At 45.1% G+C, this 144179-nt stretch overlaps 1 protein-coding gene and 1 long non-coding RNA gene across 2 annotated transcripts; one reads left to right on the top strand and one right to left on the bottom strand.

The window, feature by feature from the left end:
• The first annotated feature begins 44091 nt into the window (after nt 1–44091).
• Nucleotides 44092–114201, top strand: efna3a (ephrin-A3a). The gene is made up of 5 exons (XM_037093777.1): nt 44092–44764; nt 101726–102027; nt 102294–102359; nt 103945–104016; nt 111610–114201. Exons 1-5 carry the CDS (start codon nt 44655–44657, stop codon nt 111726–111728), a joined length of 669 nt encoding a protein of 222 aa, XP_036949672.1. The 5' UTR covers nt 44092–44654; the 3' UTR covers nt 111729–114201.
• LOC119017236 lies at nt 94926–100562 on the bottom strand. Its single transcript, XR_005074366.1, has 4 exons — nt 99818–100562; nt 98042–98202; nt 97858–97904; nt 94926–95415 (listed from the first exon to the last, which is right to left on the bottom strand). It is a non-coding gene; the product is annotated as an uncharacterized LOC119017236 (long non-coding RNA).
• Nucleotides 114202–144179: the final 29978 nt, after the last annotated feature.

Raw genomic sequence — 144179 nt, 5'->3', positions numbered from 1 at the left:
TGGTTAATAACAGTGTTGTACTGCAGCCAGTGACCATCATAAGAAACTCGGTATAAAGTCAGCAAGTCCATCGCAGGAAACATGACAAATTTTATTTTCAGGCGTCCTATACATCAGAGGTTCTTAAAGTTAGATGCCTGAGTGCCAACTTAGGAAGCCGGCATATGATTGAGGGCTGCACAGGAAAGCCTAATAACTTGTTGTTAGATTTGCGATCGATCTCATAGTTTTCGAACCCTGATATCACCCGTTGCAGATAAGACAGATCGCTAAGACCCCGAGGTCTGGCAAAGTAGGAGTCGATCAATTGTTTCTGAAACTTGCTTTTTTTCCCCCAGTCACTATAATAAAACGTTGGGAGTGATGGTTCCCGAAACCACTGACATGCGCACTGACATGTACCTTCTACATGTCTACGAAATATCACAATCACGTTCGCATTACGTGCTTATCACCTGACTGCGATGTCAGGAGGTGGATCGGATGGTGATGGAGGGTGAGAGGGCCGGTAAGCCAGTGACCTGAGTTCAAGACTGTGTTCCAACATTTGTAAGGGTCACACCACTGGATATGTTGAAGGAGTAATTTCCTGCAAACTCGTAACCACTTTTTTGTGTGTGTGTGTGTGTGTATGAGCCTGACAAAACCATGTTTTCAGTTCAAAAGTCGTGATGTGTCATTATACGTGAACTACTTGTCGGAAGTTGCAGACGTTTACGTTATAGCTGACTTGACCTCGGAGCCCTTCACGTGCAAAACCGACACGAGGCTTGGGGAGAAGGCAGGGCATCACAAGTTGAAGCTTAGCGCAGCTGACCCGAGCCGCCGTGTTTGAAGAGTCGGGAGTGAGAATTTGCTGCCATATCGCAATGATAAGAGAAATCCCTGGAGACAGAATGAGAGCAGACATAATGTTTTTGTTTTTTTTTGTTTTTTTTTTTCACCTTCATGCTGGTAACCACTGTTAGTCATTAATTTCTGTATCTGCTGGATAAACAGAGTCTGACTGACCGTGAGAAGAATCACACAACCCCATCACTGGATTCATATTTTCTCTTGTCTCCTGGAGTTAGTCCATCCCTGAAAAATCACGACTAATTACCTCCATCAGTCCAAAACAAGAAACTAGTTTGCAGCACATGAATCAGAATGAGCATCTCCAGCTGTTCCTTTCTCGCTTGGCAGGGATCTCTTGTTGCCCTGACTTTGCCTTGGAAAAGAACGATTCGCACATGAGATATGTTTTTTTTCCCCCTTTTATTGAGGCAGTCGGGGGAGCCTTTAACATAGAAAGAGTGCTCAACAGGGTGTGCTTCCCTGTGATCGAGGGTATGAAAATGATGCTATAACCAAACATTGGTGGTTTCTGAAGTTTTCTTCAAAGTTGTATAGATATAAGAGGAACAACTGAGAAAACAAGTGGGGGGTGGGTCTCTATAGCTCCTGGATTATTAAAGACTTAATAGAGCAGCCAAAAAAAAAAAAAAGAACAAATAACTGTGCTTGATGGGAATAAACACCTCAGCTGGATAATATCTTACGCTAATCAAGTTTCTTGGACACAACCCATCATAAAAAAAAAAAGAAAAAAGACAGATCTCTGCTTTTCTATGCCAAAATGTGCGTGTGCGTGTGCGTGTGCGAGAGCAGGCTGACTTGTTGCCAAGCCAGGTGAGTGTTTTCATGAAGGTGCATATATTTTCATCCTGCTCTGACGCGAGGTGACGGGGGAGAAAGGAAAAGGGAGGCTGAGAGAGGAAGCGGCACGGCGGGCAACTATGACGAGGCCCATTAACAGGGCTGGTTGTCAGTGTCAGCGGGCTCAGCTGTGGACGGTGGGCAACAGTGGTTGCAGGGGGAACATTGTTAAAAAGGAGCAGCACTGTCAGATCTGGACATTCTCCTAAAGTGTACATGGCCGAGGTCACAGGGCGCATGGTTAACACCAGCAAAGGAGAATAACAAGTCCGCCGCTTTGTACAGATTGACTCTGAGGACTGTCCCAATGTGAATATCAAACCTCCACCATGACAAATAGGCGAAGGGGGCGAGGGATGAAGGACCGGGCAGGAGTCGAGTAAAAGGGGGACGTGTGAGCGAACTGATGGAAAGAGGTTGCTGGGAGGAAAAGGAAGGGAGGGTGAGACAGAGGAGGGAGAGGATGTCAGGCAGATGGAAGGAGGTGACAGTGCAGGGAGGGAGAGAGAGAGAGGAAGAGAGCAAGAAAGAGACAGAAGAAAGAGGAAGGTTTGTGTTTAATTAGCGGCCCTGGAGAGTGTCTTGGTTGAGCCAAGAAGGAACATGGGATGTTCTCTAATTGGCCCTGTTCTGTGGTGAGGGAGGAGAGGGGAGGGGAGGGAGGGGGAAGAGAGGAGACAGGCACAAGAGGGAGGAGAAGAAAAGGAGGAGGAATGACTGGACTTTTGTCTGCTTGGCTGCACGTACGAGCGCCGCTTTTGTGCGCTGTATGCATTCGTCCACGGAGATGTGTGACTTTACTGTGCTCTCCCACATCTCATTTAAGCCATTCCCCACTCGTTTATTAACTCCGCCGCGGAGGTTGTGTTTTCACTCATGTCTGTATGTTGGTTTGTTGGCAGGATTACACAAAAAAACTACACAACACACCTCCACCAAACTTGGAGGGAGTACGGGTCTCAGCCCAGAACAGACCCCGTAAACTTCTGGGGTGGATCCGGATTAAAGGTTTGACATTTTGCGTCGTTTTCCATCAGTTTCTCAGGGAATAATGCGTGGAGCTTCATGAAAGAGTCAGGCATATTTACAGGTGGTTGGTTTCTAGATTAGAATTTATGCGAGGATTAATATTGGAGTGCATATCACTGATTTCCAGGGGACGTCTTGGCGGAGGTATGCTCTCTACTGAATGCCATTCTAATGTTGCATAATTAAGATGTGATATATATACTGTGGTAAATTACGTAAATTAGTGTACACTCATAGCGTACACATTACTTGTGCTGTTGCATAACTGAATTATTAATTAGGTATTCATCAATTACAGCCCTATAGCTATTATTGTTGTTTATATATAATGTTTAGAATCACTCTCCTGCAGGGAGTTACACTGAAGAACACTGTAATAAGTAGCTGGATCTGGGAGATGGTCGGCTTCGCTTAGCTTAGCATCAAGGCTTCTTCCGACATCACTCTCAGGGTGAGGAGCTTAAATGTCACGCCCTCGTGTTCCCGTTCAACAGAAGCTAACATCAGCATTCAACAACTTCCGAGCTAACGTTACCGTTTGATGTTGTTGCACGACATTGATATTAAAGGCGTAAAACACACTGTGCATAATCAAATGCTAATGTTTGCTAGGAAGTAGTTCAACACCTAAGCATTCGCCAATGGGCTATCAAGTAGGTTGTTCTACCTTGTGCCACAGGCCCATGTACCCCCAGGTGTTCACTGTCCATTTTCTTTTCCGTTTCGAAAACAAAGGCCAAGTTAAAGATGGCTGTGTTGATATGATCTTGTCAAGATGAGTTTCTTTGCGTGTTGTTTTTGTACAAATAAAACAAATCAGATTATTAGTGCATTTTAGAGGTGCGGCTAAGTAGATACCCCCCCAAAATAACTGTTATCAGCTGTGACAACATCGGCTGTTTTCACCTTGTGAGTCTGTTTATGTTTGGTGTCCATAGTAAATAGTGGTATAGATAGATACGGTAGATAGAAAAATAGATAGATGAGGTTTACTGTAACACGGGCAGTACTAAAAAATGCATAACCTGAAATGGTACAGTCACGTATTGATGTATTTCACATTAATGTGTGTGTTTCTTCGCTGCACAGGGTCAAGGAGAAACTTGGTTGCCATGACACGCAACAAAGAGGAGTGGAGAGAAAGCTCAGAGGATATGAATAAGGGAGCAGGAGAGATGGATGAGGGGAGTGGGGAGAGGCAGCAGAGAGACAGAGATGGATGGAGTGAAGAGTGCGGCGGTACAGGGGCACCGCCACGGAGAGAGACAATTCACAGATGCACAGAGGAGATCCGGGAGAGACTTTGGAAAAATGACAAGTCAAGAAGTTGGGGAAGGAGGGATAATGAGCAAAGACAGAGAGTGTGAGTTCACGTGCGAGGGAGGGAGGGACGGAGGCCTGGAGGGAGACGTGGAGAAAAAAAAAAAGTGGGAGTTTATGGGAGAGAATTTAGAGAGGAGAGGAAGAGAGGTGCCAAAATAAGGGAGATTCGGGTGGAAATGCTTAGAGGAAATAACTGTGACAGAGAGAGGAAAGAGAGGAAGACTCCGGCGGGAGAGGGGATCTTCCAGAAACAAATCACGGCTGGCTCAGCTCAGTTTGTCTTCATCCAGCCCCGTTTAAAGACGGCGGCATTATTCTAACCATAGCCCTAATCAATATGTGTGACAGCGTATCGGTGATCAATCAAAGTGCCAGGACAGAATTGATCACGCTCAGTCAAATGTGACATAAGCAGGGCCTCGCGGTCGATATGATGTTAGTGTATTTGGCCCGAGACAAACACCCTGTATCTCAATTAACTGCTCATTTCGCCCACTGTATACTTTGATAAAGGGAGTCATTTATGTACACCTAAGCAGCCGCGGAGTGAAAGATGATGTGTCGGAGCAACCACTGGCCAAAAAAGGATTAAATTGTGTCCCATTATTCCTTTATAACTTTACCTTTCCTTTATTTAGACCTGAACAATTGCACATCGAGCCGTAGTGCGCCTTTGTTTCCCGGCGCCGTATGCACAGGGGACAAAAGTAAACTGCAAGAAACAAACTGGAAGGGAATTACACAACGTTGTACGCTCGAAGCATTTAAGCTTAAGTGAGCGTCTTACTTAAGAAACAATCAGCAGAGGAACAAAGTTTTTTTTTTTCCCTCTTTCACTTCTTGCAAAGTTAATAACACAGCACACCACAGCAAAACAATCAGATAGAGAAGAGCCACGAGAGGTGCCTTAATTATAGCGAGGGGCTAATTACGCTAGACTGAAGTTATGCTTGCCGCGCCGATGTCACCGCATTAATGAGACAAGAGTGGAGCGAGGGTCACGACGAAGGTGCACAAGGCAAAGGACCACGCATCTTCACGCCGGGGTCGCGCCAGATCCAGATGCAGATGTTTTCGAAATTCTTCATTAAAAGCTCGAGTAACTGTGCAGCCTATTGGATGCAAACGAGTCCCGGAGATCGATACCCACGACGCTCGGCTCGGTCTAATGGAGAAAAGAGCGATGGTGATACATGGTTATAACGGCGCTGCCTCGCATTAAGGATAACCCTTGCTAACCCTGCGTACCCGCTACACCGGCAATTAAACGATAATGCCTGTGGGAGAGAGGCCTGCCGCTCAAAGCACAGATGCTTCTATCACAGCTAAATGATACTCAGCCTGACCCGGGGTGTAGCTAGCCGTGGTGCTCAGGGAGCACTCGGAGCAGTAATGCACCATTATGATATTGAACGTCCGATACCCCCCCCCCCCGCCCATACATAACCCCCCTCTGCTCCTCCCCCCATTCGGTGCTTATCAATGGAATGGGAGTGCGGTAGTGTGATTTCCAGAGGTTGAAAACCCTAAGGGAGGAAGCAGAATGGCTAAATTGACCAGATTACTGAGACTAATTGGTCCAATCCCGAAGAAATGGCTCATTAAGGTGTGTGAAGAGATAACGAAGCTCGCCACTGGATGCAGAATGTGTGAAAAACACGCATGCAAACACCGTACAAAGTACACACACACACACACAAACACATATTTCCTATCATTGAAAGTGTTTTTTCCCCCGCATGGCACAGCATGTATGAATGAGATATTTGTTAAAAAGGGTCAGGATTTTCTCACTTTGCTCTAGCAGTCTCTTGCCAAGAAGCATTTACTTGTTCAGGATCTGAGGTTTCTGCCTCCACTTGAGTTCTATCAGAACAACAGTTCCATTAGGTGACCCTGTCTCCGAGAACATATGTCTGTATAGAATCACTTGGCAACAGCAAAAGAATGTCGTCAACAATGTAAAGCCACCTGGATTACACTTTCTTATCGACACAGTTATGAAACGTTAGTTAAAGTGTCTGGCAAGTCACCAGATGTTGATACATAACATATATATCTCTCAAGATACAATGAATCCTCTCCAAGCAATTAAAGGATGATACTCCGTTAAAGTCCCTCTCCAGTCAAGGATTTGTTTCTCTTCCTCCTGTAGTTGAATGTTTTGACCTTCGCTTTGCAGAGTTTGACACTAGATGTTCTTTTTTTTGTTGTTTTTTTTTTCACATTTGTTGCTGAAAGTGTAAAACTTTCTCCGGTCTTGCTGAAAATCTGATTTTAGGAGGCGGGGCATGATTTGTGACATCACAAATAGTCTGGACTTTTTTGGTGGAATTTTATAAGGCAGGCTAATTTAGCCATCATCATACAGTACAGGGTTCCGTAATGAAATGGAAGCTCATGAACTCTGTCATGCTACGTATATTACAGAACACATATACAGATTAGATTGAAAATACACATAAACACATAGTGCACCTTTTGAATTTGCGTCGGGGTGAATGTAAACAGCAGTGAAATGTTGGTGGTGACAACATGCTCGGCATCTTCACGTCAGAAGTTCATCCTCCATCCTCTTCGACTGGGTGTGAGCACCAAGCGTCGATGTTACAAACACAGAGTCCACCTCTCCTCGTTCAGCCCCAGTGCTGCGCTCTGTCAGCCTGGAACTCGGTCCGAAATGTCGAGTGCGACAGCTTTAATCAAGACGTTGACCTGGAGACACGGCTATGTAAAGATGTGGGCACAAGATTCTACTTTTAAATCTTCATGCACTGCTGTTGCCATAACAATTGGGTTTTAATGTGTTAATTATACCTTTTCCATGTCAGACATACATTAAAGATTTCTTGTATGCGTTGATACATCTGGAAAACCTCGCCAAAGTGCTTTTGTTATCTCAACCACTCTCATACCACTTGGGATGCAGATCCTGGTCTCAAGTCCTGTGCTTTGTACACCTGAACACCACCCTAGTCACCCCTCAAAGTCATCTAGCCTTTGAGTTCCCCTTACTTTTAGTAGGAGAAATAGTTTCGAGGTGTCAGGGAAGCCCTATTACAAATGTTGACATTTGTTCTGGCAAGAGTTCTCAGTTCTCTGTACACCACAAACAAAATTCCATTCACCTCCAAAGAGACAGAAATCTCAGAAATTTATATCACCAAACCTGTGCGAGAAGAAAACAAGAGAAGAAAATGTGTTTTTCTGTCATCTTGGCGGACTGACCCTTTAATGTAACCACAAGTCAGCTGCGATGTTCTGAGGGTTGACATGCAGACAATAAATAATTAATCGCAATGATGTTTACGGGCAGCAAAAGACGGCAACAGAGTGAAGGAAGGGAGTGTTTCCCCATTCTGAAGGCCTCCATCGCTTCATCGCCCCCTTCACCCCACAAGCCATCCCTCCATCACAGAGTGAGAGAGGGGAACGGACAGCGTTGCCTGAAGCCACCAGAGCGGTAGAGCGAGCAGCAGAGAGAGCGAGAGAGAGAGAGACAAAGAGAGAAAGGGAGAAAACACAGAAGAAAGGAAAAAGGCAGAGCCAGGTGTGGAGGAGAGAAAATACAGGGAGACGGAGCACGAGAGCATTAGAGGGACGCAAATGCTACCCGGAGAAGTTGTCCTCACCTCTGGTTCTCCTCCATCACCCTGCCTGTGTTTCTCTCCATCCCTGTGACTTCCTTCATGGCCCTTTGGCTCCGTGACCCCTGTGTCGGCTGCCATTTTTCAGCCCGGCCCTGTCACTCTGCTCCCGGCTCACACGCCGCCCACACCTGAGGGTCGAGTGTCGTCAGCGGAGCTTGAACCTCACACCATTGTTGTAAGACAGAGCAGATGCTGTGACGGAACCAAATGTGACAGTTGAGCTGCTGACCTTTGGTCCGGAGACGAACAGACAGAAACCGGCAGTGGGAGCAGCTACGCCCACGCACACATGGGTCCTCCACGGAAACACAACCGAAGTAACAAACACACACACCCAGCTGCGTTATGGTCCGTGTATGAGTGTGTTTGCAATTTACTTAAGCACACAATTTATTAAAATGTCACGTGTGCATTTCGTAAGAGATGGGTTCAAGTACAAAGATGTAGTGGGAAATAAATGTGTGTGTAGGAGCGCATTGTTTCTGAAGAAATAACATTTCAAATTAAGGCGACGCGTACAGTGTCCCCCTTTGTGTGCTTCTAATTAGTGTTGTATAAAGAACGGCGGCGCTGTGACTAAGCCAGTTTTAATTGTGCCACGTTCCAGCCCGGTGCAGGCTTGAGTGAGCAGAAAAGGAAAACACGCCGAATCACACACAAAATATCTGAGTGAGGAAATTAGTGCGCGATTAAGAAGTGTGAGAATAAACACAGCGAAGTTCGGCTCAAAATGCCTCTTAACAAGTCAAGCCTTTGAGTGTGAAAACCTTTTTTACTACTGCTTTTTTTCTACTTTTTTAATTGCTTTTCATTTAATGTGCCGTACTGAGCAGTACGATCCACATTTTGTTATAACAGAGGGATCAGAAAGGTTCGAATGAAATGAAATAAACCATTTTCACACCCCAAAAGGAAAATTGTGTCATTTCAATAAAGAAATGGCAGCTGCAATACGATGCTGAGGGTATTTTCCACATTTTGGGAAATATCTGACTTCTATTGCAGAGAATCTATAAGTATGGAGCCAGATCGGGGGGAGATCAGCCGATCTTAAAACTAACCCTTATCTTAAAGACGAGTTATTAGCATGTCGTATTTTGTTTGTTTGTTCCTGTCCAAAAACCAAAGTATATCTCCTAACATGCTGGGAAACACACACTGCCTTATATATATAATATAATGTATATAAATCCACTTTTGGAGCCATTTTCTACTGAACCAATCACGTTTATTTACAACAACTTGTGGGTAAAGCGCCCTGGCATCACGCACTAGCTTACATGCAGTTTGACCATATGTTTTCATCATGTTATTTCAATGTGTGTAATACATCTAATTCACTTTGACTAATGTTAGGGTAAATTTGCATATCTGGCCACAAACTGAAGAAAACAGCAGAGTGAGTTAACTTAAACAAGTCAAAGATGTTGCTGTTGGGTAGATATCAAAAGCACTAGCAAAGTCCCAAAATGAAAATGTTGTTTCGTTACTTTTCTTGTGACCGACTTTATTTGTTAGTTTTAAGTACACATATGTTGTCGGCTCAGTGTTTGGTGCTTCGTCCTCCTCTGAACACAAACTCTCCGTCCTGCTGTGTGTTTAGCTCAGTTAGCTGTTAGCTCCGTTAGCCAGTCAAACCGCAGGACTTTGCCTTTCCCTACCAGCAGCTAACAGCTAACTAGCTTTGTTGATAGCGAGTTTTCTGTGTCCTTTCAGATTGTAACCTGTCATATTTTTCACAGGTATTACGCAACGTAGCCAGCCGACGAAGACTTCCTCTCCGCTGAGGTCAGTGTTTGGTTCAGTTTCTCGTTTTCTGAGCGATAGTTATAAATACATGCGTACATGTAAGAATCTTTTGCTCTGGAGGGGTCACGACGAGGATTCTCAGCCTGTCTCAAACACATTTTGCTATCATCCCCGGGAAGTCGTCTCGAGCCCTGCTTTGGGATTTAGAAAATGAAGACATATATGTTGATTACTTCCAAGGCTTTTTAGCATCATTTAAATTTTGCATAAGCTAGAATAATTGTTCTGAATTAATAATAAACCCACGCACATGCACAGCGAAATGTGCATTAATAATCCACGCGCCCTGCATGAAATGAAGCTCCGGCATTTTATTAAATACATCCACCGTATCGGCCCCGCGCTAAGGCACAAGGAAGCGGCGTAAGAAGTGTGAGATTAAAAGCTCACATCTTAACTACGGCACTTTAGCCGAACGACCATTGTTTTTTTTTGTAAATGTCAATTAGTTTAAATAGGCTGCGTAATCCCCGCGGAGTCGTGACACAGGTCCCTCCCGCGACGGGCCCGAGCCGATGCTGGCTGAAGTGAATATGGAAATTACAGGGACTGGAGGTAAAAGGTTTCTCTGTCGCAGCCGCTCTGTGTGAGTTAAGGCTGAAACGTCCCCCCGAGGCATTTTCTCCACCCCCCCCCGACAGTCATCGTTTCCATCCATTCACCCTCCTCAGTCACTTACTGTTTCTCCCTGTGCTTTGCCGCCTCTTTATACCGACCACATTTCACCTTCATTGCCTCCAAAGAACAAAACAAAAAAAACCCCCGCCCCACCTCTGAGTCTCATTCTGCACTCTGGTTTCGTAATCGTGGGCTCTTTATCTCTCTTTCAGGCGACACGCACCATCCACCTCACTTTATTTACCCATGTGTCTTCTCCCTAATGTCTCTCTTCTTCTTCTCCTCCTCCTCCTTCTGGCTTGCTTTAAAGATGGCCTGCTTTAAAGATGGCCTTCCCTTTTTCTTCCTCCGCCGTCTTTAGCCCCTCGGATGGGCTCTCTCCCCCCCGTCCCTCTCCTCCCGCTCTCTTGCAGTGTTTATTTAAGCAGTTTCACAGTCGCTGCACCCTGCTCCGACTGTGTCGAACGGCAGAGCCACCCTCCCCTCCTTACATCCCCCCCCCGCGCCATCTCTCGCGGGTCGCGCTTTGCGTTTGTATCTCTGTATCTCACCGTGCACTCCTCCTTTTACTGTATCCCTCCATCCTTTCTCTCTCCTCTGCCTGGTACTCCCCAGCTTCTTCTGCAGACGTTCTGCGACTGAGAGTTGCTTTAAAGACTTCACAGCTCCCCTCTGTCGTCTGAGCTTTTTAGATCTGAGAGGAGCCGGCAGCAGAAAAAAAAAAAAACTGGGCCAGATAGGACCAGGCACAGGCAAGAGAAAATATATCTTTACACTTAGACTGTCTCAGAGACGTGTAATTGTTAAATAAAAGAAAGATCTTTCTAGGCAGCTCGTAATTATCAGAGGAGATGGATGCCCTCAGTGGGCAATTTAATAACCTGGAGAGGGCAGGGACTGTCGGATCCAGCTAATGTTTGAAAAGAGCAGCGTTAAGACACTAATCCCATTCATCTCAAGTTCTATATTCATTTTTCTTGTGTTAATAATAGCCACACAAGGACACGCGAGCACTTCAGCAGCCTCCGTCTTTTTCATCTTTTTAGCTTTAAAATGAGTTTGTAATGAAATTATAGCTATCATATCTCAAACAGGCCTACCTGCTGAGAGTAGTAATAATTAGAAGAAGATTCTCCTCCAGAGTGCGGCGGCAGTGCGGCCAGACACGTCCACCAGTGAGATGGGCCGATTAGCAATATCTTTACCGTTCCAACGTGTAAATTTAAACGGGCTCTACGTTCCCACGTCGCGCCAGTCGACACGTACTTCTTTTTTTTTAATCGAGCCGACTCTCATCCGTTTCTCTTGGTTTCTCTATACAAGCCTGTGGATGATTTGCTCGAGTTATTTAATGTTGCAGGACTGTAGATGTCTTTGTGAGGGATTCGGGTCAGATTTTTCCGCGACAGTCCAAAGGCTTTTTTGCAGGTTCTCTAGCACCTCGTCTCGGTGTCTTAGCTTCGAAATGGAGTCTACAACCTTAAGATAACGGCCGGCTTCCAGCACCACAAATAAGTCCAACAGAGCCCCTTTAAACTTCTCCCTGCCGTATTGACGCCTATGTGACACTGGCAGTTTTACATGAAAGTCTGTCTACAGGTGCGTAGGTGTTAAAGTACCAATTTGTAAGAAAGTCGATTTTCGAGCCTCAATAGTCAAATACCGATGCTTTGGGGACGGCATCTGACCTGAACCAAGGCCGAGGCTCACAAAGACTCAAAAATCTACTTCCTTAACAAATTGGGCATTGTGAGGCTCCAGTGGGAGCTGTGTAAAGTCAAATGAACTGCCTCGAGTAATCCTCACTGTAGTCGGTGTTTGAAAACCGAAAATGAAATCTGTGGGTGTAGCCCGCTCCTCAGCGTTGCTCGAGGCTAGCGGCTCGAGGCTACAGCCTGAGAGCCAAGTTTTTTGCAAAGGACGAAGAATACGCGGAATGAAAAAAAGGCGATAATGTCAGTTCTGTTGCACTGACTTTGTCTGGCTGTTGCGAGTCTGTAAACCAGGGGTCACCAACCTTTTTAAAACTGAGAGCTACTTCACGGGTACTGAGTCATACGAAGGGCTACCAGTTTGATGCACTCTTCTGAAATAACAAATTTGCTCAGTTTGCCTTTAGTTATATATGATTATTAATGATTAATGATACTCATCTATGTGAAGACACTGATCACGTTAATGATTTCTCACAATAATTATCAACAATGACTTAACAAGGTGGGAAACAGATAATATCAATATTAAATTTTCAGTTTCAGAACAGGCCTGAGGGCTACTCATGTGGTCCTTGGGGGCTACCTGGTGCCCGCGGGCACCGTGTTGGTGACCCCTGCTGTAAACGTTAGCTACAGGAGGGCAACACCGACACAGCACTACATTTTCTACATTTACCTGCTGAGAGTTGAGAGATGAGAATCTGATACCGCTCCTGCATATGTTTGAATTTAAAGCGGGCAGCACATTAGCTTAACTTAGCATAAACATTACAAGTGGGGGAAAACAGCTAGCCTAGCTCTTTCTAAAGTTATTTGTTTGCAAGACTGTAAGAAATAGTGTGAACGCAACACTTAATGTAAACTGCAGCAAATTGGTACCTTTCAGTAAAATAAAACCACAATCTGCCTTATAAGACGTGTTTTCCAGCCCGTGCTAAGCTAAGCTAACGTGGCAGCAGGTGGTAGCAGTGCATTTAACGGACAGGTACCTGACTGGTATCAATCCTCTCATCTAACACAAGCCTCTCTACTACAGGACTCTACTGCACTACCACCCACTGCCACACACACACACACACACACACACAAAGCCCACCCCCTTACATCATTCACGGCTCCGTTGACAGCCAGAACACTTTGTAGTTCTATAGAATAGGTTGTGTTCTGCGTTCCCCCCTCGCTCTCAAGAATACTTTCTAGCCCTGTGAGTCAGGGGAACTGTGCCGTCGATGACAGTAATGTATTCCGGCCCTCCCCACAGGCCTCCATGGACCTGGCTCCCTTCCTCTTCTTTTCCCCCTGGGACTTCCTTGATGTTGTGGGAGCTGAGGCCTGTTGACTACCTCCCCACCCCTCCTTTTACAACGTGTTTCCTCCCCTGTCGATTCCGTCTTCCTGCCGTTATTACGGGTTAATGTCTTCTCTCCCGGACCCGGAACAAAAAAAAAAAAAAAAAAAAAGGCGGCTTCGGAGAAACTGTAAGATGCAAAGAAAGAGAGGATATAGAGCAATATAGTCTTATAAAGCTGAAATGCAGATTACGCGGCATGGACCCGAATAATGCCGCGATTACGTTCCCCGCTCCAAAAAAATTGGATTTTTGTTACAATAGCTTGATTTGAATTATGAAGAAGTGGCACAAATTGGATGAGCCCCTTTTTTCATCAGTGTCTCACATGAATAGCTGGCTAACTTTCACAGAGACACAACTTTGATTAAGGCTAGTGGCAAATTTTAGGGAGCTCAAACGCGGCTGGGTTTATAAAATTACAAACAAGTGAATTAAGAAGGCGCTTCTGTATGAAATCCAGAGTTTTCCCGCATCTGTCGACTCAAATCTCTGCACCCTTGTCTTCCATATTTCAGCGTGAAGCTGCTTTCTGTTTGTCTGTTTCTAGTCATTTCACCCACTTGCTTTTTCTTTTTGCACAGAGCTCCCTTTCATTTAAACATTTCATAATGTTTCTTCAAGAAAAGTTGTGGAGACCAAACTTTAAACCCTGTAAACAATAAGACAGAAAAATACAGCTGTCACTCCTCAAGGTTGTGCTAAACTCGGTTCACAAACAGTTTGGACTCTGAAAAGAGCGACGGCTTCATTGTGCCTGACATTTTTGAGGCAGTTACTGTCAAACGTGAGTGCAGATTTGGCTGCTATCTGCAATGCGTGTTAGATTCGTGCTCGACAGCTAGAAGCTGCAGATGCTGGTAACCGGGAGATGGAGATAAGAGAGATGTGACATTCTCACATTTTGTACCACTTCATTGTGGCGCCACCAGATTTTCTTTCACACCAGTCTTTTCAGCTCCGCACATGGGAAATGAATTGATTGATTCACTGGGGGGAAAAAAATGCTCAAAAAGATTCTTTTTTGTTTGACACACAACTCGATGGACAGGCAGACAACTCTGGATGAGGTATAAATACTATAGATCTACTATAGACAGAGACATATAGAAGTAGATCTTGCTCTAAGACTCTCTGATAGTGTTTTTATGAATATGGGCTCTGTGGAACTTCTGTATTGTGCCTGTCATTTATTATTTATTTTATTAAATGTTAGCTACTGCTGAACACATAACAGTCTCATCCATCCTCCAACCTGCTGCGTTAAACAAATTGTCCTCAGGCTCGTATAGGCAACTCAGCGAGACGGGGAAGGTTTCATTTTTCGTGTCACATTACAATCCGCCAACATATGGGTGATAAAAAAGTGATTAATACATATAAATTGCGACAATTGTTACATAGGGCCCCTTTAAACGATTAAAGATGAGATAGAGCAGTGCACACTCAAAACATTCTGTCCAAAAGGGTCCGATTAATGTCAAACATGTTTCATATTTATGATTTAAGATCTTGATGATTACATCAGAAACATTCCGGGACCCCTGACGGTGAACAATCTAGCCCTTGATGCTAACATTGGCTAGCATACTGCTGTTAACAGACTTTGAATCTCAGAAAACCTTGTAACGTGTGCATGTTTAGGATCAGAGAGAAGGGAAATCTGTGGAGTTCCTCCTGTGGCACAGACATTTTCAAGATCGGTTAGTATTTTTAAAGTCCTGCAGTGTGAGCCCGGTTTCGGTCTGTGGAGCCATAAAGCCACAGTGCTGGAGCCCCCCCCCCCACTGCTGCAAGAGTGACGTTAGCTGTTTATTCAAAAGGTATAAAAGCTCGTTCAGATGGCACCAGATGCAACTGTGCACTGTGCGTCCATTGGTCCTCAGCAACAAACCTGCCAAGTGTGAATCAGATGAGAAGAACAGTTCTCGAGATATGTGAATCACAGACAGACAGACACAGACTCCTCTCTTTATAATCGACTAGATGAGATGTTTTCACTGTGAAATAACAAACAAAACAAGAAAATTGAATTGTACGTAAGCTCGGTGATTCTCCGTAACCGATTGAAAACAAACGCCGTGATTGTTTCTGTAGCTGCCGACGTCGCCGCCCCTTATCTGTACCGAACGTCGCCATGGTTACAGACCTTAATCACAACTAAGGCATTATTCATTGGTTAGGGGAGCTGATTGAGTTTACCTGTTGACACACACGCCGTGGCCTACTCATTTCATTCTGCTCCGCTGTGCCCCGCAAATTGAAATTCACTCTCATTAGCAGATAGCTTGTCAATCTCAAACGCCGACGGTGTGAATGTAGCCACAGATGCACAGCAGGGGGGGCGGGGGTGTGTGGTGGGGTCCCAGTAGGAAAAACAAAAAAACAAGAAGACAAACATCGTATCACGTTGGAGGATTGTTTATTTTGAAGCAAACCTATTTAATCTTTCTGCCAGCCCAGTCATGATGTCGAGCACGTCTGCCGTGACATGATCACCCGCCACTGCCAGCGATTTTGTAGTACAGGCATGCACGGAGACCGGCGGTGATCTGAGCCGCTCGCTGTAGGCGTGGATGCACCCAGATGGCCCGTGTGTGTGTGTGTGTGTGTCCGCCCTTAAACAAAGAATAAATGTTTGCACGGATAGAGGGGCATTGGCGTAATGCTGGTGTCTCCCCCCCCCCCTCCTATATTTTCTTCGCATCTCTGCTTGTGCTCTCGTGGCGACTGCTGCGTCCCCTAAACTGAACGATCGCATCGACGCACAGATAAACAGATACACAGGCTGCAACACGCAGACTCCAAACTGCTAACGAACTGATGCCTGCCGGGGTGAGAACGCACACACACAGACACACAATCAGACACACACCTACAGGGAAACTCCAGTCAGCTCTTGGTATCTTCGGTAAATTTTTTTTGCAGAAGTTGAATTTGGCAGTGCGCTTCCTCCACTGCGAGTAACACTCCAACTAATGAGTTCATCTCCTCCGCTCCTCCTTTCCTTTCTCCCACCCCATCTTCCACATTTGCGCTCTCGTTTCTCGCTCTTCCTCTCCCTCAGTCGTGCCCTCTGCCTCCATCCGTCTCTCCCGCGCACTCGCCGCCCTTTTCGTCTCCCTCGCTAGTCTTCGCTGTTTTCTCTTCTTTCTCTCCGGCCCCGGCTTGGACACCCTCCTCTCTTCACCTGCACAGATGGTTTCGGCGGCTCCTCGGAGTCTTAATTATTCCTTCAATTACTGTGGGAAAATGTGCAATTAAAGTGGACGGTTGTTCTGTGCCGCGTGGCTCCATATTTATTAGGGTTACACCGGATTTCGGGGGCTGGGGAGGATTTTTTCAGAGAGCTGCGTGCCATCTTTTCTGTCACCTTTTTCGGCGGGGCGTGAGGGACATCTTGTGGGAATTAGCACATTTTTTTTTTTTGTACTTCCCTAATCTTTTTCTCTGTAGGGATCCCCACTAATGGATGAAATAGTAATGTGAGCATATGGTCCATAAACAATTAGGACGCCGTGCTACAGTATATCGTATATCTTCCTGGACTGATTTAGCGGCGAAATAGGAAACCACGTTCGGATTCTCTGTAATGGCATTGATCTGTTTTCTTGATGTGCCAGTCCTACTCGGGGCTCGCTGCGCTCATTGCCAGCTCCGCGGCAACCCGCAGAGAGCATTTCCCTGGGAATGAGTTTGTCGAATCACGAACTGTGGCGCAACCAAACACTTATGTGCTGCGTTAATCCGCTGGAGTACTGTGTTCTAGCCCAACCTCTGGGTCGGCGCCCCTCCCTCCGCTCTTCATTACGAGGCCTTAATCCTGACAGCGACACTTCACACACGGGGTGGGGGGGGGGCAACGAGGAGACGGACGAACGACAGGAGACCCGGAAGACCCCAAAGTAAACACGGGCAGCTGCTATGGGTGGGTGAAGCTGACGGGTGGAGGGACCTACATGATACACAAAGTGTGACCAGCAGTCGTACGCTCTGGATCTGAAACCAGCCAGAGAGAAAGAGAGAAGCACATTCGGAGAAAAAAAAGTGGGGAAGATGTGAAGGGGATGCTTGGCTGAAGAGGAGAAAAGAAGGGGAAGCTGAATAAAAAAGGAGGGAAGTGGGAAGAAGGGGAAGAAAGAGAGGGAACGCGAGTGAAAGATTAATGGGGAGAAGACGGAGATGGAGGATGGTGGCGGGGCGGAGTGAGGGGCCCGTGGCGCCACTCTAAGCCATTCTAACCAATGAGGGCCTGGGATGCTGAGAAGGCTTGTTCACAGCAGGCAGCTGCTAGCACATCATTTTGAAACCTCGCTCACATCCTTCTCTCCCCTCCACACACGTCTTTTCCTGCTCCCCTGCTTCCTTTTTTGCTTAGACTGCACGTCACTTTTATTACGATTGTTTATTTTAATTATTTTGCTGTTGGTTCGCGGCTCACTCGGCTCAAAGCGAGATCATGGTGGGAGTAAGTTGGATGGGAAAAAAAAAGGTTAATTGAAATTATAAAATAACATCTCTCCTCCTCCTCCTCTTCTTTTTCTCTCCGTCTGTAGACTGGCAGTAGATGCACAACCTCTTCCTCCCGCTCATTAATGAAAAGATGTGAAGGAAGCCGAGAATGACACGACACGGTTCGTGAATGCATTTAGCTATCTCGAGGGAATATCAACTTTTTAAGCCTTCACATGTTAAAGGGAACGCTGAAAAAACAAAACGGGCCTATCTGGCGAGCGCATATTTACCATCGCGCAGACGTTTTCTCAAGTCTTTCGGCGCCAGCTTCAGTCTCATCACGCTGATTGACAGCCTGACGGGAGCCACACTGTGTCGGCCGACTGTGGTGTCGAACATTAAGTCCATACTGTCACTCCATTGAAGTTCAATGGCGGCGAATGGAGGAGGGGGAGAACGCATCGCGCCACGCTGATAATTCGCGGCTAATGGGAAGCAAGAAGAAAACAACAGGGGACCTTATCAGCCGCGTGATGTAATGTTTACCGGCTTTTTAATTAATTATGAAAATTAGCCAAAGCGGTAGGCACACTGAGAAGTGAAATCAGATCTTTACGCTTATCGCGGCCTCGCAGCACTCACGGCGCGCTGCTTTGAATGACATCTCGTGCGGGGGGGGAAAAAAAACGCACGGCCCAACACACTGTCCCTCCCCGAGCCCACACACACACACACACACACACACCTTAACACATTTTTTAAAAAACACATCTGCAAATGTGCACACGAAGGCTTAGAAAGTTCACAGACTGACATTAATGTATGCAAACACGTCAAAAAAAAAAACAAAACAAAAAAACACAATGCAGCATGAAAAAACAAACAGACAAAATGCTATTGATTGGATTTGGCTGTGTAAAATTAGATTTTGCCCTTTGATCCTTGAATGATGGCAGAGCGCGCCTCATTAAATCCATCTGTCAAAAAAAACAAAACAAAAACGGACCGCTAAAAAACGCGAGCTCGCCTGATCTATATTTGTATGCATTGATCTGGGGGGGAAAAAAAAAAAGGTGAGCAAAAATATGCACAGAAGAGACAAAACAAACAAGCAATTACTCCCGTTGGCTGACATGACATATCTGTTATTCGAAAAAGCGTGTTTTGTTTCGTCGTGTCTCCGATCAGCGAACAGTTGCCTCGCTGTTTGGCCTTCAGGGAGAGTTTTTTTTTTCCTTTTTGTTTTCTGGGTGGAGACGAGTGTTCACAGGCGGCTGAGAATATGTGGGCTGTGGCAGTATCGCCGGCGTCGCGTCATTGTTTTCGGTCTGTAGCGTATATCATTAACTGTGCGGCGCGGTGGCAGGCGTGGGGGGGGGAGAATCTCCTCCTCTGTCAGGTCTTGATTACTCATCACACAAAGTTGGTCCCTGCAGGATGGAGATGGGCAACAGGCAGAATCCAATATTGCACCTTGGAAGACAACCCGCTCCTGTCATCTCCAGTCGGATTAGGGAACAGGATATTTAAAAAGAAAAAAACTGAGAGACGCAGAAAGAGATAGAGAGAGAGCGAGAAAAGCTGCCAAGTTTCCACCTCGTCCTTTTCCAATTGGGTTTGTGTGTCGAGATGTAAAAAAAGACGTGCAAAAGACGGGGAGGCTCTGTAACTTCACATCAAAGTAGGGGAGCCAAGAGGTATCTGCAGGGAGAGGCAGGATTAGCTGGATTAGCCCAAAACTCACCAGCGATACAGGACTGGGCACTGCCGAGCGGGCAGGCTGGCAGCTGGAACCATGTGCAGGGAGCCAGATGATCCGGGCCCAGCATTGTCTGGGTGAAACATTGCTCAGGACTGAGGTTAGCTGCACCTACCACTCGCCTCCTTCTTCCCCTCGTTTGTTTATCGAGGATAAAACGGACAAGCTTTTGCTGTCAGGTGCAATGAATTTGAGTTTGGGCCTCGTGAGTGGGTCTTTCACCTCCTTTCCTTCTGGAGAAATTTCCTGTTTTTCAGCATCAGTGCTTTACAGGGTCCGGCTGATGAAGCATTATGTGTTTGCATTGCTCGACCGGGCGGTTCGGGTTTCGCGCAGAGGCACTGCTATTAATCACCAAATTATTAGGGAGTTTTTTTAAATTTTTTTTTTAGCGAGGTTGAATGATAAATGAATAAATAAGGAAGCATAAACATAAAGCAGTCATTTATTTGGATGACCGGCCTTGCGAGACCGCATTAATGGCGCGCTGTCACTGCACCCCACGCTCCTCTGATTTAACACAATGTTTTCCTCTTAGGATGTTTTTTTTTCTAACTTCTCCTCTATGCATTATGTATATATTTTACACTGGATTTTACACTGCAGATGCTTTGTTGCAGTCATAATCCCCCTAAGTCCTCTCTGGCAGCATGTGTGCCGCACACCGCCCGAATTTAAGCGCCATATATCTATATGCATCTCGTGTGATACGGTCCTGGCACTCACTTCTCCGCGTGTTGCCTCAAGGGTTCCCGGCAGAATAGGTTTCCTGCACTGTATCTGTAACGGAAATCACACAAGAGAGAGAAGAAGGAAGGAACAAAACAGAGGAAGCGAGGGAGAGAAAAAAGGGGAAGGCGAGCGGTGAAAAGATGGGAGGCGAGCCAAAGTGGGGAAGCGAGAGGAGGGAGAGGGATGCGGAGCGGTGTGTTATTAGGCATGTTGGTGTCACATTACAGCACAGCGGAGTTGGTAAAGTGGCGAGATAACTCTCACCTGAGGCCGTCTGCCGCTGCCTTCACTCACAAGGACGGTCATGCGGCGAGACTAATGCCTCTGTGCCGACTTCTACCACTGTGCTCGCATATGTTTGCGTGTTGCCATGTGTGTGTGTGTGTTGGTCTACGTGCGTGCGACAGAGGTGGAAAGCGGATACAGATATTTTGTTACTGCGCTGTCGATTGTTCAGGTATCCATATCTATTCATTGTTCTTTTATTCCCTACATTTTAACACAAACACCTCCGCTTTCCGCACCTTACATTTTCAAAACAGGCTTGTTACTTTGCCTTGAATGCATCTGAATGAATCAGAGTGGGGAATGCCTTTATTAGCCACGACAGCCAAAGGACAGTTCAATAAACCAAATAAACAATAATAATAAGAAGCTAAGAAGAAGATCTAGAGCGAGAATAGAATCGTATACACATAATGTTTGATAATATGTGATTGCATCTGGATTTTGTTATTTTCTTTGTTTCTTTTCTGTGCTGGAGACACTCAACTGACCCAAAATGTCGGTGCAGCTCGGACAACAAATCCCACTGATTCTACCTTTGAGTTCAGTAGTCTTTGTATTATATTGGGGGGTAGAGGCTGTGACTCATGGGTAGAGCCAGCGTCAGTAGATCGCTTGTTAGATTCCCCTGGTCTGTGTCCTTGGGCAACCCCAAACTGCTCCTGATGTGCTGGCAGCCACCTCCATCAGTATATGAATGTATGCAAGAATTGCTGTGAGACAAAAGCATCTGCTGAATGCCCTTTATTTAAATATTGTTATGACATGAAGTTCAGTTTGCACAACAATGACTGAGAGAAACGTCCTTCAGAGGAATACTTTTTGTTTTTATACCTTGAGTATAGTTCAGAGCATGTCAGTAAGTGTAGCGCGTGGCGAGGAGCGGAGCTACAAAAGGAGCTGCTCCTGTAAGCCGGCCTCAGCTGGTCCGTAGGAGCCGTGGAGCGGCTGTGATTAATTCTCCGGTCTGCATCTCGTCCAAGGAGTCAAGCATGTACTGTTATTTATCTGCTCCCCGGTCGGCCCCTGGGAGGGCTCCCTCTTGGTCCCCGGTGACACCGTGGGCTTGCACGAGACCGCGGCCTTATTGTTGTTCACCGCTGTCTTATCTGCAGTTGTGTCAGGAAAGAGAAAAGGGGGGCGAGGATGGAGGCGGAGGGGGGAAGTGGGTCGACAAGGAGGGCCCCCGGATCGTCTTCAGTCCAGCTTTGTTAGAAGAGATTGAAAGTACAGGGATACTGTAACACTCCTGGTGAATTGAGACAGTCATACATTTGAATGCAGATTAAAAATTTTCTCTTGCCTCTCATGTGAGCGGCTGTGATGACAACTCGACGAGACGCACTCCAGATACGGCTCCCCGCCGCAGCGATGTCAGGGGTGGCGTATGTGGATGTCACGCAGACTTATTATGGAGATTTACCGGTGGTCGCGCATATAATCCCCCCACTCATGCCTCTCGTGGTGTAATACATGATCTGTGGATGCAGTGTATGTACGTGTGTGTGTGTGTGTGTGTGTGTGTGTGTGCGTGTCGAGGGAGACAAAGGCACAGAGAAGGAGAAAGGAGACATACAGTAATAGAGGACGGCTGTTTGTTACAGTGCATTAGAAAACATTGCGGCTCGCTTAGCAGAGCCTCGATGATGAAAGAACAACACCGGCAGGAAGGCAAGCGCACACACACACACATTTGCACAAGCACAGCCAGTAATCACCGTGTGCAATCACACAGCTAAAGGGTAATTGCACATAGTATGAAAGTGCCACGGCTCGGTGCGGTATGTGAAGCACGTACTGGTACAGGAAAAATGACCTCTACGTTCTGTGTTCGGTCTCACCTTTTTTTTTTTTTTTTTGTCTTCGCTCTGCCGACATTATCACCTGCCCACTGTAGTAAAAGGCGGGCTGTAACTGCTTGTGATTTTACACAGCGAGGCTCAGAAGCACCCTGGAAGCTGCTCACAGTAAAAAAGAAAGGAGAAAGGAAAGGATTGAATCACTCCCCCAGCAGGGTTAAAAAAAAAGAAAAGCTACAGACCAATGGCAGCCTCACGGAGCCCCGGGGAACACGACCTGCTTTTTCTGCTTGTGTTTAAAGGTGTTTTTTTTTAAATGTTTTTTTTATTATTTTTTTTTTTTACAGTTTTTTTTTTCAAAGTCAAAAGATTTTCTTCTTCTTCAAACAACCTCTGAGTCAGTTTTGTACATTTTAATTCCTGATGCCAGTGTTCTCCTTCCCTGCGCCTCTTTTTATTATAATACCTACCCTGATTCTGGCGGTGCTAGTAAATGGTTGGCCCAGTTTGCCCCCCCCTCCCTCCTCCCCCGCGCTCCCGCTAGTGAAATTACCACTCGGTTACTATAGAGACGTGTTTATAAATGCAGTTTATGTCCCCCTTTCTGCCCTTTTTCTCTCGCTGCATTTACCTCCTCATTTTCCACACCTATCGTCCCCTCTCTCTCCTCTTAAAATGACATCTTCTTCCTTTTCCCCCTCTTCCCATCTGTCTGTCTGTCTCGCCGCTTTCTCCTTCATCTTGTCCCTTCCGCACGTTTCTTTTCGCCCTTTCCCCCCCCCCTCCTTCTCTTTCCTCCTCTTTGTCGAAATCTCATTATTTTGTTAATTTTGTCGCCGGCCGCTGTCAACGTGACTTGATATGCAAGTCTCGTAGCGTCGAATTAATACCTAATTTACCCAAACAACTCGAACGGGGCTCCATTCAAACAGCCTCCCCAATCGAGGTGTTTACAATACCGCGGGGCCTCCGTCTTTGTCTGGAACTTAAGTAAGTGTGCGGCTCTTCTTTATGATAATGCATCTGTGTGTGGGTATGTCCCATATATCATTGTTTGCACAGCGCCCTTCTACCTTTGTGACCAGAGAGAGGTAATGTAAAGGAAATAAAAGCTGTGGGCTGTCTTTCTGCTCCCTCATGAAAGTCTAATGGAGGGCTGATTCATGTGCCGCATCTCGCCAAGAAGACAATGGACGTATAGGCGTATTTACACCACTCAAAGCAAAGTGCTGCTGAGCCTTCAGTTTCACTCCTACTGGGTTCAGGTGCGGAGGGGAGCTAATGCACAACAAAGGGTTGCGCTTGATGCAATTATGTAATCTACCTCCACCATCTAGGAGCGAGACACTTACCGATGGTTTGATTTATTCCACGAATTCGGGAGGGCTCGTTCAAAAACGCATCTGCTGGTCTTGTAGTGGGACGGCCGCGGTGAAGTCACCGCGTGGGTTTGACTTCATCACTTCAGAAACTTCACCCGTGCGAAACTCAACGAAGAACAAACTCAACTGAGAGGACGGCCACTTCACTCTTTTGTGGATGCTCTGTTAGTAACACGTGTGTTTTTGTGACTGACAGATCAAGAAACGGTATGGTCCGATTCTTACAGGTGTGAATATTATTTTATTTCATTTAAGATCACAGGTAAGAATGATTTGTGAATGGTTTGATCCTCCCGATCTCTTTTGTTTTCATCTCTTTTGCGGTCCAAGTCAAATTCACCCGATCCCTTCTGCCGTTCAAACCCCCGTGGCCGTGCTCTGGTCATTTCTGGTCCCTCTTCTCCGCAGCCTGGGGCGTCTGCAGCGGCGAACATGCCGGCAGCCTCCCTCTGCTGCCCGTCCGTCCGGCTTGGAATAACACTTTGATTCTGGCGGCGTCACAGCGTGTCAGTCTGGCTCCATTATGTGCAGAAGGTAAAGCAAACTGAGCCCTGTGTCACCTTTAATACGTCCAAAGCAAAGAAATGTGTGAAAACTCCACTCTCGTCTGTTTACTTATGGCAATGCGGGGTTTTTGGAATCTTAATGTTTCATGAGTTGTTTCTTGACGAAGCATCGTAATTTTTTTTTTTTTTAAAATCCCTTCATGGCGTTTCTGCTTTCCTCCCACCAGACTTTTCTGTTTGGCGGTAAACTCGCCTCTTCCTCCTCATTTTGTTTTCAAAGGTATTGTGTTACTGGGGGAACCAATTGTGTGGCAGGGAAAAGGATGAATTCCTCCGCTCAGTAACGCGATCAAACGCAACGTGTTACGCAGTTTATTTACGCGACTGTGGCGAGATCCTGCTGGTTTGCACTGTTTTTTCTAGTGTACGCAAAAACACGTCTGGTATCCAACTCGAGTGTCGTGGCACCATAAATCATCTCAGTGTGATTTCATGCCAATCATGTCCGGATATTTATCTGAAGCTATAATATAAGCGTACCGACAACCGCCGCCACAGGCCTGGCATTATAGGGAACGAATTCAACAGAGATCCATAAGTCGGTCTGAGATGGATATAGCTGCTTGTGTGTGGGCGGCTGTACGTCTGATTATGTCTGTCTGTTTGTGTATCCGCCTGCATCTTGTCCCCGGTTTTGTCTGTCTTGTCATTGCACCTCCAATCCGACGAGCTGTGCTGGCACGGCAGGAAAAAAAAAAAAAAAGGCCTGTCTAACACCCCGGCTGGTTAGATTATACCGTACAAGACAGTGGGACGCACTGCCATGACATCGATGACACGACGTGTGTCACCCCTCCGCCGTCTCTCTGCCATTTAGTGGCGTAGCGCTCTGTGTTGGGGGGGGGCCCATGCTGTATATTTCCCTCCTTCCCCCGTCTTTCTGCGGGATGTGATGAGGTGCAGCAATATATAAGAAATGACTTGGTGGCAACTCATCTAATATGATTTGTGTTGGAGCTCATAAAACCTCGCCAAGCGTAACTTTAAAAGAATGAAATGGAAAGGGGGCCGTGTTGATCCGGCTCCCCCGTGTCGCATTGCAGGGATCGTAAATGTGTTTAGGGCCGAGCTGCGGGACGAGGACTTTTCCTGTGAAAATTCTCTGACGATCATGTCACTTTATCCTAAAAACGTAGTGTCACCCGGCGTCCGCCTCCACGACAAAGACCTACACCTGGATGACAACTCCTTCAACTGTGTCATCCTTGTGAGAAGAAGCAGCGGGGCGCCTGATCCCCCTGCAGCACCCCTTGGAAAAATAAATAATAAACACATTTAATTAAAATGAAAACACGGCGCATTTCCGCGTTAATCCTAATTTATTCGCCTTAATTGAGCCTCCATTCGCTTTGCCAGTGGTTGGCAGAAGTGTTAATAAATAAGCCATTGTCTCAGATGCCATGGAGCATTTAGCTGAGCAAATCCTAATGTACTGTAGCACTTCACCTGCCTATTTAGCAGGACGGAAAAAAAACAGTGTCACAAACTTCTTCCATATGCGGCGTCACACGCCGGCGACACGCTGCTGCACGTACGTGAACGCGCGCTCGAGCAACACCCCGGCAATCCTCCCGCAATAATTACATCCTTTTCATATTGGAGACCCACCCCAACATTAATTATAACAGTATAATGCAATCACAGACGACTGTGTGTAGTATAATGTGCTGTGATGATATTTCCCGGCTCGTTTATCTCTCCCTCCCCCGCCAACGTTTAGTGTGTGGTCGGACAATCGATCTGTTTGTCCCCGCGTGTCTCCTCCTGCGCTCTGTGGTGCTTATTAGTGTCATTTGGTAAAGAGGATATCTCTGTGACGCCCTCCTTTGCTCTCCTTTTTTCTATAAAGCTAGCTCTCCTTCTCTCTGGGCTAGAATCATCTTTTTTTTTTTTTTTTCAAACTCGAGGATTTAATTGCGAGTTAAAAGTCTTCTTACGAGTCTTTCATTGTTCTTGAACCGTGCTCCTTTTTGTCTGTCACCAAACCAGCATGGAAGTCAACTCTCTCTCTCTCTCTTTCTCTCTGCCTCCTCCGCCTGTGTCTCTCTTTCTCATTAGCGAAAGTTTTCTCTTCATTACCCTAATGTCACAATTTTGTCTCTTTCTTCTTCGTTTTAGGAAAGTGTAATTGGGCCTGTGCGTGCTGGTGTGATTGTCTACTCTCTCTGCTGCATGTAAAATCGGCGAGAGTGAAATTTCACCCTGGGCGTATTTTTTTTTACCATTCTCTTAACCTCCCTGTTGGTGTCCCCTGGTCTCCTGTTGAGAGACGATGAATAATTTTTTTGGGGGGGGGTGAGTGCTGCATTCAGAGAACATGAAAGAAAAAAAGGTTGGACGTGGGGGCAAAATTGTCCCGCTGAATGTTTTTCTCAATCTAACTGCAGACGGGCCGCCGCCGCGATGTTACGCTTCGCGCATTTTGAAGCAATGTTTATTCGGAGCATCTGATCGGAGTCCATGTGTTTTTCTAGGGGCGTCGCAGATATCTGGTGGTGTGTATATACATATATCAAGTGGCGTGGTCCTCTTTCCATGTGGCTCCGGGCGAAGCATCTGCACACATCTGCAGAGCACAGAGTATCCCCCGTTGCCTCGTTATCTTCTCCAGAGCTGCTTAGTGATTTATTTACCTGCTCACCGAATGCCGCTCAGGCAAAAAGGACGACGGGTGTGGGGGGAATGGGGGTATGGTTGAGGACAGGTGAAGAGGGACAGAGGAGAAGGGGGGAGAAAGAGAGAGAGGAGGCGATAAGCGAGAAAGAGCGCTCGGGCGACGATAACGCGCTGATGATGAAAGGGGGCAGGTGGAAAGACACATTCGGTCGTCGTTTACAGACTGACAGAGGCAATGAAGGGCCGCGTGGTGAGAGGAGCGAGAGGAGGAGGGGGAGGGAATGAAAGCTACACAGCTGAGATTCAGTACAGCTCATTGTGCCCCTCAGATCTCATCACGAGTTTTTTGGTCTGAGGAAAATAAAATCCATGCAAACACCCGAGTACGCCACTTCACATTAGTCCGGAACCCTGTCAGCCGTTCAGAGACAGCCGAGGGGACACCAGGCGGTGGGAGAGGGAGGGAACAAGAATTTCGGTATTTTCAAGCGCAGACACACAGATACGATCTGTGCTCCAAACGTAAACAGAACCCTAAATGTTAACGACACCCCGCGAGCAAAACTCACCGCCCTGTCAGTCTGAAACGATTTGACAAGTGTTTTAATGCTGGGAAACAGCACAATCTTAATTATTAATACTTCCCGGGGCTGTTTAAGGCGTGTTTACATCAGTAAATTTTTGTAATCATCGGTGTGAAATGATTCCATAGTCTCGAGGATGATCGACTGAGAAACACACTAATTATCCGGGGAAAAACTCTTTAATTATGTATTGGAAGTTGGCTGGAGCAGTAATAAAAAGACAGACACGGGCCTTAAGTATTCAAGTTTATTGTTCCGAAGGTGTAAATGTACGGTTTGTTCTGAGAGCCCCGGAAACACTTGGTTACTAATCTTAAAGTATATCTCCGCAACATGAAATATTCACAGCTTCATAAACAACGCTCAGAGTTAAAGTTCAGAAAGAAACATCTTTAGTTAGAAGTATACAGAGTTAACACTTTAAAACTCAGTTTATCTGCTACATCAGGATTGTGCGTGTGTAGTTTGATCGGATTTGACTGACTGCGACACCAAAACCCACCGAATTCTGATTGGTGTACAGGTAAATGATCTAATTAATTAATTTCTCAGGTTTGTGGCGGTTTAAGTGATAAAAGCAGACGCTACATAGAGAGCACATTTGTAGTAGCAGATGTTCATTTCATCGTAGAGATGTAGGTTTATTTATTCAGCAGAAACTATGCAATGAAATCATAAAAGTAGACGACATGAGGTGTAGCTCGCGCTTTTGCTTGCCGACGCTCTCGACTGCAGGACAGGAGCTGCATGTTCCACCGCCGACAACACCCACATCCACGTGTTTTTCCAACAGCTGTGCTGTGCTTGGAAATCAGTGCTGTGAACCTGAGGGAAGGTGTTGAGTGTTCTCTTCAGTCAGCTGAGATTGAGCCGGAAAGAGGGGTTAAGGCCCCCGATGCACCAGGACGATGTCGGCTCTTCGGTGGAGTCGTGAGTGAGTGTCGCTGCCGTGTGTCTTGCACCGGCGGCTCTGGATGAGCCCTTGTCTGCATCTTTTCGCCAGCTTGTCGGTGAGAGAAGTCTCTCTGATGGCTCTTCAGGTAAAGTGGATCAGTAAACAAAAGAGAAACAGGGAAAAAAATAGAAGCCTGTTGCTCTGGTGTTCATGACTTCACCCATTTAGTGCAGTCGCTCCTTATTTTTCTTCTATGGAACTTCTATCCAAAATTCTGTTGATTAGAAGTGATTAGAAGTTGTATTAGTATTCACCTTGTGTGATGACGGTGAGTAGGTGAGTTTGAAAATGCCCAAACGAGTAGATACAAATGTCAGAATACCAGCATCATATCCGACTTAAAAGTTTCTCTCGATGTTGTGAGATCATCATTGTTTTGATTTTTGATCCATGAATTATTATTATTATTATTTTTCTGTTAGGTCCATGCCACGTTCTAATTTTCTATCAACAAACCCATAATAAGGCACCTCGGCCACCTCCCTAACCATTACGTCTCTATAACGAGCAGATGGGTTGGCAGCGAGTGCAGGCTTGCCAAGGTCAACCCCGGGGTACGCAGAGATATCGGCGCCTGCGAGGCAGCACTTTTATCCACAGCCAAGACTCACGCTGCTCCCTGGAGCTCAGCCTCTCCTCCCCATGCCACCCCCCCTCTGTCCCCTCTGGATCTGCCGGCTTAGCTAACTCAACCGTGTAAGCACATCTCCCCCACCGCTGGAACCAGCCTCCGTGGGGGCCCTCGCTTGCTTTGCCACACAGCACGCACCAGGCACGCACCGCCAGTCTCACTGGAAGCCAGACAGACGTTCATGGAGAGACCCCCCTGCAACCACCCTCCTGTGCACTCAGCCCTTTCCCAACCCGGCATGCTGGTTTTACCCCAGAGGTTCAGTGCCAGTCATGTCACAGCGGAGCCCTAAATCGTCCGGGGGTCTGAGATCCAGCTACCGCATTCCGCTGATTTCTGTCTGCTGCAGTTCGGGGGGTGAGGGGGTGGGGAGGAGAAGGCCTTGTTCAGACCAATCAGGGTTTTTGGGAGCTAGAGTGCTAAATGACCCTCTTAATGTCACTGGGGAGAAAAATGGGCAGTCTCTCAATTTGGCATGAGCAGGTCTGTGGCAGCAAGGCGAGGACTTGATAGAGTGTGGAGGTTTAAAGCGGCAGGAAACCTGGTGACCTTTCCCTGTTTTCTGACGCGCTGACTCGATTGCCCTTTCGAAAAATGCTAATACCAAACGGTTCTCCACAAAACAGGTCCTCCGAGGGGGCCCTCGGCGTGCCGAATAAAAAGGTGGGGGACGACTACGAGGGGTGGCACTGTGTCAAGTTTAGGGGTTCACGGTCTGTGTAATGCGCGACTTGGCTGCGTTCATTACCGAGCGTGTTTCTTGTTTTTCACGGCAGAACGACTTTTCGGCAAACATCCGAGTAAGTTCACGCAGCCAATTTAGCTCATGCAAGAAACATAACGGCCTTGCTCTCTCAAGATTTCAACATCTGAGAGGGTTATTTCGAATTTCACCGAACCTGTTACGAAACCACCGAAAGCCTGCGGTTTGTGATAAAGTATTCCTTCCTCTCCTCGCGGCACCCTGCCCAACCTCGCACACGGCATGTAGCCGTTCAGTTTCTTGAGCTCTGCAAAGAAAAAGAAAGGGAAAAAAAAACACACACAAAGAGCAACTTAATTACTTGAGATTTTATTCATTCGGCGGGCCACAGAGGTGTGCAGAAGGCAATGGAAGGCATAATTATCTTAATGGAAGACTGAGATGATGCCCTTTGTAACACAAGCACCTCTTAACGGGCAAATCAATAGCGCACCACGGCTGTGCCCTCAGCCCTGGAGTGGATCACCTCCATCTCCACTATCGAGCACTGATGATCATAATAAGCTGCTTTGATGCAATTCACATCGCCGCAAATAATGAGGCGTCCTCAATCTAGAGAACAGCATTAGGGTTTCCCATCTCTCCCTCCGTCGCTCTCTCTCTCTCTCTCTCTCCCTCGCTCTCTTGGGGAAAGTTCAACGCTAATGCAACCAAACAAGTTTCTCTTCGATCCTCTCCAGGGTTTCAATTCCCACCCGGGCCTTTACTTTTTTCGCCTCGTCTCGGCCCCTTCTCTGAAAGTGCGAGTGGCATTTCTCAGATGATTAATTAACATTTGGAAAAACCCATCATGTCGGGGGAAACTCAATCTGGCAGCCAGACGGGAAGGAAGGAAAAAGAACAATAGAGTCTGATGACCGCCCTTGTCGATCCGCAGCTCGTTGGAGAGCAGACGAGAAGAAACGAGCAGGACAACGTCCATCCTTTCCAAGATGGCCGCCACACATTTGCGTGTATCTGGCTTAGAAGCAGATGTTGCCCCACGAGGATTGCGTAACCCTGCGCGCCACCACGTCAGCTGTGTGTCACCATACTGCGAACAAGTAACTCTGATTGCTTGGCTCATTACTCCTCCTCCTCCTCACTGGACTGCTGACTAACATCACTCCTCTGAGATGCTGCACTTGGCCTTTGTACAAGTGCTTACAGCAGAGCGGACTGTGAGGCTCGCTGAAAAAGCTCTCTGAGCATCAGCTGATCCCCCAGTTGCCCATACTGATGTTCACCAAAGGAAACAAAAAAAGAAGAAACCAGGGTGCTTTGGGAGAAGCTGCAACAAGGGGGATCTAAACAGAGGCCGATGATGCTTCATGACTCCCAGTCGGAAATGCTGTCGTATAGGGTCACTGCCTGACATCTGATCCGGAGCAGACCTCTTAACCTGTGGACATTGTGTGCTGGTAGTTGACCCGCCTGTACTGACAAATCTGGCCATTGATTTCAAGTGACATTTATACCGACAGTCGAATCAGTGATGCTTTGGCAATATCGTTCTCCTGAGATTATTGCTGTTAAAGTATACTGAATTCAGTATTAGCAGTCACCCCCTCTGACAGCTTAGACAGTCAGCTATTAGTCTAAAAACACCACTTGCCCCCGTAAGACTCAGCTGTGAGATGTATGTTGGCAGCCGGTTTGCCATGTTTCTCATACTCTCTTAGCTTAAAGTGTGTGAACATGCAATGGTGGTTATAGCTGCCGCAAGGGACAGCAAGCAAAGAGCAGCAGTTATTATCGGTCTGGTGATATGCTGCCCAGTTTTTACCTCCAGATTCTGGCCATATTTTACAAGTGACACATTTTAGTTTAAAAAAAAAAACAAAAAAAAAAACCCTTTAAATGATCAAACTCCTCCATTTTTTTTTCAATAAAATCTTCAAGAAATTCATGATTTGACAGAAATTGGTAACATGATGATGTAAAAGAATCCACAAAATTCAAAAGATGCTACGCAGGTTGTGGCTGATAATAGTTATAGAATAGAAAAAGACATCTAGAACCTATACCTAGACTGAACATTTTTTTCGAATGGCATCTGATGACCATACATTAAACATGTGGCAACTTCTAAAGGATGTCTTGGACAGCCTTCCTGGCAGCAGAGCTTGACGCTGTGATGGCGGCCTGTCTACTTTCGCCGACAACCCGGATCTGTCCGCAGCAATGAATGAAAGGCACCGAAAATGTTTCGTTATAGCCAAGCCATTGACCATCTGTTCTCGCTGTCACTCCCTGTGTCACGTAGACACAAGCACTAAACAAAAAAAAAGGAAAAAAAGCCCACGCACACACGCGCGCGCTCACATACATCCAAATCCGCCACATGCCAGACAGAACCGCAATTATTCAAACAGCTAATTAGGTCAGTCAGCTCCTTCGGCCCCGCAGGAGGAGGGTTGTGCAAGATGGTCAGGCCTGACATAGTGACCTCGCGACGGCTTTCCTTGGCATCAGTAGCTGGGATTGGTCCAAAGCCAAGGGGACGAGTGACCCGAGCATCAGTTGGACTCATGATTGAAATCCTGAGCATCAAGTACAGGCCTTCTGGGCATCCTGCCATGTGTCGCTGTGATACTGTACTCCACGGATATGAGACAACCAGGAGAAAGTCTTTTTCAACAGTTGGACAGGGTTTCATGTCTCACTCAGAAGCCAAACCCTTGGATGAACAAGCAATTTGATTTTGGGGGGATTAAACACGGACTATTCACATGCATCTGTGCAGGAATTGTCTTACTTAAATTGTATTTGCGAATAATTCCTAGCTTTGCAAGTGCCAGATGGAGTCGACGGCGTGGTGCAGTGAGACAGTGAGAGGGGCGAAATGATTACAAAGGAGAGTACAGTGTGAGTGTTTTCAGAGCTGCAGCATCTACGGTTCCGCGCCAGCTGGGCAGGAGGACTGTGAAACGGTCAAAAGCTCTGGGACAAAAGAGGATGTGTTGGAGTTGAGATCGGTTCTTCAACAAGTATTCTAAGAGGTTTAAATGTCTTGTTTTTTTCTGCTTTCCTGTCCTGGTACACTTGTCTGTGAGCCCACAAGTTTCCAAAAAAGGAGATCAAGGTTAGCTACACTCACTTGTTCCTGTTTATTTGACTTGGAGCCATTTCTGAGTGTTTAATCACACCGAAATTGGAGTTTGTTATGAAGTTTATTTGGAGGCTGCGCTGCCTGATTTGGGTTGAGTTGGAGTTCTGATTTGAGTCACGCTTCCGGAGTCTCTGCAGTGGATGTGACAAGTGAAAATTAGCATGACTGTCTGAGTGACCACAGTTGTGAAAATGAGTCCCAAATCTCTTCAGCTCTCATGCAACGCCTTGGATTTATCCTGCAACTCCTTCGTGGGCTCCACAGCGGTGGAGGAAGAATTCATATTATCACATTACTTACACCACACAGTAAAAATACTCCATTACAAGTAAATGTGGGCCATTGAAAATGTTAATTAAGCAGAAGTACAAAAGCAGAGAATGTACTGACAGTAATAAATAAAATGTACATACTTGGGCAAAGTGATGTCATGAGAGGCTCTATTTTAACCCAAAGAAAGTTTTCCCAGATCTCAAGTACTTTGTTGCCTTCGTCTAAGAATTGTAGTTCCCTGAACCTAACAAAACAACACTGGAACATCACTGAAACAGAAAATACTACTATTGTCCAAATGTCCTATACTCGAAACACTCAGCCACGACAGCTTGATCTGTGACTGGACTTCACAATCCCTGGATCCGACCTTTTATGTGTACCTTAAGTTGAGGGAGTGAGACCTGTCATGCATCCAAGTTCTGTGGAAATCCGTTTGGTAGTTTTTCTATAATCCTGTGAAAACATTAGCTTCCTTGGCCGACGTACATAAACAGTTTGAACTGACATGTTCACAGCATGTGGAGGTTTAATGAAGAGAGTCGGGTGGCGCAGTGTAACAGGATGCCGTTATGATATTAAGGCTGAGCTACAGGGACTTGTTGCATGTGGACCATTTGGTGAGCGGCAGCAGGCTGCAGCTCTGACATGTCTATGAGTAATAGCCTTTCAACAGGTTGGTATACTGTAAATCGCACAGCATTTTTCCTCTCTCTGCCTGATTTTATATATATATATATATATATATATATATATATATATATATATATATATATATATATACGAAGCATTAGGTGTCAGCTGCAAGAATATTGAACGTGCTGTGCCATCATCATCCTCCATAATCAGCTTGTCTTCCTCCTTATCTTATTCAAAAGAAATCTGTGCTCCTATTCCCCAACGTGCAGCTGTAATCCAGCGGCTGTGTTTTTTTTCTTCTTTTTTTTTTCATAGTGCACACGGGGAAAGGTTGATGTCCTCGCCAGGACTTGCTCTGGTAGCGATCGTGACATTTCTCCTTCTCCCTCAGGGCTTCGCTTCACCCCCACCACCTCCCCCGCCTTCCTCAGAACACCCTCTCATCCAAAATGCTCCAATTCCTCAGGAGCAATATCTTCTGCTCGCAGAGAAAAAGGTCACATGCTCCATTATTTCAAAGTGAACTTTCGACCTAACATTTACAGAGGAGGCGAAAAATAGCCGTCGATGTGAGGACGCAGTGGGTTTTTAGTGTGGCTGTATATATTTTTTTCTTTTGGGGGGGGGGGGGCGTGAAGGATGGATGGCTAGGTGAGTGGAGGCAGCGTGTGAGGATTATCACTGTTTGACAGCTATGACTCTACAACAAGGGATAACAAGGCTACGAGCCATAAGTGTCCACACATTGATCTGAGCCTTACAGCAACATGTACTGTACAAGCTAACATGGCACATTGCAATTCGTTTACATGCTAATAATAACTGTTCTCACTGTGCATTATGGAGCGCGTGTACACGTAGGATGCCGCCAACCCCCGAGGCTCGGATGGCAGCGACTAAACTACTGCCTTTTGACTCTGATTCACACTGCCAGTCAATCCTCTCTGCCTCTGCAGCCCAGCCTCCATAGCTTCTCATTAGAGCTGTGGGCAAAGCACAGTGATGAGATGCAAAGTGAAATCTTTTTCCCATTCGGAGTGTGTCATTAAGTGTGCGCAGAGACTGTAAGAGGGGAAGCTGTGTTTACCGGTGACGCCCACCTCGCAGCCAATTACTGATCATTAAAGCATTTCGGGGACGCCACTTTTTACTTAACAGCAGATGACAGCCCGGATGTTCAGAGAGGAAGAAACAGGAGGGAAACAGTCCTTTATGAATGCATTGAGATTCTTACTTAATTGCTGGCTGAATCGATGCTCCGACCTGTGGTCAGTCCGGGCTGCTGATTTGAGCCTGGTTATTGACTCAGCTGCTGTGTGTTGGTGCTGGTGCAGCACCAGTCCTCTGGGCTTCACAAGAACAGAAACAACTTTTTAAACAGTGTAAAATCACCTCCTCCTGGTTCCTTCGCTATTCTTTTTTACCTTTGCAGGCCCTCAGCATGCTGTCAGGTTTGTCAATATTTGTTTATGCTCATGCTTATGTTATTATATCGCAGCACAAGGGCTCATGTAGTCATTTTATAATGCTCGGTGTTCCATAACAACATGAATCGCCTAATTTCCCAGACATGGCCGCATTGATTTGTAGTCAGTCATGAAGAAGCAGGATTTTTTCCTCAGTTCTATCTATCTATCTGTCTTTCTATCTATCTATACGAATACGTATACATATCCAATAAGGCAATTTTTTTGGTGTTCTTTCAAGCACGAGGTTACATTGGAAACTGGGAGCTCTTTGACAGGTTTGTCAGCGTTTGAGAGTAGTGGATTTAACAGCGACATATTCTGCCTGTCTCTTTAAGACCACGCCTCCTGAATACCCGATCTGCTCTGATTTGTCAGCTCACACGTGCCTGAGCCAGCACCACAAATGACAACAGGGCATCTGCGCTCAATCAGTTCTCATGAGCCGAGAGCTCTTAATTATGCAAGTATGTGACACGATGACGTAGTGTGATGTCAAGAAGTCACGGGATTAAAGGCGAGACCACTGACGAGGCATTTCAGGAGCCGTGTTTTCTGCGGGAGAGAGGAGCTTCTGGTGCCGCGGACTTTGGCAAGGAAAGCAGCAGCATCAGTCAGGTTATATACAGTTAATGTAATCAGTTATTAATTCATGAACCTGTGTTAGTTAGTGCTGTATATTGGCAGCGTATTACAGACACTTTCTTCATTACAGATCAAGGCACATTTTAATTGACTCCATTCATTAATTCACTGTGTTGCACCTGTTTCTATCCATGATTCAATATTCTCTAAGCTTTTCTGATTTGTTCTGTGACTGAAAGATCAACACTTTAATTCTCTTTTATGATCATGTGTCTTTCACCGGAGCCTCTCTTCCCACCTTTATTTGCATAATATTAAATCATACTGGATATTTGCATATAATATCAAAACAAGAAAAAAGATTAGAGCTTCAACTGTCTACGTTTTCCGACGTGTTGTGAAAGCTCCTCGCGGTTTTTAAAGGGTGAACATTTCCGCCGCAGTTACAACTTTCACAGTAAAAAAAAATAAAATAAAATAAAATCACTTCAGAGCCGCGTTGCACTGAGATCATGAGTGTTCGGCTTCCTAAAGGTTCTGAGCAGTGGAATATGTTCCTCTTCCCCCGTAACAGTCATGCTAATAATTTCTCCTCCTTTTTGTTTGCTCATCAGACACATGCTGCTCGGCTCTTGTTTTCCCTCTCCGCTCCTCAATATTTCATGCCATTGAGAGTGCATCTATTCTTGGCGTTTCCCCGTGCCCCACCACCTACCGACTGTCAAAACATAATTTTCTATCATTTGACACCCCTCCACCTCCTTAACCCTCTCAGTGCCTTCAAAGCAGAGTCCACCATGTGCGTTAGGCTGACCTGAGTTGTGCTAAATGAACTTTTTGTTCACCTTCTGAGCCACATTTAGGTTCAGTTGATCCAAATACATCAAAACATCGTTTAACACGATGCATTTGCTGTTCTGGTAGATGACATTAGATGAGACTTGATACACATGCTTGAGAGCCACGTATTTTAGATTAAAAGTGTTTTGGATTGCTGAACTTATGAATACCGAAACCATCTGCAGCCTATAGAGAAATTACCATGTACCACACTTTGGTACTTTTCATCTTAGGAAAGCATTTTAAACATGCCGAATTTTATGTGATTTAAACCAAGTGATTCATTCATCAGTTCTTGGGATCAATCATGTTAACGTAAAACTTGCCAGTGCATACTCAGGACACAGTCTCTGTGAGATACAGTGTATTCCATCTATACATTGGCACCATGAAGTGCTTGTCAGCGTTCGACCCCCCAATTCAGACAACATATTATTGTAGCTGGCAATTTCTGTTACTTTTCAACAATTGTGAGGTAAGAAAGAAAGAAAGCATGTTTTGAACATCTCTGTCAAGCTTATTCTTTCTTCACACTGTTACTTCCACCCCGTCCTTTTTGTATGATCGCACTTGGATACCCAGGTTTGGACAAAAAAAATAAAAGAGAAACCATGATGTGCGTTTGACTTGGATTTGGTCGCGTCAACTTGACAGTTTGCGTTCAAGTTCTTTCAGTTCAAAGTGATGGTCCTACTGTCTGTGTTGGGCCTGAGGTTTGTTATTTACGTGACAGTGCTTTGAATGCACCGCAGAGGCTCTTTGTTACTTTCGTGGTGGCAAACATTCATTCAGCTCCCAATTACTGCATGGGGCTCAGGTTGAGTTGGGATGTGAGGAAAATAGAACTGCTGTCGAGTTCAGGTTTGGGTTCTGGCATTATGTTGTCAGTCAGTCAGTCAGGTTTGAACAGAAAAATGCTGCCAGAGCTGAACTCCAAAGTATGACAGCATTGTCGATTAGAACAGCTCATCTTGTGCCTTCAGACATTGACGGACAACTTGTCTTCCTATCTAAATATTTTTAGACAAATCTCCATCTTAAGCCTCAATAAAAGAGGGTATGGAAACCATTCTTTTGATAAATTGCACACTGAAGATATCACATTCATGCTTGCTCACATACGAAGGCAGAAAACATTCAATTCTAGTTTGCTGATGACTCGGTAGCCAACTAGCTATCCAGCTAACGTTCTCTGTAATTGCTGATTTGTGCACGGCAGTCCCACATTTTGATGTGTTTCAATGCTTATGGCATTCGACACCCAAAATCTAACAGAAGTCCAGCAGCGGAATTGTTACACTTGGCTAGGAGCATGGGTTGCTAATGTTATTAGTGGCCAGGTAATGAATCCATGTTCTTTTCTATTTGGTGACTTGATTGAAAGCGTGAAGTTGAGTAGGAATAGCTAGCGTCAATGCTTTTCTATCACCGTCAGATTAATGGCAAGTAGCTTTTGTGTAAAAAACAGGATTGTCACATTAAAGCAAGAAAGATCACCAAAACTGGAAATAGCATGTTTTGAAGGTATTTCAACCACTCCCCCTTTTAACTTTGTTCTGAGGGCAGGGAGGAACTTGCAAAGCAGACATAAATTGGAAATGGAAAGTGTTTTATGCAGGTCAAGTCCACTCAAGCAAAGTTTTAGTGTAGTTCTCTATAACACGCGGTGGCTTTACAGGCCGGCCAACCAACGGACTGTGCAGCCAACTGCATTGTGATCATTTCCCTGCTTGTTTCTGAAGCCCTCATATATTCACATTTGCTTTATTAAGAAGTATTACGCCCCTAATCCATGCCAACTCACTCCTGACATTATTCTGCCATTTCATTTCATTTATTCCCCTGAACATATTGTCCTCGCAGTTCATCTCCTTGTCATCTCCTCCAGCCCTCTGTCCTTTAACGGCCATTTACCAACACATCACTCCCTTCCCCAAAGGCTCAGCCCTCATCCCGGCATCCATTTCCCGGCGCTCCCTTCTCATCACGGCCCGACGCTGAGGAACATTGTCCTTGATTGCTTGGCAGATGCCATTATCCTGGGCTTATATCTTCACAATCACATTAGCCATTTGCACAGCTGGGTACTTACTGAAGCGAGGCAGGTTAAGCACCACACTCGAGGGGGACAAAACGATGGAGGCCCACCTGGAGCTTAGGCCAGGACTCTCCTCAGCACCGTGCCATTACTGAAAACACTGTTGGCCTTTCTTCCATTTAGCTAATGCTCCCATGTCTCCCTCACCATCTTCCCTCCCCTACACTCCTTGATTTCTCAGTTCATACTTTAGTCTCCGTTGACTCTACCTGCCCCCTTGATTCCTACACTGTAATTTCTTCCCACCACCAACCTCGGTCCATCCGTGCCCGCAGGCCTCCTGCAATTCGTCGTCCCACACGCTAACTTTTTTGTCCCTCACTTTTTTATCAACCGCCCCCCACTTACTGGGGTCAAGACAAAATGCAGATTCAATCCAAATGAAAAAAAGCAAGGAAAGGAGGAAGATGATGGTTGGTACTGAGCACCAGAGGCAGGCCTGAGTTTCATCTTTAAACACTCTTGAGCACAATATTCCCAATGTGTACTCCTACCCCTTATTTCCAAGTGTCCTTTTGCCTCTCAGAACAGAGTTAAATCTCACCTATATGAAATGGGGCAAGCTTTAGGTCTACGCCTGGTGTGTCCGATACTTGTCAGGGACGTCTGATGCAATAAAATGGGAGAAACGCAACATTTAAATGTGTCAAAATGTGGGTCTGTCATGCACAAATCAACTGCGGCAATGTATCGTCAGCTAGGTAGCTAGCTACCAAAACACTGGCAAATTAGTGTTGATTCTTTTGCGCTTGTTATGAGGAAATGACCATAGCGACACTTCACCCCTTGGCGTGAAATCGCAAAATGGAAGGGTAGGGTCAGGGGGTGTGTTCGGACTGGGCCTCCTGCTCAGAGGTGCATATTTGTCTGTGCCTTTGAATTGTTGTTATTTGTGTCACAGCTGCTACGTATTCAAAGTTTGACATTTCACTTGATTAACTGATTAGTCAAATAAATCGCTGTTTACCGCCACCGCCACTGGACGTTAAACTCAATCGAGACAACCTCATTTTAATCCATTAGCGGCAAAGCTGAGATTACTCCGAAATGAGACGTAGGGGGATGAGGAACAGATGGGCGTGGGAAATTAGAGACAGATAGGAGCCGGGAGGAGGACTGAAGAAGTCCCACCGAGGAAGAAACCAACACACTCTCGACTTGGGATGTTGCTTACTGCGTGAATGAAGTTGGTAGGGGAATCAATATCAAGTCAGCAAGGACGCATGAAAGTGTTGAGGCTGATTGATGATAACAAATTATCTGAATAATCAATATGCCCATAGCTGCTGTTCATGAATTAATCACAAACAGAGTCGGAGTCGGGGTAACGAGCCACGGTTACTGTTACTATAGGCTGCGCCGACGCCTATTGCAAAATACAAACCTGTGCAGCTGCAGACACTGCAGGAGGCAGTGCACATTCACAAACAGTGCATCACATGTTGCAAAGTCGAAAGACCAAATGCGCTCAATAACTTAGGACGCCGCGAAGCTCCAGTCGGGCGCGTGTGTTCAGAACGCACACTCGTACACACAAAGCACGTCATAAATATGCATTTGTGCCTCTGCTGGTTCAGACGAGTCCAGGAAACATATTAAATGTCACTCCTTATATTTCCATCTCACTTTTATTGCCACTGTGTGGTCGGCGAACACGACGGGAAGCGGGAGATGATCAGTTTATGAAGAAATGTGAGTATATGCTCCCGATACGCAGCACTTTTCCTCCTGAGCACGAGGCGACAAAAGGATGACAAATGTGAGAGTGGATGGAGGCGAGTAATCCAGTGGAGCCGCACAGATAGGTAGTGGGACAGAGAGGGAGAGTTGGATGGGGGGTGGAGGGGTGGAGAAGTGATGGTACTTGCTCTTTCATCCGCCCCTTTACTCCAGTCACCACGGCAACATGCCTGGAGGGCACTCAAGAGAGGCGTCATCACTGACAAAAACAACAGAGAGGCAGAGAGTGAGTGAGAGCGAACGAGAGCAAACTAGACAGACAGTGTGTATGAATGAGAGCTGAGAGAGGAAGTAGGCAGCAGATCTACAACTTGAACCCGAACGCAAGACGCTCGGTAGGCAGGCAGAGCAAAGAACAATTTATAAAATAAAGCTCAGGACCAGATCAAAACAAAACGAAAAAAAAAGAAAAGCTAAACAAAGTTCAAATCAAGAAAAGCAGAGAATAAATCAAAAAGCAAAGCAGAACCTAGGAAAAACACGAGGAGTATAAGACAGAAACAAACCGTGGTAGAAAATGACACAAAGACACGGGAGCAGGCTCGGGGGAACAAAACAGACGAACTGACAAAAACAGCAGGGAGCACACAGACTATATACACATGGGCTTAATAACTAACAGGACACAGGTGAACACAGGAAAAGGGCAACAAACTACACAAAGGCGGGAAATGAAAGCAAAACATGACACATGAGGGCAGAACTTCTAAATAAAACAGAAACCATAAACTCAAATTATGACAGCAAACAAACAAACAAAAAAACCCATAAAAATCCCTTCACATTGCTTGTCTGGCGTAATCCAAGTCTCTGGAAGCCCCCAAGACCCAAATCTGATTAGAAACAATGTTATTTACACCCTCAACATGTGGTTGTGCATGTGCACCCACTTCAGGCAAGGTGCTCGCTACTGCCGTTGGCTTTCAACCGACTCCGGCTGTTTCCCCTCCTCGCTCAAAGAAGTGCGAGTTTGACCTTCAGCGGCTCGGTTAAGAAGCGTAACGAACGTTCATTCATCAGTGGAGGTCACTCAGATTAATGTTTGGGTCGCTCGGCTAAAGTTTCACCAACAGCGACTGCGAGCATGTTCGCGGGTGTGAAAACCACTGATATCCCCTCCAAAAAAGGACACTATTATGAGATATGAAATTGGCAGAGTTAATCAAACCGAGGCTAATGCTTAATATTTGGAATTAACTGAGCCATTAATACTGCGGGCTGCCGTTAGGATAGATAGAGTGGTTAAACCACCACCGGCGAAATTAAACAGGTTAATTAAAGTCTCAAATTTTCATACACTCCCCCCTCGGACTGTATTTCACCGCTAAACACACACATTGATGCACACATACACACACACATACACACACATAATTACTCACACGTGTGTTATTACTTTACTTGTGATGGCCTTCCACCGGCCTTATTAATTTTCTAATATTAATATGAGTCCTTATTCTCACCATCACTCCTGTTGAAAAGTGAAACCAAAATAACCTCATATCTCCAAATCTTTTTTTTCTACACAGGAAAAAAAAAGAAATCCCTCTTTCTTTTCTTTTCTTTTCTTTTTTTTTTTTTTTAAAAATGCAGCAAACAAAATAAACAACTATAAATCCTATCACAGTTACACCGTTTCAGACCAAAAGCAGTGTGCATATGCAGGTTTTCTGATTGCGAGTTAAACCACTGAAACCCACAGTAACAGTATCGGGGGATTGACTCCTTTCCCTTTTCCCTGCTTTATTTCTGACTTGTCACATCTGACTTCACAAAGGCTCCAGATAACACAACTATAGTACGCAGTCTTTTTTTTTCTCCCTTTTTTCAGAGATCATAATACAGGAAAAGATGTTTGAAAAAGCTGCCTAAATATAAAATTCCCAGTGCACTAGTGTCTTTGTAGACGATAAGGTTTATCATTAGACTGTAAAATACCATTACAGGTTTCTCCATCACAAGTGTCTGAAGGACGACTTTTGAAGGATCATCGCGAAGATTTTTGGAATTTGGCCGATATATCTAGATTACATATTTTTCGGAGGGGCTCCAGCTCTGGTGGTTACTTTTTAAATCTTTTACTACAGTCTCTCTTTCAAACTCAGTGGCAACTGATTGATGTTCAAGTGCTGCTTAAACGGGCACAAAGTTTTTAATCACCAATTTGAATGTGATTGCAACAAAAAAGTGCAGAAAATCAGCGAGAGTCCTTAAATACCCTGGTGCAAAGTTATTTGACCCTGGAATTAATGCTGATTGTTCCTTTTTCCACTGAGGACAAAAGCCAGATGTCAGTGGGTTTCTTTTTGCCCAGTGTGAAAGGGCTATTACAGTCAGGCATAGGTGCCACCAGTGGGGACTTTTGAGCCTCAAGTCCCAATTATTTTACTAATTATTACTAATTTTTTTTTTTTACTAAACCCATGAATTTATGTGCAGTTTCTGTCTATGTAACTGTGGAGACTGACTATAAAGGTCGGGCAGCAAAATAAGTGTTTTTTAACAGGCAGAAACCTCAGAGCAGAGCTGGACGCAGTGGGTTGAGGGCATAGAAACCTGAAGAAAGTCTCAGAAGGCTGAACAGTGGTCCGTTTCTAGTTCGGCTGGATGATTTGGCTGGGAACGAAGGCAGACTACGCGTTGAATCCTCAAAAATAGCTTGCAGGCTTTCACGATCCCTCGTGTAGTCTGATCCCACAATTAGTAGGCACTTTCCGTCATCATGTTGATTTTTCTTCTAATTTGAAACCCATTTGTAAATCAAACAGCTTCCATTTTTCTGGTTGTTGACAGGAATTTGAAAAGTGTGCTTGTAATTAACCATGATGATGATTCATTGTGTGATAATGAGTGCTTTCACAGCCAGCGAGGAGTTTAGTCTTTTAGCGCGTTCCCAGCTTAAAGGAAAAGTTCACCCAAAAATGAGAATTTACAGGCATAACAGGCGTTACATGAATATATATAAATATAAATTATGGAATACGTACACTCCAGGCAGTCAGCTGCTACTGTGTACTAGTGGCGTTATTTTAGATCACACTACCTTGCTCAGCATGACCTGCCCTACTCTGTCTCTGATCAGTTACATCCTGCCCCTTTATGTAATGCATGTACAACTCTCACCAAAGATTGAGTAGAGGAGAGATGTCTCACTCCGTACCTAAAACGGAGCATTGCACTGCTGCAGCAATGCACCATGTGAGAAAAAGTGTTTGTTTTTTTTAAGTTAAAATACATAAACCTCTTCTACTAGGACCCCCAAACAAAAGAATAAACCTGAGAATTAACACAATATGACCTCTTTAACCTTTAATCTTTTATGTTTTGTGAAAATTAGGGTCCCTTACCTAAGCTTCAATCTTAAAAGCTTTTTTTTACCTATTAGTTTTAATTCAGAGAATATCATTTTATCTTCACAGTTACACAAATACACACACACACACACACACACACACACACACACACACACACACACACACACACACACAGTGTTTGTTTTGAGGGGGGCGGGGCATCAGAGGAGATGGACATGTGAGCGCATCTCCTCCATCAGAGGGCGGGCTTGTAGCGTTGTGTGCGCAGCGTGTGGCTGCCGCTGCTGCTGCTGCTGCTGCTGCTGGTGATGATGATGATGATGGTGGTGAAGATGATGATGATGATGATGATGATGATGATGATGATGAGAGGAGCGGCAGGTCCACAAACCTTTCAGCGGAGATCCGGACAAACAAACACCGACCTCCGCTGTCACTTGTGAATGTGGTAGCCTCTGTTGCCTTATTATCACTCGCTCCTGTCTTGTGATCCGCCAACACGTGAAGGAGCGGACCGGAAAAGTGCGCACCAGAAGAAGAAGAAAAAAAAGGAGAGAGAGGGAGAGAGAGAGAGAGAGAGAGAAAAAAAAGAAGAAGTCCAGAACAGATTCGGCACAAGTGTGAAGGTGTCCACATGGCTCTCGTCGCAATGGGATTTGAGTTGAGGAACACGTAAGCGGCGAGAAGTCAGCCCGAGTCGAGCCTGTCGTTAAGGTAACTGGGAACTTGGAAGAAGAAAAAAAAATAATAATAATATATATATATATATATATAGAGAGAGAGAGAGAGAGAGAGAGGGGGGATGTTGTGAACGACGCGTCGCCTGGGACAGACGGAGCGGGGACGCGTAAAGGAACGAGAAGGGGATCCAGGTCTGGACGGAGAGGGATTATGGCTCTCGCAACGTTTTCTCTCAGCCTCGTCACGCTGGCGCTCGCGAACTTGCACCTGTCGAGAGCCAGCGACCGACATGCGGTGTACTGGAACAGCTCCAACATAGAGTGAGTGTCCTCTCCGGGTTTTTATTTTTTAACTTGTGTCGCTCTTTTTGTTGGCGTTGCACCTGCGCTGGCAACTTGTTTACAACAAGTCGGCGGTCCCCCTCTGCAGTGGCGCGCTCCTTTTGTTTATGACACAACAACTGATGTACATTAAAATGAGATCAGCATCCTCAGGTGTTTATGATAAGAGTCTGAGATGTGTGAAAAGAAAAAAAAAAAAAAAGAAGATGTGATTTAAGCTCTCTGTTTATCAAGCTGGAGTACAGTAACGCACCTCCGCAGGGGGAAAGTGTTTCCACGCTGCTGCTCCGCGCTCTGCTGCATGCAGAGTGCTCGCTATATAAATATTTGATTTCTCCCCCACATTTAATCCATCCACTGCCTCTCAACAATGACTCGTTTAAGCAGACGGTGTTTTCATTAACCCTGCTCAGTTATTTTAATGTTTGTCACTCAAAGCTCAAACTTCCATTAATCTGCCTGGGCACACACACACACACACACACACACACACACACACACACAGATGTATTCCTGAACCTGTCCTCCTCGGACTTCGATTCCTTCTCCTACAACAGTCAGCTTGCTTACCTCAGGTAAGCTTCCCCAGGCTCTCATATCTATCTCTACCTGCGAGCCATGAAGCCGGCTCGCTGTGGGGCAGAGAGAGATCGATGTGGATTCTACCGCCTTTGTCTTCTCATTAGCCGACAGTGAATCCATCTTTCTCACATTCTTTTATCTCCTCTCCTCACACAACCCCCCCCCCCCCCCCCCCCACACACACACACACACTCACCCTCCTCCTCCTCCTCCTCCTCCTCCCTCCTATCTGTGTTCCTCCTCTGTCCATTTGTATTCACCTCAGACGCGGGTCTCTCCTATCGCCTCCCTCTATCTCATACTTGGTTATTTTCTCCCCTCTCTCTATTTTTCTGCTGTGTTCCACCAGCCCGGCCTGTCCCCCTCAATTCCCCCCCCCCCCCCCCCTTTTTTTCTCCTCTTTTCAGCATCTCATCACCGCCCCCCCATCTGCTCCTCGCTCCCTCAGTCACCTCCCAGGCTCTCTCAGCTGAGGGTATGCATACGGTAGATGATTAGAATTAGGAAAAAAAATAAAAAACTGTATGGAAGTTACTCAATGGATGTGGCGGTGGGGCAATTCAAATATTTGAACGTTTTCCTCTAATCAAACAGCGCGAGAGAGAGAACGGCGTTAAAAGCCTGATGGAAACAGCCGAGGCGCCGCTGCGGATCTGTCACCTCCTCATTAAAGGTGCGCGAAGAGAGAGAGTATGATCAGAAGAGACAGGTCTCTACTGAGGACAGCACCATTTCATACTGTTTCACTTTGTTTGCATTTGGCGGACCCCGCCACCTTTCTAGCCTCAAACGGTGTTCTGGGGACCTTGTTTTCCTCTGAGAGCAGCTTGTTTATTCAGTTATGGAAAAAGGAAATATCTCCCAAGTGTGTATTATTACCTCATCCATATTGTTAACATTATATTCCTGATTTTCAGTTTCTTCTTCAAAACTGCACGCCGCCCCCTTTAATGTCGCCATGTGAACGGCGGAGCCACGTTCCAAACTGTTTCCAGATTTATGACCGCCGTTAATCCCATCAGTCTGACGCGAGTAGAGAGCGGCTGTAATAACAGAGCCTGACTCGCGTTTAAGCTCCGTAAAGGTGCTCCGGTTATTTTTGAGTGTCACAATCAGCATCGGCCCTATCTGTCAATTTTAATTAGTCTTTCAGGCGTGCGCTTAGTCTAAAATGATTTTTCTCAGCATGGGGAACATGGATCAGCGTTGTCGTTTATTACAGTTTTAGCACATTCTGTGGATTTGAATTGGCATTGGTGTGTTAAAATGACAAATATGCACTTGTGTTAATGAATTCAAGGTGCTCTGTGTGTGTGTGTGTGTGAGTGTGTGTGTGTGTGTGTGAAAGAGAGGGAAACAGAGAGAGAGAGAGAGAGACAAAGTGCAGGTGTGGGTCTACATGCCTGCGTGTGCAGAAACCTTTCCTTCCTCCACAGTGGGATACAAATCTCTAAAATAATGCAAAAATTGACCCAGTTTGCAGGTAGCAGACAAATCCTCAGAGGCTGTGGCAGGAATACTGATGGCCATCAAGCTTTAAAAAGGCCTTAGGCTTGGGGCCACTTCTCTTCCGCTGTGTCCACATGCATAGAGAACCAGCTGAAGGCCTCATTCACTTGTTCCAGCGACGCAGCTCCTTCCCCTCATCCAGCCCTGGTTATAGAGACGAGCTCCGGAGGGAGGAGCGAGACCGAAGGCAGCGACAGAGAGCCAGAGCTCAGAGGCCTTCAGGGCCAAAGTCTGGTGGAGGCCTTAATGTTTTCACCCCAGAGCGCGGCATTCAGTGCAGATGGTTACGGCACAGCTGCAAGAAATGGGATCACTTGGATGCCAAGCTGTTTGTGCCAAAGCCATGAAAATGGCTTTTTATGATAAAGCGCAGCTCGACGCGACTTACTGTGGTGTATTGAAAGTCCAAAGAGGACCGTCACACAGCTGATACCCAGTAATGCTGTGCTGTTTGACTCCTTGCAGCTTCTCCGGGGTAAACAACATGAGACGATTTAATACCGCTTTTTCCTCTGCCGCGGACAATTTGAAACGAGATGTCTCGATTATCATAACCCGAAAGTAATAGCTCAGAGTGCTTTGATTACTGCCCGAGTCCGTCACGATCGCACTGCCCCCCCCCCCACCATTAGAAAGTGTTGCTCTCAGCTTCCGCTCTCAGCAGTGCGCCCGGCCAACTCGTTACAGATGTCCCTGCTAATGGCTGACTGAGGCAGGAAAAAACACACACGCAGGCCATTAAATCATCTCGCATCTGAGGCCATCTGCCAATTAGAGGGGGGAGATGTGGAACATCTTGAGAGCACGCGGGAGCAGCGGTGCACTGCGGTAGCCTCGCCTACCCGCGAGCGACGTCCCGCGCTCACCGCCACCTCCTCCCGTCAGGTGTTTGGCCTCACTGGTTAGACAGGCCGCATCTCCATAATTGGGCACCCCGTGTCAGCGTGATCAAAACAACTGCAGCGCTTTCATTTGCTTCCCCCACTCCTTCCCCAAGTCACCCAGTGTTTCTACTAATGCGTATGACTTAGCGGGAGGCCAGAGCTAAAAGTCTTTCCATGGGCGTGGGAAGGAATCGCAGGGAATTGAGTTTGAAAATGTGCCACAAATTTCTTTGGCTAAATCGCCATTCCCCTCGACCGCTCAGCAAGATGAAAGTCTTGTTTTTTTTTCCGGCGTGTGGCTGATCCGCAGTGAGTTACAGCCCTGTGTGCTCCGCGCTGCACATTATGACCCCGGTATGGACCCTGAATCGTGTCTGTCAGGCCCCGAGACCACGTGCAGAAAAAACAAGCCAGTCCCCGGCACGCCATATCTGGTGCTGCAAAAATACATTATCACCCTGACAAATAGCTTCCCTGAGAGTTTCGAGGTACGGAGGCGCGGTGATCAATGTTGAATCAAGGTGCCGACTCACTCAACAGGCTCATTAACCGCCAGGTTGGCCTGTGTGGGTGTGTGCAAGACCCAGCTAGAGTTTGAGGGCTGCTCCCTTTGGGGGGAAGGGGAGAACCCCTGACACCCGACTGCGAAAAAAGTTTGTATGAAGTTGCGGTGAGGGGGAAATGTCGCTGAGGGAGAAGGTGATGAATAGAGAGAAATTTGAAAATGGATGGAGGGAAAGAAGCAGGATGCAAAGTGTGAAGAATGTGACTGGAGGGGGAGAGGTGGGCATAATGGAGAGACTGGCGGAGTGGAAGGAGAGTGCGCTGGAAAGGTGGAAAGTGGAGCAGTCTGTCAGGAGGAGAAAGCGAGGCAAAAGATTGATTGAGTTGGCCAAAAAGTCAGGAGGGGTGAAAGGGAGCACGGGTTCTTACCGGATATAGAAGCGAGGTTATTTGGCCGAATGTGTTGTAGCTGCTGTTTGTAGCCACTGAGATGGTACCCACGGGAGCTGATCCGTGCTAATGTGGAAACAGGCCGCGCCACTCGTGTGGACCGATGCTCCGAGACAACAGCACCCGCCATCCACCTGCCCCCGCCAAACACGGGGCGCAGGCGGCGCATACAGGAGACGAGCGGATTTGATACCTGATTACATGCACGTCCGTCCGCCCGCAGCTCCATCTCTGGGCTGTCTCGCCGATTTTGCATACAAATGCGTCTTATTCACTGGCGTTCAATTTATGCACTCGCATTCATTGTACCACGAAAGCTTCTCAAACAGCAGAGGATGTTTTTTTTTTTTTTTTTTCCCCTCCGGGTTGTGTTAAAGGAGAATGTGTGAATGACGCTGATTGAAAAGTGCAGATTGACCTTTACTGAAGTTTTTGGATTAAACATGTCTCTCCATTCCTAATGGGGCGTTCCTCTCTCCAGCTATTCATGATGTTTGTTAGAATCCGACTGCTTTATCTCTCCTGGACATCCAGAAGATTAGTTTGATGAACGGCGCCGTTTAAACGGGTTGTTAACTCGACATCATCACCTAGCTTCATTATGCTGCTGAGCTGCAGTGGTGTCTCAGAGCCTACTGGCCTGATAAGTGGCACGCCGTCCATTTTTAGCTCGGTGAGAATCTGCTATGAGTCACATAAATGGATGGATGGAGAACCGCTGAAAGGATGTTTAATGGTTCGCATGGATCCAGGAGTGGGTGCACGGATCAATACATTAATATGGTATGGGAAGGTGAATGGACCCTGGGTGAACAAAAAAAAAAAAAAAAAAAAACACAACAAGGCTGCTCTCTGAGTAACAATCAATCTGGGTTCATCAGCTGATCAATGTCCAAATGCATTTTTAATTGAATTTCATGGTGTCAGTAAATCGCCGTGAAGTATTCAGAGCTCAGCTCGGGGGAAGCACAGATCAAGTATTGCCTTTGAGCAGCATGCTTGAGAATTGATTGCTACGGGCTTGTCAGTCAGTCCTCCCGGGTTCATGCTCCGTGGAGGCCTTAACTGCTTCCACACAAAGCCAGGTCCTGGTGTAACATCTGCAGCCACTTCAGAGAAGGCGAAGGTTAAAAAAAAATAAAAAATGATGTGAGATGTGTCTGAAAGATAAATGAAATACAACGTATGATATAGATCCCTGCCACACAGACTCAAAGGTCAGGTGAGAACAGAAGTAGACTGCACATTTTATTTTTTTAAAAACATCTCACAGCTTATCTTTTTAAGGGGCAGTAGTTAGAATTTTAGTTTAAACCATTCAGAAAGCAACTGAAATGATCAACATAACATGAAGAGATAACATTTTTGACATGATGATCTCTATGTATTGTGTTACCACTCAAGTTAGCATGCTAACCTGCTAGCCCCAGCCTGTCCCAGTCCAAAGGTCCTGTGCTAGCAGTGCAAACACTAACACTCCCCCTGATCCCCAAGCACACACCCCCTACCACTAGCTGCACAGCTAACTGAGCTACATAGCTAAGGGCAGCCACAGTTAGCAGCAGTCAGCGGTTACTCTGCCACCTATTTGTTTTGAGCATGAATTAACAGGCGGCCAATTCTTACATATTGCACCTTAAACTTTAAAGCGAGTTAAGAAAAATAATAAGAGAGTTTGTTTTTAATTGAGGCACACTGTTAGGAATTCTCCGCACTTGCGGCAGAACTAAATGGAAAGTAACTTTATAATAATTGTTAAAGAAAAGACCACAAACACATTAATGTTCAATCTGGACTGATGATCTCAGTAAACAGTAATTTGACTCCGCAGTGTAATAAACACGAGTTATATTAAAAGTTGTGCAAGGTTACGGATAAAACCTCAGGAGGAGGCACTTTAATCAACCTGGAATTTAATAGATATGAACCGAAGGGAAATTGTGAAAGCTTTGACTTCTCTTTCTTCGCGGTGTGTCTACTTCTTAATCCTCCCTGGTCCCTCTGGATGTCTGAGGCACCCCGAGCCTGCTCAGCTTCATTATGATGGGCAATCGGCAGGTTTGGTGGGCCATTATGGCCTGTTCATGGACTGTGATGGGAAAGTGCCACGGGACTCATCTACAGCTACCCCAGGTGAGGCAGAGTGCTTCTTACTTCGGAGGAGTCCAAAGGAAAACATAGTTAGGCCCTTCATCAAAAGCCATTAGCATTCCTTGTGCTCCAAGGTTATAAAAATTGCACTTAACTGGCAGTGGTAACCCACAGGAGATAGCTCTGATCCCAGACAGGTAGAACCAATTTCAGACTCAATGATTTGAATGCAAATGCTTTCCACAAAGAGGGCTTTCCAACTTCCGAATGGTAGCTCCACAGTACATTACACTGGGAGTCTGCACCGCAGTGCCCGTTACCCACTGGGAAATTACACTGCTGCTATGATGGAAGCGGCTGCCATGTAGGAAAAAGATCAAAGCTGTTGATAGGTGGATGGTCACTGGCTAGGGTTTGATTATTTGGGAAATGGGCCTTGTTACGCTACATCGCCTGGAAAACGATATGGCAGCCACAGCAGTTGCTCAAAATAATTTGTTTTGTTATTGAAGCAGAAGGCCTACTCTGAAGGATTGCATTTGAGGTGATGTTTCTGCGCCGACCAGCGCCCTCAGAGTTATCAGTGTCCCTTTGTAAGGAAGGCAGCGAGTGAGGACACAGGTTTGTGCTCTGTCATATCTTGTTCTCTGTTCATTCCCCTTCAGGTCTTGAGCCGTGACAGGTCTTCCCTCTAATGCTCTCGGGTGCTTAACAACAGCGGTGTTACGAGAAGTGGAAACTGTCCTCACAGCTTAGCAGATGATACGGCTCCAGCTCTTCCTTTCATGTGAGGGCAATTTTCGAATACGGGCAGCGTGATAATTAGGTATTCTGTTATAATTGAGATTTTTCCTATTGAAGATGTAATTATATGAAGGTCTGAGACCCTTTGGCAGCCGTCATCGCTGTAATGAGAATATTTGAAGAAAATTGAAATCTCTCTCCAGCGCTCTGTGCATCCAGAATGACTAAAAGTAATTTGACCCTTCAGCGGCAGCCACCACCTCCAGTGGTTTAATGTATCCCTCTTATATTGTTAGAGGGAACATTTAAATCGCTACATCTTCAAGCGAAACTGTTCTATTACAAATATGATAGCAAAGTCTTTAGAGCTTGAAAGTGTGATGTGAGTGGATTGGATGGGAAGCTGCCCACTGGCAAAAAATTAAACTTATATTCTTGGGAGGAGGCTGGAGGGCTGTGCTGCTCAAATATTTCATAAATAAATGTATATACTATGGTGAGGTAGCTACATTGGGGTGGAATAAAACCCCTTTTCACTGTTGTTGTAGACCTAGAACCTATACACACAAGCCATTATACATATTTGAGCCAGGATTGTCAGGTAGGGACGTCACATGGCCCATAATAATAGCTAGAATAATAACTGCTACATTATTGGGATAATTAAAACGACCTTTCAGTACATTGCTGGTACGTCACGTCACATTACTGGAGCTGGAAATAACAGACTTCAGCTAAGTGTGTCGCGTTGATGCTCTTAGTCTCCCAACGCGTTTGTGGAGCTAACCTTTCATTAGCTAACCTTTCATTAGTAAGTAAGTCGAGTTTATTTAAAATATAGATGTGATCTACTTAAAGACAACTTCTCAACTCCCACCCTTCCTCCTGTTTCCCTGTGAAAGTGCTGCTGGAACTGCTGTCATAAAGACAACGTTAGGGTCATGGCTGCCGCTAGCAGCCCGGCGACTTTGACCAACAACGGCGCTCTCCATCGAGTTAATGCCACATCCTCGTCAGCTCTCGTCTGGCCTCATCCTGCATCACTCTCCCTCTTTGCCTTCGATCCCTTCCAAGCAAAAAAAGTCATCGATTGTCTCTTTAAAGATAACAGGGAATCTGACTGTTACGTATTCCCATTAGCTGTTAGCTGGCTGTCGGTTGGTGCTCGACTATTACTGGGTCATATTTACAAATAACCAATACCAGCACAGTGACACGAATAGACGACATCATATTATTTCTTTATTCCTTTTTCTTAACTCACCAGAAGAAATCGACAGTTGTGGAAGAATTCATTTGCTCGGCGAATACGGTGCAGATGTCCACCCCGAAGTTTTCTCCACGCTTGATGAGTCACGCCATCATTAGTCATCGCTCAGGTTACTGTTATTCACAGTTTTTCTCTGAATAATCCTTCCACCTTTTTCTGATCAGACGTCACAAAGTTATACAACACCATTTCAATTACTTACTAATGTTTTGGCGGCGACTCGGGCAGCTCCGTCAAATCCAAGGTGCCGTATGATACCACACCACAGATGTTGTAGCTTTTTTTGTGAGGTAAAATGCTTTTTAATCGACCCCATAATTATTTATTATCTTTCATAATGCAATCATGGTGGTGTGGTGGTATCGCTTGGTGCAGGAAGTCAGTCAGTTAAGTGAACTTGGATCCTAGCAATGATTTTTACATCATAAAAGTACAATACTGAAGGTATTTTCTGGCCCATGTCCCAACATTGAGTTTTAGTTTTGGCCCTCCAGGGGAAAAGGTTTGGGCGCCCCCGCCTTTAAGCTGTATTGCACAGGTTTATAGACCCGGTCGGCCTTTGTGAACAGTAAAAACAAACAATCCTCGCTAAATATATAAAACAAATAAATAGTGGCATTTCGCTCCCGTCACTGGCTTGTGATGCATTTTATCAGACAGCACTGAAAAGGTTAGTTTTGTGGTTTGGGTATCCCACATAATAAATGCTGATACAGCTTGTAAAATCCAAAAGATGAGACGCCTGCTAACAGCTTTGATTCTGCCCTTCATTTTATAGGGGGACAGTTGGGGCGCAGGAAAGTTTTATGTTATAAAAAGGGGTCATTGTCGTAATCTCCGGCTCACACCCTGCATACTTAACGCCAAGCCGGTGGATCAAGAGTGCGACTCCCGTCTACCTCGCCCCTCATTTTTCCCTTCCATGCTTCCCGTCCATATCTTCAACCTCATAATTTAATCAGGTCTCGTGTTGGTCTGCATCAAAAATCTATTTGGAATTCATTTGCCGCCTTGATGTGTAAATTCAGTTATGGTTAATACATGAGCTACGGCACACGCATAATCATGTCTCTCTGCTCGCACACGTGGATTTGCTGTTCTCACCCATTGATTTATATGGACAATACGTGACTCATCTCGCACTACTGGCATCCTCCATCAGCGGGTGGGGGAGGAGGAGGGGTGCTCCTTTTACCCTCGTTCCTCCCTGCCTTCTCTCTCTGGATCAGTGTGTTGTATTGGGAGGAGGATCAGCTCTACAGCGCAGTCTGTTATTTGCATTTGTTACAGCCGGAGGGGGTTAATTCGAGGAAGGGGGTGGCGCCCTGCTTGTTATCACTAAATTTTGAATGCTTGACTATTAATGATGGGATTATAGAGGAAATGTATAGCAAAAAAAGCCAGTAGCCTACCTGTTCACCACGCCCCCCTTGTTTGAACTGAGTGAACACCCCCCCCACCCCCGGGCCATGTACCAATCCGCTGCAAAGCTTTTGTTTGTGAAGGTATTTATTTGGTTGGTTCAGCTGCCTTTTTTCAGGTGGCTTTGGGCTACGTGTGGCAGGCATCTGTGTGTGGTGTTCCCGTGTCCGTCGTAGTGTTAAAGCCTCGCTTTTCTCACACGACATGTGCTTCGTGCGTGCCAGATAAATGGCTTACATCATGTTTTTTTTTTTTCCATCCTAGCCACCTTTAATGCTGCGTGGGACTGTGCCTAGACCGGCGTAGTGTGTAAAAACCGGGAGACACACACACACGCACACAGCGACGAGCCCAGATCCTCACCATGCTGTGTGTGGGTGTATAGAATATCAATGTCCTGTTGAGCTCTCTCACTCTCTCTTTCTGTGTGTGTGTTTGTGTGTGTCTTTCTGCCATTAGGTGCCATTTAAGGTGTTTTCATGTCTCGTTGTCTGTCTGGGTCATTTGTATGTGTGTGTGCGTGTGTGAGTCCGTGAAAAGTAATGGTCGCGTCTCCTCGTCTCTCCCTGTCTCGTCTGGTCAGCGCCTGCGTTTCCTCTCCTCTTCGTTCCCCCTCTCTGTCTTCCTGCCGCTTCGTTTGAAGTGTTTTTCGCTCAGCCTTCTGTTCCTGCTCCGTTCTCACCTTGCGTGGAGTCAATGGGAAGTCCCCGAGAGACCGCTTCGCTCAACCGCATTGCCGTTGCGTGGGAGGAGAGTGGGCACTGCCGCCCATTCGCCGCCCTTTAATTTATTGCTCTGTTGCTATTGAGAAGAGCGCGCATCACATGTAGTGAATCACTGTTTAGAAAATTCGGCACATTCTTTCTAGTACGGAGTAAGTACACATGAGAGAAGCTTCCTTTTTCCTCTGTAGTCTGTGCATTTCCGTGTGTGAGTGTGTGTGTGTGTGTCTCAGTATGGCATAAGATATACGTACAGTAAGAGATAGATGGTTATGATAAACAGATTTGCTTTTGCAGCACTTAAAAGGGATTCTGTGCCACTTCCCAGGAGGAAGAGGAAGTGAAAGTGGAAGAGAAAGTTACAATAAAAAAAAAAAAAAGAACCAAAGGAAGAGGAAGAAAGTAAGGTTGGGGGAGGGAAGCTTTGCAAAAAAAAGAAAAAAAGAAGAATTAGATGGAAGAGGGAGATGTGAGGTAGTGCAGGAAATGTAAAGGCAGGGAGCGGAGTGGAAGTGGGGATACGGGGAGGTGTAGGAGGGAAGAGGTGGGGGAGGGGGGTATGTAGAGGAGAGGAAGAGTCTGTATGGAGAATATTAATGGCGTGTCAGGAAGTGGAGTATCTTTAAAGACCTCAACCTTGCTTCTGGTGCTCATGCGTACTGTATAGGAACAAGCAGCTTGGAGGCACTGCTGCAAAAAATAAAAAAAAAAATAAAAAAAAACACCAGGAGGAACAAGCGGAATGAGAAACTGCATCAATGGCAGAATTTCAGCCACAGACATTCATTACCACGAGCGGAGTTTGCAGGAAACAAATCCTGACGAACACAACAACGGCTGGGGAAGGAAATTCAACATCTACAGTATCGCATTCGGCGACTCGGTGGCGTTTGTTCGGCTCGATAAAACGTGTTTATTAGAGATGACTTGTTTGCTTTTCCTCTCATTACCAATATCAGTTTCGCCTGGAGGTAGAGCTCTGGCCCAGAACACCTGCTGAGCATGCTGATTTTAGATGCCTCAGACATCTATCTATCTATCTATCTATCTATCTATCTATCTATCTATCTATCTATCTATTTTCACTCTCTCTCATTCACTCTTTGTACACTTCTCCCTGTATTATATGCACATACTCAAACACACTCGCCGATTTTTCCCAAGCTGCGGCTGTGTCAGGACTCTGAAATCCCTTCCAGCACCTGTCAACGGCGGGATCTACAGCGAGAGAGGAAGAGGGAGCTGCAGGTGTGTGTGTGTGAGAGGAAAGGAATGAAGAAGGACAGAGAGGATTCAAGGAAGAAGAAGAAGAAGAAGAAGGAGAAGAAGAAGATGAAGAAGGAGCGACGCTCATTTACCACATGATGCAAGGAAGAAACGCGCCGTCTCACGAGGAAGCCGGTGTTGCAGGTGACACTCGGTGACAGGGCCAAGAACAGGCCTGTCACAGCGGCGGGGACCAAAGCGGGGTGGAAGCACGGGAAATGAATATGGTATTCCTCATATAGTGAATGACAGTGAGATGCGAAACGGAGCGTGGGCATGTGGTGGGGAGAGAAAACAGCTGAGCACATTGTTAGGAGCTAAATGATGTCACAAGGAGCGTAACATATACAGCCTGGGGTCGTTGTTTATGATGGGAGAAGCGAGTGTGACGGCGGAAGATGGATTCCTCGTACGGAAATTGGTCTAAATACCTGCAGGTTTATTTCCCCGGGCCCTGGCTGCTGTTAAGGACAGCGTGGGTCGTTATTGGAGAAAAGACAGAAAGAGAGACTGTAGATGATCAAATCCACATCTCTGGCCTTTTTTCCATTTGATCCGGGGTAATGTTAATTGGAACGTCAAGCTCTTGCTCTGGTTTCTGTCAACATAAGTCCCGCCAGCCCGCCGACAGGGAAGTTTACTTGAAGCATTGTCACGATCTCCCAACGTCCCGAATAACTTGTGACTTGGCATTTGCAATTCATAAAAAACAGGCTGTAATCCCTAATTAGCAGGCTTTAATTTCCCTAACGGGAATGAACTTTCAGTCAAATTAGAGGTTCCATTAAGTTTTGATTCTAACCTCCAGCGCCGGCTGGATGGGGGTAAATTAGTGGCGAGGAAACCATATCTCCAGCTAATGTGCGGTGCCAGGAAGATAACAGCAGTTTCAAAAATGCCAGGGACATTAGCATTCCTGTGTCGTGCTGTGTGTGTGTGTGTGTGTGCGAGCGAAGTCTCCGTTTTTTAAATCTATAAAAAAATAAATTGCTGTTCGTCAGCAAAACCCTGCCTCCCCCTCCCCCCCCCTCCCCCTGCCTCCTCTTCATTAGACAGTTCATCAGCAATCTATCACCATATGTATTATTTATGAGCGGAGCCTGCTTCATTCTAAACACACAGCACGGGTTTCTTTAGTTATTTAGGTTTCAGTAATATTTTCAAACTCACTGTCAGCCCCATTGTGTTGTATGTAGAGCGAGGGGGAGAGTCAGAGCCTCAGAAAATGATGCTTTTCTGCTTAATGAGGACTCGTTTCTCTCCCTGCCTTTGCCACCTCCGCCTGAGTGGAGAGCCAGGGTTTGCCGCTCTGCCAGCCCCCCCCCCCCAACACCACCTATTCTGCTCGGTGCCTTGTATGCAAATATGCATTTTTCAATCAACCTTGTGGTTCATTCTGAGACGTTCGATACAGCTCCGTCCTTCTGCGAGGCAATTTACCCAGAATTCTTTTAACCCCTAGGGGTCAGCCGGTGGAATGACACCTCTAATCACTAACCTCCACTCGGCGTTCGCGGCCTCCGACGAGAGACAGACGAGGTCGCCGAAAGTAAACTGACTGCGAGGTTTTTTTTTGTATTTAGAGGAGCTACAGATGGTGGTGTGATGGCACCGATTGAGTCACGTTAGCACCCGGGAATGCTGGGTAATAAAAAAAAAAACTGCCAGAATTTGATTCTTGCTAAATAGGTAATTTTGCATGATAATAACATGAGCCCTGAACTAAAGTTGCTGTTGATTGAATCATCAAGCGGCAGAAAAACTCAGTCAGGTGTCACAGAAACAATCTCACTGAAAATAAGTAAGCGCTCACAGTGTAATAATCAGGAAAAGATTACTGCGGCAGCACTAATGAGGCAATTAACAGCGAGCAGACTTTACTAAATAATGTAACAAGACGCTTTATTGTCAACAGAATTAATGTCATTTGAGGATACGCTGTCTTTATGATTCACGACTTTAATTTCTGAGACAAAAGTTGAGAAATTCATTAATGCGACTCCAGTGGTTCCCGTACGACTGCCGCCTGACCTTCACAGCCCTGTTGAGACATTTCATCAAAATCCTTTGAGTCTGTGTGGGATGTGAGACGAGGGTTCGAAAGACCCACAACTGACTTCGCATCAGTCGTCAGTTTAGTTAAATTAAAGCAGCAGACAAGCAAAAATTAATTTAAATGAATTCACTTGAAGGCAATAAAAAAATAATAATATTAAAACGGTACCCAGACCTACAGTAGTAATATGCACGTACTTTCAGGAAGTACAGCCATAATTGACTATTTTCCACCTCCCCATTAAGTTGTTGCTGTTGTTGCTGTTTCAGACGTCATTTTAGATAAAAAATTTGATAAAAAACAGTTCAGGGATTATTGGAAGCTGCATGTTTGGATATTTACTCCACCGGCTGATATATCAATGTCAGCAGTATATTTTACTTGCTGATATCAGTATCAGCGTTGGCCCCCAAAAATCCAGTATTGGTTGGGCTACGGAGTCCATTACTGATGTTCTTGTCTTGCAAGAGGGTTGAAATATCTAAAACATCTGAATCGCTAGAAGTACGCTGTTGACTCTTTGTCAAAGCTAGGAGACGAGTTTGCCCTTAGATGTTTGTTTTTGTTTTCAGTGTTTCGGGTTAGACGTCACAAACGTGTCTCGAAACAGGAAAGCAGCTGAGACGAGCGAGAATGTGGCATCCTTATCGATTTTACTCAAGTCTCTCTTTCAAACCCAACGCCGGCATCTTTAACTTCAGCACATGTCATAGCATAAATACTGTGTTAAAGTCATATTTCTGTTTTTTTTTGTTTGCTTGTTTTTTTTTTTGTCCAGTGTGAAATGAGTGTTTTTCAGCACGTTCACGTCAAGGTGCCCTTGAGCAAGGCAATAAACTTTTAACTGCTCGAATAAGGCTGTTTCATAGCCAGCGTTGCAGGACTGGTTTTTACTGTGTGTGTAACTCTCCTTCCTTGTGATTTTAAGCTACTGCTGTATAGAGTGTGATACCAAAGAGTTAACAAAATCTAAAGTATTTTCTCTCAGTGACAGACAATGTGGGAAGGTATTACGCCAAGGTTACCCATTCTCTGCTTCCCTTACATCTGCCCACCCGCCGCAGCATCCAGATACAACCAGCGAGCACGTTCTACTGAGATGTAACGTCAGTCTCCGTGCAGTAACCTTACCACCACACATGCTCCTGTAAGCCCCGTGATTTATGCCGAGCTGCGCTGTAAATCCGGCCCCGATGACGGCCGTACGTCTTGCCCGCACGCGACACGCGTGGTCTGACTCAGCTAAAGACTACCTAATCGCCGCCCAATTGTTCAGTTCAATCGTCTATTGAGAAATTATGCAGATGCTCTCGGTCCGCCCTCTGTTTTCCACCAAATCACGACAAATTGATGCAAGTTTGATTGTGGGATTGTGGGAGAGTTTTTTTTCAGAGTTATCAGGGATGTGCTTTTATAAAACAGCTAATCAACCAAAAAAAAAAAAAAAAAAAAAATCTTTGAACAACCACAGTAACATAACGTCTAACTAATCAGGGAAGACGGGGCCACACATACGCACACACACACATGCAGAGACAGCAAAGCCGGTAACTCTGATTCTTCTCTGTAAAGCCCTGCAGGTGTGGTCCACTCCTCCTGCGTTGGCTATTAGCACAGCCTATCATTGGTATTCATTTCCCGCTCCTAATTCCCCCCGCAGTATTTTTTTCCCCCTCTCACTTGACAGAGGACCGTGGGTTAAACGCCGGGGGGAGTGCTCCATCACGACTAGATCTGATCCAATTAAATACAGATTTAATCAGCCCCGCAGTCGGCGAGTGAATACACAATCTGATCAGGCCCGGTTGGTAACTGGAGGCCCCGGCAGAGCGGACGCTGGTTTCCATCCACGGGCCGGAGGTCTGGCTTAGCGGGTGAGGAGATTCATTGATCCTATCTGACCTGTCGATGGAGCACATCCACACGTCTGCAGACAAGTTTGATTTTTTAACTTCTAATACGGCGCGTTGAGGCTGTTTCCCCCGCTCGCGCCGACAACCCCTTAACCCGCCGCGGAGGCAACGTAGGCTCCTGTGGAAGATTCACCGTTGATGCGGACGCTCACTTAATTAATGATTTAGGGGGCTGGATTGTATCTGTGGCAGTCAGGAGCGACCGGGGGGAGGTTAATCTTTGGTTTACGGGCAGAGCACCTGCGTAGGAGAGAAAACACTCCCCACCCCCTCCACCAGAGGAAGACGATTCTTTCCGTCCTTCCTCCCAAATGGCTGCAGCTGCTGATTGTTGAAACCTTTTACTCTGCAGAGGAAGCAGTCCTGTGATATGAAGTACAGCTCCCCAGTGCCCCATCAAAGTCCACTGTAACTGCTGTGTCACCTTCAGAGTTCCAAGGGAGGGTTTGTACATGGGGAGCTGCTGCAGAGCCTACTAATGAGAAGTCGTCGGGAAGTGGGCTGCTTTTTACCATAGCCCGATGTCCGGGGTCAGCTCAGTTGCGACCTGCGACTTAATTACAAATGCTGCTGTTTAGTGTATGTCGTGTGTGTGTGTGTGTGAGAGTGTGTGTGCTGTGAAAAAAAATGCCGATCTGGGCTGTCACTCAAACGTCTGGCTGTAAATAAGTAATGGCTGCCTCAGTTTGCAACATCCCACTCAGCGCAAACATGACACACCACGGCATTAAGTGCACTGTTTAGTGTCTGAACCAAATCCAACCTGGCACGCAGATCGCCCCGTGGCTGACGAAGTTAGCGAGCTGAAGGGGGTGGTGGGTGGGGGTGTGGGGAGGGGGTTGATTCCTCATCCAGCGTGCCAGTCATTTATGTTAATGCAAACAAGTCCCCTCATTTTCCTTCTCCTTAATGCTTACAGTGATGAGTTATGAGCTATCAGATCGTCTGCCTCGCATCCCGAGTGTCATTGGCATTCAAGGCATTCCCCACAACCTTTCATTGGGGGAAAAAAAAAAAAAACACAGAGAAATGGCGCTGTGGATTCCTCGTTCGGAAAAGCTTATCTTGGCTAACAAAACCCGTGATTAATACAAAAACGACTTCAAGAGACTGTGTGGTGTTTCCCTGTGAAAGGTCTAAAGAGGTATCATTTGTTAATTACACTGTGAAATGATTCCAGTTCTTACTTGTGAGCATTCCAGCCACACTCTGCCCCTGGGATGGACATCTTTCTCTCCTCCTTTAGCCTCACATCAGTGGTCTTTAATTGCCTCTTGTGTTTGGCGGAGGACTCACCTCGCGTGTTATTTCCAGGTGTAAATGAGACAAGGGAGAGAAAGGTTACCCCGCGAGCCCCCACAAGGCTGCGCAGTCCTTCAGGGTGGTCTCAGCTCACCCCTGCCGCGGCCCGATATCTCAAACATAGCTGTGTTTGAAGTGCTCGGTTGGTTGCCTCCGCTTCCTGCACTCGGGCGGGAGTCGCGCGGCTCGTTCAACTCTGGCAGCCGCTCTGTAAGTTCCTTCTTTTGTATTTGCATACCGAACAAACAGGAAATTGTGTTCATTTGTATGCAAATGTGTTTGTCCCCAAGGCTGGGATTTTGAATTAAAAGTTTTACCGTCCCATTAATTCCAAATTACACACAGGCACTGACATGGGCTCCTCCGCCCGGCAGGGGGGGTATCCAACTTGCCATCCGAACGCATCTCCGTCAGTTTAGGCTGTTTAGTTTGCCATCTGCAAAAACGGGAGTCGGAATTTGGATTTAATCTGGTCCGCTGATTTGCAGATTGATCGCGTGCACCGCGCGGCAATCTCCTCTTAATTATGCTGCGGAAAAATATGCAAAGATTTGGGCGTGATTGATATCCGAGGATACTGCGAGAGACAGACGTCGGGAGGCCTTGGAGTGGGTTGACTGACGGGGGTTGTGTGGAACGTGGCGAATGAGGGGGAGTGGTGAAGGCCGTCCGCCAATGTCGATGCAGCACACCTCATCGGCCCCGCTCATTAAAATACATGTACAACCTTATGAAAAATGCATGACCCCATCAATGACGTGTGGCATGTATGGCCTGATGCTGACAGTCAAGGTAAGATGAAAAATTAGCACCTGCACGTCGACTCCTCAGCAGGGACTGAGCATGAATGAAGGGCCTTGTCTTTGTCATAATGTTGTCGATCAAGCACTAACATTGCATTAATTCAGCTGTATAGATAGATAGATAGATAATGAAACAGTTGACTCTATATTCCTGCAATTTGCAGCTACTCAGGGGTAACTATTGGCACTCGAGTAATGAATGGGATAGCTTGTGTGCGAGAAAAGATTAATTAATCAGAGAAACCGATGGATCAATGGATGTTCTGATCTAAATTACGCCTTCCCGAGTCTTCCTGTTTTCACCGGTGCCAAGTTTGAGGGAATAAAAAACTCAAAAATGCATCCTGTTTCCAGCTTTTTATCAGTTTTTTTTTGCATTGCTTCAGCCTGGACCTACCTGGAAATACCATAACAAATAAGCGATAAAGGGCATTTTTACTGGGCTGCTCTTACTCTGTAAAGTGCCGTCACTGCGTTAGTGTTCTTTTGCTCTTGTATTCTTTAGTCTTACGGCCACGGTTTGTAAATTATTTATTGTGATTTGTCCGCACATAGTTCACGAGGTGCGCTTTTCAGCTCACGCTTCTGCTGTGAATACATGGAAGAATATTTGCGAAACAAATTCAGTTGAAAAAAGGAAAAATAAAATAAAAAGAAAGTCTAACCTGGTTCTCACGAGGGTGTTGCGGCTGCTTGATGAACACCGTCGTCTCCGAATGTGTAAAAAATGATAAATTTTTTTGCACACGGAGAAACAAACACACACATACACGCAGTGCTGTGCCTCTGATTAATAATGCATGGAGCACATCTTGTACACATGCAGGCTTTTGGCAGGCATCTGATGTCTCTGTGTGATGAGCCAAGGGGGACACATCATTTTCGACTCTCCAGTCACAGAGTGATGGTGGCTGAGTGCTCCGTTGCCAGGTTTCACTAATGAAAGGGGGATATTTGGCTTTGTGTCGTTTCAAAGACTTTAAAGCGGGTTATGATGTTTGGAGGTGGTACAGTGTCTAACCTGGATGGAGCTGATGCCTGACAGGCTTAAAAAATGACTTTGACACTGAGACAGACTTAGAATCAGTAATATCAGCTCAAAGGGAGATTCTAATTTTTACTAGGAAAAATATTGGAAAATTTAACATATTATGGCTGAAACTGCTGGGCTAACGGGTCCTATATTATACTGTTTTCCATCAATTTCACACAGCTTTCAGAGGTCAAAAAATACTGTATTTGGAATGCATTGCCCCAAACCCATCCATGGTCCTGAATTTCAGCTGTCTAAAAGTCGCTCAAGTGAGCTCTGCTGAGAGCAGGCTGTGTCTGTGCCTGCACCTTTAAATGCTAATGAGCTCCGTCTGCCAACACCTGCCTCACCTGCTACGTGCCCATCTCAGGGAGAGGATGCCTCTTAAGCTAGCGGTAGCATGCGCTAATGTTTTATGGTGGACGTATTGCTATTGCGAGATGCTATCATTCAAACATACCAGTTTGACCCAGAATCTGACCCAGAAGGAGAGGCTCCTGAAGAAGCACAGACTCTGCGGCTGCAGCAGGACGTTTCAGAATGGTTAGTGAGTCCAAATAATGTTCGTTTGCTCAATGTACTGTTACAGTTACTACTGTGTAGCTAAAGGCTAACAGCTGTGTTTGTCTCCAACAGTCTCCAAACTCTTGGACACTGTTTGCATCGTCTCTGTCTCCGGTCTGCACATGTTTCCAGACTTTTTACTATGACAACCAAGCTCCATTGTTCAAACGCCAATGCATAGTGGACTGAAGTGGAGCTAACTACTTAGCCAATTTCCAGCTGACTTCACCATACTCTTCGGCAACTGTTAATGCTATCAAAACGTGGCGACACTTACTTGTGGCTCGGGGGCAGTTGTTGGGTCCAGTATGGTTGGGACTGATTTCGAGGCAAAGATAGCTTTGTACTGACCCTCATTAATGAAGCAGCACGATGTGAAGTGGTTAGCACACACATACAAGCTAACATGAACTGAAGCCGGCACGTTGTCATTAAAAATGAAACGCAACCACTGTCTCTTCTTGGCTTGGGTAGGCTTGTTCTGTAGCTGGGACAGAATATAGGCACTTATGTTGATTTTTACAACCAACAACAAAGCAATTTGTGTGTCTAACTCTGAGCGCTCTTACCGCTGGACACACCAGACTTCACCTTGGGGATGGACACCCCCCCTCTGGGATATCTCCTATCACCGTGCAGAGGTGTTACATAAAGAAAGGAGCCGAATCTGAATGGCTTGTAGGAGCGCTGTTTTACCAGTGGGTTGGCTGCAGAGACCATGCAGGAATCGTTTGTGTTTCTCATCCTGGGAGTTGGTAGGCTCATGGAGAACTGGTTTATATATGTAGAGACCAGAGAAAATGTGTTTTTCATAATATGGGACCTTTAAAAAAAACTGGCAACATGAGTAACATCTGTGATTTAGAATTAGGTTGCAGAATTAAGAGATGTCTGTTTGTTTGTTTGTTGGTTGGTTGGTTTGTCAGCAGGATTACACAAAAACTACTGAACAGATTTCCATAAAACTTGGATGAAGGATTGGCCTCAGCGAAATAGTGTCTTTTTCGACTTTCTGTGAACTTCTCAGGGAATAATACATGTGTCTTGATAAAAAAAGCCTATTCATTCAGCTGGTATATGGACCCAAATAATAGTCCTGATAAAGCAGATTTAGATATATTGTTTTCAGGTTCCTAATTGTATTTGTTCTGTCCAGTGCTGCAGCTCTGTATTCCCCTCTGTCTCTGTTTTAGCTCCTGTTTCTTTAAGGCCTCTCCTTCTGAATACCCAGTCTGCACTGATTGGTCAGCTTGCACACCCCTGAGACAGCAATGCTAACGACAACAGAGCAGCCATGCTAAATACATTTTTATGTGCCAAACTAGCTGAACTATACGTATACGTACTATAAGTGAGACATGGTGATGTAGCGTGATGTCTGAAAGTCACAGAATTAAAGGCAGGACTACTGCTGAGACGTTTAAGGAGCAGTGTTTTCTGTGGGAGAGACGAGCTTCTGTTGGTACGGACTTTGACCCTTTTAAATTTGAAGACCTTTAACATACACAAGAGCCTGTATAAAACACTGACAGATAGGACAAAAAAATTGCAATGATAAACCCTTAAAAATGAACATGTTATGGCTTGGACTACTGCGTTTGAAAAAAATACAGGCAACATGCCTAGTATCCTTGATTTCCCTAAATCTACTCTTTGATTTTTCTAAGCACATTTGTCTCACTGAGAGTTGCAGCATATAGACAATAAGAGAACCTTTTACTGTGTTAGAATAAAAGCTTTTCTTGCGACAATGTTCTCTCGAAGACGAGGTTCTTCTTCTCTGTTGTCCTAAGAGAAAAAGAGGAAGCTGCCCGTGAAAAATCTAAAGCAATAAACGGCATATTGAATGAAACACACTTTCACACTGTATATAACAATCTCCCTGTATTGATTTTGAGTGGATAAGTGCAGCTAATACTGAATTCAGTTATCTGGGCCCTCAATAATAAAACAATATTCAGAACATCCATTCAAAGAAATTGGTTTTGCGCATTTCGTGAGTCTTGTTTATTATTTACCACTGGAAAAAATCAATTTGAAATTGATCAAGGACAGATGGAATCAGGATTGTTTTGCACCTGAACAAAACCATTTCTCTCGACACTCAACGCACCAGGCAGATTTCGGTTTTCATTAGCGGGACGGGCAGCCGCGCTCTCTCCCTGGTCGTAGCTTGGGCTCGTATTGCTCTGATTATTACGACGAGGATGTAAAAATCCCCCCCCCCGTCACTGATTGTTGTCATGTCAGACACCCAACTGAAGATTGTGAAAGATGCCAGATGTAAAGTTTGAATATAAACTGCAGTGAGTTCATGTTACTTACTAGAAATTGCAGAAAAAAAAGCATTTGTGGATGCACCCTGATTAACAGTCATTATCCTAGAAGTTAATTGTACTTTACCGGCAGGTCTGGTTAATGGAAATGCAAAGGATTTAGGTTCAGGGTAATTTGAGCAAAACTACTGAATGTAGATGTGATTGCTCTGTGATGTTACCTCCCTCCATCGCTGTTTCAGAGGGCTCGCTGCCTTTGTACCGTGTGTGACAGAACCAACGGCTTTGTAATGAGAGTTGTTGATGTGTTTCTGCACTGGTGCCACCGAGGCAAATTAGAGTGTGTTTATTGTACTTGGTGGACAAGGTGAATCTGCAAGGGAAAATAGTGTTTCAGGGATGAGTTTGTGGGCTGCGTACCAAACACGGGAGCTACTAATTATCAAGTCATAATGCAAAACAATGGGAAATTAGAACAAAAGGCAGACTATTTTTCTAACCGAGAGTGAGTCTATCCAGCGTTCCCTGGTGACACACATTCAAGCAAACGCACGCAGAAAGTAAGAAGCAGCTTTAATCAATCACAAGGCAGAACAGCAGACAGCTGATTAATATTCGTCAGGAGGAAGAAAAAAAACTTCAGATCCATCGGTAACTATTGACTGCCTGTGTTCCCCCCCCCTTCCGCTGTTTCAATCCCCTCGCTATTGTTCTGTCCTCGAATGAACTGTCACAGAGCGCATTGTTGTCAGCGGTGGACGTGTCCTGAGACGGAGAAGGGGTTGTCACGACTGCCACGAGTCATTACAAGTCACGAGCGTTAGAATGAGGAGGCGGTGACTCGGAACCAGAGCGAACCTGAGTTCGTCAGAAAATAGTTGGCGAAAAGAGAACCGAGGGGTTTCAAGGAGGAACGTGGCACGAAAATGCATCGCCGCCATTATCACAGCCTGTCCTCGGACACGCCCGTCCACCTGTTAGAAGCGCTGAATCGGGGCAATTGAATTAGGCTGACTTGTCTTTTAAGGGCTCCTAGAATCTAGCTGCCAAAGCCTTTTCTGCCTTTTCCGCCCGAGAGCCAACGAGGGTCAGCGGGAGCGCGTGAGTGGGCAACGAGCGGCAGTCGCAGCCACTCACAGACGCCCTGGAGGGGGGAGAGGAGAGAGCCGACCGCAGCTTGGCAGCTCCACTGGAGTCTGATAAGCTTTAATGGCACCAACCACAATGATTCACACCATGTGAGACACACACACACAAAAACACACACACAGAAACACACACACACACACACACACACACACCTCTAGCAGGCTTGTGAGGAATGATTTCTGGACCCTGGATAAATTTGCAGTTGCAGGGAGTCTCTATTTACCAGTAATTGCATTTCTCTGCCCTCTTTCAGCCCTGCCTTCAAAAATGTTCTGTGCCTCGGGAAGTTGAAGGTGGCTGGGGAAAAAGCCAACAGAACATGTTGTTGGCCTCACACGGCGCTCTGCCACAAGTTGACAGCTTATAGGCCAATCTGTACCATACGTGGGTACAAGCTGTGTAGGGTACATGACCTGTCAGACGGACACGTCGCATCGTCCGCATGTCCTGAAAGCCTGCTCGACCGAGACAGAATGTGACCACAGCGAGTGTGCTTCTACTCGCTATACAATGAATTAATTGATCCATTCATTTACCCACCATCACAGACTCAGCAGAACTGCGTCCCGGCAAATGAAGACGTTCAAACGCAACATCTGTACTCTCTGCAGCTGTCTGTCGGTGCAAATTATGATGAACGGTCCGGCTGTTTGGTTAATTGTTAATGGTGGAGGGGGCTCGGGCTTGCCTGTAGGCATCAAAGGCAAACAGTAAAGGGAAGAAATTAAATAAATCAAGGCAATATCTCAAGATAGTCTTCCTGTTTTGGACGATTCTAAATGCCACAACTTGCATCCACTGCCAGCAGTTCAGTGCCAGCACAGGAAAAATGGATAAGAGACAGACCTAAGGGTGGCAAGGCTGCACCCACGGATTGTTTTTATCAGCAAATAATCTGCGGAATTAACCGATGTCCAGAAATTGTAAACAAAATCCAAAGGTGACATCTTCAATCTGCTTTTTTTGTCCAACAAACAGTCCACATCTGAAAGACTAGTCATTTATATCATAAATGTAAAAAAGCAACAAATCCTTACAATCACCTATGCTTAAAAAAGCTACTTTTTTAATTTGTTCCAGCTCTAAAGGGCGGATGAGGGATGGATGGTTGTGTGCAGTGCAGCCAACTTTCAGACCGGAGATCAGAGTTTACGTCCTGTCACAGCCCAACAATTGATGTTCACAATCTTTCCCTAACCTTGAAGGGGTGCTTCAGTGATATAGTAGTTGAGGGACATGTAAGAGAAAGATTAAAAACAGTCAAAATCAAGGCCGCAGACTCACAAACTTCAACTTCCAATCCCTCGCTAACTGCTGAACACCCATGTCTTTTAAACTTTGGGACCAATTTATATGTAATTTACAGAATTTAAGATTGTGATCTACAGTTTATATCCGTATACTTCAGGAGAAGTGCTGCCCAATGACATCATGGCCACATAGTTGTAGCTTTATCTCATTGGGGAAACACCATATGTGGTATTTATTTATAAATTAGCTGAAATGTTTCTTCCTTACTTTAAAAATACACTACATAAGAGGTGGCCACCTGTGGAACTCATACTCCAGGTTACATCATTTCACAAGAGCTACCGCTAAACTGCTGCTAACTTTAGCTGCCATTAAGTTCAACCATGCAGCTAGTGGTCATATTGGTTAGCCTGCTAGATTCAATAGATATATCTGAAATACCATACACAAACTTAAAGGCTGACATGTAAAACTCTTAGCTGTTAAACTATAACTCCTACATGTGGCATCTTTTTTTTAATCGACCGCTACCTTCTCCTTCTGAGAAAGGTCCTCAGTTTTTATTCCTTTTATGTCGTTTGAAACTGGAGTCATGTTTGTTTGTGAGTTTATGTGTGCATTTTATTTACTAAAGTTTTGAAGTAAAATATTCCAGAAGGAGTAGGGTTATACCTGCTAAAGTACATAAATATCACAGATTATAATCTCCAAAAAATCCTACATATCCCATAATGCAGCTCCATAGCATGTTTTATTAGAGCAGTCTGGTAAACGTCCACATCCTCAAGCCTGTGTCGTGTGTTTTTTCTTATTTAACTCCAAATAATCCAATAATAACTAAGGATTTAACCAATGTAGCACAGAAATATCATAACCACATCTCCGTAGATAAATATAAATATACCATAATGCAACTTGATAGCGTGTTTCATCAGAGCAACCATAAAAAAACAAACAATAACTCTGCTATAACTTTGCACCAATGCAAGGCCCCCGGTGACATCACCACAACATCGTCAAAAAGTTATTATCTCAAACAGCAGGAGACATTATACAAATGTTATCGCAGGCTCATAAAACATTGCACCAACCATGAAGAGCAAACTGATCTCCATGTGTGAAAAATGCTGCAGTGGTCCTTTAAGCACACTGTATTCGCACACACACACACCACACTGGGCGGAAGACGGGGCCGGCCATTAATCATAAGGGTTGGCGGCTTTATCCTCAGCTCCTCCTGTCTATACGTTGAAGTGTCCTTGCAGCAGGACACTGAACCCCAAAAAGTGCCTTTTAATTCGTGCGGGGAAAGAAGAGTGTAGGCTTCCTTTGACAAAAGCAAGTGAATACAACTTAAAAAAAATCGATAATTTATTTATTTGACAGTGAATCAGTGGAGTCGTCGTATGATTAATGTTCCGTCTGGCGGTAAGGTTAAGTAAAACAAGGGAGAGAGACGCACCGGCCGTGACTTACAGTACAGTAGTATCCTTATTGAGTGCGATCAGAGGGACTGGTGTGCGGATGAATATGAAGACATATATGCTTGTACTAGAAGAAGAAAGGGTCGCAATCATGAGTGATGGAGTGGAGTAGCGCCTCTACTTAATCTACACAGACTTAAGTTGGCGACACATGGGGAAACGCCACATGGACGAGAGAAAGAAATCAATAGTCTGAAACAGTTGCTTGACTAAAATACCCGACTCTTTCCAGCCCACTGCAGTTTTTTGAAGCCTCACCCTGCCGAAAGCCTAAGAACAGATCTGCTCCTTGTTAGCAGGAAGTCACTACAATGCAATAATGCACTTAGCAGCTTTGTCTGTAGAGACTGACTGCTGTGCAGGCTGCCAGCAAGTGGAACAGATTGCAGTATTGCGTATGACTCAAAATGTCCATCTGCCCCCATTATGTGTGCAGTGTCTTCTTCTCCCCCTGTTTTTTTTATTTTTTTTTATTTTTTTCTTTTCTCTTTTTTGCTGCTTTCAGCATTATGCGTAAAGTGTGCTCACACATCACTCTCTGCTTCTGGGAGTTCAGTTTTTCTTTTTTCTTTTTTTTCCACATGGTACTTAAACACAAACACACACACACACACACACACACACACACACACACACACACACACACAAGCAGGCGGCCTCGGTACAACAGGTAATTATTTGCAAAGAATGGAGCCGGTGCGTGGGGTGCAAATTGCATTGTGGGATGGCTCCGTGGGACAGAGGGATGTCAATTGAAGAGGCTGCCATTTTTTACGTACACCTCATCTATTGTTCTCCACGGTGAATTGCGCGGAGGGGGGGCCAGCGCCACCGTATTTACTTGTACCTCTCAGGACGTGGGTGTATTTTGTCTGTCTCTTGTCAGAGAGGATGATTTGCCCCCCTCGCCTCGCCGGAGAACACTGGCTGTGCACAAACTGCCCGTAAATGGGAAACATGAGTTTAGCAATAATTCCAAACCCCTCCTGAGAGCGACGCCGAGGTGTGCAGAGTGCCTGTCGCCACCTGTCATAACCCTCAAAACAGCGGGTAGGGCGCCAAAAAAAACAAAAAAAACAACCCACCTGCCTGTCAAAACTCTTTTCTCTCTCTAATTGTCCCACACACATTCACGGGATTACTGGTTTAATTCTGGTTTATAATCACTGCTCATTGTTCCCACTTATTGTTTCCTTGCTCAATTTGTTTGTTTGTGTTCACACTTTGGCAACACAAATGTTCTTTTGTCATGCCAACCGAGCGATTTGTGCGCAAGGCAATTGAATTTAATCTAATTTAAGGAGAGAATAGAGGAAGAACGGCAGGACGGGGAAATGAAGAGGCACCTGCAGCCATGGGAAACACGTAAAGCGAAGACGAGGACGGGCAATGTTTTAACCAACATGCAGACAGAAAAAGATGGATAATTCATTTAGCAGGACACAATTGCCACGTTAAGTGGTTTTTAATTCATGAATCAGACCGCTATATGTGGCGCTTGCTCGTCCGGAGACACGGTACTGTAAGAACAGAGCAGCACTATCACTCCTGGCCACCCGCGCTTATGCCTTCAGAGATGTGCTCGATAATCCCAGGTCGATGCCGTACACTTATCTATTGAGATTAAGCTTCGGGTTCCGGTAATCCTTGATAAGATCTCCCTGATAAATCTCGTTTGGAGACTATGGCGAAGATGATGGTACAGTGTTTTCCAGTTCCAAACAGAGGACACGTTACCTGTTTTTCTTTACCTGATGTATTACAGAGGAGAATTCGCAAATGTGGGATAAATTTAAAAAAAACGTCATGCCACCAACTGATGCAAATGATTTGTGATATGATGATGATTTGTGGTAACAACTGATGATGCAACACTCTCCACCCATGGTCTCTGGCAGCTACTAGCTGCCATTAGCTAGTTAGCTCAGTTAGCGGCGCAGGTAGTGGCCCAATCAGCTGACCGCCTCAGAGTTGTTGTGAGTTGTTGGCGTCTGTTACATGTATGTTACCTTAAGTCTCTATGTCTCATTTATCATTTTCCTAGTAAACCCACAGTGTGGTAGTGTGGCAGTATTTATTTTCTGCAGGCCGTTGGTAGTGTGTTCATTTCAATCGTGGTGTTGTTATTTGCGTTTTCTTAACTCGGCTTCCTCAGTTTAGCGAGCCAGCTTACTTTGTTTCAAGTGTCTGAGAGTGCAGAGACATTGTAGAGAGGAGACAAACCACTTGGGGCATTTTGAACAGAAATGTTTATAAAGCCAGAGATGGCAGTTGTATGACCACCAAATAGTCCGCTATAAGGAAGCTTAACTGGGAAATGTATCAGCCAATCGCGTTGTGGCATTTATGTGAGCACACAGTAGAGATCTATGACCGTTTCAACAGTAGGAATGGAATAGGAGGAAATAACGTTTATGCGCAGGATTACCAAGAAAGGTGAGGTTATTCAAAAACAGGACATTAAACTCACGTATGTTGAAGTGCTCTTTCTGGAGCCGCATACCGTATTCAGCCGTGGAAAAGGTTAGTGTTGTGAACCTATGAGCATGCAGGTGTTAGTTTCGCCTGCTGGAAAAGGGCATATTAAACCTTAGTTTGTTGCAAACCCACCAAACCTTTTCAGTGTTTTTTTTTTTTTTTCAGATTTGACTGGTGATTGCACACTTGCAATTTTTTTTATGTCCAGGTGCCCGTTGAAAGTAAAAATCTGTCTCTCTCCCCGTTCATTCAGAGAGAGGCCGGTCGGTCCTGTTAGCCCTGAATAACTGTCGGGGGGCATTGCCAAGATGGCTCCCGAGCAGCAAGACTTGCCTGAAAGGACTTTGGTTGCGGACATGTGGCGCTGAGATGAAGACCCATTTAAACCAGGCACAGAGATACGTACGAGATGCCAGGCGAGGCAGGGATGTGAGAGCTGATCCGACTCCCTTTGCTGGTGCTGGGAGACATTTCTCTCTCTGGGTGATGATGATGTGAAACAGCGATGACTGCAGTGGTGTGCTAATGAGCAATCCATGCCTCGTGGCAACTCTGAGGGGTCATGCTAGCTGAAATTCAGAAAAATAAAACTTTTAACTAAGCCAGGTGCCTGTCAGAACAGTGGGAAGACATATTAAGACATCATTTGTAGTAAGAATGTTTCAGTAGATACATTAATATCTTTGACATAATGTCAATGGAATTTCTTAATATTAGCTCCGACTATATTTTACACATTGTACCTTCAACAGAACATGTTCAGTCACCTGCTGTTGTCCGGTTTGGTCGTGATCGTTACCTGTGAAGTGAAGTGTGACATTCTACCGACTGGAACGTGTCCGCCTCGCTCTCAGCTGCGTGGTTCAAGGCCCTTTGCCCAGCACGTAGCGATGCCCAGGGGCAAAAAGACAGGAGACTGATCGAACTGGTTTTACACCGGGGTTGTCAGAGGTCTCCTAACTTCCTCGCAAATCGATACGGGCCTTAAGCCGCGGCCAACCGGCTGAAACTGGCTGCAATTTCCTCCCAACTCAAAGGCATTGTCCATGTTTCTCATCAGTAATGACTGAGCGGTTTGGATTGAGCCAAACGCCCCTGTGGGCCAGAGAACACTGACTCATGTTGTTCTCGCGCATTAATAATGCATTATAGCATGTAACACAGGGTAATTAACTCTGCTGCTAAATACTAGCTCAGTCCAAAGTGCCATTCTGTCAGGATGCTGTTTGCCGAGCGTGAGGAAGCGTAGGGCGATGACTAAGCCATCCATCTTTGTTGTGAATGATTATAGGCTTTACACTTGTTTTTTTTTTTTTTGTTTGCTTTGCATTTAGTTTCTTCATTATGTCAACAAGAAGCGCTACGACTCTGTGGATATTAATCGGCTGCTTCTCTGTGAGCCAAACAGAACTTTCTTTAATTCTCCAGACATCCAGTCTAAATGACAGTGTGTGTGTGTGTGTGTGTGTGTGTGTGTGTGTGTGTGTGTGTGTGTGTGTGTGTGTGATAGCGGAGTATCACATGATAATCAAATATCTGACTTTATTTATGGGATTAGTCAGTGATTACTAAAACCTCTACACCAGCCTGGGTATCACGCATACACAAATGTTTGTTAAAACGTAGATTTTGTCCTTCTGTACAGATGTAAACGCCAAACTGACCTTTAGTAAAAACTGCCTCCAGGGTCCTAATGTTTGGAAATTGACTGGACGGGCAGAAACAGAGATCAGAGATCCCAGTTGGGATGGATCAGTGTGTGCAGAACTCGGATTATATGTTATGATATTGTTGAGTAGTTGAGTTTGTACATTGACCGAGTAGACACAAGAGGACACTAAAAGACATTAATACAATACAATCATGGAAATAAGTTGTACAACCTCCTCATTTTTTGCCCTGTTTCAGTAACAATGGCCTCAGCCCTGTACCTGTAACTAATATGATAGACAGTAAGAATAAATGTAAGTAGGGAACGTTAAAACAGTCAATCAAAGTAAAGTCAAGTCATTTCTGTGGTCACGCAACAGTCTGCTTCCTGTTTACACTGTTTCCACATCGGCATAGTGCATCTGGCCAATTTTCAAAATAAAACAGCTCTACAGCACAAGAAAGTTGAAAGTATTAGCAATAAACACACTTAAAAACAGAGAAATAACTTAAAGGACAGAACAAAGCAGTGTCGGACACGGCAGGAAACAGTGACGTGCCCAGTGGAATCAAGGGGTTAGACTGATTGTTACGGCCTGTTATTCTCTCATGGTGTGAATGCTGCTTACGCTGTTATTACTGCTCAGCCCACAAAGTGCTGCCGGTGCTTCGTCTCACTTTCTTATGTGCAGCCACTCTACATGACCGCCATGATGGTTTACCAGTAACCTGCCCGGGAAGCTCATGTGCACCACGGTTAGAGAATCACTTCACTCCTGCTGTTGTTTCCTCGAATTAAACTGTGATTCCCCGTCTCCCTCGCTGTCGCCCGCTGCTTTTAAGTTAAGATGTGACATCGGTCGCGCGTTGCGAACAGACCGATCCTGACTGTGATTTACATTCTGCCAGCTCTCATCGAACCAGTGTAACAATCTAATTGATCACTTAAGTTTAATTGGAATCACTCTGAGCTTCATGCTCCAATCCATGTTAGCCATGCTTCAGTCCCCTCTAACATTGCTTTTTTTTTTTCTTTTTCCCCCCCTTCTCTTTTCTCACCCTCCTTCCTCTCTCCCTCTCTCCCTCTCTCCCTATCCCTGGTGGTTCTGCTCCACTGCTCTCCCTCCATCTCGCTTGCTCTTTATTGACTGTTGAGTGTAAGGCGGTGTTAAACCAGCCTCGATGTAATAGTGGGCATTAGCCCTTTGAACTGCCCTTAATCTAACTGTAATAAACTCACATGTATTTTGGTGGCACACACACACGCACACTCACATATATTAATATTTGTGGATGGATATCTGGGGTTTGTGAGGGAAGAGAGCTGCTCCCTGCTTAAATGGCCATTGTTATGGGGATAGCAGCGCGCCCAGAGCAAGGCCTGTCAAAAGCTCTTCTGCGGTGCGGTGTACTAGAGCCGTGCTTGAGACTCGCCTTTAATTGGAATGTAATTGGAGAAGCACCATTGATCATGAATCACATTCAGCTCCGGCTTGCTCCATCCTCCTCCTCCTCCTCCTCCTCCTCCTCCTCCCTGAACTGTGCCGTGCCGCTCCACTGTTTTCCACTGGCTGACTCTCTCTCTCTTTACCACCTTTCGCCTCCTCCTCCCGTAAGGAGAATGTCAGTCATGTGCAGCGGAGCGATGCCGAGGAACAAGGCCCCCTACTGGGTCCAGAGCGTGTGGGTCAATGTGTGTCTGGGGCACAAACCACAAGAAACAGGGAAAAAAAAAAAAAGAATGCAGGCGATGGAGGGAGGGTGATAAAGGGAGAGGAGATTAAGAGGAAAAAGAGGGTGGGAGCGACGAGATGGAGCGCAGGAGTGGAATCATTCGTAATAGCCTGCGCGCTCTATTGCGCCATTTCATCCAGCGTTTAGTTAAGCGAGATTTGTTTTGTTTTTGCCTTTGTTGCCGGGAATGCTCGGAGAAGTCAATTTGTTGGCTCATTTGTCAAACGCTGGACTGCGTCAGCGGCATCTCAGCGGTGTCATGGAGCGGAGAAAAGCTCTCTCACTCAGCTGGAGTGTAGATGGGAATCAGGCGGGTGGAGATTGCCTGTGTGCCGTTTTAAATGTGGACTGGAAAACAATGAAAACTAAGGGCACTGGCAGTGCACCTCTGTCCCAAATTGATTCTTAAGTGGAATAGGGGCAGCGTGAGCGATGATTTCGGGAGGGGAGGTAAAGAGCGAGGCGGAGAGATTGCGAGATACTGTAGGTAGAGAGCGTAGCCCGAGCCACCACTGTTTGAGTGTTTCTAGATTTTTTGAATTGCAAAAAAAAAAACTCGAGAAGAAGCTCACATAAATAACCGCGTCTTAACAAGCTGTGGGAGGTGAAAGTTTTGCTTGGCGCCCATCGATTTCCCAAACTATGACAGCTGTTGATGGCAAATTTACAACTTGGCTGTTGTTTTGCGGTGGTTACCGTGCCCATGCATGTTGATGTGAACCTGTCCAAAGATAAGTTTTGTGAAGGAAAAACACACGGCTCTCTTCCTTGTTGGTGTTCCGATCAACCAAGTTTCAGGCGGGACTCTAGCAGACAGAGCTGTGAAATCTCCCAGTCAAGCTTTCTTTAAGGCCCAGGTTTCGATAATGCGATTAATGATGGCTGAATTCCATTTAGCTGCTTCAGTTTTCAGTCTCCTGGTATTATGGATGTTGGCTCACGGTCACATTATCACGACTTACTGGGACAGAAACTAAAAGCAGCACAGAAACTGAGCGCTGCAGGAATGAGTTCTAAAACGTGGAAGTAAGTTGTGTTTTTTGCATTTCCTGCGGCGATGGGGTTTTTTGGCTGTTTGTTTGTTTTGAGCCACGACCGCAACATGTGACAGACTGTCGCTGGATGTCTGTGTACACCCGTCAGACGTCGCACTTCGGTTTGGAAGATATTCTCTTTAAAACTTTCGATGAGGTGAAGAAGCTGCTTTTAGTTTCTGTGCTCCCCATCTGTGGGACAAACTTTTTAGGTCATTTAAATCAGGACGTAAAACACAACTGTTGACAGTGGCTTCCCAATAAGCTTGATACATAACTTCTTTTTAATCTCTAACATTGTGTTCGCTTACTTTTGCTTTTGTTGCCTTTTAATGCAATATTACTATTAACTTGATGTTTTTGTGTCTTATTTTGACACATTTCTATGACCCTGGTAAAGCACTGTGAATTGCCTTGTGTCTGAATGATACTATGTTGTAAAAAAAGAACTTGCCTTCAAACTGTATTAAGGTTTGTCTTGAGCATATAGATGAAAAATGAACCTTGGAGAGAGACGTGTCCCATTCCTTCATCTGACAGCGGGACCCCTGGGTCATTTTCTCATTGTTCTCAAATATAGAATATAGGAGGATTATATCTGTCCGTACTCTGAGCATGAATTATAGAGGCCTGACCCTTATTTAGCATATGACCCCTAGCAAAGAAGTAGGTGAGATGATTGGGGGGGTAGTCCTCAATTTTTAATCAACGTGAATTGTTTTTTAAGCATTACGCATCTTTTAAAAAGGGCGGTTGCTAACAAGTGGCCAAAGGAGACAACAGAAGTTGTCAGGACATCATCACGCCGCACACGGAGACTCATCTGCTACCAACTTTTAGATCAGTCAATTCATTGCGCATAGTGTCGTGAGACGCTCAGTGACGTTCATATGTGAAGATGATTTTGGTGAACACGTCATAAACAAAATGTTCTGCATTAATCCAAATCCAATTCAAAGATCTCATAGACTTTTTTGTGTAACTTCTGGGTTAGTCTACATAAAATACCTCCCCCCTGCCGCTCTCTGAAGAGAAGAGCCTTTTGTAATGTTCTGAGTTAGGCCCATGCTTTTCCTGCTAAGAAAATGTAAAAAATGCATTCTTTGAAAAAGGCCTATTGAAAGAAATACCATGCACCAGTACAGTCAGTTCAAGGACAAAGTGAAACACAACCCACATTCAGAGTGGATAAAGGTTATGATCTCTGGTGTTTAAGAAGTATATATATGTTCAGAGCAATGTGTGGAATTCAGCTAGCTCATGCCTTGTCAGAGGGTTATTACAGTTTGTATTATCAAAGCAACACGTTCAGTTCCAAGGCATTTATCTTTTATTAGAGTGTCTTTTTTTCATAAACAAGTTATTATTATTATTATTATTATTATTATTATTATTATTATTATTATTATTATTATTGTTAGTGGAACAGTGAATGCAAACCAAAGCTGGATTCCTCTACGCCTCTAAAGCTAACGTCAACTCAAGCAGCGACACGGTGTCAGATACAGTATTAAAACATTACCAAACCCATTCAAGGAGCAGCTTGACCCAGTTACCACAACCGGCCAACTTTGAATCTGTTACAGAGGATGTAATGCAAGTTTTGAATGTCATGATTACATTTTGAATATTACCTGTCCATGTCAAGTATGCTGCCGATGTCATATCGTCATAAATATTGGCCAAATTGGTCACTTTAGTACGCTGTGTCGAGTTGACTTTCTTTCAAAATAAAAGATGAAAGACAGCAAAAAGCAAGTACTTTGTTTACTTGATGCCTGAAATGCACAAGGTACTTTGTGTTATGTGATTATGCTTGATGTACTGTGAATATATCTTGATACGTGAACCCCAATTACAGGTGTGGTTTGTCAGTCATCATATTATTTAAATTGCAGTCTGCTCCTTCGTGCTGTGCAATTATATACCTGAAGAAATATATATATATATATATATATATATATATATCTATATATATATATATATATATATATATATATCTATATATATATATCTATATATATTTCTTCAGGTCTTTCAGCTCTGATAAGGAGCAAAGTTGTAAGAAGGAATGAGGAAGAAGAGAGAAGCTGATAGTGCCGGAAACTAGAGCGGGGTCAGGGATCCTTCTTGGATATTTATGAGACATAAAGAGTGACATGAAAATGTGATCAAATGGATGAGACGGAGTGAGAGATGAATGCTTGAAAGCGATTACTGACGAGGGTCTGCGGACTGAAGTCGGGTTGCAGCATTAGAGAGAGCGAGAGTAAACAACGGAACCAAAGCTGAGCAATCAAACAGACAAACAAAAAAGGGCGATGAGTAAGGAGTGGCAAATGAAAATGAATGAGGAGGAATGGTGAAGTGTGTGTGTGTGTGTGTGTGTGTGTGTGTGTGTGTGTGTGTGTGTGTGTGTGTGTGTGTGTGTGTGTGTGGCTGGGGGGGCTCCTGAGATGTGAGGAGGCTTGGAGAGAGAGAGAGAGAGAGAGAGAGAGAGAGAGAAAGAGAGGCCAGAGGGAGGTTGAGAGTCAGGGTGAAAAGAGATGGAAGGGAGGATGGAGAGGGAGAGGAAAAAAGCGAGCAAGCAAAAAGGGGGGAGGTTGTTGTTTTAAGATCAGGACGGATGAGTGAGTTTCCCCTCTCTGGGGAGGGGGACCATCGGCTCTCTGTGTCTGTCACTCCACTCGTTTATGCCTCGCTGTGAGGGAGAAGTAAAGGGCGCTGAGTTGTTGGTGTGTGTGTGTGTGTGTGTGTGTGTGGTTGAGGTGGCTTATGTGAGAATGGGGGCAATTTTGAAAAGGAGTGTAATCAGTGAATGAGTCACCCTTCCTTTCATTACGGTTGTTTTCCGTCTCTCCTGAAACCCCTTTTTTCTCTCCTGCTCTGGCTCTTTTTCCAGCCAAATACAGGTTGTGTCGTTCTACCAGCTTGTGAAGAAGCTTCTAAAGAGCGTTGATGGCAAGTTTTTGAGGTTTGGGTGGCCACATTTGATGCGAGGCTGCATTATTTGAATTAGATTATTATACATTTGTCTATAAACATTCAGGAAATGTTGAGAGAGCTTTGGTAAAAGAGCTGTACTCTGCAAAAAAAAAAAATTAAGAAGCAGGCTGAGGTGAATCCCTCGACTAATGAAGAACAGAAGAGGACCAACAATTCAGAAAGCCAGAGAAAATGTTCTACGCATGAGTTGATGCCATATGACACCTAAACATGGCAGGCGAAAGTAAACATCACATCAATGGGAACACACGTATCTGTGTGATACATTTCCCGGCTGACACGATCCATTTCCAGCAGAGTCGGAAGATTAAAAGAGTTTAATCGTCTTAATGAAGTCAGCCGATGGTCGACATTTTGTGCTGATAATTAGCTTTTATTTATTCATTCATTCACTGCTCCAAATTTTCATGCTGTGTAGAAGACCATACGCCTCTTTAACCTCCTACTGGAAAGGGGTGGAGGGAGTTTAAAAAAAAACAAAAAAAAAGAAAAAAAGTTGCACTCAAGCAAAGGTAAAATGATTTTGTTTTTCAAAAAAACACGGGTGACTTTGTGGGAGTAATGCTAATAAATGACGGTAATAGCAATTAGTCACTCTCCACTCGTGCTGCCCACTTAAAATCACCGACTAATGAAATGTATTAAGTATTGGCGGGGACCCTGCGTGCTTGTGTAAAAGCATTGGAAAGAGTCTGCGATTCATGACCGCTTCTGAGTGAAGAATAAATCCACAGAAACACATTAAACAACTAAATGGATGAATAAAACATGAAAGTACGATAAAAGTCATCGCTGGCTTTTTACGGTCTGTTTTTAAATATCTGTGGAGGGAACCAAACCCCATTATTTTATTTCAAGGCACTGACTGTCTGACATCTGATATTTAATTAAAGGCCAGTATCAGTCAAATATATTAGTGCGCTGATTTATCAGTCCAGCCCGAGCAGTAAGTAATATCAGCCCTGTCGTAAAATTAACACTAAAGCAGGACTCTGTTTCGACATGATAGCGCTCGTTCGGTATAAATTACAACATGTCAGGCGCTCCGGTTATTTCGACGCTAATAGCTGCATCGGCGTCGTAGAACTAACTGGCAGCAGCCCTCAAAAGCCCTCGCGGACAAAGTTATCATTGTTTTTGCAGGTAGGCAGTCCTGTCACCCCGAGTGTGTGTTTAGCCCAGTTGCCATGAAGGTTATCAGGCCAGCGCACAAACTAGACCGGAGGTGGAGGTGGAGGGTGGAGGGGAGGCGGGGGCGGGCTCCCCACAGGTTAGGAGGCATAAGTATGCAGCACCAGTTAGGTGCTTATTTTTACCTGTGCGTGTGCCTTTGTGTGTGTGTGTGTGTGTGTGTGTGTGTGTGTGTATTTACAGAGCTGTCTGTCCATGTGTATCCGCTCGTCTCTGTGTGTGTTTGCGTGTGTGTGTGTGTGTGCGCGCATGCAGAGTCTCCCAGCAGGAGCAGCCAAAGTGCGTTCCTCTAATGTCATCCTGTGGCCGTCCTCCAGCTAAAAGCCAGCGGCTCTCTCTCCTCCACACTCCTCCCCCAATGTCACCTTTCCTCTCCCGGCGTTTTTACTTTCTCCTCCTTTAACACCTCCTCCTCCTCCTCATCTCTCTCTCTCTCTCTCTCTCTCTTTCTGCGTGTTTGTCATTTCTCATCATCCGTCCGTGTTTGCTAATCTCCGTCCTTTTTCTCTGCTCTCCATCTCAATTCATCATCTCTACTTCGGGTCTTGTGCTGAAGGTTAGCGGGATCGCTGATAGAGAGAAGACGACGAGCAGACGATCATAAAGACTGACAGGAAGGGGAGGGTTATCCTCTTATCTCTGCCACTTTTTCTCCCCCCTGTCTTTCTCTGTCTCTCCCTCTCTCTCTCTCTCTCTCTCTATCTCTCTTTCTTTCTGTTTCTCCCCTCCTGATCTCTGCCCCCTCCATCTGCCTCCTCCTGTCATTTCTACCCTGACACCGCTCACCTCCCCCCTCCTCCCCCCGCCGATCCCTACCATACTGACAGCCGTCAACTTTTCAGACGGACGGACACACTCCACAGAAAACAGTGTGCAGGGCTGGCTGTGTGACGCGACGCCTGTTAGCGTGACCCCCTCTGACGAGGGTCGACGGCGTGGGCGGCACGTGTTGGCCGTTTGAAGCGTGCATGTTAAATACGGTCGGATCACCTTGCTCTGTCGTGCTTCGGCACACACACACACACACACACACACACACAGCTGAGTACATTAGGCTGTTAGAGTATTCTCTATCTTTACACACATAAGGTCACATTCAGAGCTTCCTGTATGCCTCGCTACACAGGCCGGCCGCATTAGGTCCCGGAATCATGGCGAAGCGGTCCTGCCCGTCTCTATCTGAAATTCTAATCACCACTCGCAGACATTACTATTCAGCCTGTGCTCCCGCCGGCTGCCAGCCTGCACGACGGCCCAGCTTTGCACTAAAGTTTTGGTTAAACCGTGAAGGCCAAAGCCCCATTTCATAACACCCACATTTGTATTACATATTGATAAACACTATCTGCCTGTTACTTTTCTGCACCCCAATCTGCCGTCTCCTCCTCCTCCTCCTCCTCCTCCTCCCCCGACCCCGTCCCTTCACCTTGGCCTCCACCTGCTCCCCGCTCCAACTTCAAAACAGTCTCTCTCTTTTTTTTTTCTTTTCTTCATTCGGGGCGCATTCAGCGGATCCCTCCCCCTTTGTCACGACTTATTTATGCATTACACATCTTTTCTTAATAATCTCTCCTCTCATCTTTCAATTTTCCCTCCTTTGCCGCCCTCCGTCTCTGCATCCCCTTTCTTCTGCCTCGCTCTGAGCGCTTCACCTCTCCGCTATCTCAGTGCCTGGGCAACCTCCCTCTCCCCCTCCCACTCCCCCATTCTTATCTTAACCTCTATATTCCTTCATCTCTTCTTTTCCTATCCTCCCTCTCTATCTTTCTGCCCAGCTACCTTCCTCTCTGTGCCCTCTATCCCCCTTCCCTCTCCGTCCTCCCGCCTGGAAATTAAACCCCGTTGGCGTGAGCGCGGCCCGACCACGTCTCCCGCCGAGCCTCAGCCGCACGGGCCCGAGAAAACAGACCTTGAACAACGAGATAAAGTACATCAAAACTGCACTGGGTTCACCGCTCCGTGGCCGGCGTATATTTTTGGATGCCATTTTCACATTTCTTACACTTTTCCCGCCCTGCTCCACCCAGTCTGTCTGCGTCTCTCTCCCCCTCCGTCTCCCCTCTCCTCCCCCCCTCAGACAGACGTTGTCGCAGTCTTGACAGTGAGGCGAGTCTGCAGTGATTAACATTGATTAAAGTGGCTAACGAGTCTCCTTTTCATTCTGCTGGTGTGAGGCTGTGTGCGTGTGTGTGTGGTTGTGGGTGTGTGTGTGTGTGTGTGTGTGTGTGTGTGTGTGTGTGTGTGTGTTGAGTATGTGAGTGTGTATCTTTGTGTTAAGAACATGTCCGTAAAGCTGTCACTCATCTGGAGCTGCGTGTGCGAGCAAAAGAAAAGCCCAGCTGTGAGTGCTTAGCAGCGAAGGTGTCTTTGTGTTTAATGGGATGGTACGTGGGCAGTTATGTGTGTGGTTATCTGTGTGTGTGTGTGTGTGTGTGTGTGTGTGTGTGTGTATATACAGTTTACATGAAACACATTCAGTAATTCAGCCGCCTGTTTAACAAAGACCCTCGTCCCTTTGTTTTCCTGCCACGCGGACACTTTCACCCACGGATCCACGCATCGAGAACCTGCAGCTTAATTTAGTTTACCGATCAAATCTGCGTTTTGGTTTCTCCTGCAAGTCTGAGATAATATTTTAAATTTCTCTCAGTGTTTTGGTTTAGAGGGCAGTGATGGCTTTGGTGTACAGAATAAAAGTTGGTAATGTGTAAACTGATTGTTGGACTGTGGTTGAAATCATTGCAGAAATGGTCAAAGATGCTCTAATCAGTATGTTCTCATGGTTTGGGTGTTTGGGTTTTGCCATTTCCCGTTTAATTTTGTAGGTTCTCCCTTCATGTGTCTTGGTTTACTTTCCACTTCCTGTCTTAGTCTTTTTCCCAGCTGTTTTCTGTACACACCTGTGTTTCCTTAGTTGATCAGCCCCCGTGTATTTAAAGTCTGTGTTTTTCTTTCACTCTTTGTTGGTTTGTTTTGCGTTTCATGTCTTTTCCCCGGTCCTGCGTCGTTCCTCATTCTTCCTCTGTGTTCCTGCTTTGCTCCCGGTTGCTTTCTGGTTTGCACCGTCCAAGTTTTTGTGCCACTCTTTTTCTTTGATTGTCGTTTGCTGGTCCTTTTTGTTGCCAGCTTTCTGTCGCATGGGTTTTTTACTCTCTGCATTTTGGGGATTTTGGACTTCAGCGTTGCTTTTTTGTTTGTTAACCTGCCTGTCTCCAGTCAAACACAGCATATTTAATTATAACAACATGATGAATTGGTCTCTTATGGTGACAAACCATCAGTGTATTATCCCTCAGCTCTAAGCAGCATTTTAGCGTCTTTCAGGATGCTGTATTTGATTTCACAACTCATGACTTTAAAGGTACAATATGTAGGAATTGGCACACCTGTTGAATTCATTCATTCACAGGGCGCAGCTTAGCAACAGAGTAATGGCCAGCTGCTGCTAGATGTAGCTACTGATAGCTAGTCGTGCAGCGAGCAGTCGTATTCGTTGACTGTACCTGGACTGGGAGCTCAGAGCACCAGGTGAGCGTTTGTGTTGGTCACTCTACGATGTGGCATGAGGCTAGCTGGTTAGCATGCCGAAAAATGCTAAAAGAACTGTCAAAACTCTTATTTCTACACATCGTATCAATAATATGATTTACTTTTTGAATGCTTTAAACAAAAGTTCCACAATTTGGACCTTTCAATACTTCATTCCCTCTCATTGGTCTCCTCAGCATCGTTTCAAGCAGCAGTGGGCAGCTGTTTACAGCTAAAAGACTTTAACAAACCCACCAAATGCTACTTTTCAGCACCAAATGGAGGTAGTTGGTGATCATAGTGGAGAATTTAACGACTAAAAGAAAGAGCCGGATATTCCTCTCAGGAAGAGGGTAAATATTAAATTAACCAGGTGGCCAGAAACACAACTTAAAAGGTCCAGTGTGTGGAATTTAGGGGGATCTGTTGGCAGGGATGTCATTTAATATGTATAGTAATGTTTCCATCAGTGCATAATCACCTGGAAATAAGAATTGCTGTGTTTGTGCTACCACAGAATAAGGCTTTCACATCAGACGGAGAGTTTTCCCTTCCATTGAGTCTGCCATGTTACATTTCCATATTTCTACAGTAGCCCAAAATGGACAAACCAAACGCCTGTCCTACAGACAGGCTTTTATGTCTTTTACATTTTTGTCGACTACCACAGCGGAGGGTGAGTGTGTTCAGTTGGTAGCACAGATAGATTACACACTGGACCTTTAAATGTTGAATGAATTTTACTATATATCTTCTCAACAATATCAATTTATAAGGGCAATGTTTTTACAGCTTTTTATGCTGCCAGCGAGTGGCAGAATAGTCTTTTATTTAACAATGTATTTATTTGTTTTCACTTCACACAACAAGTCAAGGATGGATACATTATGAAATCCACATGAGAAAGGAAAAAAAAAGAACAGCAAACAAACAAACAAACAAACTGAACACCAATTCAGATTTATAGACGAGGCACCGGCAGAGATATCAGGCTGGATGTCCTTCAGGTGGGATTCACAGATTCATAGAACTGATCTGTTTTTGAATGTATCACACATTTCATTGTCACGTCTGCGTTAATCCAACTTTATAAGATGAATCAATCACATCATCACTCTAAGATTCCCCCGAAGGTTGATAAAGGGTAACACTGAATTTCCTGGGGTCGGCCGCATTAAAGGAGACCTAATCGTCTTCATAAGAAAAAGGTGCTACTGTCTGCGGCGGCTGAAAGAGGAGCAGAGAATTTGCATTTGCTGTGTGACCCAGGTGTGATTGAGCGTGTTGATTTAGTGCTGTATGGTACCTGAGCACGGCAGCTCGAGCGGTAACCCTCCCGGCCGAGGCGGGTGGAGGCTGAGTGAGCCTTTGAGGCGCACAGATTCACATCCGACATGGCTGCCTGAGCCATAAGAACAACTCCATGAATTATGAAAGGGCACAAGCCCATCGCAGAACTGCTCTGTGAGGGGGAAGAGATGGATGGAGAGATAACTGCACATTGTAGATGGATAGGAGGATAGTGTAGAGTGAAGCAAAGTGGAAAGAATAAAGCAGGGGAAGATGCACCGGCGCAATAAGAGCGGGGAAGATAAAGCCTCGCATGTGTAGTGGAGTGAAAGGGTGTTTGTTTTGGAGTGCAGGGGGGGAAAGTGTGTGTGTGTGTGCACGCGCTCTCAGCCTTTGTCTGAATTTTTTTGCCTGTCCCTGTGTTGTTTGTGTGTGTGTGTGTGTGTGTGTGTGTGTGTGTGTCAAGAAGATCGGCGCTGCATCCCGTCCAAATCTAACCAGCTGCGTAACTGTGCCATTGGATTCGGGGCTCATCGCCGGGGCCCACAAAGGCAACATTTTCACACAGACATAACATGCGCCGCGCAGGCTTTGTTCCAGCCTCTTCAAACGGTTTTTCACTGCGGAGGTGTGACAGCACGCCAGGCGGGGATCTGCTGCCCACCATTTCCAAAACCTCAGCAGAAAAAAAACAGAAGAGAGATGGAGACAACGGTGGGGTGGTTGGTGGAGGGGGCAGGGGGATCTTTTTTGCACCAATTATCTAATGTGTGATCTGAGGGCCCGGCTGCCTGTCATGCGCGACCGCTGGTTTATTCTGTCTTTTAATCTTTCTAGTAATCTTTTTCGCCACTGCTGAGCCAGTGTCACTGCACTGAACTCCAAGACAAGGCAATTCCATTAGGAGATGGCATGAGGCGGCATTCATTAATGGCCCCGGCCAGATGCTGCGCCGCATATCGATGGGAGGCGAGGGAGTGGGGTTCGAGTTTGATTTGATTCTTCGGGATAATGTATTGTTGTGCCTCATGACAAAGTTGCGCCACAAAGGGGGTTTTCCATATTCAGGAGGCGAGCAGGTGGATTTTCCTTGAGTATCATTGTTGTGGTGTGACAAACTCCCCATCCCCTCGCCCAGAAATGCTTGCTCGCTTCCAGCTCCGTATCCGTTGGAGCCTCACCTGAGCCTGCTCAGTATTCTCGACTGTCCTCTCAAATCGTCCCTCAATCCATCTGGAGTGTTTAAACAGAAAAGAGCAGAAAATGTGTATCATTTCAGCCTCCCGCACCACCGCCGCCGCCAGTTCCCTTCTCCCGTCACTGTCTGCATGCATTACCAAACAGCAGCTGTGGTGTCAGAAATTGTCCTGGAGAAGTAAACACGCTGAAAAGATGCCTCGCCTCTCCAAGGATGTCTCACATGGAACCCTTTCAGAGAAGCGCTCCCCTCTTTATCTCCTCGGTTACATAAGCACCTATACGTACCGACAACCTTCACAATTCACAGCCTCGGGAGTGATGGAGAGGGAGTGGGGAGATAGAGCGGGAGGCAGAAAGAAAGTACAGAAGACGGGAAGTGGAGGGGAGAGAACAATAGGAGGAGAGGAAGGAGGCGCGCAGGTGACGCAGAGAGGATGGAGAGGGGGAGCGAGGAGACGTGGGCCGCGGCCGGTCAATTATTCAGAAGAGCGAGGTCCGACGCACCCTGGGAGCCGCTCTGAACATGCCTGCATGGCATCACCTGCTAATGGGCCACAGATTGACATGCTACCTGAGCAAACTCCCCTCATCTCCTCCTCACACAGCACCCCTCTCTCCCTCCCTCTCTCTCCCATACAGGCCCTTATCAGTGCTCTGTGGCGGAACGTGTAAATAATTACTCCATGACCACTCTGCTGTGCAAGCTGGAGGGCTGTTTGCACAAAGAAAAGAGGGTATATTTTAAAAGGGCGATGGGGTTATTTTAAGAAAATGGGTGAATTATTCATGGAGGCCTGTTAGGACGGTGTTTGTGCTTCTGTACGTTTGGTGTGTTCGGGGGTGTTGCACACTGGAAATGACGTAACTTCCGGGGTGTTTTTTTAACAGTTGGTTGTATTTAGGCGCCGTCATCAGGGAGTGGCGCTCGCTCCGCTTTTACGATTATCTTACAGTTTTTGAAAAGTGCACTTTGCGGGTGTGTGTTTGGTGATCTTTAGGGGGAGGCGGGCTGCGTACCTACATGAAACCCAGCAGTTGCCATGGCTCGGAGATAAAAGACCAGATTATTCTACTTGGCACCCGTTCGGCTGGCGCTGCCTGAATATCGTCCAGTCTTAAATCTGACCCAGAACTACTTCCCTTCATCTTCCTTTCTTCTTCTTCCTCTCCACCTCTCCCCCTCTCTCGCTCTCTCCCCTGTCTTTGTTCTCTTTTCCCTCTCCTCCGCTCTCGCCCAGAGAGGGATGTGTGTGCCAGCCCGGAGTAGGGGCTTAAAGACGGAGGTCTCTGAAAGTGAACACCCTACTGTGGGTTGACTTCCTGTGAGAGCAGCCGAGCCCCTCACACGCTGAACTTCAAAGCCTGCATACTGCACTTTATATGCATATAACAGAAGTTGTCTCAAGGCTCATGAGCCTCTGTGGACTTACTGTTGTCTTATATTTTAGTCAAATTTTTTTTTGTTTGTAAATTTGTTTGGTCTGTTCAGAGGTCATATTGAAATCATTTTTTTGTAGACATACCCACATAAAGGTGCAGAAAAAAAATCTCTTTTTTTGTGGTTGTGAATTAATAACTTTATCGGATCCACAAAATTTGTTTTGTTTATGTCTTATTTAAGCGATGTTTGTGAACCAGGAGTATATCAATTGGTATCTGAGTTTCGTTAGTGGTCAACAGTTGTGGTAGTTGCCAGTTTGTGGTGGAAAAATACATAAAATGTCTAATTTGTGCCCAGCATACTGTGCTGTCCTAATCTTATCTAACAAGCATTAACAATGACAGCACTGATGTCGCTGAGACTGGCTAACGCTATCGTTGCTAAATCTAGAGACTTTTAAGATAGCTAGTGCAAAAATGTGGCAAAACTTGAGGGAACAGATGATGAGATAGTAAAAATGACTTAAGTGGAATACCATTTGGGGCAGGCTTCCTGACTAAACCCTCATGCGTGCTGACGTTATATAAGGTGAATCTCAAGATAGGTAGTGGCAGTTGACTTGAGATTGATTGATCACAGGTGCCTGAGTTTCAATTAGGATTCCTAAAACCTGCTTGAGCGAGGTTTTTCACGCTCAGCATCTTTTACGAATTGAATGTAAGCACACCAATGGAAATTATCACCATTGTAAATCTAAGAATACCTGATGCTTAATTCATCAGTTGATTCTTTAGACGCATGAAGCTGACGTGTGAACCTTTCTCAAGTGTGTCCTCTGCTCTGTCAGTGGGCAGACGGTTATAGATGGGCGAGATAAGCACTTTGTGTTTTTTGGACATGGCCGAGGCGGGCCCGCGGGAGCCGCCTGGCACCCTGGCTGAGGGCGTATACTGTGGAGAATTCATCTTGATGAGAGCTTCTTTTGTGTGTCACAGCCCCTCCGCTATCTCGCCTTCCGCCTGCCTGTCTGACTCTGTCTCTCTTTAAAGCCGGCGTCCTTTACATTGAAGCAGCAGTGTGCCCGGAATAGGACTTTGTGTGTTTTCACAGGTAGCAAGTCGGCGCTGAGCGTGCCCACATCCATCCCAGCAGCTGGACCAAGATACGTCAGCGAAAACTATATTGACTGTTGATTTCAAATGAACAGTTTCAGTGTCATTTCAGCCTCCCCAGTTGTAGTGTAACAGATTCATAACAAGATGTGGAAGGCAGGCAGACGAGGCTGTGTCCTTGATTGAGGTTGCAGCATCTGCTGTGTGTGTTCTTTTCTCTCTTTAAATGTTCACTTTCTGTCGATTTTACACTATTTTATTGTGTAATTTGCACATGATTCATCATTTTACGGATTTAGACTCAAACAGTTTTCCCCTCCACACTGCAGCAGGCACCATATGGCCGCGACGTCCATTAGGTGAAGGTACTTAACAGATGTTTAGCAGAATAGCAAACAGAACATACATACAGATTGTATCAAACATGGTGTTGGAATTATATTTCATTTAACATATTTTATCTTTAGAAAGCAGCTGCCGATCACAACCAGTCTCGTATTTTATTTTGGATTTCGCACCGTCTCTTTACCTAGAAAACTTCCCATTCAGGGACCCGAGTTCATGTCAGAGCAAACTTGTTTAGAGTGTCCTTGCACACAATGCACACAAGTTTGGCACGCTCCATTATCGTTGTATGAATGCGGGACCTTTATAGAAGAGCACGAGCCAAAGGAAAGCTTTTCATGATCTGACGACTTCATTCTGCAAGGCAAGTGAATAGTGAACGAGAGGCAGGAGGAGCGTGTCGGGTGTGAGGCGGCAAATGAGAAGTGAGCTCACAGAGAGAGCGAGAGAGCAGATGTGGGCGATCAAGCCTTTAATGGCGAGGTACAATTAGAGCCTCACCTTGAGAGAGATGGACCCTTGTTATCGCCGCTTGTCGTGGGATATAATCACACTACCAGCTCAGCGGGATGGATGACTTTTAGACACTGCCTGCGACTGCGGTCTGACATCACCTCCTGATACCTCTGAAGGTTCTCTCTCATTAGGAGAGTAGGATTTCCCGTCATCTTTTTTCAACATTTTTATGTCTTTTTTTTTTTTTTGAGCGTCATCCATCCTGCTTTAACGCGGCTGGAGATTTTTGAACATCGCAGGGACAATAGCGCTGATAATTTGGCCACTAAAGATCTCTACCAAACTATAGTCACTAAAATAGGGAGTTTATGGTTGGATTTGAGTGCTCACTAAAATATAAGTCATACCAGTGCCAGTCTGGAGCTGCTACACTAATGCAATGCCCACAGCACAGTGGCCAATTATAGCCAGAAAAAAACATTCCCAAGTGGTCCTTGGAACATTTTGCTGTAATAAAACGGGGGGGAAAAAAAGGATGCCCAGTGTCCTCTATTACATTTATTTTATGCAAAGAGTCTAGTTGGAGGAGAGCCACAGTTTAATATTCAACTGTGTCATCCATATTTCTGTTTGATATTTAAAACTCCTCTGTGGATGTCGAGAAAGTAAAGAGCAGCTTAAGCCACATAGATTAATCAATGAAATTTATGCCGGTTCATATTTCCTCTGAATGAGCTGGCAGCGACCCATAATGCTTTGCAAATGATTTAATCAGAGGTTGGAGCTGTGGAAATGGCGTTATTATGTTGATCATGATCACATTTTGTTTCCCTCACGGCCGCAATTCAAATAAGGATGCCCACTGAGCCCGCTGGTAAACACCAGGTGACATTTGTGTTTGGCCGTTGTGGTCGCCCAACTTTGTTCATTCACTTTTTTAATCTATGACTTCTTAAAGGCCCAGTGCGTTGGATTTAGGAGCATAAATTGAATATTATTATTATGCTTTTATAAGTGTATAATCACCTGAAACTAAGAATGGTAGGGTAACCTTGGAATCTTCTCCTACAGAGTCCGCCATGTTTCTACAGTTGCCCAGAACAGACTAACCGAACACTAACTAACCGAATGGCTCTAGAGAGGAACGCTTTTCATGTTTTTAATGGCCACCATAAGGGAGGGTGACACGAGGGGTGTTCAGTTGGTCGCAATCTTCAGCCACACCACTAGATGTCATCAAATCTCACACACAGGACGTTTTTAAAATGTAGCTATCTCTACCCGTGACAAAGTTTGTATATGAGTACAATCTGATTTTTCATAAGAAAAAAAGCTGAAAAACTTATTTTAGCATACACAGTTACCTTTGCCAAGGAGGTCATGCTTGTTGGTTGGTTTGTCAGCAGGATTGCACAAACCTACTGCTCAGATTTTTATGAAACCTTGCCCGGAATAAACCTGTTAGCTTCTTTTGGTGTAGATCACTTTCATTAACCTTGCAAGACAGGGCATTTTTCATCATTTTTGTAATTTCTCAGGGGATAATGCATGGCTCTGCATGTTTAAAAATCAGATGTATTTAGATGGCTGGTATCTACGATGAGTACTATTTGGTGATCTTAAATTATGATAAGGCAGTTATAGGTTCAACATTTTGACTGATACGGGGCTATCTAGTTTGGTATTGGATTATGCTTTGAATTAAAGGGGACTGTTGCTCCTCCTCAGAGGTATGTGCTTTTCTGAGTTCCATTCAACTTTCTAATTTAAATACATATTTTTATGCTTTGATGCTTAACGTTTGACGCTTCTAGCTTCTCAAATGTGATAATTTGCTGTTTTTCTCTCCTTTGTATGATTGTAAATTGAATTTGAATATAAATTGAATATGAATATAATATTTCAATATGAATACATTCAGGTTTTGGACCGTTAGCCAGACAAGGAGGCGATATGAAGATTCTCTTAAGCTGCGAGAATTGCGATGGTGATAACTCATCATTTTCTAATGTTTTATAGATGGAAAGATGCATTTATTACAACCCTGATTCCAAAAAAGTTAAGGACGCCGTCCTGAACGCAGATTAAACTGAATAATTTGCTTATCGTTTTTGATGAATACTCAATGGTACATTTACAACATCTTTAATGTTTTACGTCATCAACTTCAGTTGTTTTTTGAAATATATACTTGAATTTGATGACAGCAGGACGCTTCAAACGCTCCTGTTGGGACAGGAGCAACAAAAGACCTGGACATTAGTGGACGTTTGGAATGGTGATAGGTGAACCGGTTCACTGGTGGGAGGTGATAGTATGACTGGTTATGAAAGGGGCGTCAATGAAAGGCTCAGTTGTCATAAGCAAGGATGGGGTGTCCAAGATTTTTGTAGTAAAATCTAAGATGTGAAATAAGATAAAGGTCCTGTATGAAACATTCGAAACTGTACTTTGTATTACAATCTTTTGACCTGTTTGGTGTCTCCCAAACCCCCAGCTGGTGTGTATTTTTTGTCGTTTGACCACCCATTGAGGCTGGAGTCTTGACCCGTCTCTGCATCATCTCCTCCGCCGGCTTGCACAATAGAATCCAGGGGAGCTGCCAGATATATTTCTTAATATGCGACACACTGCATGCCCTTCTTATAGATGTATTTTCCTCAGTTAAGTTGGCTAATATGATACATTTTCTGAAAGGGTCCCTCGAGCCCCCACCCACTTTACCAAAGTCACGCCCGGAGCGAGGCTGGGGGAGATGGAGACAGCGAGCAGCTGAACTGCAGGCTGGAGTAGTGAGCAGAGAGAGAGCGGCGTTTAACTGAAAGATCCATTTCTCAGCCCCTGTGTCGGCAAGGACGGGCCCCACAAGCTGCTGCTCTTCAGCTGAGGCTGCACTGTGACGTCCCTCCCAGAGTGGCGAGCAGAGAGATTTTGTTTAAAGGAGATCAATGAAATATCACTTAAAAGCTGAGATCTATAACGTTCTGCATGTAATTGACAGTTTGATGTTGCACTTACAAAGTTGTTCCACCTCATCGTTGCTGGCATGCTGTGTAAATGTCATGACGAGGCAACGTCAGCACAGATGTATTAATTACAGAAGTGATTCATTCTGTAGAAAGCTCTGGCACTTTTGGCGCTTCTCTGCTGCTGAGGCTCCTGGCAGAGGAGTACATGTGGATATAATCTTCGGTTTACATTAAATTGAAGCTGCTGGACAGAGCAGGAAACATGCCGACTGAGGTCAGTAGGGGGACGGAAATGTTGCAATGTGATTGGTTCTAATTGATAAACAGCTCCTAAGGTGATCGACTTGAAAAAGTAATTGTGCTCAAGGTGTCCTTGAGCAAGAATTGTAATTTCTTCTGCAGAACGACTGCAGGCGTTGACGCACACTGCCGCTTTAAAGGATGTCTCCGAGCTGTGGATGTCTGTAAATGTTAAGAAACGTTATTGCGAAAGCTTCCCTGAATTAAATAAAGGCCAGGAAATAAATGTGGCAGAGCTTTTTCGAATGAAGGAAGCCAAGGTGGAAGCCGTGGGGAGGTTTATACAGGAACGGGTAAATATGAAAAGGTAATTTTCCTCAATTTCTCTGAGGCAGAAGTGGACAGAGGCTGTAGAGGAAACTAGCAGATGACTCCCAGTGGCCCAATAGCGATAGAAGAGAGTTGCAGCGTTTGCCTCTTCCCACAGACTGCCTCAGCACTTGTTCCACCCTCAATCCTCCATTTTGGATCGAAACATTGTAAACCGGGCCGTTAATTGTGCCGTTAACTCAATCAGTGACGACTCACAGGAGATATTGTGCCTTCTTCGTGTGTGTGTGTGCGTGTCTGATGTTTGTCTGCGTCTTTTCGTGCACGTGTGCGTGCACAAGTAATGAGTTTTGGTGCTGAGGTACAGAGAAAAACAGCAGAGCCTAGCTCGACTCTACCAGGGGACTCGATCGGAAGAGTCTTCTTGGTGGTAAACACACGATTTGTGAGTGCCGTTCAAGCCACGCCATTTCGCGCATCGCTGGTTTATCCTCCTGATGAGGCAGATGTTGATTACCCCAGAGAGTGTGTCTTTAAGGTCATCAATGATGATGCAAAGCTGACCTCAGCTTTGCTGAGGGAAGCTTCTCCGGCGGTGCTGCCGAGGTACACAATAAGTACAAGATTTTACATAATTAGATTATAAAAAGTTTAATGAACTAGTTTTTCATGGCAGGCATCCTGGAAGGCAATAGTGGCAAATGATGCAGCCGCCAAAAATCAACTTGTTAATTACTGTCGTGGAGGGTGTGATAGTCTGTGCGGTGACAAGAACATTTATGCAAATGTCGATTCTTTAAATTGAATCATACTCATGGCCCTATTTTTTGACTGTGCTCATTATTGCTTTGCAGATGTAGATGCTCTGTATTATGTGCAGCAAAAATAGTGAGGACTCAAAAGACACTCAGGCAGGCAGGATAAAGAACAAAAGGTGAGCTTTAATAACAAAGCTGAGGTCTATAACAAATCCATAAAAGCAAAAGCACAAAATCTAAAAAGGGTACAAACTGCAGAAGCACTAGGAACACAGGCAGGAACACTAGGAACTCAGATAAGAACACAAGGAGCAATGAGAGGAAAACAAGGAGCCCAGACAGGAACACTAGGAACAGAGGCGGGAACACAGGAGACACAGGACCGAAATTTGGTAACAGAACCAACAAGCTGACCATGAGTAAGAGAAAAACACAGGCTTTTTGGGACTAATTTACAAATGGAATACAGGTGACAGGAGAGAAGAAAAGGAAAAATGGGAGGAAGTGAAGCGCAGAACAAAACACATGGGAAAAGAACTACAAAATAAAACAGGACATAATTAAACCAAAAGCCCAAACTGTGACATGTACACGGACATGAAGCAAGTTGGAGAAAAATGACCACATAAAGCAGAGGCTGGAAGCTTGTAGGCCTGGGAAGAAAAAAAAACACAGTCACATGATGCGTGCATTTGCATACGATAACACTGTTGTATTGTTACTGCACCTATCAAATGACAGAGAGTTGAAAACCACAAGTGTGTTTTTCTTCCTCACAGTTGAGCTATTACCGCCTTTACTACTGCAAGGTTGGACTACGTTTGTCAAAAAAGCCACAACTTGTCTCTTCCAGCTGTTTTAATGGATTTTTGAAAACAGTTGGAGCCTCTGGCAGTCATGTAGGGTGAACCTGCAGCAGAACAAACAGCACTAACTTCAGACTGTGAAGAATACCTCGGTGGATTCAGACTTTTCATATCCATTCTTGTCAGAGGAGGGGGGGGGGAACAACAAATGCAATTGCGCTGGTATTATTATTTTTTTTTCCTTGAAAGCCAGCTGTGAGCGCTCATGTTCCTGCCTTCGCTTTGATGCAATCGAGCAAAATTATTATACGGTGGGGGAAATGACGGGGGACGTGGATTTGTTTTAGTTATAAGTTTGGTGAACCAAAACCAGGAAAATGATTGGCATCGCTCATGTGGAAAGTGAGGGAATAGACCCTGATATTGTTTCGTATGTTTGGTTTTTTTTCTCATTTTCTGTTACAAATGACTCTCCTCAACATTTTTATTTTTTTTCCCCGCAGGAATGAGGGCTTCTCTGCGGCCGTTTCTGTCCGCCGCATGTTCCTGAGTGTCTTTAAGCTGCAGCGCTACCTCACCATTGTTATTTATTGATACCCCGCAATATCCTCCAAAGACTCTTTTTAGCGCAGATGTGAAAGGTGCAGCGGTGCTATCTTTGTCTCATCTTCCTCGCCGCACCACCACCCTCCTCCTCCTCCTCCTCCTCCTCCTCCTCCTCCTCACCCCCCTCCACTCTCTCTCTCTCTGCCTCCCCTGGCAGTCTCCGCCAGCTTGTGCGGCCTTTTACTAACTAGCTGCGCACTCCCACTCACAGGAAAATGATGATGAGACAGCAAAACCACTGCAGAGACAATGCACAGTGAAAAGAGAGAGAGGAAGAGAGCCGGAGAGGGCTGCAGGAAAAGAGAGACAACGAGAGAATGAGAGCCATCAGTCTTTTTTATGCGCTTTTACCACATATATGTTGGTCCCCGGGGAGCACTATGTCTCTGTCGAGGCCTGTGCCTCCCTTACTCCGCGCCTCCTTTCTTCTGTTGTCATCATTCAGTGCATTTTCCTCCCTCCCTCCCTCACCCACCTCCCACAACCGTAAGTTATTAAATCTCCTCTCACCCTCTTCTTCTGTTTCTCCCCCCTCCCTCCCCGTCTCCTCCCTCCATGCCTCTCTGCCCTGCAACCTTTCTGTCTTGTGCCACTAAGTGGACTGCTTATATAACGGCGCGCACCTAGAGGGACTCCTCTCGCCCAAGCCAGCCTGTTCCTCTCGCTCCACCCTTTTAGTCTCCTCTCCTCTCTTTCCCTCCTGCACCACCTCACCTTCTGCTTCTTCTCTCCCTCCTCCTCCTCCTCCTCCTCCTCCCCCTCGTCTTTTTTGCTGCTGTATCTACATTTGGAACAAACGGTCCTCCCCGCTGTGTAGTTATGTCTAGTGAGGCTGAGTGAGAACCAAAACAGTAAAAAATAACAGGGTGGCGTTTATTCATCTCGAGCTGGAAGGATCAGTTAACCAGCAGAGAGATGAATTGGTGACAGTTTTGATAGTGATTAAAGAAGACGTGCTGAATATCCCAAACCGTGCTGCTGAAACGCGCTGCTTTTTGGAGTTCTGTCTGACTGTAAATGAAATATTTGGGGATTTTGAGGTGCAGATTGGACAAAAAAAGAACAATTTCAAGACGTCGCCGTTGGCTTTCCGCGCTCTTCAGTGTTGTCCAATGTTCGATGATCATCATTCTTGTACAATAATATCGCCATCTGTGCCATGTTTGTTCAATAATGCCAAAAATGCTCTACAATCTGACTATTTTGTGATGGCCTGGAGTGTTGTCGTTGCTTTAACTTCCTGTTAGCATCTCTCTGTCCCTCTTTTCTTTTTTTCAAACGTTTTCTTTTGTTTCTTCGTTTGGCATTATAAGTCGTCACCAGGTTTGCCAGAATTGGTTGCTTTTCCTGTTCTGCCATTGCTGGTAAACGTGAGGATCCTTGTCTCCCCCGGACAGACAGGACCGCCTCTGTATGCAGTTCTCTGTCCTGATTGGATAAAGGGAGCAGGGATGACAGAACATTTAATTCTGTCTTTTGCTGCTCGAGCAGGTGGAGGAGAGACATGGGTTACTGACCAAACACCGCACCACTGTGATTACTGTTGGAGTACGCAGCCACTTAACACCCATTTTAATAAGATAATTACACTTACAGCAGCTTTAACATTTACCATCTGGCAAGGGTGAAATTTCTAACACTCACTTTTCACTACTTCCTGACATTTAAAAAACTAATGCTAACCTTCAGGCAGCAATGCATCACTGGCTGTCCGCGTTTGCAGTACTGTTCTGTGGAACGAGATAAACAAAGACACGGAGGAAATTGATGGAGTGGGCGGATTCAAATTATCTGATATACTGCTGAGATGTGCCATGGCAGGTTCCACTCATTTTATTAATCATCTAATGTAGTATATTCCCCTTACTTTGTGCAATTTATGGTCATTTGTTGGTGACTGTCTCCGTATTCCCTTGCATCGAGGACCACATTGAAACTAAGCGTGCTAGCTTTCAGTCTTTGTGTCTTTCTTCTTTGTTTATTCAGTTGGATCCACGTTAGCTGCTGCCAGGGTTGCAGCGACTCTTCCTGGGGTCCACACACACACACACACACAAAAACGTATAACATATAGAACAAGACACATAACAAGTGCAGAAAGTCTTGATAAGAAGTCAAATCAAATCAAAACTGAACAGCACCACTGGTCCAATTGAAATAGTGTGCTTGTTCAGGTCATTTAATTGGCATGAAAATTGTGCAATGAGCCTGAATCCTGTGTTTACGCTGGATACATTTTCTATTTTCAGTCTCAGTACTACCCATCAACCCCCTGCTGGAACACAGACACACACTCTTCCTCCTGCTCCTGCCTCCTCCGCCGTTGTCCTCTCACCTACTTCTCAGCGACTGCATCGCTCTCCGCACGCCGCTCGCATCCAGGATTCTCCTCTCCTCTCTCCCGTTTTCATATTCAACGCACCCTCTTCCTCCCACTTTCATCTTAGGTCTATCTACTTACAATTCTCCCTACCCCACACCCCATTGTACCTCTTTATCTCTCTCTCTCTACCCCCTCTGCCCCCCCACTCCCAATCTCAATACCCCACCACCCCCACACCTCCCCCTCTCTAAATATAGTCCCTTTGAAGCGTAGCTGTGTTGTCTCCTCCTGCAACACTGCAAGACAAAAGTCTGTCATCTCACATCTGAGCGCCGGGGATAGAAGGCGCAGATAAGATTGATGGCCCAAAAAGAAACACTGGTTAAGAGAATTGATATTCATCTGCCTCGGTGTGTGTGTGTGTGTGTCTGTGAGATGGAAGAGAACGGGTGGAGATGAAAAGGAGGATGGAGAGGATCCAGAAAAAAAATATGGCGAGACAGAGAGAGAGAGAGAGAGAGAGAGAGAGAGAGGTGCTATGACATTTCTGATCCACATTTTGTAATTGAATAATAATCTCCCAGGAGGCCTGACCCAGTAACGTGTGCACGTGCATGTTTGTGTGTCCACAGGTGTGTGTGTGTGTCTGTGTGTGTGTAGGCACAATGTATACACAGCAACGGGATGGTTGTGAGTGTGTGTGTGTGTGTGTGTGTGTGTGTGTGTGTGTGTGTGTGTGTGTGTGTGTGTGTGTGTGTGTGTGAGAGAGAGAGAGAGAGAGAGAGAGAGAGAGAGAGAGAGAGAGAGAGAGAGAAATGTCTGAAAAGAGGAGACAACCAGGAGGAGAGGGAAAAAAAAAAAGACCTTCTAGGTGAAAGAGGAGGAGGCCTGCTCTGCCAGCACACTGCAGCACCATACCTCCACCTAGTGGTGCAGGCAGGTCGTTACAGCGGCGCCCAACGCAGGTTACACATCACTGCAGCCAAGGACAATTCCCAGCTCATCAGCTCACCTGCAGGAGCCCTTCTAATGACTTCTACTTTGTCTAATTACAGATTGTGTAATTTACATAATAGGTATACTTAGCATTATAAACAGCCGAGATCACAGCGTGGCGGCTGCATGCGAAAATCGCATCACATCATTGTCTCAGTTGTTTCAGTTAGGAGCCTTGAATCAACTGGAGGGCTGCTGTACCATCATGCACATCACACACACACACACACAACACACTCTCCTCAGTGTGGCCTTCCTTCCCTGCTAACAGCCTGCTCGTCCATCAGCGGCGGCTGCGGAGGGAGCTCGGCCCATCATACGTACCGCATGCAGGCCAGTTCCCCTGCGGCCAGAGCATATATCGCCCCTGACAGGATCTCCTTCCGCCTCGATGGCTGCAGCCGGCTCAGAGGGGGACGACGAGGAGTGCAGATTATCATTCTCAGCGTTCGCCTGCGAGGCATTTTAGTGTGAAAAAAGTGAATTTTTATACGAATGGGAGGGAGAAAGGTGTAATAGTTTGTGAAGACAGTGGAAGGGAGGTGCTGCCGTGTCTTTATGGTGATCACATACAGGTGTTTGTACTCTGTATAATTAAGGGCTAAACTGCATGTGAGGAAAAGGAAGTCTTGATTAGATAGAAAATGCAGCCCAAGGCACACTGCAGGGCTCGATTTAAACACCTTTATTTTACACATCAGTAAGGTTTTTAAATGACCGACAGTGATGAGTCCTTCAGAGCTTCAATACGGCCTTGAGAAATACATTTTTCCTAACGCGTATCTCAGCGTGAGGAAACTCCAAGTAAGGAGAAAAAGTTTGACTCGGACAAAATCACATTATCAGACTCCTGGAGAAAAGAGACGGTCCCAAGAGGATTACCGCATAAGAAATTCCCATCGCTAGGCTCGGGGAAATCTCTAATTCACATTTGTCATTTTAATTACATTTTACCTTGCCTTGGATTTCTGATGCTGCACAAAGCCTGGAATGTTTTTGAAGGAAACCTGCATTTTATACTTCTTGCCAACACCATATTCAACAAGTCCTTCACAAGACTTATAAGAAGAGTAAGTTGGTTCATCTCAGGAAAAAAGCAGGTGTTATTGTACGCTGAGGGCAAAATCTGAAGATCTCTCAAGATCTTCTATTTATTAGTAAAAAAAAAATCAGTTGCTCAGTTGATTAGCTGGTCAAAAAGCAGAAACATACCTGACAACGACTTTAATATTTGAATTCCCTCTCAAATATGAGTATTAAGGTTTCTTCCCTGTGAATTAAACATCTTTTGGGGCCTTTTTATCCCCTATTTACTGATCTTTTATAGATTTAACAAATTAATTGATTGATTGTAAAAACAAATTCAGAGTCTGATGAACATGTTGAAGCGACCACAAGGAGTTTTTAACTGGTTGTGAAACAGTCTCAGTTCAATACTGATGACTCTATATGACCTACACAAGCAATCAAGACCATCAGCGAGAAGAACTATTTTTATTTTGCCACCGGGCCTGTGTGCCGGCTGGAGGAGCCTCTGGTTACGTTGGCAATATTATTTAATTTTGACACCACATTTTATGGTTTTGATGTTAGAGACACAACCACTTTAGTCCACAGGGGCCTCCAAAATCAACAAAATAGGGCACTAAGACATATATGTTCAATTGTTTTTGTAAAACATATGCTGATTTTGCTGTTCAGTCCGAGCGAACAGGTTTGGACAGGGTCATCAGAAGAGTGGGGAAGTTGTGGAACGCTCAGAAAACACCTTTTTTTTTTTTTTTTTTTTTTTTTTGCTGTTTGGAGATGATCTCAGTCTGTTTGTATTCTTCACACAGCGTCCTGAATATTTAGTTTTTACAATCAGATTTGGAGCGTAAACACTGGAAACTAGGGGGGAACAGCTTGCCTGGCTCTGTCCAAATGTACACAAATCCACCTACGAGCGCACCTAAAGCTCTCTGATTAACATGCTGTATCTTTTTTGCTTGTAAAAATGTACAAAATGACACGATGCAGTTTTATGAGGATTATGTGTGTGAGTATTTTTTCTTTTTTTTTTTTTTCTGGCTGTGAGAGGTGATTTTCTGAGGCTGGTTTCCTGGCAACCCTAACGCTGATGACTGGATCTAAATGTCAGATATCTGTTCCTTTATTCCTTAATTGAAAACAGTTGATTATTTGCAGCCCTGGTTGCTGATTGCACTTCTGCTCTCTCCCTGTCTTATCCAGGCTAAGAAAAGAGGGGTACACGGTGCAGGTCAGCGTCAACGACTACCTGGACATCTACTGCCCGCACTACAACACCACCCAGCGGGGGACGCTGGAGCGCACCGTGGCCGAGCAGTACATCCTCTACATGGTGAGCTACCGCGGCTACCGCAGCTGCGACCCCCAGCTGGGCTTCAAGCGCTGGGAGTGCAACCGGCCCCACGCGCCCCACGCTCCCATCAAGTTCTCGGAGAAGTTCCAGCGCTACAGCGCCTTCTCGCTGGGCTACGAGTTCAACGTGGGCCAGCAGTACTACTATATCTGTGAGTCAGGTCAAGTCAGCTACTGGTTTTTATTGTGATGGAGCCTGAGGATGTTGCGCAGCCAAAAATGTTTCAGTATCTCCTCCTCAGCTGCTGTAACCCACATGAGCTCGACTGCGTGTGGGTGCTGCTAATAGATTGTGGAAGTTCAGCCGAGGACAGGCGGCTGCGGCGGCGTACGCAGCTGACTGTCGAGGGCGCTGCGGCCTGCAGAGGGCACAAGGTTGACGCGCTGTTGTTTGTGTGTGTTTGCTCTCTGTTTTCAGCCACACCCACCCACCACCACGGCCACAGCTGCCTCAGACTGAGGGTCTACGTCTGCTGCTCCACCGGTGAGACCCAGCAAACTCTCATTTTATGTTTTAAACCATTTCCCCCTCTTTTCTGTGCCATTTCATCTCCCCACTCTCCTCTCTTTCCATCTCACGGACGTGCAGAGAACCCGGAGACAAAGAGAGGAACAGACGGAGACAGAGAGAGGGAGGGAGAGGGAGAGAAAAACTAAGATCTGACAGCCTTGTCTCCGGGAGAGGCTTCTCTGCCGCGCGCTGTCTTGGCGAGGTTTTGATTATGGCGTCCCCCCACCCCACACACACACACACACACCCTCCCCGAAGCGGCAGCTTTGAGAGTGATGGCTTAATGTTATTCTCTGTCTCAGTGCTATTACAGTAATGTTCCATCTCTCTCTCTCTGTGAATGACATGCTCTCGTGAAGCCGCATAAAAAGATGCAAAAAGGGAAAAAAAAAACAGTTTTTGGCTGCATCCAGCTCTCTCTGCCCTCCCTGTAGCTCTCCATTACCTCACCCCCCCCCCAGCTCTCTTGACCAGCCCTCCTCCTCCTCCTCCTCCTCATCCTCACCGTCTATCTCTTCTCCTCTCTCTTCTGGCTCTCTGATGCCTGCTGCTCTGTGTAGCGTGTGTGTTATTTTTACCCTGGTAGCCTGCTCTCTCCCCTGCAGGCCTTTGATCAGGGAGCCCGGCGCTGAAAGCCTCCCCCTCTCCTCTAACCTTGTCAGCACTAATACATCCCACACTCAGGCCAGTGTCAGCCTCTGTGTACACATCACCTTAACACCCCCCCACCCATCGCAGTGTCACGGCTAATCTATTGATGTGTCTACCACGCCTCCGTTTGCCTCTATGTGTGTGTGTGTGTTTGTGTGTGTGCACATGGCACTATGTCAGCCATAAATTTTCTTCTTTTTTTTTTTTTTTTCACGTGTGTATGCGTGTGTTGCATGAATGGCCGTGTGTGTGTGCATGCGTGCACCGGTGCATTTTGTCGGTTTACAATCCGCAACCTTTACTCAGCAAGGTCGTTTTAACAGCTTGCTATCAAAAAAGCTGTTGATTTCAGCTGCCTCCAGACCGCTTTTTTTTTTTTCATTCCCTCCCCACCTGAGCCCGACTTGCAGATAAGAGAAGGGGACGTGAATATTCATGGGCTACTGCTTCGCGCGCATTGAAGAGCCGCAAATTGATTGCCGCCGGCTTCTACGCGAAACTCGCGCTCGCCGTGCATCGGAATCACAAGGGCTCGCGCAGACGTTTAATTGACAAAAAACGCACAAAGGAGCGCGCGCACAATCAAACCCACACATCATTCATTCACGGGTGATTTGGCAACGGCGGCTGAATGTAATTCCGTGTCTAGACGAACAGTAAATGTAGAAAATGATTTCTGGCCGCCGGTTCCAAATGCTTGTAATCATCAGATGGAAGTCGTCTGGAGAGTCGGGTCCAACATTTCTTCGTGCGTTTCTCAGCGACACCAACTGTTCTGTTTTTTTCCGATAATGTACATTTTACTCAGCCATGTCGTTTTAATTTAGTATTTTTTTCCCCCCTCCTGTCTCTCTTTGATTCTCTCCTCTCCTCTGCTTCTTTTTCTCTCTGTCTTTGTGTTTCTCAGTTTCCCAGGCGGATGACGACTCTAGTCAGACTCCTCCCGACTACACAGTCAGGCCAAACATACACAACATCGGTGAGTGACTCCCGGGTCGTAAACGAACGGCAGCTATTTGCCAGTTGCAGGTCGATATTCGGCTGCGAAGGCTTGATTTGTGTTCCGGTCACTGTGGAAAAGGAACCCACCAGTCGGCAGTTTACTTTATGGCTGGGAAAAGAAAATCAACAGGTCATCGCTGGTTGATGAGTGAAGGCTTTGTTTGGGGCTGTTGACAGACGCAGTATGGGTAAGACAATGAACCAGTGCAACATGAATCAGCGGTAATGACAGTGTTTACCGACATCTGTGTGAGAAGGCAAACATGAGCGTCCGCAAATGATCCCAGCGTCCCCATGACGATTCCAGTTAATAACATCTTGTGTTCTTTCATTATGGTAACATGATATTGGGGAAAGAAATCTAGCCAAAACCCCCAAAACGGTATTTTCCAGTTCAATTGTCAGAGTTATTATGAAATTCAGCGTCTCCTGGGTTACATAAATTCGGTCATAACAGGACGATAACCCATTTTTTTTGGCGCCAGAGCGTTCACTGGCCTCCTGTTTCCTCACATGCAAATTATTTTAAGGAATCGCACAACGAAAAAAAACAAGCTGGTCTCAGAGGAAAATACGGTCCGCAGAACATCTTTTGAAGCTAGAAAGATGGCAGGGTCCGCCACATATAAACTGAGTGAAACAGCATGAAACTGTATTCTCCTTTAAAGTCAATTTGTTTATTAAGTGATGAAAATTAAGAGTTTTATTTTTTAGTTTGTTTAGGCATTAAAAAAATCATTCAACGAAGATCTTTCTTTTCTGATTGAAATGTATTCTCTAAAACTACAGTGAGCACCTTTACGTTGGAGGCCAAGGCTGAACATGAGCGCCCCCCCTACATGTCAATAAAAAAAATCCTCATTTAACGGCAAAACTGCTATGATAAGATTACAAGTCAAAGTTGAACCAAAGTGTTGGTCTGTAAACTATGATGACTGTGAACTACAGACAGCTGAGGGAAATCATTTTTTCCGGATAAAAAAGTTCCAAAAGCTCAGGCAGGCTTTCTGACATCACGTCCTGCTGTTGTTTCTGTTATTCCTGATAAATGTTGCTGAGGACCGATGAGGAGTTATTCTTTCAAACACATATTTTATGTCTTTTTTCCATGAAGTTTGGTTTTGGTTGCTTTAAGTAACTTTTGTTGCGCTTTAGCCACGCCGTGTGCAATCTTCGACTTACTATTACGTTCTGTTGGGGCTCCATACCTCTGGATCAGGGTCTTAAACTGCATATAATTGTAATTAAATGAACGTCTGGCTAACCTGGGTGTTTGTTAGTCCCTCACCATGTTATTAATACCAATCAGAACAATGGCCGAAACTATGAAAACAAAGTGACCCCAGAGGTATTACACCAGAGTGATGTTTTTTAAACCCTGATATATGAATAAAGGAAAACTTAACCTCCCACAGTTTGCCATACACACACACACACACACACACACACACACACACACACACACACACAGGTAAAATCCTCCCTTTTTTTTCTCTCTGGCGCAAGATCCACAAGGTCAGTAGAGGTCTTGTAAAGAATGAAAGGTCCGTGTTTACCTAAGGAGAGAGCATGTCAGCGAGCGAGTCAATTGTGCAGCCGAGTGGTTACATAAACCCTCTGTTTCTCCCTCCCTCGCTCCCTCTCTCCCTCGCTCTTTCTCTCTCTCTCTCTCCACCTCATCTCAAACACAAAGCTTCTCGCCGGGAATCATTTAGTGTGCTTGTTCTCCGGGAGCTGTGGGCACTCTGCGACGAGGGCTAAGAGAGTGTGACCTGCCTGAAATGAAAACTGAGACCAGCCCGAGACACGGTGGAGGGGGAAAAAAAAAAAAAAGAGCTCTTGAGCCATCTGCGACGAGAGCACCTTCAGAGAGAGAGAGAGAGAGAGAGAGAGAGATGGAGGGGGGAGACAAAGTGAGAGATGAAAAGTGAGGAAGGAGGCAGTGGAAGAGAAACACAGCCTGACAGACATGGGGACAGATAAAGAGAGAGAGAGAGAGAGAGAGAGAGAGAACAGGCCGAAAAAAGAGAGATAAAACCGGAGTGGGGGTGCGGAGAGAAGGGGCCGAGGAAGAAAGAGATGCTCGGTGGTGGGCGAATTGCTCAGCAGTAACTCAGGCTCCGGCTTACGTAGAATTTAATATAAAAAAACACTCGCTGCCAGAGAATCATGAAAAACCATAGCCTCCGGCGCTGTGATGCATTTCGCTGAATACATTTGGCGGAGTAACAAAATCAGGACGCACGGAATTAACGCGCACACACACACACACACACACACACTCACACACACACACTCACTTACAGGCGAGCCCGGCCCCTGATGGCCCCGCTGACCGCTGGACACCCACTCTCTGACTCACCCTCAGGACCAGACCAGCCCACAGACTGTCTTAGCATCAACAAATCTCTCCATCTCTCTCCACATATGTTTGGACTCGCTGTCGTCCTCCTTTTGCTTTATTATTAGCCTTCGCCTTGTACGTCACGTTTTCCTTATTTAACATGTTTTTAACAAGGAGGATTCCAGTCTTATGGGTCTCGTCTTGCCACATAACAAGTTTTGGTCTCACCAAGGTGATTGCTGAGATCCGGGAACACGGTGACAGGGCAAGAAACATGAGCGGGAAGATGATCGTAGAGGTTTTTTAACAAATCCCTGCATCACACAGACTTACTCGGAGGTCAAAATGAAGGCCAGCAACAAAACAATCACTCAGCCCTGTCATCACACTTTGTCATTCGTGAAACAAGATGCTGCCATTTTCAGTCTGTGTGTAAGTAGCTGGAAGCTTCATTAATAACAGTGGCAGTAGAATTTCAATGTGTTACTGTTACGCTGCTTCATTAAGTCGTTTTGGGAGTCGCTGATTGTCGACCTCTTCAGTCGCTCAGGTGTGAGAACGTATTGATTGTTTCCAGCTTGTCTGATCCATACAGTTCCAATAACTCCAATTCCAGGAGAGTCCAAAAGTCAAAAATGGATTGAAAAAAGACTTGCTTCAAGCCATATTTGTTGACATTTTCCCCCTCAACATCCACATATGTTTGTCTGGTCTTTTGTTTGTTGCACACAAATGGATTATCATTATTATTACTATTATATGTATCTGCATTCACTCGATGCTCCAGTGAATCTCTAATATTCAGATTGAGGATTTTAACATTTCTTCTATGTGTGATTACACAAAATGTGACAACAGACAACTGAAGTACATTCAAAAACCTCGAGAGAAGTTTGGGATTGAAAAAAATGGCACAATCCTGTAGTAATATTGATTGACCTGATAGCAAAATTGGGCCAGACACGTTCATCCGGCCCACATACCACGCGGCATGACGCCACGTGGGCGGTCCGCCCCTGTTTGCAAGATCTGAGCCTCAAACCGAATGAACCAGGACTGTCCCCCATCTGGGCCCCACACATCATTTCTGTTCTGGTTCGACTGGATCTGGCCCAGACTTGGACCAGTTCTGGTCCGTTCGGTTTGCTCTTGGCTGACATGTGACCATGGTATGGCCTTCTTGTGGCTCTGGGCCACAACAGTTTTTCTATGCGGGTTGCAAATCACTTTCCAACCTGCCAGATTATCCGCCTCGCTCTCCTGCCCCATTAAAAAGTGTAACATCGTAACATTCCTAACACAAGCTACGAAATGATGTTGTAGTAAAGCAGCCTGACTTGATTCACCTTCTCTGTGACTTTTGTTATCTAAACCCCAAGAAGCTATAGGCTTAAGGCCACACACATGCTACAAAGCATCAGTCTTGTGGCTTGTGCCTTGAATAAATCATAACCTTATAGTTTTTTTCTCGCAGTGTTCTTCCATCTGTGACACACTTGCCCTCAAACACTTCCCTCCTATATTGAGTGTGTGCAGCAGCGGTGGCAGAGGGCTAAAGGCTGAGACATAAATTGTGGTGTGGACCAAAAAAAAAAAAAAAACGCAGTCGTAGACAGATCATTTTTAAGGTGGATCAATAAGCACCGGCACCCATGAGTCATCTGCTCTGAGTTGTTTGTTATGTTGCGGATTTTCTCAAAATCTGTCCTAAAATAGTGGCTGTGTAGTGTGAGCAGTCTGTGGAGTCTGTGACCAGAAACATGTGGGACCACCTCTGAAGCCGATAGCAACTTAAGCAGCATCAGAGCCCGATAATAAGACTTTGTTTTCATGTTTCGATGTTGGCCATTTTGTTGTTTGTTTGCTCAAATACATGAGCAGCAAGTGACACGTCAGTCCAGCTGATGACATTTTAAATCGACAAGACGTGGACAAATCCATCTGTGAACACCACACCGGAGATGTCTGTAACCAAGCTAGTAGCCGCACAGAGCTAAAGCTAACATCTTTAGCTTTAAGGGCACAGATACATTAGTGCTTGGTACAAGTCCTTGAGACTGCTTTTCCTCTGACATCACACTCAGTAATGTTGTGTTTCAGGTTGGGTTGGGGTTAAGTCAGAGGCTACGATTGTAAGGAAATCTGAAATAATTTTCATTTCCCTGCTTCCTTAATGACTTGCAGCTGACATGACAATCAGTGGTGAAAATTTGAAGGGACATTAGGCCCATATGTCGAGGTAAATCAACATATTTTATAACGCATTAGCTCAAACTAGCATTCAGCTAACTAGGAAGTGGGTCAGTGCTAGCTAATGAGTTACCAAATATGTTGTTTTACCTTGAAATTTGACTTAAATATCCTTCAGTGGTGAATATGATCTACTAAGTAAAACATCAGTAGATTTCACTCTCAGTGTTCCTCAGACCATTCAGAGCAAGTCCTTCACTGGGATCGAGATCATTATCTTTTGTTAGTAGTCATACCCTTGGTTATGAATGCATAAAGTTGTATTGATGCAATGGCATGTTCTGACATTAAGGCACCTACAGTGTTTAACCGACGGAGTGTGAGCCAGCTGAATGCCGTCCACCCTGTATCACACCCCCCCGACCTGTAGAGCTGTAACTGTACGTGACGGCTCCGTCGCCTCACGCTGTGCACGCATCACTGTGAGTGCACCATCGCTGTGGCGTGGCTGGGCGCCACGATTTATCGGACCAGACAACCTCTTTCCACTCATCCGACGGTCTGGAGCTGATGTTTCTTATCTCACTGTAAACGCCTCGGGCAGGTTTGCCCCGGACAGGAGCAGAGCTGCCCCGCGTGCTCTCTGTTGTTGAACCCCATACAGGCGAGACTGCGCCAGATTGTGTTCTTGGAAATTGATTGCTGTATCCCACAATTGCGCTGTGATGTTCGGTGTCATGCTGTGCACCTTTGATAACTTGTTATGGCCCGAGGCGCCCGGCGTCCCCCACATTCATCTTCCAAGGGCGGCTTCCCTAAATAGCAAGGGGTTTTAAAGAGGTACATATTGTGCTGCTGCTGTTCTGTGATTGTCAAAGCAGCTCGCGCCCACAAACTGAAGAAGGCAAGACAACTGGAAATGAATCAGCTTACATATGAGGCAGCGAAATGGATTTGTGTCTGTGTGTACTTGTTTAGCTCACTCCTCGTGCAGGGACAGGGCGTACATATCTTCCTCTGGTCAGTGAGCGCTACTTGTGGTGAGCCTCAGACCGGATGGTGTGAAAGTCCCCGCTGTGACCTGTAGGCCCGACCTGAGGCGGTGCTGTTTTGTATTCTGCTCCACTGCCTCCGCTGCCTGTTCTCTGTTGGAGTTCATCCCGGTGCACTGCGGCGTGGATGTCGGTGTCGCGTGTCTTCGCCGCAGACAGATGCTTCGTGTTCCTTGAGAAGCAGCTCTGACGTCAGCGCCGCGCACGCCCAGCCAGGACAAACCAGAGCGGTCGGATGGTTTACTTTAAAAACAAAATTCCTGCCATTCATCAAACCTCAGCTGACGTGCGGTTGTTATCTCTACCTGTTATCTTTATCTATCTGCATCTCCATCTGTCATCGTCTCTTGTTTTTGCTTGTAGACAATTACTGTCTCCATTATATCCCGCAGACTCCAGACAGGACTTAAGCGTCACTGTGCAGCGGCATTTTGAAGACGTCTCACTTTGTTGACAGGACGCATCGCTTGTTGAACGCCGGTTTGATTCGATGATGACAACGTAATGAAGTGAAAGTTGTGGGAGTTTAGTAGGCAAACACACAATTTGTTTCAGCCTCGGGGTACAATTTGTCAAATAAATATATCCATTCGTGCATCAAAACAAGTATTTTTTGTCAGTGCGATTTTGAGCCGCAAAATCAAAATAATCTCGTAATGATAGGATGTGAAGTAAATATGTCATGTCTCAAGGTGAAGTGTGAAACTACTGGATATCTTCTAAAAGAAGACCTCGGGACAGTTTCTAGCCCAGTTCGTGGCGACCAAAACAGGCAATTGAAGCCAACAGTGTGATGTTCTCCTTAACCTTACTGCTCGTTTGATGTGCCTAAACCTAACCAGAGCATAAGCACAGTGTTTTCAGAAGATACAAGTTCAAAACTGAAGCAAAAGAGGAGCAATATGCAATAAACCGAAATGGGAAGTTTCCAACGCATTTACGGTTTGCAGAGACGTTCGACGTTTATTATGGCGAGTTCGATTTAATGAGGACAAACACGGTGAAGTGAAAGCACACAATTTGTGTCAGTTTAGGGGTGCAATTTGTCAAATGGATATATATTTTTTCTCGCATCAAAACAGTCTTTTTTTCAAACCCTTTCCTGATAATACGATGTAAAATCAATACGTCATGTCTCGGGGCTTTAAACTCTTCCTCCCTTTCACCTGTGTCTTGCTTTTTATGTCTGATGCGGGCTAATGTGAGCGACGCCTGGAACAAATTGGAGCTTTCTTCTTCTTCTTCTTCTTCCTCCTCTTCAACAGCTCAATACTCGCGGCCCATTTTTACCCTTTAACTTTTGATGGATGTGTAAGCAGCAGAGCTCTGTTTGGTTCCTTTTTGCATTTATTTTAGCGCGTAATAACCCCCTAGATATAATGGGAAGCATTATGTTCGAGACGGCGCATAATGACTCGGTGTAATCCACTTTTTACCAATTTTTTAAATTTTTTTTTTCCCAAAATGCGCTCTCTCGGCTTTTTTTTCTCTCCGTCTCTCCCCTCCAGCTAATGTTCTGTTGTGTCTAATCAATGGCGAGACCATAGTAATTTGGTTTGATTGAAATCCCTCCAGGATAAAAAAAAAAACAAAAAACAAAAAAACATCATTACTGCGAAAAAAGAGGAATACATGAAAAAAAGGAACAGGAAGAGAGAGAGAGAGAGAAAAAAAAAAAACATATCAGAAACAAAAGTGTTTTTAATTTTTCTGTCCCACAGGGGAACCGGCCATACGAAGCCGCGCTGATGATAATTGGTGGTTTGTTGATAATTGCATCATGTCTCCCTCTCTGCATATGTTAAAGCACAATTTGCATGCATCACACGCCGCCTTTAGATTGATGAATTAATAATGTAGTAATGGTTCGTTTCCTTCTGTCTGGCACACATGCTCTCCCTCTCTTGCTCCTTCACACTTTCTCTTTTCTCACCTCTCTCTCTCTCTCTCACTGTGCTTTTTTTCCTTTTCCCTTTTCCTCCAGATGAGTTCAACCCCGAAGTTCCCAAACTGGAGAAAAGCGTCAGCGGCAGCAGCCCCTCACGTGACCGCCTTCTTCTCACCGTGGCGATGCTGCTCGTGTCCGCCGTCCTCTTGTCCTAGCGCACCGTCGCCGCGGGTGACACCTTTCGCGCATAGCTGGACACCGCCTTGTCCAAAGGGCTTCGTATCCACCCAGTCGTTGATGTGAAAGTCAGCAAGAAACCACAGGAAGAGAACGGAGAAAGAGGTGACAGGAACCACAATCAGAGAGGGAAACTGAACTTAACTTTTGGGGAAAAAAAAAAAAAAAAAAAAGGAGAGGCCTTTTTTTGCTGTCATATTTACGCCAGTGTATTCTGACGCTCCGTGTGTTGATGGACATCGATATCATGTGAATACCGCTGCATCTCACGCAGGTGTGCCACGACACGGAGGCCGCGACCACAAACCTATATTCAGACTCGGACTTCGGTGCTGCTGTCATGCCCGAGAAAAGCGGACTCGTGATGAGTTGGATGTAGACGACACACTCTTATCGTAGCATGGACGTCAAATTTGAGCTCCACTGTCTTCAGCAAGGCTTTGGGTTTTTATTTTGTAGCTGTAGGTTTCGAAGACAGCCAGACTTTTTGCAGTGGACGTTCACGCCTTGGATGTTGACGATGTATTAGAAGTAGTGAAGAGCCAGCTGGACTCTGGAGCTGTGCTACTCTTACCTATCCTACAGGATATTTATGTAATCAGTCAATGATGAGAAGTGCTGCCATTATCCTGGACACTGAGGAATGTTTTCACACTGGTGGGAGAGAGCTGCTGGTAATAAGAGGCCGAGCTGGTTCGTAAGGGAAAAAAAAGGGGGGGACTTTGTGAGAATATCCACAGGCCTTTCAAGAATCCATTTTCTCCAGACATCAAAAATACCCCCGGCTTTGTGATAGGTACACATGCAAAGCCCGCGTCTCTTAGAAGATAGCGAGTGCCCTCTTAGAACTAGTCGTTTGTCTGTATTTCCTGCCTTCACACTGTAACAACCCAAGAAAAATACAGACCCCAGACTAGTAATTTGACGGCACTTAGACCCGCTAGATGTGTGTTTTGTTCCGATGCATTTACCTTCAGCACTCGGCGTAGATTCCCCCCCCCCAGATGTCAAACCTTTCTCCTCGCAGCAATCAGGCGAGTCATTCAGAACACCACTAATTTACGATTGTGAAATAAAAAAAAAAAAAATTAAAAAAAAAGCCTCTCTCTGCGGCAGCAGCAGCAGGTTCCCTTTTAATCCCAGACAGCCCCGGTCTGGTCTATCCCTCCTTTTTTCCACTTGCAGAGTGCTGCCAGCCAATCAGCGCCGACGGCCATTACAGCAGTCACGGTCACCATGGAAACGACCCCATACAGTCGCCAGAGCGCGGCAAGGTGCCTGGAGGAGAAATTGTGCTTTGAGGCTCAAAGTAACGCTGCCGCCATTTTGTTAAAAAAAACAAAAAGACAAAAACAAACAAAAAACAAAACACGTGTGAATGTGCAAACAAAGAGTTCACTTTTTTTATATTGTAATACAGGACGACGTAGGCTGGCATTAATCAAACTACAACGTTGTGCTTTTCCTTTTTTGTTTTTATTTATTTACTTTTCAAAATGTATTTATTTTAACATTAAAAGTATATTATTTATCTACCTAATTTATTAGAGTGCATTTGTAGGCCTTTGCTCAATAAGCTACCGTGCCAATTTTTTAAATTCTTTTTGTTTTGTTTTGTTTTTTCTTTTTTAAACGGTGGAATTTTTTTTACCGCGGCTGTTTTGTTTTTTTTTTTTTTTTCAAAGCTTGTGTAGATAAAACAGCCGGACGTGATTCAGCCTGACGACGAGAGGAGATGGTTATTGGTTATGACTAATCAGTAGGGACATACAGTACAGTACAGTGTAACCCTGCTCTCGTGTAACAGAAACTGCTAACTGGAGCGCGTCACAAACCAACTGCGAGTGCACGGACGAGCCGATGTTGATGGAAGGGCGGCATTCCTTCAAGTGCTGCACTTACAAAACGAAGGAGTCTGCATTGTAATGTATATTTATAACACAAGCCGGTTATGGAATGTGCGCGTGTGTGTGTATGGATGTGCGTGTGTGTGTGGCTTTATCTGCCTGCTTTCTTGCGTGTGAGCGCGCGAGCGAGCGAGAGATTAAAAAAAAAACACAACACAAAAAAAAAAAACAGCAGCAACATATGTGTGCACAGCGGCGTGCGTATGTATGTCAGAATGTGTTCGTCCGCGCTTTTTTCCAGTATGTGGCATTTAGAGAAAAAAAAGAAATTTCGTACCCGTCAAGGAGTCGTTTGTAGGATCTGAATATGCAAAGTGCGTGTGTGTACGAGAGAATGTGCTCTTCTGTAATGTTAGTTTACGTTACGGGGTTTTGGGAAGCTTGGGGGGGGGGGGCGACAAAAGCATTTAACTGATGTTGGAGACAAACCACGAGAAATGTGTTTTACCTTTGACGAGAACGGACAGAGAAAAGGAAAAAAACTGTAAATTGATCCACGAATGATTAAAATCAAACGGCAATTAAAATCTTTTTTGCAAATTTACTTGTGTGTTTCTTCCTTCTCCTTCTCCTTCTTCTGTGTACGCCATTTTCTTTATCTCAAACCGTGACCTCCCTCACCTTCACTCACCTTCCACTCACTACTCCTGTTTGTTTTTTCTCTCGAGCACTCCACCTTTCAAGACGTGCACACTCGCTGCGCTGCACATACTCCGGCTGTAAAACTCTCACCCCTCTCTCTCACACGGTCCCATCCTTTTCTAGTCACTCTCGCAAAAACACTTCGTCTGCCATAAAACATAATGACAGCGTTGGGGTGGGGTTGGGGGGGGGGGGGGGGGTAGTCACGGCTCCATATCTCCCACTCCATCCATCTCTTCCCTTCAAGAAAAAAAAAAAAAAGAAAGAAAACACCTGCAAGCCATTCACGTCTCCACAAATCTTTCTCTCCGTGTCCCTCTCTTTTTTCCCTCTGCCCCCTCAGTCAGCCTCTTTCTAATCTTTGTACGCAGGACAGAAAGAGGAGCTGACAATGGGGAGGGGGACACATGTCTCGGACGCACTAAACGTCCGTGTCAGGAGGAGACAGAGGGGGGCAGATAAGATGTGCTCTTTGATGTCGCACATTGGGCCTCGGTATCACGCGACAGGGAAAAAGAAGTGGAGCGGATCCTGCTGTCGGCTTTCACTTCCAGACCTGGGTCAAAGAGTCTGCGAGCGTGTGTGTGTGTGTGTGCGCGTGTGTGTGTGGGGCTCGTGAGGGCTCATGCCAAGAAAAACTGAAAAGCCAATTAAACGTGCTTCAAATTTGCTCGACAAAGTGTGAGTCATACTTAACCAAGCAGGTGACAAAGAAGTGATCGCGTCTATTAATATCTGTTTCGCAGCTGTTTCGACTCGGCTGAGAGGGAGCGGCTCCTGAGTCTCCCTGACAGTTCTGAGCTGACGGGCTGATAATTGTTGAATATTACAGTAGGTCTTGGCTTACAGTCCCTTCTCGCCCGCTTATAGGTTTGGACTTGCACATAAACGCCTGAGTGTTTTGACGGCTGGGGGGGAAACAGGGTTTTGGCTTCTGCTCCGGGGGCCTGAGCTGACAACTTAAAACCAGTCAGTTTTGCAGCAAATCAGGCTGTTTTGGCAGCGAGGCTCGTCTCTGGGTGGTTATGCAAGAGAATTAACGCTGTCACATTAAAACACCTTTCACTTCGCGTCTGGCAAAGCTTATGTTTTTCGCCTGGTGCCTGAGCGAAACCTTAATTGATCTGCTTACTATTCAAATGAGAGGGGTCAGGAGCGTTTGCCAGTGGATTTTTAAAAAATGCCAACGTCTCCCTGGGCTGCTGTCACAGAGCCTCGCGCTTCCACCGTGAAACAGAGATCTAACAAGTGCTCTGTCCAGGATCTAACCGGGGAAGACGTTCCATTAGCAACAGGAGATGACCTTTTTCTCCGTTCTGAGGCACATTATCGTTTTCTGAGTCATTTACCGTGAGATAAGCCATCTGTAGCATGGGCCGGGCCCGTGCCGCGGAGGAAGAATTCCCCTGACAGGACGCACCGTCTGGTCCAAACAATGAAACAGATGCCTCCTCCTCAGAGAACGTGTTATAGCTCAGGACATCAATGAGACAATCACAGAGGCTGGCGCTGCCTTCAAGTGCTCCTTGGAAACTCCTGCTTCAGGGTTGGGAGGCTCATAAAAATGAGTTGTGGCTCACTCGGACGCATCTGGTCCGAAAATGATGTAGCTGACTGACTTTTGTGTGTGTGTGTGTGTGTGTGTGTGTGTGTGTGTGTGTGTGTTTGGCACAAGAAGAAAAAAAGGCAGATGCTTTTGTCCAACATTTTTTCAGTACATACATACATATCAGTAGTGGCTAAATTGTCCTCTGGCTTGGCTGGCTCTGACATGCAAAAAGTGAGGGTTAATGGGTTACTCTCAATTGTCCGTAGGTGTGAATGTGCTTGTGAATGGTTGTTTGTCCCTACATGTCGGCCCTGTTATGAACTGGCGACGTATCCAGGGTGTACCCCGCCGTCGCCCAACGTCAGCTGGGACCTCTTGAAATATGTTGGCTCGCCAGTTAATATTTCATTTTCCCAATCCGAGAACAAGGGGTACAGAGTTTACTCGGAGTTTCAGTTTTGGCCCTCTAAGGAAAAAAAAGTTTTGGCACGCTTTCATTAAACAAAGTGAACTCCAAATACATATATTAATGGCGACTATTTACACAAAGTGCCACACTCGTCACAGGCTACTTCATTTGGAGCTCAGTGTATTTGTGCTATTTACTTTAATTAAAAATCCTATGCGGTCCAGAGCTGCTGCCAAGTTTCTTTCTGTCTTTCTTCTGACTTTTAGTCCCTCTATGGATGTCCACATATTAAAAATATGAGGTTTTTCTCTCCCCTGCTGTCAAGGGCTTCAATTTTCTTCTTCTGTTTTTCCCCGACCTGTTTGGGAAGCCTTTTTTCCCCATATATATGTGGAATTCCGACCACTGATGGACCCAGGATGGAACCCCCGGTGCAGCCATGTTCAAAAGAACACTACGAAACTGCCCTGTTGGATGCCCCTGTGTCAGATTGAACATGACAAAGTGCCCCCCATCCAGTCCATGACGAATGTGTCACGACTTTTTGCACATTTTCATAATTGTGCATTCATAATGTGTCATGCATATGCTTTTAGTTTCATGTTCTCAGATTTACAGCTACACTCCCAAACCAGAAGGATGATGTTGAAGATGATGATGATGATGATGATGATGTGGAAAACGTGTTTCCAGACAGCAGATATCACAAGAATATTCTGCATATCCATTCTGCATGTCCCCGCCTGATCTACTTCCCACCCATAGGTGTCGCCAAAGCGTTCTTTCGGTCTTGTGTTCCTGCCGCTGGGATGTATTCAGGACATCTGCAACAGGTTACGCTGCAGATTGACTGTGAGTATGTTTGCCTATAAGATAAAAACTGAGAGTCATAAAAAAAAAAAACAACGATGACAGCGGTGCGTCGGTTTATGTGTTACGTGGGCTGTGTACCCTGAAAGAGATTTGTCGGGGGCAGGTCTGAGTTAAAGGTTAAGCTGCTGAAGTTCACCGGGACCAAAATTTAATATCTTCCCAAAACTCCGGAGTGCCTTCACTGTGAGTTTGATTCATGCGGCGCTGCTCCGGGACACTCAGGAGTCAAACAACAACATGAGGGATCAGTGACGCCAACGGAGAAAAATAAATCAGAGTTAAAATAAGGTCGTCAGTGGAAATGTAAGGCAAAACAGAGATGACCCTCGTGGAATCTCTTATGCAACTGTTTGAAAATGCGAGCTGACCTACTGTACTGACATTTGTGCTCAACCAATCAGGATTATATTAAATCGGAGGTGAGTCATCGCAGATTAGGAGCAAACGTAGATTTCCACGATAAACAGACTGTATTACAACGTCATCTATTTCTGTTCTGCATGGAATTCTAAATTTATCCTCCCCATAATGCATGCATCCTGGGGACAGGTTTACTGATGTCATTTTTTTTTTTTTTTTTTTTTTTACCATTTAAATGAAACAGATTGTTCTTACTGAAGTTCAGTACGCAGGGCTGAACCCCGCCGCTGCAGATGGGTCATGTCCTCAGTGTTTCTTCTGGAGAACTGGGGTTGCAGCAACCTTTGGGGGTTTCACATTCTACCCTTAAAAGTAACACTTGCATATTTAATACGACGATTCAAGTATATTTCAGACTTCGTATCATTTGCTTAGTTTTGGGCAAACAAATAAATTCGTCAATAAAATGCTTCAATACTTTCCCACCACATTGTCGAAGAGGCTTTGAAAACAAAGTTCAGACCTTGATGTTAGAAAACAGAATGAGTACTTGGTGTCTGGTGAACACTTTCTTTGTGTTTCTGTCTAAAAAAAGATGCAATTGCTTTACCGAACTGTATCATCGTGGTAAATACACAAAATACAGAGGGTGATTGTGTTATAGCAGGTTGACTGTATGATTTGTAGAAACAGGTCCATTATTCTGACTGTTGCTGTCCCCAAACTTTCGTCCATCCTTCCCTAAAACATAAAGTTGAACAGTTATACAGTTAAAGGTTTATGAAAACAGGATGTAAATTCACAAAAAATATGGAATTGTTTTTCATAACATGACATAGCATAAATATCTACAAATACCCCCTTTTCCCCCAGAACAGCCTTGACTGATGTTGATACCGACTGGGTAGTTTTCTCTTGACATGTCTCCAGAGGAGAGTGAGGAGTTTCAGACCCTCTACTTAAGTTAAAGTAGCCACACCACAATCTAAAAATACTCATGTTGCTTAAAATGGCAGTACTGTATGGCGTTAAAGTACACAATACTAAAAATGTCTTATGATTTGACTCTTATGAATTATGATCACCTATGCATTAATACGTAGTCGCATTTTACTGATTTAGCCAAGGTTGAGCTAAGTTAACCACCTACTAATCAAGGTTCTATTTGTAAGAAAAGTTGACTTTTGCGTACCAAAGTTTTGCACTTAATGGAATAGTTCAACACTTACACAGAGACTTTCTTGCAGAGACAGTTTCTAACTTTCATATCTGCCCATTAAAGATTACTATATTAGGTTAGTAAAAAGACCAGAAACAGGGGGAAACTGTGAGTCTGGCTTCTGTCTAAAGAATCCACCCACCAGCACCTCCAAAGCTCACTAATTAAAACATTTAAGCTTGTTTGTTAAATTAACAGCTATGAGTTGTCATTTTCCGAGGAGTTAGACATCGGGAGGTCACTACACTCAGCAAAATGTAGAAGGCCTATGACTCATTATTCCCTTGAAATAATTATTATGCTTTGTTTTTTCTGTGCAGATTAAATAAACACGACAAAACGTCTGTGAATGTGAGATAATTTGAATTTGAAACAGAGTAGGGCTTAAGTTTTTCCTCATTTCCAGTCTTTATGTTTTATGTTTTAAGCTAAGCTGTGTCATATTAAACATATTAAAGAGCTATCAATCCTCTTATCGAACTCTCATCAAGAAAAACAAATGTACATTTCGCAAAACCCCCAAACTATTCCTTTAAGCACAGCGCTTGAGTACATTCGCAGATTCAGCTGGCCTGAAAGCAAACACGCTCCTGTACCGTAACTGTCACAGCAGTGAGTGAACCGTAATAAAGCAGTTGACCTGTTCACCTGGACGCAGGTGGCATTTTCGTCTGCGTGTCTTCTGCTCTGAAGGAATCCTAATAGGACCTTGTCAAATCCGCCCAGCATTTTTTTTTGATCTGTCCTGACACTCCTACAGCTTCGGGTCACTGTGAGTCAACTCAGACGGAAACTGACCCGGGTGAGGGGCTCGGGGGCCAGATGAGTTGAGGAGACATTTTGGGATACAAAATGACGTTGTTTAAGACCCCCCGGGGGGAAAACATGACGTCGGCTCTTGCGACTAAGATGCCTGACAGGTTAGAGGTGGTTTGACGCGACGGTCCATTGATGACGCAGGCGAGCTATCGAGGCCGGTTACAAGTGTGATAAGTACGTGCCCACTTTATTATGCTCGCAGCTGCTGATCCGACACATGGAGTGCTCGGGGCAGAGAGGGATCTGGTCCCTCGGAGGAGCGAGAGTTACAGTCTGAGTCTGCTACATGCAAAAACTTGCATTATTGAACAGACATGCTGCTCCTAAAATTAAATCAAAACTTCTCATTTCGCAATGACAGCTCACTAATTTAGGAAGTTTTATGAGGCAGACATTCTTGGACATGTTGTTAAGAGAGAAAAGGGGAAAAAAAAAATGTGAACATGCATCTTAATTAGAACGGCGTTAAGCTTCCTAGAGGGCTTTGCTTTTGCGCACATTAATTTGGGCTCTTGCCAATCCTCCCCAGATCAGTTGACTAATGTGTTGACAAGTGGAGGGAAAGTTATCGCGGAATATCAAGCAGGCCACATCCGCCGTCTGCGGCAGCCCTGTAGTACGAGTGGCAACGGCGCTGGTGTGAAAACATTTCGGAATATTAAACAGAGCGGGATTTGAAGGGGTGTGACCCCGGGGCTGGAGGAAGTGGAGGCAGATACCAGCCTGTGAAATGAAGGAGGCCATATTCCCCTTCTTTGATATGCATTTACATTTATAAACATATCGGTAAAGTCAGGCTCATATAACCTTGTTTTTCTGTGTAATCTGTTTTTTTTTTCCATTCAACAGGCTAAAGCTTCTTATGAATTCTTATGAATCGCATGAAAAACACATTTGAACTCCGCTGAAAGCTGCACTGTTCCCGTAAGCGAAAAAACATCCAGCCGTTCTCCCCGTGTGTGAGTGTTATTCATGGATGTGAGATTTAAGTTGCTTTAACCGCGGCTTCTGCTGCAGAGGAAGACAGAGAAATCGATGAATTTGTAATCAAATGAGCAAAAAGAAACAGAAACCTCATAACATCCCACCGCGGGGCCGTGTTTCTCTCTTTTCGTCCCTCCAGCCTCTCATCTCTCCTCCCCTCGTTTGTTCTTTCACTTTGTCACATTTTTCTCAAATGCCCCACATCTTCCCATCCTCACCCTTGTCTTCATCATAGACAGTCGTGCTTTCCCTCCGGTCGCCGCGCTGCCCCCTAATCACCTCTTCCTCCTGCTCCTCCTCTTCTCCCTCCAGATTTAGCTCTAATCCCTCATTTCTGGTTGCTACATCTGCACAGCACTCAACAGCTGGGGACCCACTCACAAACACACAAACAGCCATGGACCTTGTGCTGTGTGTGTGTGTGTGTGTGTGTGTGTGTGTGTGTGTGTGTGTGTGTGTGTGTGTGTGTGTGTGTGTGTGTGTGTGTGTGCGCGTTAGTGGGTGGGTGTGCAGACACTCCGGGCATCTGGTCCAAACTTAAGCCCAGGAATAGCTAATGCTCCTCTCCAAAAAAGATGTTGTGACAAAGTATTTATATCAGACAGGATGTTGCCGATTGATGCAAATAGATAACAGAGTTTAACATTTAGAGAAAGCTGCAAAGAGATTACATCTTGTCTGGCTGGTAAACAAGCCTTTAAAAGGAAATCCGGCCCCCGAAATTCTTACGATTTGATGTGTGGCTCAAAACTGCTCTCATCCAAAGTTTATAGGAGAGGAAACGATATCACCATCAAAAGACGCATTGTGGAGTTTCTTCACTATCAAACAGGAGACCCCTTTTTTTATAGCTTCATAAATGTATATCATTAAAGGCTGTAGGATTTAAGGAGTGTGTACGATGTCGGGAACATTTCATATAACATCAAGAATTGTGTTTTCATTTATGTGTAATCACCTGAACCAAGAATCTTTGTTTTTGCACCGCCATGTTTCTACAGTAGCCCAGCATGGACAAATCTAACAGTGGCTCTATGGTGGGCCTTTCATGTGCCTTAGGGGGACGAGGTGTGTGCAGGCGGTTGCAATCTACAACCTCACCACTAGATGCCACTAGATCTCACACACGGGACTGTTAACGCCAATATGTTAACAAATGTTGGCAAACTTAATTTAATGCCATATGAATTTGAACTCATTTGAAATAAGGGGCAAACAACAGCCTCCCTCAGCTTCTCAGGCAACACTTTGAGCTACATGCTAATGTTCAAGTCCCAGATCAGTCTGAGACTCGTTGCTACAGGCGTGGCTGCTTCAAAAATAGAAACAACATGCCGGCCAAAACAGCGTGTCTTGAATGTGGATTGGAGCGATCAAATGCAATTAGTGGAAGCCAATGGCTGGAGCCAAAAACCCAGCCGACACCGGGCGAGCGGCGGGGTGCACCCCGGACAAGCCACCAGGGCTGTGTGTTAATGTTTAGCAGTGATAAAGAAGTCAGGGGACCCACAAATTCAGTAGGGTTCATCCTATGGGCAGCATGAATGTCTGCACAACAATTCACGGCAATCCGTCCGACAGTTGAGATATTTCAGTATCGACGAAAGTGGTGGACCGATCAACAGACCAACACTGTCGTCCACAGAGTCAAAATTCAAGGGATTAACAAAGTCATTAAGATTCCTCTCCTGGGCACCATGGTCAGTTTATGTAATAATAATATTTTATATCATACCAACCAATACTTGTGGAGTAATCTCAATAAATCACCAAAAATGTCAACATCTCAGTCCTCACACTCAGGGGATCATGACTTTGTTTGTACAAAATGTTGTGCTAATCCAAATCTGTTAATTCATTCTGTGCCAATGTGGTCGACCAGCCAACGCTGCCATATCTACAGCGATGCCACTATCATCCGCTCTGATGTCTGATACAAGCATCATCTTTAAATTGCATAAGATCATGGAGTGTGAATAGTTCGCTGTGGAAACTGGGCTGAATGACACATTGGCTGTCAACACCAATTACGGGCACTGCGCCTGCTAAACTCTTCCGTCCAATGATGAATCACTAATATGAAGGGATATTTTATTAAAAAGTGAAGCATGTTGCGCCTCATAACCAAATTTTGTACCTTGTGTGAGCATGTGTCAAATCCACTTACCTCAACTGTCTTGCTTCAGATGTCATAAGGTATCTTGACTCACTTCCCACGGGGAATGTATTCTCAAATGTCATATTGACAAAGTAATCTCGCGAATGCCTCTCAGTTTCAGTTTACTTTCCCTGGGATTTTGCAGCCTTTGACGCAAACTCGGGCCGACATGTTGGGGGACTTAAAAATACACGTTCAAAAAGGAAACTGAAACGTGGAAACCCATTTCATGAAAACATTCGTGATTTCACAAACAATCTGTGTTCAGCAGCGTTTTCATCGCGTCTCACTGACAGCTTTGCATATTTCTCGTTCACGGGCATAAGTAATCACTGAGGGTTAATGCCCGTTCACGGCACATGAGACTCGTGTGAGCGCCACATTACCCCGACAGGCTGCGGGAGTGTTAATGGACACAATGATAGATGAGATGTTGACATGCGTTGGTGAAGCGTTCAAATGAAGCGACAGGACAGGAGTGACGTCTTGTTGGAAGCGTTGGAATTGTGCACGCGCTGGAAGTTATTTTTGAGTTATTTACATGAATCAGACGTCTATCAAAAAGTAGCAGCCTGTTTTCTAGCAGTGTCTGCATTTTCAACATCTGTAGATGTCTGCAGTGTTCGCGGGCTGTGCTGCGTGTTGTCCCTACAAATGAGCTTTTTTTTTTTCCCTCCAACAGCAGCAGCAGTGACTCTTGGTTGGAAGCCAGCAGAGGTCTCGCCTTTAACAAGCTGCACCTGTGCCTGATCAAACCCCTGCATTTATATCTGTAGGTTTCAGTAAACACTGAGGGAGGCTGGGACTGAAATATAGAATGACTCTTACTTTAAACACTACATGTGAAACCGTGGCACATGTGTTGTGTTTCATACGCCGCCGCCCCTTAAAAACTCCACAGTGTCCTGACCGAGGACGGCTTTTATATAAAGCAATCAACCAATAAAAACAATGCAAACATTTCACGACATCCGACTGATTTACACTTTTGAAAACACGGATCCACTTTTAACGTCTTCCCGCAGCAGGAAATTGACCAAATCGAACAAGACAGAGAGCGTTGGTGTGTTGGATGGCGCATCAGTGATGACAAATGTTGAAGGTCTGTCCAGTCAGTGTGGGAGGTTTGTCGCGTGGGCTGCTGATCCCTCTGCAGCCATCCGTCTTCAAGGTAATTTCACTGTGAATGGGAACAAAGCTACAGCTGACCGGCCTACAGTCTGAGAGGCTGCATAGACTCACTCACCAGTAATGTGGGACCAGTAGGGTTTGATTCACTGATGCATGTAAGATACAGAGTTAGTAAAAGATTTAGATTCATAGCTCTTAAAGCCCTGATATTTCATCATTGGACGTTGTGCGTACACTCGCCTGTTCAACTGCATGTTAACGCGAATATCTAATCAGCCACACACATGGCAGCGACTCTGTACATTTATGCATTCCAACACTTCCGACTCTGAAGGGTAAAATTAAGTCAGGGTTCCAAGTTGGGAACTCGGGCGAGATCCACCACGCCCGACTTCTAACTGACATAAACACACAAGACGTCACAGCAGCAGCAGTTTTCATCACTTTTACTTGATGTGTTTGTGTTATGAAGCATGTTGTAGCAACTCTGAAGCTCCCAACCTCATTGCCAAGTCTGCTTGATAGTGTCTCTGCATGCGTGTCGTCTCTTTTTTTACAAGTGTACCAAAAATCAAGTTAGTTTAGTTGCTTGTGAAGTTCAGAGACTTCCCATTGAAGCATCCATTCGCCGTGGAAGTCCATGTTTTTTCCCAGGCAGTTGCACTGGGACTCATTTAGATCGGGATACTGACTATCAGCTTTCTATTCGCAACGGATTGCAGCATTAGGCTTGCAGATATGAAGCTTAAACTGAGGAGGGATGTGATTTTTAGTGACATGGTTTTTGGCGCCAGATGGGGCTGGTCCGAGCATTTCAGAAACTGCTGATCTGCGGGGATTTTCGCGCAGCAGTCATCGGACAGAACTATCCAGACAGAAACAGATCTCTGGGTGAAAATGCCTCGTTGGTGGCAGAGGTCGGAGGAGAAATGCCGGACCGGTTGGAGGCGACGGTAACCACTAATCAAGATACGCAGAAGAGCTCCTGGAAAACTTGAGTCTCGAGGTGGGACCGGAATTTGGCGTGTACACACTGCAAAAATCAAGAAAACATGTAAGAAATAAGGATGAATCTGTGGAGAAAAGGGAAGTAATCTGTCCATGTAGCGAGAAAAAGGATCTTGACAAGAAATCTTAAAATAAGTTTTTCCAGTCTATAAACAAGTAAGTGTTCAAAGTGTTTGAAGTAAGTCAGAAATTATTTTGTTGTTTTTTAATTAAATTAGTTGAGACCAGACGCACTGGAAAAATTAAGGCTTAGGGAACAATTATAATTCTTTAAAACAGGTGGAGTTGATTAGCTACTGAGGTGAGTGTTTTTTATTTGTCAGAGAGAATAATATGTGGCTTCACTCTTTTTGATGGAGCTTGTTTTTACCAGTAAATTACTTCACTGATTGATAATTTCATGATGAACTCAGTCATAAAAGACATATTGATGATAAAAAAAAACAGTAAATAACTCTTAAAATGAGTTGATTAATCTTATATATCCAAGTCCTAAGATTTTCTTGGCAAGAATGTCACTTTGCTGTTGTCGGGTACACACACCTGATTCAAATGATCGGCTCGTCATCAAGCTCCTCTGAGGCCTGATAACAACCCAGTAACTTGAATCAGGTGTGTTGGAGCAGGCTAACGTCTCCAACATGCAGGGGCAGGGTTCCCTCAGGAACACGGGGTCATTTAACACCACATTTGAGCATTCTTCAAACGCAGCAGCCTGCCTGAGTATGGTTGCATTGTTTTATACCAACACATCAACACATTTTCTCATGCAGACTCCCAGCAGGAGAACGTGCCACATCACAACGCTAATATCATCTCTAACTAGCTTCCAGTTTTTATGGTATAAGTGATTGCCATGAATCAAATGATACGTTCTTTGCATTTGAGGCGCTCTGTGGCACATTAAACGCTCCACACGCCGATCAGAGAGCTTATCAGTTTAACCAGCAGGGAGGCCCTGATGAGGGAAAACCTGACTGACCAGCTTGACCTGCTTCTTTTTTTTTTTTTTCCTGCAGGGTCAGAGGTCACGGCATGTTTTAGTCTTAAATCCGTATTAATAACTGCTAAAATGGGTTGTAATCCCAACCCCTCCCGTGGAGCGTTGCTACAGCGATCAGATTAGTTTTATCACTTTCATTTCACCTTTTACATCACTGCCTTGTGAGTAGCCCCTTCAAAGAATGGTGATGAAATAATACATTAGTCCATGTCTCATGTGGAAAATATACTGCTGAAAACTTGATTTGTTGAGCTTTAAAAATGTTTATCTCAATTCCTCTTCACCTGTCTGAGCTCAGTCCTACATTTAGTCGTTTCTATTAGCTCGTTCAGTAACATAAACATGTCAGAGCTGTCAAATTAATTGTGACACTTTCATATAATTAGACAAATAACATCATGGAGGAGGTGATTGACAGCCTGTACCTCGAAATGAAGGCAACACCTCCCTTAAACGCCTGTTTCCTGTCATGCACAATCTCATGTGTCCTTCCCAGAAGATCATTATTAATGTTGTTCACTCAAACTAACCGATCAAGTTTTTGCAGTGTCGTGTGTTTTTCTTTCTCTTTCACGTCACTGAAGATGCCTTCAAAGTCCTGCCCGCTTCCTGTTCAACTTATATGTGTTTTGTACTGAGTTTGCCCATGATGAAAAGAAAAAGAAGACGTAACCTGTGCCTCGATACCCTGACCGGCACAAAAAGGGTTGCAACGAAACAGGATCAATGCACAAGCACGACTAACCAGTAAGACTCAAAGCTGGTGAAACACAACTTGCATTTTCTTTTGCCATGTTCATAAAACTAAAACTTGTCTCTTAGTGTCGAGCCAGTCCAACCTCGCAACGACTCCCATCGTTTTGTAACCACCACATTTGCTTGTTTTATCAGCAGCCATTGTGAGCAACTCTGAAAGCATTAGCAACTTTTACACTGAAACGCTGTGATTGCAAAAGTAATTTTAAAGATTAATTGAAGTTGGAATGCTTGTTCACAGTTTTTGGCAAATCTCTAATGGATCCAACGGGTTTTTTTTTTTTTTTTTTTTTTTTTTTTTAATCCTAACGCATCTTATTTCACTTTAACGAAGGATGATAATGGGTAGTTCTTATCCATTACATTTCTATAGCGATTTCAATAAAAGAGACTGTTAACGGGGAGCGTGTCACTTCCTGGTTCATTTCCCCTTAAATGACCCGCAGCAAACCTCACTCCCACTGTGGCAGTGAGGTCCCAGAATGGGCATAAAGAGTCGGCGCTGACAGACACTGATGACTTTCAGGAACAGCCCCCGGTTTATCCTCGTGCCGCTAATGCTTCCACTCCCATCTATAGCCTATCAACAGGAGTTTCAGGGCAGTATTTTACTTGAATGAATGGATGCGGAGATAGTGATTAAAAGACCTTTATGCATAATCAACAAGCCTATACGAGGGCAGTTCGCAGTTGTGACCTCTGTCCAGACATGCATAGAAGCTAAGCCCTCTTAGGCCATCAGGATGTGTTATGAAATACTGTTGATTTCACAGAGTGGGTTCAGACAGGGTTAAAACGTACACACACACACGCACACACATCTGGTGCATTGCATTTAAAAATGCTTTAAATCTATAAATGGATATTGAGAGAGCAAATGAAGTAGATGAAGGGTGAGTGAAAAAGAGTGAGGCGTGATGTGTCTGTGTGTGTGTGTGTGTGTGTGTGTGTGTGTGTGTGTGAGAGAGAGAGTGAGGGCTTGTTTGGCTGAGTTCAGAGCAAATGTGGAAGTGCACGTGTGTGCGTGTGGATACATGCTCAAGGCAGTCCTTATTCAACAGGATGAAAACAAGTCAGAACACGGTTACATGGTTCACCTGTCCTGGCAGAGCTGTTACACAATCCCTGCTTGGTTAAAAACACATCACGGGGGTAACAGAATAGAAACGACGCAGCCTACAGGTTATTGGGCTTATTCATAGTACATCATTTGGTCTTAAATAGGTTTTTTTTTTTTTGTTCGCCTCACGTAACAAACACGCCTCCATGCATTGTGCCGTAGATCATTTGTCTTCTGAGGTGAATTTTTCACACCTTTGACTCCGCCCACAGGGGGATCAGATAGGATTGTGTTTATTATTTTAATTCAAACACTTACTCACATCTATCGACTCACAGATGTTCTATTCACAATTTCGTAAGTGGAAATTTCCTGATCATTGTGACACACACCGGTGTCAGAGCCAGTGGAACTTTTCCAGATTTGAACCCCTGTTTTGTTTGAAGTTTGCAAAGCAAGGAACACCAAATCATTCGCGATTTAAAAAAAAAAAAATCCTCTGCAGTTGCAGTGTTCTCATGTCTTCAACCACTTGACTGACCAGCAAAATGTGAGAACTTGACTGCCTGTGTCAAAAACACAATCTGCCCAGGTTGTTTTGAAGGTTCATCTTACAGGTTTGGCAACCAAACAACATTCCCCGACAGCCCTGAGAAGTTCAATGTCTTGCAAAAAAGACTCTTCAGCCGGAGGGCAACTAGCTGTTACTGTTGCTTGAACCTGTTTCCCTCTGTTTTCAGTTTTTATAATAAGCTGAGCTATCCAGGTAACTGGCTGGTGGTATTTCCTTATTTATGTACACATGTGAGTGTGGTATTTATCACTCATCTAAACTCTGAAAAATAAGTGGTACATAAAAAACATAATTATTCCTTTGAATTTAAAGGGGCAACGTGTAGATCAAGAAATTTACATTTACCTTACTAAACTGAAAAATACAACTGTACACAATCTGAATTCTTGTTTCTTTCTCTTGTACAATACATTTTATTCAAACTCAACATAAATGACTTACCAGATAGTCTTGCTTTGCCTTCACACAATCACCTCTGTTTCGGTCGAAATATCTTGGCTCAACACAACATATTCGCCTTCCGATGCCTGACTGTCTCTTGTTCCTCTGATGTTTCATGCTTCTCCTGTCCCTGAAGGGCATGTCTACTTGTTCCAAGTGTTGTGTTCTGATCGGAGTGCCTGTAAATCGCCTCTGTAGTGCATCCTAGATCCTCAAACAGGCATCTGTTGGTCTCTGAGGATGTGTTCAGTCCAAGTTCAGCCGCATTCACTGGGAGGTGGCTGAACACGGTTGAGTTAACTGTTCCACTGTCCACACTTTGTGGACTAAATGAGCCCACTTGCTAATGGCAACTAATGATAGCTACAGCAATATAGTGAGTAGCACTTAACTACTAAACTACAGTATATTTTTGGACAACCCTTCGTATCCTGGCCCTTTCTTACAGATTACGCGTGATTTTGCACCATTCTTTACTACTGATCTTGTAAGGAACAAAACTGAACCATCCAAAATGAGAGAAGCTATAATATTAGACATGACTAATCTGAGACATGGTGTCTCATGACCTGCAAGGAGTCACAAAATCACTAACCTATTTCATAAGTACACGTGAATTAATTTCAACATGCCTCTTTCAGATGTTACTTGGCACTCAACGTGCCTTCACGGTGTTGCTCCAGACAACAGGCTCAACTGCATTAATAGCACATCACCAGCAAGGAAGGTGCATCAAAGCTTCATAGTACCCACTGCCCCACTGGCCAACATGGACACTCTCGTTAATCCCTCTCTAATACGATTTTTCATTGGAACAGTGAAATTTGCCAGAAGCAAAGGAATGATTTAGAGTACCCAACTGGGCTGAGCCCCTCATATCTCCTTAGATGAACATAGCTTACTGTATATTCACTAATGCCTCCTTGACGTCCATTGGTTGAAATCCAAATGAGAGCACATCATCCCGGATAGTATCCATATGTATCTGCATACCCAGAGGTCCTGGGCATGGCTGCAAATAGACCATCCAGCTGTTGTGCCAGTTGTGTGGTAAACACAGCAAGGATTAGCCCCTGCTCGTAAGCTCAGAGATAATGATTCGAAATGGCCTGGGGTCAAAGGTCGATTGCATGTATCCTGTTCTGTGGGCTGCATAATGTGCTCCCTGTATCCTGTCTGCATTCAGAAATAAACAGACCTCTGGTCTGGGTCGGCGCCTGAGTATCCGCCATCACACCACAATTGCCAGGCTTAAATGGAAGTTTTGCAAGCATAGAAACTGCAAACTAATACATACAGTGCAGATTATGTGCATAAGCAAGCAGGCGCACACATGCAAAAATATTCAGCAAGAAAGAAAGTTCAAGAGTGACCTCAGAGGCACTCTTAACCTCTGCATAAAGTAATAATCCACTTAAGGTCATAAGAGGTCTCAAGAGGCATAACGGACATCAGAGTGTTATAATATATAAGTACAGCTCAGCCCATTAAGGTCAACGGACAGATATGACCTTAACGCCCCCCAAATATTAAACGCTATACAAATATTATACAGATCGAAGTAAAATCTCCACTTGCACTGGCAGCAGCGGTGAGTTCATTCCAGTCTATCCTGGCTTCGTGGAAAGACCTAACTTCAACTCAGCACTCTGTTTTTTTAGCAGGGTGCTTCTGACAATAAGCTCAGCCTCGGATTGAACTGAATTTCTGTAGCCGGTTTAAACTGTCAAGTTCAATCAGTCACTTACAAAACCCGTCCCACATAAGCCCTGCTTTAGCTCGGCAAACCACCTGTGATTGTTTTTGCAAATTTGTCATCTTCAATTTTTGTTGCCGGTGAGGCGCCTCAATGCAGGAAGCTGCTGACTCGGTACACTTGATTCAGTACACTTGGATCAGTGTGAGGGTTTAATGAAATGTTTATGTATTGAACGCCTCTGGAATTCTAAAAAAGGGTCGATCATCTCTTCCCAGAACTATTCAGCTTTTTCTTTTTTCATCTGTGGATGGAGCGTTCCTGGATGGATGGACATGGATCTGTTGACAACCAGTTTAACGGAGGTTATGATTCCGTCGATAACACTTTGTCCATGTTGGAGTAAAAATCAAATATCAGTCAATTTCTGACCCTGGGAAGAGCAGTTCGGCTCCCTGTAACAGTCCATCCATCATCCAGATCAGCATCATTTGCTATTGTTGGAAATGACTGATACTCTGGTGTACGACCTAAACCGTCTTTCTGTTTGGTGCCAATTAGCAAATGTGAACAGGCTAAATAGAAGATGGTGAACACATAAACATTACACCTGCTCAAGGCTACTACAAGGAGTTTTTAATTGGTAATGAAACTGTCCCAATTTACTGATGCCTCTCCATGATTACATGAGCAAATGGGACCATCAGAGAGAGGACTGGCTGTTTCTATTTAGCTTTTCTCAATGCCTGCCACGGCGTCCATGTGCAGACTGGAGGAAACTGTTTACATTTTTCAAGGCAAAGTTACAGCGATTAGTATTTTGTCCATTTAGAAAGAATTCTGAGATTTGTCTTTGTAAAATGTTGGTTCTAACTTTATATTTTATGGTTTTTGACGGTGGAAACACAACCACTTTTGTCCACAGGGGCCTCCAAAGTCAACAAACTATCAAAGTTCCTTGTAGTAGCTTTAACATCAGCATTTAGCACCCGGCACCCAAACTATGTAAGCATGTTGACATTGGCATTAAGCTCAAACCGCTGTGCTCACAAATGTCTTTCTGCTGCAGGCCCGACTACACTCCCTTTTTGTACCGAGCGCTTTCTCTCCTTGGTTTTCAGACGGGGAACACAGACACACAGCAGCTTTGCTTTGCTCTTGAGAAGCTGCACCTTTTTACTCGCTGTCCAACTGTAACCTGCAACCTACATTTACTGCACAACTGAAAGCTTCACTGCTAACCTCTGGTCCTTTCTGCTCTCCACCACTCCCTTTGTATCACTCAACCGCTCACTAGCCACTCGCACAGTTAAAGGAGCGATACTACTTTTATAACAAGACCACTGCACTTTGTCCGCATTCGTCTGGCCTGCTATTGGTTATAACTTCATCATTTAGATATTTTGTGTTGCCTTAGTGACAATTCTAGTGCCCGTTGTCTGACCAGCCAGTTTCTCCCAGTAATCTCCCAAAGAGCATGGCACAGCTAAAAGAACCTGCCCGATGTTCGGCTCAGTTTGTGGCTGAAAATGGACGAAACAGATACCAAATATCCCTTTCATTCTGACTCTGTTCTCTAGAAAACCTCTCTTTTTCACAGCCTAATATCTGCAGGTATGTTTTTAATGTCACCTTCAAGTAGCGACTCAGCTCGCTTGAAACCGTCAGCGAGATGTCACCAAAGAATTACCAGGTACTATCTGCAGTGGAAAAAGAGAAAAAGGAGAGTTAGAGAGAGATTTTTGCCTGTTCTCTTACTTTTCTTTTTTTTTTTTTACATTGCTCTCTCTTTTTTTTTTACTATCAAGATTTCTAGTTTGATTTATTTATGTATTTGTTTAGACTTCAGGAGGCTTGGCAACCTCGTAAGCAGATCATTAATAGGGTCATTAGACTGTCAAATTAAGATTAAGTTTGTCTTTAAAAGGTGCGTAACATATGGGAGCACACCTCTTCGGCGGCGCTGACAAATGGAGGAACAGACGAGCTCTTTGTCAGCTCGTCATGTCCAGTCACTTTCTCGCTGAGAAAACCTGTTCGACAGACACGACTCGTCTCGCGCTCGGCTCACACAAACAGCTTTCGCTGCACAAACATGTTTCTTGTTAAAGCGTCTCCCTCTCCCCTGAGGAGACGGCGAGGGATCATGCATATTCATGACGGCTGCGTGTATTGTCATGTCATGACTGCGGACTGGGGGATCATGTACCCACTAACCCATCTGAGGGTGAATTATGAAGAGCCTCTGCACGCAAACAGACGCAAGTTTACGACGTGAGGATGCACGGGAGGCCATGCAGAAAGATGGATCTCGACAATAATGGATGCGAAGAGCCGTCAGGGGAACGCAGCCTGTTTAAGAATGATAGCTGAAAGCCAAGCCGTTTTGGGGGGGTGGGGTGGGGGGGCAGATCCATAATGCAGAAATCCCAAGGGGCAGCACCTGCCTACTTACACAGGCAAGAACACACACGTTTTCGTTCCCTGGCGCGCGCACACACACATGCACACACACACACATGCATGCACACACACACACACACACACAGCTTGCAGGGCCAGAGGAGGCTGTTGCTGCGGTGGTGTGAGGTGCAGAGTGGGGCCCCTCTTGGGCAGAGGGTCTTTGTTCCTCTTTCATGGGCTCTGCTTCCCTCTGATGATGGGCCCATTGTCCGTGCTTCCAGTGGACCTGCACCATTCAGGCCCGCTGATAAAGCCCCCTTTCACAAAACCAAAGCGGGGGAACAAGGAGGGAAAGAGGGAGAAAGGGGAGAGGAAGGCAGTGATGGAAGTGTGGAAAGGCAAAGGAGATAGGAAGGGAAAAAAGCAGCGAGAGGCAGAGAGGGTTAAAGGCAGGAAAGAATGGAGGAGAGAGTTCTGGAAGGCTGGTTTTCAGGAGCTGGAGTTTGGAAAAGGGAAGAACAGAAGAATTACTGGATTGGAGTGGAGTATTTCAAAGTCGATGAAAAAAAAATGAGAGCTTTCATGCGCTTCCCTCACCGACTTCTCATCTGCTGATCTGAGATTAGCCATCAGGCGAACAGAAGCTCTTGTCTCTCCAGTTGTTTCCAGCCCGTTAGATCACACACTGCGCAAGTCAAAAGCAGCACACATCCAGTGTGCGTTGCATGACCCCGGAGTGTTTTTCCATAACTGCGATTCCTCTCTGAACTTTTCGAGGGGGAGCTTTGTGCCACCCCTTTTTTTTTTTTCAGAGCTAACATCAGCGCTCCACTCGCACAAAACACTGTTGGCTGCGATTCAGCAAAACAGCGCTTACGTAATTATGCAGATTTATTTATTTATCGTGTGTAACTATGCGACTGAAGCAAACATGCCCTTTTTTATTATTTTTTTTTTGCTCGGAAAAAGCAGGGGCAAAGAGTAGGAGGCAACAAAAAAAGAAAAAGAAAAAAGAAGTGACCGCTGACGCTGTCATGCAGAGCCGGAGGGGAAGCTGCTGAGAATGTCACACAGCGTTCGGTCATACCAGCAGGGCTTGGCCTTGAGGCAGCCTCTCCCCTTTTCTCCTCCACAGGATTAGAGGGGTGAGCGGTGAGCACTCATCGTGGTCATGCGTTTTTTTGATTTTTTTTTTGTTCTTTTTGCCAGCTTGCTGTACACTGGTACACACATGGGGGGAAAAAATGCAAACAGAAGTGGTAAACAGTAGCAGGAAGACATGGATTGGGGGCCGTGAGAGGACGAGGAAAGAGTGTGGCAGCTGGTCACCTCAGATGGGAAGCGATCCAGTCGCCTCTCCATCAGACTAAAAAGCAAGGGCCCATAAATAACAGACGCGAGCCGGGAGAGAGATATTAAGAGGAGATTTTCACTTGCAAAGATTTAATGAGATCTTTCAGCCATCGAGATCTCTTCCACCAGGAAGTCCATTAATCTGCCCTGAAAAGTAATGACCTAAAAATAGCCGCCCTAACGATGAGAACGTGTCAAACAGATTCTGTGTACTATTTTTGGATGAAGCCTCATGACGTGATGCATCGCAGCGGAGGTGGTCATCATGACATAATCTGCGCTGAGCCCGTCCAGAACGCTTCATGTCAGAGCGGAAGTGGCTTGAACTCCAGGCGTTACGCATTAATGCCTGCGTCTGGCCGCATAAACAAGTGCTTTACGGTAAAAAAAAAAGAAAAAAAAGCGAAGCGGGAGCAAGTGTAAGTGCACGCGTCCTCTTAAGATGCCCTCCCAGATACTGCAAAACATAAATCACAGCTGGTGACTCAGTTTGACAACTCAGACACTCTCATTTGGACTTTTTTTTTTTAAAGCTTAAAACGTTAACCACATCTGTGAGAGAGGACTAACAAATTGCTTTGCGCATCCTCATCAGAGGGAGCCGGTACGTCATCGCGTTTTAAGGTCAAAATTAAAAAGTTTTCTGAAACGTTTAAAAATATTCAGCAATGATTACAAAGCGTCTGAGGGCGCATTAGTGTGCCGAAAGCAACGAGCCTTTTCAGAGGAGTGGCGTTTGTAGACTTAGACTTCCAGTTTTCAGTCACTTTAATCCAGCGACTGCAGCCGTGTGTGTGTGTGTGTGTGTGTGTGTGTGTGTGGGGTCATCCAGGGGGCCAGAATAGATTTACCAGGTATCAGGAATAGAGCCGAGCAATTATGCAAGCGACGAGTCCCACTAAATGGGCATTTGCATAAATCCTCACACAAATAAACATCATCTGAAAAAAGAAAAAAAAAACCCTGTCGCTTTGATAAAAATAGCCGTTTTGTGAATGGAGAGGGGGGGTTTGCAGATCCATAGGTTACGATGGTAATTACAGGCGGGCAAGAAAATGGGGAGACAGGAAGCGCTGAAGCCGAGCGGCGAGCAAAGCCGCAGGGGAGGATATGTTTTTAGAGGAGACGTGGATGGTGTTCAGGACTTCCACCCCGCACAGCAACAGGCACCGGGACAAAACAACAAGAGCAGAAAACAAGAAAACGTGGAGGGAGGAGAGGGAAAACGATGAGATCTGTGTGAGGAAAAAGACACGGAAGAAGCCGTGCCTCGTGACTTTTTTGTCACTCTGACAGCTGCAGCGCCGTGTGCTGCTGGGACTCAAATAAAAATCCACAAAAAAAAACAAAAAAAAAAAAAACACACAGTCTGACTCAAAGTCGTCTTTTAATTTCATCAAGAAAAGTAGAAATAGAAGAAACCTAGAATCCGAAATGTTGCAAAGATTAATGCCATTTGAGCGAGGGAGATGCAGAGGGAAGAGAGATGGGGGAAGTGAAGGAAGGCGGAGGGCGAGGGACGGAGCAGGAGGGGTAGGTTAAGTACAAATTTGGAACCACACAAGCCAACCACACACTGAAAGACTGTAATTTGGATTTTCCCAGAATAGACGGTAAACGAGGGAGAGAGGAGGGACGGAATAACATAAACTCTTTAGCAGCACGCAACACGCACAACAACAACACACTCCCCGGGACAGCCATCGTGTCACACACACACACACACACACACACACACACACACACACACACACTCATCCATGTCATGTATATAGAGGCACTGGCGATGCATGCACCACTGCACTTAAATGTATACATAGATCCATGGATAGCAAAGCTACATGTGGACGTGCAGAGACAAAACAGTGTATTCGTGAATGGTGAAACTTTCTGGGGAATGTTTCTGCATTTTGAGGGAATACACTCATTCGTTGGTTACTTGACTCTAGGAAGTCACCATTACTCATTTGTATACTTTATCACGCAGACTAAAACAAATGACATCTAACATGTTAACGTGTGAGCTTCAACCTGTTAATGAGTCTCTATTTTGTGTCTCTACTCAGGCAGAATGTCCTAAATGTGCCATTTTGCCACATTTTGACGCCATCTGTGCCATTTAAAATTTCCAAGGCACCGAACTATAAAACACAGGCGCTCTCCATCGAGTGAACGGCCGTCCATTTATGTGTTATCTCTGATTGTATCTCTCTCTTTATCAACTTCTTTGCCTCCTCCATCAACTGGGTTCTTTATCTTCTGCACTGTGCAGTTTCCACAGTTATTGCGGCTCCTCCACCTCGAACCTTGGCAGGGCAAAACAATCCATCTTCTTGTTTGGTTGGCAGACGCGCTTCTTTTTGTGCCGTACGTAATGCAACATTCATTTATCTCGGGGAAAAAAATCGAGCCCGGTGGCAGACCGTGTCGCACAGTGAAAGATAATCTTATAGGGATCCAATCGATGTGTGGATGTTGTCATCTCGCTGCAAAGACGGTATTTACTTCAGAACGATACGTTAAAGTGGAACAGTTGTCTATTGCCAGTTTAAGAAAGAAAGACAGAAAGTGAATAAGCATATTTCACACAAATGTTAAATGATTCTTGTAATCTCTTGTGCAGCTCCGATGTGATATGGAGAGCTGGATTTTGAGGGTAAATGTCCCGTTGCATCAGCCTTTCTTTCAACAAAACTGTCCCACATTGCAGTATCATTCCTCTCAACTAATTCCTTCCCTAAATGTGAAACTATTCCTTTAATTAATGTGCAGGTGTTTTCTCTCTTCTGTTTCGAGCTCACCCAAACAATACGCTTAATGCGCAGGTCTACACAATGTGTTGTTTGGTTTTGGGAGGCGCTGGCTCCTCTGCAGTCTCCTGCACCCTCCACTTCATGGACCCGCAGTAGACGTTTCCATGTATCTTTCAGAGAACCATAATTCCAGCCTTAGACTCTCACGTGGCTCCAAAGCTAACAACGCAACTGATTTATTCTTTAATTTTTCTTTTTATAAAAAAAGTGTTTGCTTGCTGCGGTCATTGTTGTTTCTCGACACAAATGTCTCTGCAACCCATCACACCACTTGCACAAGTAACTAATACTTATGGCGCTTCCCAAAACAGCTGAAACCAATAATCTCATCAGCAGCAGTAGTGTCACGGCTGATTTATGACTTTGCATTCAACACTTGTGCACAGGCCTGCAAAGCGCCGCACACGGCCCGCGCTCCACATCCATCTCTGCAGAGGTTACGTCCTCGTCAAGGCGCTTTCGGCGGCATGTCAGTTACGCGGACAATGCGCAGACATGCACGGTTTCCAGCAGCTGTCCATCACATACGTAGCTTTAAATATACATGCATTCGGCGTAACGGGACACAGATGTTGTGAGAAACTCAGCAGGATCCGATGCGCTGACTAAAACACTAACAGCAGGAATGGCGGAGAAGTATAAACAAAGTGTCACTCATCGCACGGCTCTGAAAAAGTTCAGAAATCAGCTCTGATATGTCGGGCCTCTCCATATCTGTCTCACATGCAGCTTTGACTCATTATCATGTAGGCAAGTGGATGTTAGAACAGCACGAATGTGACTGGAAGATAGCTGGTTTCAATTCCGGCCCTGCTGGGAAAGCCTTAATGGGAAGGGATAAAAACCGACGCAAACTGCTCACTTTAATTTCTCTAAGTGCTGGTAAAGTGCCCTTGAGCAAGGCGTTATTGCTTAACCGCGGTGTGTTGCAGGTTAATGAGGCAGCTGTGGACTTGAAGCAAGGCAGCAAAACAGCTGCGAGCTTTGCTCCCACTGATAAAGGAATAAAACAAAAGTACAGTTTTTTTATGACCGCTCTGGCGTCTGACTCTGCAATACCTTTAGACTTCTAGACGTTTATTTATCCCGCGATGACCCCTCGAGGAGGTGCATGGACGAAATTACACATATAAAACAAAAAGAATCAGACAGGGAAAATACTATAAAGAAGAAATAAGTGATGGAATATACACTGCACACTCTGGTATTCACATAGAGTTAATTTTAAAAAGTTTTTTTTTGCTTTTTAAAAGAAATTCATGCAGCTGAATCTTTTTTAAAGTAAAATCATAAAATCCTAGGGCAACTGAATATATAATGAAACTAGTAACCTCTCTCTGTCACAAAACTTAAATGTCCTTGGAATATACATACATACAGTCACGTATATATATATATACACACACACACACATTTGAAATCCTCAGAACAACGCCCCTTTGTACACAGGGATCCCGCAATACTGCCAACTACTACTACTACAGTAGTCTGTATTCATCATTCAAAAAGGGAAACTGTAAGACTCCAGGTTGCAAACACAGAAACCATAGAGCAGCTCTCACTAATATAGCCATTTCTAATCGACAGCATGTCTGACCAAAACCTGCAAATGGCTCTGGTGAAGAGGAGGAGGTGGGGGGGGGGGACAGACAAAGTCGCACTAAAAGGTTGAAATTATGGATTCTGCAGCGACAGGCCATCATCTCTCTCTCACTCCCTTTCTCTTCTCGAGCATTGATTTGCTTCCCTGAGCAGCCGATCCACTGATTCTAAATGCTCAATTCACCAAAAAGGGCTCTGATAAGGGCTGACAGAGGGCTATGTGACAGGACACACCCCATCAACTTAACAACTAAACAGTCCGTGGCAGTTGATCTCATCCTCTGCTGGGAGCAGCCGGACCTTGTTCTCTCACCATTTTGTAGATGTTGTCTCTTGTGGTTCTCCTTCCTTGAGTTAGCTGCTAACTTCTTCTTGAATCCTCTAGCGGTGGATTAAACACACAACATGTTATCGACATGTCACCCCCCCTTACGTCCTGCTCCCTCGCCAGCTGACTCTTTTTACATGGATGTTGATTCTTGGAGGCAGAACAACATAATTATCTACTCTGACCTCATTCTCGACCCCACATTGCATTCCCCAAAGTCCCATAGACCAACTCATATGTCTCTTCGTCGGAGCCCTCAGTCCCCAACACTTTTCAACACAAAGCGACGCCCTTGCTTTCAGCCCCATCGGGCCGATCCTCGAGCCCATACCCTTGAGTTAACCCGAGATTTAATGTATTCTTGACTGATATCTCCACATCAGTGCCATAGATGTGACAGCCCACATTCATTAAATAGAATGCGCAGTCTGCTTATCTATTTCCAGTGTGTGTGTTGGCTTCACATTCTGACATAAATATTTACACAGTCACCGCCGCGCTCCCCCTGGAGAACAGGCTTTTATTTATTTTTCACCTTGTCTGACTTCTTGTGCATTAACATCTATTCACTCCTTTCGACGGAGAATGAAAACAGCGAACAGAGCTCGGAGCGACCGCGGCGACGCCGTCAGCCCTCCTCATCACGTTCTGTCACAGCGGGTCAAGTGGAAGAAGTGGGTCATCTGTTGATTGAAACTGGGTCACGTCGGCCTATTGCTGCTGGCCCTCGGGCCAGTCAATGTGGGTATTAAGTGTACGCTGCCCTCATTAACAAACAATAATTTTCACTCCAGGATTATCACCCTATGATCCTACTTGATTACTTAACCTAAGTGTCATTTGGACTGTTAAAACTAAAGACTTGCTCCAGGATGGAAAGAGATTACTGTTCATTTACATTTTGAGATTTTGAGGCATTTAGCAGAAGCTCTAAAGTGCATTATTAGAATAAGCTTCTGTTCCTAGATCAGCACAATTACATGGTGTCAGTACCATTTCCTCACAATATTCTTGCATGGCTCAGCCAGAATGTGCTGTTTTTACTGCAGTTTTCCCGTCATGGATCCTGCCACTATTCAGATTGTCCTCACATACTAAAGGTCTTGCAAGATATAGTTAGAACTTTTGTTTGTTCACTATTTTGGCTGAGAGTTACATTAATAGATTGATATCGCTGTCATGTCTGCACAATCAATAAGAAGCTACAGCCGGGGACTCAAGGCTGAGACTGAAAGTGCGGTATGGTCACATTACAAATCTATACAGCCCAGTTAAGCCCCCTGAAGCATTTTAGTTTGTTTTATCATAAGATAAGGCTATGTGTAAGAAACCAATAACTTGGTTTAACTAACTTGTGTGTGTGTGTGTGTGTGTGTGTGTGTGTGTGTGTGTGTGTGTGTGTGATACATGTTTTAACAACTACGGAAGACTTTAAGTATGTCCATAACTTAACTATCATCATGCACAGAAAGTATTAAACCATGTGCCAGCATAGATCATGGCACAAAGCTTGACAAAGGAAAAACCTTCCAAAAGAAAAGAGAATTAAGCTTAGTTTAGCATCTGGAAGAAATGTTTTTAAACTGTCTGATGGAGCTCGGGATTGATTGGTTATTTTATAAACCTGGAATGTGCGTTCTGAAAAGTCACGCTCTCCCTGGGGTTTCTTGTCCTCACCCATTCAGGACAGAGGGTGATCAATGGCATGGCACCCCTACAGCCACCAGTCTGTTATCTTAGCTTAGCACAAAGACTGGAAACAGGGGGAAATGGTTAGCATAGGTATTTACACTGTTTTTGTACAAAGAATGCGATAAACACAACAGCCAGGTTTTGTTGTGTTTGACAGAGCCAAGCTAGCTGTTTCCTATTGGTTGCTTTCTTTATGCTAAGCTAAGCTAACAGGTTGCTGTCAGACAACTTGTACAGACATACTGTATGTGGTCTCATCTAACTCTCGCCAAGTAGGTGAATGAGGCTATTTTACTGGAATTTCAAACTGTTTCTTGAACACAACAACTAAAAGAATATTCAAAACGATTGTCTGGAGAGCATGTGGCTCAAGCTCTAATCAGTTGGCTAACAGTTCAGTATTTTCTTTGCACTTTAGGGTTGTTGCTCAGATTTCCCACTTCATTAATCAGCCACCTCAACCGCTGAGGAAAGCCTTCCTTCCTGTGGGATACTTTTCACTCGCTTAAACACATTTGTGATTTTATTGGCTCGGAGTGTGTGTTATTACCTCAATGTTCTTCTTCTCTCTGGTTTCTGAAAAGCAGCCCGGGGAGCTAGTCACTGTAGAGATGAGTCAGCCCACCAGAGACAAACCAGTATCACCACCAGCCATGTGTCATTATGTATTCCCTGAACCTCGCTGTCATGGCTCTGAGGCTGTCCTTCACTGCGTCTCCAGATTTTTGAAAGACATTCAAACACATCTGCAATTTTCACCCTTCATTAGGCAAAGCAAATAACCTAGAGGTAGAGCACCAGGCCTAGACCACAGAGATGAGCCAGATATGGCTTCACTTGTTTTGTTTGATTTGAATTGAGATTGAATTTCTTTTCCAGAAGTAAACAAGCTGGCGGGCAAGCTTGACATCAGGATGGGGAAAAAAAAAAACTTGGTTGTCATGACAAGTCACGGGGATGGGTTTGATGGCATTGTTTTGCACAAAGCGTGAGGCATCGTCAGCCAAAATGTTGGGAAGAAACAATAATATGTGGTTTTATTCTTCCGTTTTGTTCTGTATTGCTACAATGATTGCTCTTTTGCCAGGATGCCAAAATCTGTGAGGGGGTATAGTTGGTTAGCTACAACATATTGTCTTTCTGTTTTTCTTTTAGGCATCGTTGTACATTTATTAGGGGTGACATCAACCCTAATTGTGGCTGAGGTCACTTTGTTTCCGTGCGAGACATCACTTTCTTTATGCATATTTGACTGCTCTGTTTTGCAATGACATTTTGTTCTCCACTTTACACAATAATGATTCCCAAAAAAAGTTGGGGTGCTGTATAATGTAAATAAAACATTATTTGATCATTTGGTGATCCTTTTTGACGTAAACTTACGATAGAAGAAAAAAAAAAAAAAACATTTATTTAGGCATTATCTACTCACCCACATGCTGGTGGTAATTCAGGTACAGTTTAGTAGTCCACCAAACATTTCTGCTCCACAGCAAAACAGTGTTGCAGCATTCTACTAAACAACTGACCTGGATGGGGACTCATATAATATATCCATATAATTTGCATAATCCAAGTCCCTGGAATTCTTGAGATCCCAAATTGATTAGAAAAGATATGATTTGTTTCCTTTTTTAAGCCAAAATCTTCCCTGTAGCTGTTAAGTTAAGAGTTTGAGCGTGCACCCCATCTGATGTGGGTGCATCAGCTCAAAAAGCCAATCAAGAGTGTAAATGTGTGTAAATGTCCTTCAAATCAATTTGGGATCTTTCTTGGGCTTCAAGATGCATGGTTGAGCTCATGCATTGTGTGCTAACAGCTTTAGCTTAGCAGCTGTGGCGAAGATTTGGGATTAGAAAAAGAAAATAGTATCTAAATCAATTTGATTTTGCCTGAACATCTGTATGGAGCGATTTTATTTGGTTTACTCTCATTTAAAAAAATATACATTTAAAAAAAAATCCTCCATCTGCTTCAGTTGTTCAGGAGAACGCTTCAATGAAGCTGCAGAAATGTTATGTGGGCTACAAAACTGCACCTGACTGTCCGCTGGGTGAGAAGATAATGACTGCATTTTCCCTTTCGGGTGGACTTTTCCTTTAACATTTTACCTCATCAACCTTAATCTTTTTTGTACATGTAGGATTATTTTGAATTTAATGCCAGCAACAATTTCTAAGTCGTTCCTTTAGGTTTTACACAGGCCTCCAGCTTTTTTTTTTTTTTTTTTTTTTTTTGAGTCGGGATTGCATGTCAAACACAACCAGTGTTTTTTATGTTCCCAAGGTCATTTTATCCTTCAGTCCAGAAATAAAGGCATTTCTGGCAAGCCCTGAACCGCAGATGAATGTGCATAAATCTTTCTAATAGTACACACTGACACGCAGGACCTTTTAGTGGCTTTCATGCAACTTTGAGCCAAATGTCCAGGTTAATTACGTTTGATCCAGGGATCTTCTCCTCACACGTTTGTCTACTCTTAATAGTGAATAGCGAATGGCGCCTTGATGAGAGATTGTTATCACTGAGCTGAAAGTGCTCAGGTGTGTTTGTTCTGGCTGCCGAGGTGCTGCAGGCCGTTAAACACGCCCATCCAACGCGCAGACAAAGGAACATTTAATCCCACGAGACGCGCACACATGTTCATACACATGCCTGTGTACGCACACGCGGTTTGTCTACATTACGCAGCGGCACTGATTTATTATCAGGCTTTTTTTTTTTCTTTAAGAAACTCTCATGATTACATCAATAAATGTTGAAACGCTGGTTGAATTTCAAAACAGTCACAAAGAACGAGATTAGTCTTGGCAAAGGAACAAAAACCTCCTTATTTCCTACCTCATAATACCAATACATCACTTCTGAACTGTGCACAAGGTCACGTCGGTTGCTTGTGTCCCGGCCCGGTCCCGCTGCAAGTAACTGTTGGCTGCAGTCACACCCGGCGCTCTCACCAAATCAAAATCGACAGATGAATTGAACCAGGTTTTTTTTTTTTTGGGGGGGAGTGCTCATTTGAATCTATTTCACTCTCACTGACTCACTGACTCCCTGCCTGCGGCGGTTCCGAGTACTTTTAATCTGGTTAGTATATTGTCTGTCATGTCAATAAAGTTTTAAAAGCCTTTAAAGAATAAATCATAACCGGGGCAGGCCTGAGGGATAAACCGAGCAAAGAAACAACAATGGCTTCTTTGAAAAAGGGCCATTGATGGGTGCCGCGTACGTAGAACATGCACACAGTTCTCTTTGGGCTATTGTTCATCTAAAAGCACGCTGGCCTGAGCTAATAAGACTGAACGTGGACTCTCTGCTGATTTTCCAAAGTCCATTTGTGTTTTGTCTCCAAGTGACACCCCCACGCCTTTGTTGTTGAGGATAAACCAAACCATTCTGTCCCGACCCATGACTGTATGATGAGTCGTGTCTTTTTTTTTACTGTTTTTGTGGTCTTTTGTTTGGTATCGCACAGTGATTGTTTTGTTTTAGCACTTGTAATGTGGTCGGTGCTCCCACGAGAGACGTGTCCGACATCGGTGATGCTCGCAAGCGTGCGAACGAAGCTGGACACTTCTGTGGCTTGCGAATAAGAAACTGAATGAAAACGTCATCAGTGCAATATTTTTCGCGTGTATCGTTCAAATGC

This window comes from Acanthopagrus latus, chromosome 3, assembly GCF_904848185.1.
Source record: "Acanthopagrus latus isolate v.2019 chromosome 3, fAcaLat1.1, whole genome shotgun sequence".
Taxonomy (NCBI): Eukaryota; Metazoa; Chordata; class Actinopteri; order Spariformes; family Sparidae; genus Acanthopagrus; species Acanthopagrus latus.
The sequence above is the reverse complement of the archived record's forward strand: the minus strand, read 5'-3'. Positions and strand labels throughout refer to the sequence as shown.

Excerpts from the sequence above, each read along its gene's own strand:
- efna3a (XM_037093777.1), top strand. The coding sequence starts at position 44,655 with ATGGCTCTCGCAACGTTTTCTCTCAGCCTCGTCACGCTGGCGCTCGCG. Across the intron at positions 102,028-102,293 it reads CCAGCAGTACTACTATATCT|CCACACCCACCCACCACCAC; the intron begins GTGAGTCAGGTC and ends CTCTGTTTTCAG. Across the intron at positions 104,017-111,609 it reads GCCAAACATACACAACATCG|ATGAGTTCAACCCCGAAGTT; the intron begins GTGAGTGACTCC and ends CTTTTCCTCCAG.